This window comes from Colius striatus, chromosome 3, assembly GCF_028858725.1.
Source record: "Colius striatus isolate bColStr4 chromosome 3, bColStr4.1.hap1, whole genome shotgun sequence".
Taxonomy (NCBI): Eukaryota; Metazoa; Chordata; class Aves; order Coliiformes; family Coliidae; genus Colius; species Colius striatus.
Genome location: NC_084761.1, coordinates 97,558,459 through 97,700,276, shown reverse-complemented (window position 1 = coordinate 97,700,276; position 141,818 = coordinate 97,558,459). Strand labels below are relative to the sequence as shown.

The 141,818-nt window shown below is 46.5% G+C and overlaps 1 protein-coding gene across 4 annotated transcripts; it reads left to right on the top strand.

Annotated features, from left to right (window-relative positions):
* The first annotated feature begins 43,012 nt into the window (after positions 1 to 43,012).
* On the top strand, positions 43,013 to 140,873 carry SLC4A11 (solute carrier family 4 member 11). Of its 4 annotated transcripts, none has more exons than XM_061994283.1 (21): positions 43,013 to 43,126; positions 59,905 to 59,955; positions 71,306 to 71,458; positions 81,630 to 81,676; positions 86,218 to 86,449; positions 87,050 to 87,112; positions 87,658 to 87,739; positions 96,617 to 96,740; positions 100,321 to 100,527; positions 105,824 to 105,908; positions 113,698 to 113,823; positions 114,579 to 114,692; positions 115,592 to 115,724; positions 116,035 to 116,108; positions 120,976 to 121,225; positions 121,989 to 122,095; positions 123,218 to 123,386; positions 126,127 to 126,300; positions 131,565 to 131,760; positions 133,868 to 134,037; positions 137,252 to 140,873. In XM_061994283.1, the coding sequence occupies exons 1-21, from the start codon at positions 43,066 to 43,068 to the stop codon at positions 137,313 to 137,315; spliced, it is 2,682 nt and encodes an 893-aa protein (XP_061850267.1). In that variant the 5' UTR covers positions 43,013 to 43,065; the 3' UTR covers positions 137,316 to 140,873. The 4 variants fall into 4 exon arrangements, with proteins under 4 accessions (XP_061850267.1, XP_061850265.1, XP_061850266.1 ...); XM_061994281.1 differs by lacking the exon at positions 43,013 to 43,126 and adding an exon at positions 46,967 to 47,347; XM_061994284.1 differs by lacking the exon at positions 43,013 to 43,126 and adding an exon at positions 49,268 to 49,747.
* The last annotated feature ends 945 nt before the right edge of the window (positions 140,874 to 141,818 follow it).

Sequence of the window (141,818 nt, the reverse complement as noted above, 5' to 3'; positions counted from 1 at the left end):
TGGGAACTGAATCTGCTGTGGAAAATCCATGGTGGAGCAGCTTGAAAGGCCTGGCAGAGGGGCCGAGTCACTCTCATGTCTGGGGTTGTCTGATCTCTGTGTGGCTCTTTCTAGAAGTTCCCTACAGTTGAAACTAATGGATGTATGTTCCCAGAACAAAAAAAAGAATGACATCAGCAATTCCCATAAATGGAATTGGGGCCAAAGCCTCCAGATGTCACACACTGAGGGCTTTTTTATCTTCTGACTATAGGAACCCTTCCTTAACAATTCACAGCTAATGAACAGAACCCAATGCAGAAAATCTGTGCTGGGTTAGAAAGAAATGAATGTGTTTTTAAAGACCTAATGCATGTTGACATGGGTGTGTTTAGGCCTTGTGGCTACATCCATCTAGGCAAGGGGTATATTAGGAACACATGGCAGCTACGAGTGGTGCCTGCAAGACCCATCTAAAATAGCCTCTAGGTATTCCATCTTAAACATCCTTTTCTCAGCATGTGCAGAAGGTCTTGGCTGATGGGAACTCTCCTCCTCTGGGTGATACTTGTGCTGGTGTTCTCCTGCTCCTTATGATGGCTGTGTGATGTGTGTGAGACTGGTCAGGACCCGCTGCTCCTGCTGTGAGAACATCTTGATTATGATCTTCCTCATGCTAATCAAATCAAGCTCATTGCTTAATTTAATTGAAACAAAGAGGCATCTGATATGTGGCATCTGTCAGCAACCTCAGAAGGAGGTAGGGATGTGTTTTGTGTGGTAGGCAAGAGCATTTGAAGCATTTCCTAGAATGTCATACTTCATGGGAAATGCCTTTAATTAGGTTTGGTTATTTCCACACTTCCTCACCAGACTGGGAGGGGGTTGTTCAGCTTGATGGCAGTAAGGAACATCTCCTCCTTTGTCAAATGAATCAAGAAAAACATTTTAAAACAAAACCCCATAACCTGGCCAGGCCTTCTGTGTTCATAGCTGATTCTGTGTGGTGTCTTGGAACACAACTGTAAGGTCATGGAGTCCCAGCCTTCCCCTCACCCTGCCAAACCCAGCACTAACCCATGGCCCTCAACACCTCAGCTCCAGGGCTGGGACTCCCCCAGCTCCCTGGGCAGCCTGGCACAGGGGCTGACAACCCTCTCAGGGAAACAGTTCTGCCTCAGCTCCAACCTCAACCTGCCCTGGGGCAGCTTGAGGCTGATTCCTCTGGTCCTGTCCCTTGTTACTTGGGAGCAAAGACTGACCCCCAGCTCACTGCACCCTTCTGTCAGGGAGCTGCAGAGAGTGAGCATCTTTTAAACACAATAGTATACTTATTGGTAATGAAAAAACTCCCCAAAGCTTGTAGCACAAGGCTACAGCAGATGTGCTAAGAGGCTTTTTGAGGAGGAGATGATGAGAGGTGACTTTCTAACCAGTGTGTTGACTGAAGTCACAGCCAGGGATACAAGGAGGCCAAAGGCTGAGACATTTCACTATCCTAGTCAGCAAGGTCCTTGCTGGAGAATGTCAGTGGAGGATCCAACTTCTGCTGATTGAACATGGTGGTGATCCAGCACTGAACTGTATAGCAACCACCTTCTTTTGCTTTCCCTGTTCTGTTGTAGGGCAGAAGGCAGGCTGAGGCTCTGCCTGTCTTCAAAAGTCTTTGAAAAGCCTCAAGTAAATCATAGAATCACAGAATGGTGGGGTTGGAAGGGACCTTTAGAGCTCATCCAGTCCAACCCCCGTGCAGAAGCAGGGTCACCTAGATCAGGTCACACAGGAATGTGTCCAGGCTGGTCTTGAAGAGCTCCAAGGAAGGAGCCTCCACATCCCCTCTGTGTAGCTCTGCCAAGTTTACAGATGTGGTGGATGAGAGACTGGAGAGCTTGTGGCTCTCACAGTTGGCAAACATATTACTGGTAGATGTGGTGTATCTGTCCCCCTGAACCTGTGTGAGCTGTGGCGTGTGTCAGCCTTCCTGAGTCATGACATATGATCTGGAGTTGAACTTGCATGAACACCCTTTGAGCTGAGAAGTTGTTGCAATGACACATGTGAATCCTCAACTGGATGTGGGATCTTCATAGAATTGCTTCAAGTGTTGGTTTCCTAACACTTGTGGTTCCTGATGTGGGGCTGGGGGATTCTGGTCCTCTGCTGAAGGTGATGGAGAAAATACCTGCAACAAATGGCTGTCTTTAGTGCTCAGAGCAAACACAGCAGTTGCAGGGCACTGCTGCCAGCACAGCTCCTCTACATGATGCAGGGGCAAGAGGCTGATGTGAGCAGACCTTGGAAGGCTGCAAATGAGCAGATCAACAAGGAGCTGCCTTCCTGCTTCCCCATTCACCTGCACTAGCAGCTCCTTCTCCCCATCCATGTGCTCATTTTGCAATCCTCATGTGGCACAGGTTTTCCTTGTGTTTAGGTTATCAATAGGATATGGCAAATAGCTACACTTGAGTGGCTCAGCAATAAAAAGCTTTGCCTGAGGTGGCTCCATTTGCCTTTTTCCAGGGGCAAGATGCAGCTTTAAAGCTCAGGCTGCCCAGTGTTTGAGATTACTTGTGTGCTAGAACAATGAATGAACTCATCTTTGTTTTAACTCAAGCCCAGGCTGGGTTGTTGAGAGTCCTTGTTTCTCTTCTGAACTGTGTAAATGTTTTATGAAGTGAGTATAAAGTCAATAAACATTTCCTGTTTAAAGTCTGCCTTATGAAGGATGCTTTATAAAAGCATCAGATCTCTCACCCAGCACACTGCTTATCTCTGCTTCCCTGCTAAGCATGATATCAAAACTCATCTAGCAGGAAAATATCCCAACTAAAAGGGAAAAGAAACTTGCATCTCCCCCTTAATGATGCTGCACAGATTATGCAGTAGCCCAGCATATGGAAATGGCACTGAAATTGGATTTCAGAGACAGCTGAGCTTCAAACCCTGATGGGGAGTCTCATGGGGGAAGCTGGTCTGCACCTAGTCTGGAGAGTGAGCACCCAGCTTGTTTCTTTCTTGCTGCTTTTCAGCATGACAAATGAAATTTGAATAATTGCTGTGTAAACTGAGAGCAGTTGTTGAATCTGAGAGGGCTGGTGGGGGGGGGAGGAAAAAAAACCCCTATGTGCTTTTCAGCTCTGCTTGCTCTGTTGCTGCTGTTGATTCACGTTGCTCGTGGCTGGAATCTTGATACTCTGCAATAGGACAAGCATTCCTCTTGCAAAACTAAAGGTAGGCAGATTCCTGGCTTGCATGACTCTGCAAAGCTTGCAGCTGGCACAGTCCAACCATGGCCAGGCTCATGGTCAGCCACTGGCTGGTATCAGCAAGAGCTCTGTGCTGGCAGCATCTGTCTGCAATTGGCCAGGGTAACCAAAGGTGGGTGCAGGTCTGAGTGATGTTTTGCAGCTCCAAACCTTGTTTTTACCTTTCCTTTTCTTTTTGGTGAGCTGTTGGCAAGTGTGTTTAGAAAGTATTGGGCTCTGAGTTTGCTTTGCTTGTATATATATACACACTTTTTCTCTTGTTCCTGCATCTCTACACTGCTTTCCTCCCTTTAGCTGAGGGGAATGGCCCCTGTGGGAGATGTTATTGAGACTTTTCCTTGGCTTCATCAGGTGAAACATCACCTAAAGAGTGCAGCTAGCATAACCTATGAAGCAAAGAAGGTGATGTGAAGGAAAACACTGATTTTTATACTCTTTGACTATGCCTACATCTGTACCATAAGATGACTGTGAATATTTTCACACTGCCTGGTCCTCTGGAAGAATTTTCCTGATGACAATAGTTCAGTAGCTGCCTTGCTGCTGAGGATCACCTCAGCCTTCAAGGTTAAAAGACCAGCTTATCTGTAGTTCAGTGCATTAGACCAGTGTGGGGTTGATGAAGGTATCATTGGATTTCTAGACACCCTCTGGATTGTCTTCCTTCTCTCAGCTTAAGCCCAAATGCAAATAGCAGTTCTGTGACATGCTCTTGGGTCAAAGGGCTGCAATCTGAATTGGTTTAGCAGGGGGAAAGAAAGGAATGGAAGAAGTTCCTTTGTGTTATCAGGGGGATTATTGCTGGCCCCCCTCAACTTTGGGAGCCCTCATGTAGGTGACACCACGAGCTGTGCATCCACTGGACATCTAAAGTGAAAGCCATTCCCTGTGTTCTAAGTGGTGTCCAGTGGAAGTGAGTTGGGAGGTGAACACTTCAACCTGCAAAGCTGCTCTGTTCTGTGCAGCCTCCAGTATGACTTCTCCAGGACTGCTGCAGCAATTCAGTCCCTTTTTAACTTGATTCCATGTAAGGTTAAAAGAAATTCCAGTGTTACAGCTGCCTGTAGCCCAGGTCACTACTTTAGTGCCTTTAACTGAAGTGTACTCTTCTCCCAGGTTCTTTTTCTTTCTCTACTCAAGGCTTGGAAGCTGCAGCTGACCCTTTTGTTCTCCTATCTTGGAGAGATAATGGGGTTTTGCTTGCAAAGTTCAATTAGGGCAAAGCCCAGCTCTCCTGTCCTCTTTGGTGGCTTTTCAGCTTGTTGCTTTCTTTGCCCCTGACTGCTCCTTCAGTAGACAGCTGATGCATTGGTCATCTCTTGCAGCAGAGCCCCTGCTGTTCATTTCCAGGGCTTGCTCTGAGATCTTACAGGTGGGAGAGGCTGTGAAAAGAGGAGTTTAACAAGTAGCCCTCAGCATAGATGCTGCCTTATTGCTCTAAAGCTCTCTTGTGCCATTAGAAACTGAAGGACAGGCTTCAGATCATGCCTTCCACTCTGAATGTGTTGTATCTTGGAGAAGTGAGCAAGCTGTGTGTAGACAAGGCAGCAAAGCTCTTGGTGTCTGGAGCTGTCAGGGTGGTGTTTGCACACCTGACTGCTCGCTAGCTTATGCGAATCTCAACTTGAATTGGGCTGGGCTCTCTCAGTTCAGGGGATATCTGCCCAACAGCCTCAAATCAGATGGTTCCCTACCTCTGAAGTGCAGTGCACATGAGAAGGCTGGAGATAGGAGGTGCTGACAGCATCCCATGCCTTGCCAGGGTAGTTATGTGTAGCCATGGTGAGCCTGAAGAAGATGGAATCTGCTCTGGGTTTGGATGTGGTGAGGTCACACTGGCAACAGAGACACCACGTTTCACAACTCCCATCTCATCAACACCCAGGCTGAAGGCACCAGGGTGTGATAGCTGGAGCCTGAAGGAGACCTGCCTGCTTTTGAACAGCTCTCAGTCTCAGTGCAGATACAATCTGCTGTTCCTTTATGAAATGGCTTGCATTGACAGGGGAGAGATGTCTTGCTCCCTTTCTTACCTGGAGTAAGGCATTTAAGCTGTTGTGCTTAATGCTTCACCTGGCTGGGGAGCTCTCCTCTCCTCTCCTCTCCTCTCCTCTCCTCTCCTCTCCTCTCCTCTCCTCTCCTCTCCTCTCCTCTCCTCTCCTCTCCTCTCCTCTCCTCTCCTCTCCTCTCCTCTCCTCTCCTCTCCTCTCCTCTCCTCTCCTCTCCTCTCCTCTCCTCTCCTCTCCTCTCCTCTCCTCTCCTCTCCTCTCCTCTCCTCTCCTCTCCTCTCCTCTCCTCTCCTCTCCTCTCCTCTCCTCTCCTCTCCTCTCCTCTCCTCTCCTCTCCTCTCCTCTCCTCTCCTCTCCTCTCCTCTCCTCTCCTCTCCTCTCCTCTCCTCTCCTCTCCTCTCCTCTCCTCTCCTCTCCTCTCCTCTCCAGATCTGATAGGGAGGCTCCAGAAACCCTACAACAAGTCCTAGCTAGCTCTTCTTGCTGGCATCCAGTTGGCAAACTGCAGTGCTATAAACTAATGCCCAAGAGACCAGCTGATTGTGTCTCTGGGACAGAAAACAAGCCACAGTCTAGCCTTGGTTAACACTTTTCTGTTTCATGTCTGCTCACAGCAGCGTGCCATTGGGCTGCTGGGTGTGATCTTTGATCTGAAGCTGTGATGCTCCCAGTGTGACCATACACATCTTCAGAGGCCAGCTCTCCTCTTGCCTGAGAAGGCTGCTGAGAGCAATTGTAATCTGGGGTTTGGGAGGGCTGCTGTTACCTTGTCAGTGCTGCTGAAGTGGGTGGCTGTGGGCTCTGTGAAATGCAGGTCATAAAAGGACAGCTCAAAGGAAATTACTAACTTGGGTGTAGCTCTGTCAAAGAAAGACCCCTCTGGTTTTCATTAGTGTCTTGGGGCCCAACTTGAAACCTCCCTCACTTATTAAAAGCCCTGAGGTGAGACAGGGGACTCCTGGTGGGAAAAGTATGGTCATGGTAGCAGTAGGAAAGTAAATGTTTCTGTTAGTATGCCTTGGATAAGGCACAATATGGCAAGAGAAAGCTGTTCAAATGCTTCTTTTAGGAAGCCACTGCTGTGTAACCAGGCTGTTTGCATGGTCTGCCTTGGCTTTTTGATGTACTTGGATGGGCAAACAACACTAGTGCAGATGGGTGTTTCCTTGCTGAGGGGTGCCCACCTGTCTCCAAAGTGCCTCAGATGACCCAGTATTGCTTGTTGGAGACCTGTGTCCTGTGATATATCCTGTAAACAGAGGAGTTGCATCCTAGAGTGAAAAGAATAAAAGACCAAACCACCCCAAGCTAACAAACAACTTTGCTGTGCTCTCTGCAAAAGAACTGTTGTCTTCCTCTTGCTCCCCTGGAGGATTGTGTATTGTCTACCTCTGATCACTGTCTCCTGGAAAGCATCAAGGTTTCCTTTGACTTTGCTGAGTTTAGAAGCTCATTCTGCAAGGACCTGCCATTTGCTCCAAGTTTGAGGCAGAGAAGCTGATATGGCAAAGTGCTGAGGGCAGATCATGACCTCTTCATCCCCCTTTCTCTGTGTGGTGACACCAGATCTGTCTTGCACCAGGTTACTTAGGCTGTGAGTTGGACAATAGTGAGTCACTAGAGGCCCTGGTGGGATCTAAACCCTCTGAATTTGAGTGTCTCATGCAATCTCCATAGCTAAGCCTGCCCAGGGGACAGCCAGCATGGGCAAGCAACGTGTTCATCTCCTGTTACAAAGGCTGCAGGTGGTGCTGTGTATAAGCAATGCTTTACAAATGACCTCTGTGGTGCTGAGACTGCTGCAGTGCTTGAGTGGTCTTGGAGGAGCAAGTATATGGAATGCTTTCTTATTCCAGTCTCATCTCAAGAGCTACCTGCCCTAGGACAGCTTTCCTGAAGTGCTCACAATGAGAGAGGGAGTGTGTGAGACCTTTGCCTTGAGCCATCTTGCAAGTGAAGGACCAGATCCCAAGAGCAGCATCCCTCTAGCCCTGTCCTGCATAAAAATACCTGTCTGCAGGTTACTCCAGGTAAACTTTCAGGCCTGTTCTTCAGTTCCTTCAGGGACAGGAACTGCTGTTTGGTCTCATTCTGTGACATGACTCACTGATGCTTTTGGCAGCAGCAATGACAGAAATAGCATTTCTTACAAGGTGATTATTCTTAACTTGGGCAGGGTTAGAGAAGTGTGGAATGAAAGTCTGGCTACTGTGGTGAAAGTGTCTTCAATTCCTTGAGCCAAAGGACTGGCAGTCTTACATGAGCAAAAGCTTGAATTTAGGATCAGTTATAGAACAAATGAGGCTGGAAGGGAGGTCTGGAGTTCCTCAGTCCAACCCCTTGCTCCAAGATCAGTGGCTTTTAAAGCTGGGTCAGGTTTCTAAGACCTCTGTCCAGCCAGGCTGAGAGTAATTCCAAGGATGAGAGAGTCTCCCACTTCCCTGAGATCCTGATTCAGCATTTAATAAGGAAGACATTTAAAAGCCCCACAGTATTACTGGGTTCACACTTTCAGTTGTACAGCTTGTGTTTGTTACTGAGTACCTCTGAAGTCTATCTGCTTTATGCTGAGTAGGCAGGAATGAGATGCCTCTTGAGCCATTCCTCCAAGCTGAACAGATCCACTCCTCTCATACAGTGTGTGTGCCTGTTACTGATAGCTCTGGTATTTCTCCACTGGTTTCCTTCAATTTGCCTCTTGTTTTGAAGAGCCCAGAACTAGATGAAGCACTCCTGATGTGGTGCTGGAGGGAGGAATTGCCTTATAACTACAGAAGAGCTTCCCTAGCCATGGTGCCTCTCAGACAGTGCCACGATTGCCCCTTGCATCTTCAAGTCCGCTGCTTCCTGAGGTCAGAGCTACCATGTTGTCTGACAGAAGTGCTTTGAGATGTTGTCAAGTAGCAGATCTGAATTTGGCTGTGACTTGTAGGGCTGCTTAGGACTGGTTTAAAAGCCTCTCAGCAGTGTAAAAGGTGTTGAGCTTTACTATCTCTTCACAAGTTCCTCCTGCTCTTGATAAGGCAGAACACAAAACAGCATAAAGCCAGGCTAGAGCTGGAGTCTTGCTATGGTTTTACAAAGGAATGGGAGTGACAAGGCTTTGGCTTGACCTAAACACCATGAGCTCTTGGTTGCCTGAAAGGGAAGCATACCTCTGCTGCACCACAGCTCACATCTGTCACTGAGACACTCATGGCCCACGGTGAGCAAACCCACAGACTGAGCTGTTCTTCCAGATCTTGCTAGATCAGGGAAGTGGCTGATATTTCAAGGATAACAATAACCATTCTCTGGTACCCAGGACATTCTTTCAACAGCTCTAAAGATTGTCACTTCCCCAAATAACTTGCAACCTCCTCTGCTCCTTTGGGAGAGATGACGCATGTGCTTGTGAGGGAGGTGAATTGATGCTCAGGCTCCTTTTTGTCTTGCACTGAGGTGATAAACAAAAGGTTTAAGTCTACAGCAAACAGGCTGTAGCTTGGTATTAGCTCTCAGATTAGTCATAATTGAGAGGTGTAAAACTTTATGCACCAGCTGCTGCTTTAGCACTGGAACAATTGGCTTCTCCAGGCCAATTAGCCTGGTGAGTTCTGGGTTGAAGGCTTTCACCTGCACAGAGAGTGAGGCTGGAGGGCTGCTCAGGTGATTTCCTGGATTCCTTTGTGTGTGGCCAGGCTTGTTAATGTGGCAGCACTGCCTTGGCTCTGCCTTGTTTCCTGATCTGGTGGTAACTTTGGTATGACAGACACTTCCTTCAAGTACAAATGTCTCTATCTGACATCTCATTAGGATTTCAACAGCTATGCAAATGGTTGTTATTGTCCTGAATAGGTGGCTGAACCCATGTCTACTCAAGTTTGCCTTTGCCTATTATTTGTTAAGCAGGCAGACTAATACACTTCTTGCTTCCAAGTTCTGCTCTGATGGGAGCAGTTCAAGCATTGCTATGTCTATATTCAGTCTAAAATCTGTTTGGCATGGCTGGTTATTGCATGCTGAGGAACATGCCTTAGACCACAGCAGCTGGACAAGGCTGTTATGTTGTCTGAAACTGTCCTCAGGACTAGTTTTGCACAAGCTATAGTTAAGTTGCTAAACCAACAGGCAAAGGTAAAAGAATGGTGTGCTGGGATTTTCCTTCTGGTATGCAGCTTCTCCCATTGTTTGTCCAAAACACTGCCCAGGTTGTAAAACTTCCCTCTCCTGTCCCTCATGGATGGGTTCAGCTGCAGTTTCCCTCTGCTGCTGGGGATGGGGCAGAGCACTGCAGCAGATCCCTGGAGCAGCAGTGATGGGAGACAGCAGTCCCTCCCCACCTCACCACTCAGTGTCTGGTGTTGATGACAATATCTATTTGCAGTAAGGTTCTGGATTAGTGTGACATCTAGTCAAAGCCTCCATGCATCTACACAAACACAGCTGTACACAGATCCCTTTGTATTTCTGCTTGTGCAAAGTGGTCCTTGGCCTAATCCTAGAGGGTGTTGGTTTATTAATCTCTGGATTCCCGTGTTCTTGCAGTTTATAGCTTCCCATTCTTCTCATGGAAAGCACAAACAGGTCTCCTGTGAATAGAGCTGTTCAGGCCCCATCCTCCCATTGATATCCCACCCCCAGGATAAAGGAATTAAGGAGAGAGTTTGTAATAACAGAACAGCACAGTGATGCCCTGTGCAGTGGAGATGAAATGGTTGCTTTGTGTGCTGGAGTCTCGTAGCTGACAGCTTGTTCAGCCTGGGGATGCCTTTTATTTCAGCTAGAAATAAATGTCCAAGTCTTCACAAGCTGTTGCTGTGCCTGGATGAGCTACTTCATCCTCTGAAATGTTCTCCTGGACTTGTGGGCACCATGAGCTGTCACAGCCTCTGAAGGATCAAACTTGATTGAGCCCCTAGCACTGTTTGCAGCCAGATCCTGCCCCTCTGAGATCTCTTGTAGTCTCTGTACTAGGTATTTCGAAGTAGGCTAATAACTTTGTAGGAGGTGCTCATAGCTGCTTTTTCCCCCTAAAGGAAGGTAGGTTTTATGTAATGATGGGCATGTGTCTACAGCCACCCCTGAGAGGTGACCTCAGACCCTTCCAAGCCTATAAGGAAAGGGGCATGCAGAAGGCAATGACTAACTAGCATCCCTGTTTAAAGGAGTTCTCTTGCACGATAGTGGATGCTGAGGAATCCACCTGTGTTTTGGATTCAGAGATAATTCCCTGCCTTTGTTTTGCTTCTCAAAGAAACACTTTTATCTGGTGCTAGACTCAAATACTAGAGCTCTGTCCAATATGGGTTATGGAGCACTTTGACCAGCCTCCACTCCCTATGCCTTTGGCAGAGAGCACTACAGCCTCATTAGACAATGCTTGCTGGAGGGAACATGGTTGTATTGAGGAGTTAAAAGTTGAACTGTGTAGAGCTGAACATTTTACCCTTGGCTGGCATATTTCATGCTGAAGAATGATACATGACAGGACAGCAAATAGTGTAGCACAGCTGATGTGAGATGAGCAGTAAGCTCTGCTGGGGGTGGCTGCAACCCCCCTCTGAGAGCTTGTTCTCTCTAATCTTGGAGCATGTGGACTTGTGCAACTGAGTTTAAGGGTACTGGCTTGCAGGAAAAAGAACCCCAAGCTGTTTGGAAGATGGATGATTTGGTGACACATAGCCATGTTCCTGTTGCTTCAGAGAAACAGCTTAAGACCTGACAGCAGATGGAGGAGCCCCAGAGATTCTCCTGGTTTAAGAGGGCTTGGTGAAGTCTTCAGAAGCAAAGCCTTTGTGTGTGCACAGGTAAAACCAGGAGGAGTGTGTGGCTGAGCTGAGAGTTGAACCTCTTCCAATACTGGTGGCAACTAATCTTTCAACTACTTAGGGCAATATCAGTTTAAGGAAAAAGCTGGAAGAGGATGTGGATGAGGTTATTCTTAAGAATGAGCTTCCTGTGATTAAAATGCTAAAACTGGTAGGAATGCCTTTCTAAGAAACAAGAAAGCAAAGGCTAATGAGACTGCTAAACCCAGCTGGAAAGGAGCTGGCACCTGCCACTCGGTCCTTTTTCCAGCAAGGGCAAGGTGATGATGAGCTGCAGTGACTCTTGAACAATCCTCCATCCATCTTCTCGCCTCATGTCAAATGTGGAGCTGTTGGATCTGGGCAGAGCAGCACTCAACTTGATCTTTGAAGTGGGAGAAATGTGACAAACGTGAGCAGCTTGTGTTTGGACTCCTTGAAGCTTAGTTAGAAGGCTGTAAATAAAAAGCTGATCCTTGAGGGATGGGATTGGAGTTTTTAAGATAGAAGCTGATAGAAGGCTGTAGATTCTCCAGAGGAAGCATCTTGTGGGAAAGAGCCTGTCAAGTGGAGCAGAATCCCAACTACTCCCAGTGGTTGGAAAGCCAAGAGGTCATCTTAACTGGATGAGACACACTCTCTAGCTTGATGTCATCAGGCTCAGAGGATGTCCTTTTTACCTTTCTGCTTCTCTTGTCGTGCTTTTTACTTCCAAGACAAGTTTTAAAAGGGATTTGCTGTGCCCAGAAGTTATGAGGATGGTCTTGCAGAACAAGTCCAAGTTGTTTGACGTACTTGGGTCTGAGCTCAGACCCCTCTCAAGTGCTTGGCAAAGTCTGGGAGGATGTTCAACCTGTTGTTTCTGAAAAGCACAGCTCTTTGAAGCACAGTAGGATTATAGAACTGCTCATGAAGACTTCTGCCTAAGTTTGGGGACTCAAAAAGCCTCATTGATGTAAGCAATCCCACCATAAACAAGGGGTTTCTTTTTTAGTCTCAGTAAATAGACACTAAGTGCTGTGAAATTGCAAATGGTGAAACTGACCTTCAAGGGGTAACATTTAGGGGTAGGCTCCTGTTCTGGACAGGCTTCATTACCTTTCTGCAAGCCATTAATTCAATAAAGCAGTGTAACAGATCCATTTCTGCCTCATTTTCAGATGCTATCATGTGCTTTCATTGTGTGCTTGAATAAAGTATGAAGAACTTTGTGTGGCTGGAAAGCTGGCAAGGGCTAGGAAAACAAGATAAAAGCATATAAAACTGGCCTCCTAAAAAGTGTGGGCTGACAGAAGAGGAAGAAAGGGCTGCTGGAGTCAGAGCTGAGGTTAAGTTTGCATGATGTGTACCTCTAGTTGCTTACTCTTCTAACAAACCTGCAACTTGACAAAATTCTCCCTCTTCAGTTGAAAGGGGAGATTGGATAAACTGAAGGGACCCAGTCTCTGCAGAAAGAGCTACTCTAAGTGGTCTTTCTCAGGCAAGGGGGTTGGACTTGGGTCTTTTGAGGTCCCTTCCAACCATTAACCTTCTGTGATCTTTTACTCTTGGCCATAGGTAGACTTTCTGCTCTGAAGACCTGGTATGTCACTGGTGAGAAGCAGAGATACTTGGCTTTCACCAGCAGAAGCTGAGGTTCTCAAGTACTGCAATTAAGCCTTTGCAGTTGCATTAGCAGCGTTTCATTTTGAGCATGAAACGTCTCAGGTGTTACCTGCTGTTGTTTGAAGCTTCTCTGAGGAAGCAGAGCAGATCAGAGCTTTGACTTTGCTGTTCTTGTGTGGTAGAGGGTGCATGAAAACTGCTTCAAGCTTGTGTGGATGTGACTGATGTTGATACAAGCCTTAGCACTGCAAATGCATCCTTCATCTGAATGTTCTAGGCATCAGATGGTCGGGTACTGAGCTGGGTGGGTTGTGTTTAGCCATGCAGGGTGCAAAGGTTATAGTGTGTGACTGTGTGTTTCATCTTTTGGTACAGTGTAGATCCCTTGACTTGAGCTGGAAATCTCTGGGGCAATCAAGCTATGGTGGCAGAATGACATGTTGTTGGCTTCATGCAGGAAGATGTGACCACAGCTCATGCTCTCCCATCTCTGTTCCAAAATCCAAAGGCAAACTGAACACACTCAGATATTCAACATTTGTATAAGCTTATAAGGCTTAGCAAACACTGCTGTTTCAGATCTGCTGCCCTTGAGCCTAATGCCCAACACTCAACTTTATGCCAAACTGTTAGAAACGTGAAGGCCACAAAAGCAGTGCTGGAAAGCCCAGAATAATGGAACTAATGCTGTGTGCTTTATGGTTGGATAATTGAAGACTGATTTACACCCTTGCACTTGGAAAATAAGAAAGACTTGCAGAAACTAATTAGCTTGCTGCTGTGAAAGTGTTTCTCAGTGTGCCTCTGGTGTCAGGGCTGTCCATCAGCAGGTTTGTTTCCAGAGCTGATGGGCAGATTGCTCCTTACCAGCCTCCAACAGCAAAGGGCTTTTCCAGCACTAGACATGCAAAAAAGACTTTGGTCAACTGAGCATTCCTGAGGAGGAGAATGGATGAAATGAGGAGCTCCCCATGATATAGAAAGGCATGTTGTGAGGTGTGGGTTTGTGCTGTGTTTGCCATGACACTATGTCCCTTCCTACAACTCTTTGGTCTTCCCAAGCTGCTACTCTGGCCTATTGACTTCAAACCTGGGCTTTGGATCTTCTTCAGTCCTTGATTCTCCTCATATACCTTCTTTTTGCTGCATCATTTTTTTGCAGTCTCCTATTGCTCATTATCTCCTGTTTGCCTCCATACCTGCTTCCAATTTCTTGTTCAGCAAAGCCAAAACCCTGGACTCTTAAATTCTAAAGTCTAAGGGTTGTTGAGCACAGGCCATTTAGTTGCTTTTTCTCCTCCTCTTATAATTTGCTTATAATTTGCCTCAGGTTTGGGGTTTTTTTTTTGGTGATGACAAAAATTAAATGTGACACAAAAAGCCATCCCCTGCTCATTAAAGTCCTGGTTCTAAATCATGGGTCCAAGGCTTCTCAAAAAAAGAATAAAAAACCCCCAAAAGTAACCAGAAATTGAGCAAAACAATGTGTTTATTCCCATGCTGCTTTCTGAGAAGCAGTTGAATTCACATGTTCCAAAACAACTCTGCCTGAGGCAAACCCAGCTAGCATGCAAACTCCCCATCTCGAGCAGCCAGGACTTGGTGAATTTATAAGCAACTGAAAACAGTACTGGGAAGGGTTAGGCAGCCTTAATGATATTGTCTAAAGAGACAGTCTTGGAAGGAAGATAATCTCTTTTTAAAAGTCTCCTTCAACAACAACAACAAAAATCGAGTCCTGCTGAATTCCCCCAAGAACAAGGAGGATTTAATTCAGACTTGCCACACTCTTGCCCAGACCTCCACAGACCCTCACATCATTCCTGTTTAAACAGCCCAGTTATTCTTCAACCTCCCACAATAGCACAAAAGACGAATGGAAGCGATTGTGTGCTTTGCAAGTCTGGTTTCTTTAATGGATGCATTTCAGGGGTCATGGGCCATGTGGCCCTCCCTTAGATATACAATCAGACCCTGAGAGAACATTGTCTGCTGGAGAACTTCCTCTGACACACCACCCTGCTGAAACAGCATGACAACAGCCGTGTTTCATTTTTGCAGGGAGCTGCCTTCAGCCAACTTTGTGATGAGGACAATGAGGAATACGTCTCTCTCAAGCAGAGTGGCTTTTAATAGTTGATTTATTTTTAAGAATGGGTGTGATTCAACAGCTTTTTCAAAAACTTCATCTCCTACTGTCTGTATCTTAAGGAATGAGGCTGGTGTTGATCTAGTGATTCCTTTTAAATGGGGGGCTGGAGTTGGCTTCTTGGCCTCTTTATCACCATCAGTCTCCCAGCGTGTTCATCCGACCCCTTCAAGCGAGTGCCTTGCACTGGAGATGTATCCTGGGAGAGGTTAGTGGCATTTCTCTAGTCTGACATCAGGGTGTGAGCTCTCTGACAGCCAGCATGAATGTAGATCTGTTAGTGCTGCTGCAAGGGGGTTGCATTCCCCCCCACTTTTGGTGAGTGAGGAGGAGAGATGCAGTGCTCTGAGGCTCTTGCTGCCTGGCAGCCCATCTAGGTGGTTGTGGTGTATTAGGAAGCTTCTAGGAAGAGTTCAGTGCTGGACCAGCAAGATGCTGAGAGGACTGGAGCATCTTCCTTATGAGGAAAGGCTGTGGGACCTGGGGCTGTTTGGAGAAGAGAAGGCTGAGGGGGGAATCTCATTAATACAAGTATTTGAAAGGTGAATGTCAAGAGGAGCACTATTTTTCTTTAGTGTCCAGTGACAGGACAAGGGATGATGGACAAAAGCTGGAACACTGAAATTCCACTTAAGGAAAACCTTTATGGTAAGGGTGAGGGAGCCCTGGCCCAGGCTGCCCAAGAAGTGTGTGGAGCCTCCTTCTCTGGAGGTTTCCAAACCTGCCTGGATGTATTCCTGTGCCACTTCATCTAGGTGACCTTGCTTTAGCAAGTTGGACTAGACAATATTCAGAGGTCCTTTCCCTACCATTCTGTGATTCTGTATTGCTTTGTGCTTCACAGTGGGCTCTGAGAAAACACTCTTAAAGTTCTTTTACCTTAGTTTGCCCATCCTTTGTAAGGGCTGTATCCTGCTGGAAACTTCTGCAGGCTACACCCCTCACAACATCAGAACTCCTTTCCTCGGGCCTGATTTGAGCTGTCTGATGCTGGGAATTAGGACAGGGTGCTACCAGCAGGACTGGGAATTGGTTTTTGGAATGGAAGATGAACTGCAGTAGGTGATCTGTGTCTACCAAAATGGTCTTGTTCATGTGTCAGTTCAGCTGCTTCCATTGCTATCACAAGAACTGTCCCTCAGTACTCCCTAAGGCTTTGGCTTCTTGGGTATAGGGGTCAGGCAGTTGTGTACAGCTGCTGTCTTCAAAACTGAAGCCCTACACTGATGCACTTAAGTGTAGATGTATCTTTTACCTTTTGCTATGGTTTAACTCCAGTTGGCATCTGAACCCTTGGCAGACACTTGTACCCTTCCCCCCCACCACCCCTTTTCCTTCAGAACAGTGAAAGTGAGAACTTGTAGGTTAAGGTAAAGACTTTAATAGGGAAACAAAAGCCACTTGCACAAGTAAAGTACCAAGGAATGCCCAGGCTGCCCAGGGAGGTGGTGGGGTCACAATCCTTGGAGATATTTAAAAGACAGATAGATGAGGTGATACGGTTTAATGGTGGGCTTTGAATTGTGAGGTGAGTGGTTGGACTTGAGGGATCTTAAAGGTCTTTTCCAACCAAAACAATTCTATGGGCAGGCAGGTGTTCAGCCATGCCCAGGGCAGCAGGGCTGTGTCACATGCATTGGTGACCTTGTAAGACAGACACCATTGCTTGGAATGTCCAACTCCTCTCCTTCTTCCCACAGCTTTATCTGCTGGTGTTGGGACATCCCCTGGGTCATTTGGGGTCAGTTGACCCACCCTCAAACTCCTTGTGCACCCCCAGCCCACACTCACTGGTTGGGTGAGGAGCAGAAAGGGCCTTGGCTCTGTGTGAGAGCTGCTCAGAGGTAACCAAAACATCCCTGTGTTATCAGCACTGTTCCCAGCACAAATCCAAAGCAGAGCCACATACTAGTTACTGTGAAGAATACCAACACTGCTCCAGCCAAAACCAACAGACCTTCCTCACCACTTATGCTCTGAGCCTTAAAAGCAGTTTAATGCTTGATACATCACCTGGGATGACCATGGGTGTCAAACTTGGCCACTTGGCAAGTTGGCCACTACCTTAGCCCCTGCCCCTCACTGACTGGTCACTTCAAATACAAGCTACGCTTGTTGATGGAAACTTAAATTGCTCTTGGCATCTTGGGTGAGCTGAGTATTTCCCTGATAAGCCCTGGAAGGGTCTTGCTTGTAATAATGTTCCTTGGTGCCTGGCGTGGGCGAACAGCACTGAACTCGCAGCAGAGCTCCATGGTAACAAGCGATGGGATTAAGAAGAAAAATAGCCAGTTCTCCTGCTTGCTAGCTCTTGTAAAATAGCCTTGCAGCTGGAGGAGCACATGTCTGGATCAGCTGTGACCTGGGTTGAAACTGAAGTAGACACTAGCACCACAACGTGGACCTACAACCCGAGTCTTGCTGTTCTGATGTGCTCTCAGGCTGGGGACGATGCCTGCTCTGCAGGGCTTCTCTGGGGCTCTAGGAAGTTCAGAAAGGGACTAAATGAGGAGGCTGTGAGCACAGTGGTAAGCTCCAACCTTTCTTTATATACAGGTAGATCTCTACCTGAAGGTGAGCACTTCCAGGTTGGAGGAGACCAGTTCTCATCTCCTGAAGATGCTTTTCAGCACTTAAAACCTGGCCAGGGCTTCAGCTGAGCAGATATTGCAAGAGCTGGCTTTAGGTCATAGATTTCAGAGGCTTTCTGTTGAGAGTGCATGTGACATGTTGCTTCAACTTTTAACCCTCCCAAAGGAAAAGAGTCCTCGTGTTCTTCTCTTACCTGTTGTGTATTGGAGTGTTGTTACCCCAACAACAAGTGGGACCACAAGGCACAGCAAACTGACTTTAGGTAGAGGAACCTGAGCCTAGCTTTGTGCCCCAGGTTTGGGGTGAATAGTTGAGGACCAGCTTGAGAGAGATTTGGGCATCAGTTTCTGTCACTGTCAGGTGTTGAATGTGGGAATCTGCACCCTTCTGAACGAGGCAACCCCTGTAACTGCACAGTTCCTGAGCAGTGTGCTAGCTCCAGCTTTGTACCAGACATAAGTGCTTGACTGCTGGTGGCAAAGGAAGATGTTGAATGTCATTCCTCCCCTTGGTGGGCCTGACATGGAAAGAGTCTGTGCAGCACATCTCAATGTTGAGTGGTACTATGGGGAGAAGGAGGCCAAGAATAAAAATGAGCAAGGACAAGGACTCTTGAAATGTCCTCTAAACAGAGTTGGGGGTATCATTTTGTGTATACCTACCAGTGGCAGAATTCAGTTGCTGGTTTTTAATACCTCTGAGGAGAGAAACAGTTAACCTGAGTGCTAGGGACTCTGGATGAAACAAGTGCTTCATCAGTAAGACTCTTGGTCCTAGCTTCTAGTCATGAAGATGTCCTAGGTTGGCTGAAGAGCTATGACAAGCCATGGTGCTGTTCCCCTACTATGTTTTGTTGAAATGTGTGTATGGATGACTCCCATCTTCATAACTAGAGGATGAAAACAGTACAGATAAGGTACAGTTGAAAAGGCACTTGGAAGAGTGACCCTTTATGAGCAACTTAAATAATTGTCCCTGTTTGAATTATCTTAGCTCTTCTTAAAATGGCTTTGTTGAAGTGCTTAGTGATGGCACTTACATAACACTTTATATCTCAAAAGTACTGACTATGCACTAAGTTCTGCTGGAGCAATTAGGGACTAAAACTTCTGGCTATTGGCAGAAAATGTGCTTCTGTGTTTGAGTCATTTCCTATCTAAAACAGTAAAAGATGGGGGTCTGGCAGACAGTTATGTAGCCTGAGTGTGACACAGATAACTAGTAAGGAGACCAACACAGACAAGCAGAGGAAGGCTGAAATGATGAGCATTAATCCTCTGAGGCAGTTCTCTATTAACATGACTATTTCTTGAGTAATGTTCAGCTGCAGCTCTTGTCTCAGACCCTTTTATGTGGAGATATTAAATTGTACATGGTGTACCAGAGGCTGAGAAATGTACTACAGGGAAGAGACATACCCACACTGGGGATTCTTCCCCCAGCAGATAAGGCTTTAGAACCACAATTGACAACATGCAAAGAGACTACTCATGGGAGGATGTTATCTGTTTTGCTCAAGTTGCTTTTAAAATCAGCAAAACCCTTTTTTTCACTGAGGCAAACCTCCTTTGGCAGAGGGAAAGAGATGGAATACCAAGGGTTTTAGCTGAACTGACATCCTCCTCAGCAGCCCTGTGTGTGTGTGGGTGAGAGCTCCCTTTTCCTGATGGAAGGATAAGATGGGTAGTGACTACACATCTTGGGGGGTTTCTTTCTTCATCACCATGACTTTAACCCCTTCTTTTTTAATCAGCTGGTCCTGCTGCCTTGTCAGCCTGGGGTTTATCTCTTTCTCTTTGTGAAAGCATTGGAATTGTTCAGCAAGCTGAAAACCAGAGTTGTCATTAATTCCTGTGTTTTGTGTGTTATTTCCACCTCTCAAGTGTATCTTATTCCCATTGCTGATCTCTGTGAAGGTACCATAGCACCAGACATCCCTTTGCTTTTTCTCTAGCTGCTACAGGCTGAAAGCAGGAATTCAGCTCTTGTCATGCTGACAGATACATCAGTAAGCTGTCATTCTCCTGCAGAACTGAAAAAATCTGCTTCTGACATGTGAAGTTAACTACCAACCTGAGCTCAGTGTAGCTGAATCTTCATCTGTGGCACTCTTACCACTGCCAAATGCCCCAGACCTCCTGTTCAACTCCTCCAGGGTTACTTGTGTGCCAGATTTCCTGTATCTTGCTTGCTGTCTCAGAGAGAGCCTCTGTCCACTTCACTTTACATCACCTAGAAGGCAGATTGCTTACTAATCCAGAGATGGTGTTTAATAGGCAGGCATATGTTTATGGTGCTTCCCATGTTACACATGCACTTCACCCACGAGGCTGGTTAATCATGATGTCCTTGATGTAAGCCAGTTCCTTTGAGATGGGACAGTGTTCATCAGGGATCATATTAGACTCTGAAAACGAACTAGTTGGAAGCTGAGCCTCTTAGGAAAGCCTGAATTGCTCAGAAATAGGAATAGCTTTGCTTTCGCCTTCAAAAGGCAATAGGTGACAGCTGTGTTGCAGATTAATCAGTGTTTGTGCACAGAATGTCAAGAAACCAAGTGCTTCAGTCCTCCAATGCCTTGGGTAGCTGCTGTTAGCTCTGTGTACTTGGTATCACCCATGTCAGTGAGGCCATGTATTTAAAGTTCAACAGGAGCTCTTTGGAAGAATGGGGATCTCTGCAATGTAAGTATTTCCCTGTGAGGTGGAGGAAGTGGTATCTCTTAGCAAAATGTGTTTGCAAAGCTTATGATGAAAGGCTGAGGGAGCTGGGGCTCTTGAGCTTGGAGAAGGGGAGACTGAGAGGTGGTCTTGATGTTTACAAATACATGAAGGCTGGGTGTGAGGAGGCTGGAGCCAGGCTGCTCTCAGTGATGGCCAATGATAGGACAAGGGGCAAAAGGTACAAGCTGCAACAGAAGAGGTTCCAAAGCAACACAAGGACAAAGTTGTTCCCTGTTGAGGTGAGGGAGCACTGGCAGGGGCTGCCCAGATGGGCTGTGGAGGCTCCTTCTCTGGAGACATTCCAACCCAGCTGGATGAGTCCCTGTGTGCCCTGCTCTAGGTGGTGCTGCTCTGGCAGGGGGGTTGCACTGAATGAGCTTTCCAGGTCCTTTCCATCCCTTGTTGGTTCTGTGATCATAAAGCTTGTTCTGGGAGATGGGTGACTCTGCTCCTGGTCAAATTCCAGCTGAGTTCTGCCTGCTGGCAAGCTGAGGAGGTTCTGGTAGAGCATGATCATCATCCTATCCTATCCAAACAGTTATGAGGATCCTGATGTGTTGATGCTGGATTGTTACCTTCTGCCAGAAGTGGTGACATAGGTACCATGTGCAGCAGTGCAAGGACTTTGTGTGTGTAACTCTGCCCTGGACTCAAAGTTCACGTGCAGATAACGAACTGGACAGTATTTAAACATCATGAATGCATGCTGTGGTCACTGGGTCTCTCCAGCTCTGCAGATGGGAGAATGTGAGAATGACATGTTTTTGGAGGAGTCTGGAAGGATAGCCTGCTTTTGAGATCCCAGTATGCATCTAAGGAGGCGGGTAATTGTGTGTCTTGGAGAAGAATGTGAGTTTATTTGCTGGCTTGGCTGATGGCTCCATCACCACTTTGTAGCATGAAATACAAATTTGGAGAGTAACCAATGGAAGGGCTCTGGTGACTGGAGGCAGATGTGGGGTGGGGTGTGATGTCTCCAATGCCTGTTTAATGAGCTCCTTAATAAAGGTTGGATATAGAAGCACAACTCTGCATGCACATCCTTTGGAAGCCGTACAAGGCCTTTCACTGTTGGGTTTTTGTTTAACTTCAGTTACACTGGGCAGATCTGTGAAAGAATGGAGGGGAACCTTGGAAACAGATCTCTGGCAAGCCTTGGGGAGCAGCACTGCAAGACTGGATTTGCTTTTCACTTCTGGTCAGCTCTGGAGACTTTAGAAGCCTTAGCAATTACTGGAATGGATAAAAAGCAAAGGGTGTTGCTTTTTATCACAGTGGGGTGAGGAGGAGAATCTTTGTCCCCAGCATAAGCCACCCCAATAGCTCTTCACATGGAGTTACTTTTGAGATGGGATGGCAGGGTCTGCTCCATGTGATCCAGCTGGTCATCCAGCCCTGTAAGTAGAGCATGAAATGCATCTGTAGTTACACCTTCAGACAGAACATACTGCATCCATGCAGTTTTAGCTGCATCTGAAGAGCACCTAAGAGCCAATCTGGCACTGACAGCTTAGATGAATCTATGGTAGGTTTATTTGTGTGCTGTCTTACCATGAGTAAATACAGTTGGTCTTCTCTACCCAAGTGCCAGCAAAAGCAGAGCAGATGTAGTGAACAGCCACCCTAATTTTGCCTGAAATCCTCTTAGTGCTGCATAATAGACTGAACTATTTACAAGCCTACTTCCAATGGAGATAAAAGTGGATGGGAGGAAAAATCAACTGCAATACCTCTATCTTTTTTACTTCAGAGGGTGTGGAGGCTCCTTCCTTGGAGGTCAAGACCCACCTGGACATGTTCCTGTGTGACCTGATCTAGGTGGGAGCTACTTCTGCAGGGGAGTTGGACTGGATGAGCTCTAAAGGTCCCTTCCAACCCCACCATTCTGTGATTCTATGAAGTGTGGACAATTTGGAGCCCTCAGCTGCAGGTTCATGGATGCTCTTGACACGAAAAGGTCAATGTCCATCAGCTAATCTGACTACATCTCTGTAGATCCCATCTGTAAGGGTGGGTTTGTAAGTCTGAAGGCAGAATCATTCTGGTTGCTCTAGTCACTTGTACCTGAGATAATGCTCCCAGAATTAGGGAGTCTGCTCGTGAGGCTTGCTCAATGTGGTACTGTGGTGGTACTAGGGTTTGTGTTAAATAGCCACCAGTGATGATCTTAATGGAGAGTGTTTGAAATCACCAGTGGAAAAGTAGGAGGCAATTGGTGTTTAAAACATTCTAATGGCTGCTTGTATTACCAGGAATTATCTTGATAGAGAAATTGTGATATCATCTGAGCACTTCAAATCAAATTTTACTTAAAGGTCTCCTTCCAAGGTAAAGCCATCCTGCTATTAAACAGCACTCAAAAGAACCTCTCACAGATCTAAAGCTCCCTGTGGGTAACTGAGCCTTTGGCTCATCTCATGGGCCACTGCAGCAAGAATCTGCTAACCACAACCAGCCTGATCCACTCAAGTCAGCTCTTCCCTCAATGTCATCAGCCATTTGGGACTCTCCTTCTTTTGACTAATATGCATGGCCTTCTGGCCCCTCATCTTCTGGGTGAGAAGGGGTCAAGGTTGTGGCTTGTGCACCATAGGTGCTGTGATATTATAGATCTGAGGTGTTTTCCTTTCCTCTAGCAGTGCTGGTGTGGCTTTGGGATGCTCTGCTCTGCCTCTTGATTACTCCCTGTCTGCAAGATGAGGGAGGATGACAGCATTAAGGCTTTCCTTGTAACAGGGCATCCCTTCTGCAGAATGAGGGATGAGCTGTCTGTGGCTGCACATGTTGCACGAGCCTTCAGTTAACAAATGCACTGGGATGTGTTAGCCTAAAGCATTCCTTCTTTTTTTCTCTGGTGATGGTGCTTCTTTCATTCTAAATCAACTTTGAGATGAAAAACAAACCAGCTCTTTTAAATGAGAGCTACTTAAGCTCAAAACACTGCAGAAGTCAGGCTGGGTTGCAAGGTAGGTGTGTGACTGCAATACCCCTCAAAGAAGTCTCATTTCTGCCTATTAAAAAGCTAAAATTAACCCCTGGGGTAACACAGGGAGAGCAAATTCATCATCTTCTGAGGCACTGAGTGTTTAACCCCTGCAGACTCTCTCCCTTGATATAACTTGGCAATTTATAGCAGATCTGGAAGGCTTTTGAACTTGGGCTCTAGCAACTCTCTTTTTGGCTAAATGTCCAGTTTCACATCTGACAGGCTCTTAGTGTGTGAAAACAAATGGAGAACTTATCCACCCCCAATCCAAAAGGGCAGGAGTTCAAGCCCACTTCAGAAGGTGTTTTTGTCAAGCAATGGGTTTGATGGCCAAACCCTACTGCAAGCCTGTAGGCTAAGGTGGTGATGTAGAGGTGACACGAGAAGTGGCTGTGATAATGATGTGTGAGGTTGGCAAGGCTGCAAGGGTTAGGTCATGTGTGTAATAGCACAGGAGATGTTGCTATGGAACAACAGATGTCATAGCAAGGCCAAGAGGAAAACCAGCCAGGACTGAGGAGAGCAGACAATGTGTACCTATTCTGGACTTCATTTTGTTGGCTTACAAAAGCAGGGCTGTTGCATGGTGGTGGGGGTTCCTCCTCACGCTGTCCTTGGCTCTTCTGGCTGTACAAACATGACGTCCCCAGAAGAGCCTCTGACACTCGAAGGCTCTCTCATGCTGGGAGATGTCAGCTCTCTCAAATGTTCTCTCAGCAAAAAGAAAAGCAGCAGAACTCTGCAATTAAGCTCAGTCAAATCCAAGATGTGCAGCACAGGGATCCTACAGTGCAGGACAAAGCAGGGCGTGCTGTGTGTTCTTCTGGGGTTTCCTTGCTTATTAAATGACTTGACCTAACCCACTCAGTGTTCCTTCTTTTGTCTGGAAGAGTTAACTTTGCAGCACAGAAACAATCTGCCACAGCAGAATGAGTGCAATGTAGAAATCCATTTGCTAAAGGATGGCTTTTCCAGTGGCTTTGCAGAGTGCGTCTCTAAAGAAGGGACTTCTGTTCCTGTGGGTGTCTTTAGATGGAGCAAAGTCCACTTTGACATATTCAAGATGTTTATGGCATGTCACCTTGCTACAGACCTCAGGGAAGTGCAGCTATATACTGAAATGGCCTCAGCCACTAGTTTAGCTTTGTCCACCCCAGGAGAAAAGCTTTGTGTGGCAGGATGGAGTGGGCAGGAGGAGCTGGATGTGAAATGCTCATCACTAACAAACTAATGTGGTGAAATGGGCTGTGTATTGGTTCCTACCTTCAGGATAAGAAAAAGCACACTCAAGGTTATCCAAGGGCCTCCTGGTTTCCCTTGGAGACTATACAAAGAGGAAAATAACCAGATAGCTCATTTAGCTCCAGCTAGAGAAGGGAAACACCAGGGGAGATGGCTGAGGGCTTATCCAAAGGCAACGCTATAACCAGGAGTCAAAGGTGCTGGTAGCCCTGGTGTCCTTTGCTCTCAAGAAGTCCTGTACTAGGTTTCTGTGGCCAGGTCTTGATGGGGGGCTGGAGGCTACAGGAGTGGCTGCTGTGAGAAGCTGCTAGAAAGCTTTCCCTGTGTCTCTTGGAACCCATACTAGATGGGTCCAAGATGTACCTGCTGCTGGCAGAGGCTGAGTCCATCAGCAGTGATGGCAATGCCTCTGCAATAACATACCTCATTGTCGTGCCAGAGCATCTGCAGGCACAGACAGGAGTGAAAATCCATGAGTAACATCTCTGCAGGCCCCAAGGTGAGAGGAGGAGGAGAGGAGGTGCTCCAGGTAGGGAGCAGACCTTCCCCTGGTGAGACCTTGCCCCAGCAGCTATGGAGGCCAGGGGATAGCAGAGAGTCACCCACAGCCCAGGGAGGACCCCAGGCTGAGACAATGTGAGATAAACTGACCACAACATCCATTCCTCTCTTCTCTGGTTGGTAATAAACTGTTTCCCCAAGCTAAGTCTGTTTTGCCCACGATAGCAATTGCTGAATGATCTCTCCCAGTCCTTACCTTGACTCATGAGCCTTTTGCTATGCTTCTTCTCCTTTGTCCAGCTGAGGAGAGCAGTGACAGAGTGACTTGGTGGGCACCTGGTGCCCCAGCCAAGGTCAACCCACCACAGCCTAAGTGACTTCTCCAAGGTCAGTTGGTGCTGTGATGTTGGGCTAAAGGCCACTGAAATCAAGGGAAATCTGGACAGCAGCTTTCAATGAAGACAAGCTAACTGCAGATGCTTCCCTGCAGGGTACTTGTTTCTGTCTACACCTGGTCAGACCTCTCTGGGTCTAGGAAACATCCAGAGATTGCTCAGACTGCTTTTATTGGGTCCTTAAAGTCTGCTGCAGATGCACACACTTAAAAGCAGCAGATAGACTCACTTTGTTTGCCTCTGGCTTCCTGCAGATAGCTGAAAACCTACAGAGCAGCCTTTTAAAGGCCTGTTCCTATGCCTGCTACTTCAATACCTCTAAAAATTGAAAGCTGTGAGCAAAGTGTGTTTGTGCTGGGGATGTTGTGACACTCAGAAGTGCCACTCTTAATTGAGATCAGCCTTACAAAGAAAGTCGTTCAGTAATCAACCACAGCGCTTCTTGCACAAAACCCTTCTTCTTTCCTTCCCCCACCTCTCTGAGCCAGGAAGCTTCAACTGAATATTCTTTCTCAGCTGTAGCTTTCTTCTCCTGGTAGGGATAATCTCTAAGCAACAGCCTCTCTGCAGGCAAAGGGACAGAGATGGAGATGTTTGGCTTATTTGAGCAAAGGATGAGCCCCAGGTCATTAACAGGAGGAGGAAGGATCACTCAGATGCATGGCTGGGACTGCACCTAATTCTTTTGCTTCTGTTGCTCTGCTCCTTGTCTTGAATTTGAGCATGTGGTTGCTTTTGCCTCAGTCTCCTCCAAACCTTTTGCCTTGGAAGGTCAGGGGTAGGGGGCAACCTCTGCAGGAGCTGGGGTGCCCCCTCAGGAGATGCTGAAAGGATCAGAGGCTTTTGCATGCTGTCACCTGAGCTTGTGGCTTTGTTCCTGATACTCAAACCACAGCCCCTGGGGCTGTCACTGGATGTGGATTACAAGCTGAGATGAAACCCAGCAGTGTCTCCTGGCCAGGGCTACCAGCACAACCAGCTTCCCTGGCTGGCTGAGCCAGGAAGCTGCCGAGTGAGCGTTTCCCCTTGGAGCTCCTTCCAGAGACAGGGGGTCGTCCTGCATGGGGACACCAGACCTTTCCTGGCTGTATTTGGAGGATCTGTGCAAGCAGCCTGTGTAACTCTTACAGCATCAGCTCAGCTTTGGCCTGCTGTGGTTGAAGGGGGGGGGGGGAACCCAAACACAACTATTTCTGTGTTACGACAAAGCAGGAGGCGAAGTGGTGAGGAGGTGGAGTGTGATCTGCTCACCCCCTGCAATAGATTGGTGATGGTGGGACTGATAACTAGCACTGGTTTTTAGGGAGGTGAGGCTAGAGGCAAGGCTTAGCCATAGGAAATCTCCTCAGCTTGTGTCTTTCTGCCTCCTCCCTGGCATGAGAGGTCCTAAGCAGGCTTTGAAGCAGAGGGCAAAGAGTCCTCTAGTGCAAGCTGGCTCTTCTTGCCTTGAAGTTTGCTATTATGATGAAGATAAAATAGAAGATGAAGATGTATCTGAATGGTGAGTGCCCTGTGGGACAAGTAGGATGCTGCATGGTGGGACAGGAGGTGCCTGCAGAGATGCAGGGTGGGTGGAGGAGTTGGAGGGCTTTGAGGATACCCTGGATAGCTCCAGCACTTGCTGATCTTGCAGCTTCATGCTCTTTAGTGCAGGTAGGCAGGCAGCAGCCCAAGTTGGCCATGTTTGGGGTTCTCAGCCCTTGCCAGCTCTCAGGAGGTTGGGTTGGCCAGGAGCTGTTCATACTTGGAACCTGCTCAAAAATGACTGGTCTTAAACTTATGGAGAGCTTCCAGCTCTTCAGAGTTGGCTCCAAAGGATGCCAGTAGAAAAGGGTTGTGTTCTCACCTTCCTGTGCCAGAGAGCCACGTTCCAAGATTGTGATGGTGTTGAGGAGCTTTTGGCAGTCTTGAGCTTTCTTGGATATTGGGAGCTACCTGGTCACACAAGACAGATATGGTGTCTTCAGCCATTTCCCAGGACTTCAGTACCCATCTCACATCAGGACAGCAGTTTGGTGATGGGAATAGCACCCCAAGGACACTGCTCAGAGCCTGCACAGGTCCCTGCTGTGAAGTGTAGGAATTGTACAGGTTTGGGAAGACTTCTTGCTTCTCCTGGCCTGATCCATCTTCTAATTAGCCTATTCTCAGTGATGGTTGATTGGAGGTATGCCTGTATATCTTCCCCTTGAAGTAGGGAAGCCTTTACCTGCAGGAAACTTGTATGTCAAGTACTCCCCATCCTGTTCTTTTGGGCTCTCACACTCTGTGCCTTCATAAAAACCCTCTTCCAGACAGCTGAAATCAATGTGCAAGTCATTTTGCTTTGGAGCAGAGGTGCCATTGCTTCATCAAGCTCCAAACTTGGCAGCCTTGTGTTAGCAGCAAATATTCTGTCAGGATAACGACTGCACAATTATTTAAGTCCCAGCTTTGGGTTCTGTGGTGCTCTCCTCTGCACTGCTAATCGACTCTGTCTTTAAACTGTGCTCCAGTGTTGTTGCTGGGGCATGATTTACAGAGTGAAGTGGAATAAAAACTTGTGTTGTTGAGCCAAATTTGCTTAACCTACCCAAAACAGTCTGTCCAAGTGATATTCCTCCAGGCTACCACTAATTGTGTTTGTGCTGAAGATGTGAATGCCTCTGTATGAGCTGATCTTCCTTTGATTTTAGGGTCTCTTAGTTACTGGAAGCGCAGTGAGAAGTTTTCTGGCTTACCCAGACAACAATGGAGGGAAAGAACTGTGACCTTTGAGAGGCAAGGAGAGCTGTCCTCATGTCTCTCTTCCCCTTGTTTCTTTAAAGCTGGCTTGTATTCCTAGAGCAGGCAGTGCTCTGAAATGCAGAGGTACCTGTGCATCAATGGGTCAGAAAGGCAACAGTGAGGGCCACAGTCAAAACCAGCTTCTGTACAAGGAAGAAACAGAAGTTAGATCATCTCCAAGCTGGGAAAAGTCACAAGGGAAAAGGATGAAGTGTCCAGACAAAGCTGGGAAGCAAAGGCACATTGTGTAGGGGGATTTTTGCTTAAAAACGTAGCAAAAGGCATCCATTCCTGTGACAGCAGGTGAGGCTGTGGAGCTCTCTGCAGCAGGGTTGGGGAGATGCTGAAAAGCAGATGACCCCAAGGAATGGGTGAGCCCTTCTGTGGAAGGGACCTGTGCTGCATGCTACACAGTGCAGAGGCTCAGCTCAAACTCTCTCCCCAAGCCCTTGGTTTCCAAGCTGCCTGGAGGATACCCTAGGAGACCTCTTTATAGGCTGGGCTAGTGCTAAATCTCTGCTCTGGGTATTTGTTGGTATCCCCTCAGGGAAAACAGGCTGGATGTAAGTTTTGTTGATCAGTGGAAGAGGTTGTTCATAAGCTCTTGAGATGCTTTGCCTTCCTCCATACCCCTACCTCGCAGTTCCCATGATGTTCAAAGGTTCCTGAGAGCAACAGTGCTCCAGGCCTCAGCTTTCTCTGTAGAACCAAAAACCCCAAAGGAGTGTTTGTGTGGGAAGTGTGGCCAGAAGCATTGGCTCTCTGAATGTGGTAAGGAGGGGGATGAGTCTTCAGCTGTCTGCATCCTGCTCTCTTCCCCAGCTCTTACTAAGCTGTTCCTTATGTCTTTCATAGGGCTTGCTAAACTCTTTCCTCATAGTTTCTGTTGCTTGTTGATGATCACGACCCTTGTTGTAGAGGAAATGGACCAAGTGAACCTCTTGATCCTGCAGAAAGTTGAGCTAATAGCTTTGGATCTGGCCAGCATGGTGCTCTCAGCACTTCAGTATGCTTTGTGGAATCAGGACACTGCTGGTTAATGATGTTAACCTTTTTAATGAGGGCAACAAGGAATAAGACTTTGGTAAGGCTTTGAACTTCTCTAGAGCCATCACATTTCACTTTGCTTGAGGTAGAGCTTGAAACCTGAACTGGTTTTTGTATTGAGACAGAACCAGCCTATCTCTGGTGAGGACACAAGACCTTTTCCAGTCTGCTGCTGAGACCAAACCCAGGGATGTGATGCCCAGGAAGGCTGCCTGGGGAGAACTGCTCATGGTGAAGACACAAAGCTGAGCAGCAAGCTCAAATCAAACCTTCAGTGAGGATTTCTTGGTAAAACTAATAAGCAACTAGCTTATCACTGTGCACCAAGATGGATTATCCTCATCCCACTCTATTGGGCATGGAATGCCTGTATCCCAAGGAGGTGAGAAAAGCCCTATGGAGAAAGCATCACTTAACCAATAAGACCACAACTGGTTCTCAGGAATCCCTGTAGCATTGCTTTAAAGTACAGTAAGGTGTTTTGACTGGGTTAGTTCAGGTAGTCAGCTGGTAACTGATGGCTATACTCTTGGTAATGATGTACAAGCCCTCTATTCAAATGCATCACAGGTATCTCCAGGCTGAAAACAGACCTGTGCTAGAGCAGCAGCCTGCTCAAGTTTGTCCCTTCCAATGCTACCCTGACTGACCTCCTCCCCTCTGTTTTTGCCATCTGACAGCACTACAGTCTGTTGGTAGCTTAGCCTGACAGCAAAAGATATGAAGGCATACAGTTCATGTCAACCATGACCTGGGTGGGGAGAGGTGAATCAGTCCTCTTGAAATAGCTGCATGGCCAAGGAACCAAAGCAGATATGATGCAACTTCTTACCTCAATGTGCTTGCATTGTTTTAGGGAAGAGCATTGTTAGTCCATTAATGTATGATGTGAGTGCTTGATATGTTGGTGTGTAAAGGCAAAGATACTTGTAGATGTCTTTGACAAGATGGATCAGCATATTTTGTACCTGGAAGAAGATAGAAGGGCAATGTCTTACCACGCTGCAGGAGGGTTGCTATGGGAAAAGCATCACAGAACCTCTCCTAAAGCTTAGAGCAGTCTGGAGTTATGGGAAACTTGACTACTTAAGGCCATCCTCTGCTCAGCAGCATCGTGCATTAGCTGGTTTTATCATGTCAGCACTATGACCCCACTTGCAGCTACTTACCTGGTTCCCAGCAGGCCTCCAGTTGAAGATCTCAATGTTCAGACACAAAGTGATTTGAGGTTTGGGGAAAGAACATGAGGTGAACAGAGGAACTGTTTCTAGCTCTGAACTAAAATCCTTGCAAAGTCAAACCAAGCTTGTCCAGCTTACCAAGGTGACATGCCACCCTGATAAGCATCCTCTTCATACCAGTCAGGGTTTCTCAGGCACCAGAGGTCTTTAGAAGACTTGAGACACATTCATTTCCCCTCTTTTTGCTCCCTCCCTTGGTGAAAAAATCCTTTAGAATACCAAGGCTATTTGGCTTTGTTTAGAGGCCAAATAGTTCTTTTGTAGTGGGTGTTAACAAGGGAACACTCTGCCTCTAAGTGAAACCCTAGTTTTGGATGTTCTGGTCCTGAAAGGTCAGAAATGAGAGAGGCTCCTTCTGCAAGCCCATCCTTGGGGATCTTTCAAGCTTGTTGGAATCCTGTGGCATTTCTTTCCCTTTTGTTTTTGGAGTAGTCAGTTTGTTGTGATGAAGTTGTGCTCATGACATGCTTTACCCTGTCTTTGGGTGTAATCACTTGCCACATCCTAGGACTTTTTTGATCTCTGGAAAGCTGCTAAAAGGGCAGGGCATGTGGGAGCTCCCCAGAGAAGGATGTTACTCTCAAGTTAGTCTCTGCTTTACTGTCAGTCATTTCTACCTACTTTCTCAGGATTCTTAGCCAGGAGCCACTCTGTCTGCAAGAGGAAACCATCTGAATGGATGATGGCATGCCACAGCACTTCTGTAGGTGGCTCTTTGAAATCTGCTTATCTTTCAGCTGAGACACCCAAAGAAATCTGGAAGTGGAGGACAAAGTTGTTGTAACTGCAGCTGTCTGCAGAACAGGACCTGCAGCTTGCCACATGCAAGCCTCATGGTGAACAATGCTGAATGCAGCTCTCAAACTGGCATGTAAGGGTTGGGGTTTGCCAGTTTGCTGTAGTGGAACTTGTTTCTGCTCCTTGTTAGGGTAAGAGCACCACTATCAATAGTGTTTTGAGACACTTCATATAGTTTTGCAACCTCAGGTGGGGAATGAGGGGAAAGGGAATATGGATGGACTGTCTGAAAAACAAATGAAGTGATAGTCTCAGACACTAGGTTTGAAGCTTTTAAGCTTGCCTGGACAGTTTGTGGGTTTGGTGGTGGGCACTGAGGCTGGGTGAGCCCATAAGACACCTGCATGAGTTGATCTGATGATCTCTTGGCAAGAGATTTACTGACCTAGGTGAAGAGCTTGTGAGATTGATGTGTCTGTGGATCTAGACACACTTCCACAGTTGTGTGCATTTGCAAGGTTTCAGACATCAATCCTATCTTGCATCCCTTTATGTGTAGGGAATCTCTCCTGTGATAAGGAAGTCATTATATTCTTCTGGCATGAGGTTGATGGTAAGACACTGAATTCAGAGGTTAAAACCTCTTGATTTAGTTTGAACACTCTTAAAAGCAATGAGTGGGAAAGGAGCTGGGGGTGTTAACACCAGCTCAACACAAGCCAGCAGTGTGCCCAGGTGGCCAAGAAGGCCAAAGTGGAGCTGAGGTGCTGGGGGACTTGGCAGGAGGGGAGAAGTTGGACTCTACGAGCTTTTAAGGTCTTTTCCAACCAACAATTCCATGAAAAAGCAACCCACCCTCCCTCATTGGCTCTACAGCACCATTTGTGTTTGCCAGTTGGTGCAGGAACAATGTTCTCCTGGGAGAGGATGACTAGCTTGTGGTCTAATTGGCTTAATAGCCAACAACTTTCCTGCTAGCGAGCCAAAACTACCTTGCTCAGGTTTGCTCTGTTGCTTTCCAGTTCTCTCAAACCCTGCCCACAACTGCTTGCCTTGCAGGTCAGTATTCTGAGACACCATAACGATTGTATTGTTTGCTCTCAGGATCCTATTTAGCTCTGCCAACCATGTTGGAGGGAGAGATTCCAACTGCAGGCTTTAATCTACCTGCCCAGTGCTCTTCATGCCAAGCAATGGAGATGAATGAGTGAAACAGGTTGTTCATGCTAAGCTGCTTGATCATGGGTATGAATGGGACAATTGTATGCTGTAAACCAGGAGCTGTAGGACATGGCAAAGCCTTGCAGCCTCCTTGGAAGCTCTGATGGGATGGTTTCTCCTTGGATCCTTGGTAGATTGGCACGTGATTTCAACCCTGTTACTTGGGTACCAAATGCTTCAGAGTTGCCCTTTCTGCTTTGCAAAGACTAAGGAAGAAAAGCTACAAGCCTCCAGATCATCCTGAAACAGCTTGTCCCTTTGACAAAGGGTTGCAGAAAGCAGGTTTCATCATCTCCCAGAGTGGATGATCATTGCTGATCCCTTCCAACTGAAAGCAGCCAACCTCAAGAATGGCTTAGCCAACTGTTTATTCTCTCTTCCCTCCCATGGAAAATGAAGATGAGTTGTTGGTGTGGGAGAAAATGAGGTTGTGTTTGGTGAATAAGGTTCAGATGGTTGTGACCCAGTCTCGTGAAGGGAGATGTGTTTGGTCTGCAGACCCTCTGAGCTACTGCAAGAGAGTCTCCTCTGAATGTGAGCTTGGCTTTGCTGGCAAGAAGCCTCTTAGGAGTTAGGAAAGTCCTGGCTTGAATGAGAGCTGGCTGGCTCAACACAGGCCATGGGTAACTTACAGTGGACTGAAATGAAAGGTCAAGAAGGAAAGTCTGAGGGAACTCCACCTACACTTGAAACAGAGCTTTGCCACTTGACTAATTGTATTGATTAATATGAGAGAAGTACAAATGTGTGCTGGAACAAGAAAGTTAACCATCTGTAATGCTTTCAGGCTCTCCTGCTTGGCCCTACACCTTGCCACTATTCACAGAGGGAGAGTAAATCCCTGTGGCATCCACAGTCTGTGGCATTTCATGCAAAAGTACAATTATAGGGGTACTGAGCTGCTTCATAATGTCACCAAGGGCTTGATTTATTCAGTTCTCCAGGCAGTGGGAATGCTACTGGTCCAAGCTAGTCTGAAGAACAAGTGCTATCTAACAGCTTGTGTATTTGAGCCAGCTGGGCTTTTAACATCAAAAGAGCTTGGCTTTGTTGAAGCTGGCAGCAGGGAGTGTAATTCTTTCTCCTTGCCTGGGAAATGGATTACAAAACCTTGAATTTGCTGTTGAGAGGTGCTACTAGTCTTTATGCTGGAGTGTCCTAAACCATGGTAGGTGATGTTTCCTCTGCAACCACATCATCCACCTGTGTGAAAACGAGACAAAACCGTGGCTGTATCTTCAGGCAGTGGCTCCTGCACTCTGTCATGCCACTGATCATCAAGCACTTGGTTAAGTTTTTAATTGACAGCACTATTTTAATGGGCTTTGCTTCACCATGTGCATACCCAGCTGCAACTTTCATGCTCTAATCAGCTCTGAAAGGCTCACTTAATGGGAAGATTCCTAGCCCATATCTGTAGGGCTGGAATAGGATGGGAATACTTTATAATCATAAGACTTGAGTGGTTTGGGTTTTTTTTTAAGGGGGTAAAAGCTGCCTGGCTTGCTCCATGCTAGAGCATTCCTCACTAAGGAAGGTGGTAAAGGTGGCTAACACCTTAGATCTGTCCTCTAAATGACAGAATGTGGTGTTCTAGTCCCCTGTGAGGGCAGGGGGACTGCAAACTACACAGCTCTACATTCGTCCCTTAGTGCTTCCAACCTAACTGACATGACTGTTAAAAGCATTTTGTCCCATCTATTCCTTCATAACTACTGTGGGCTTTTACTTAACAGCAGGCAAGCAGATCCCCTTGTTGCCTCCTTATTGTAGCCTGAAGTTGTTTGGAGTGGAAGCCACAAGTTGCTCTGTCCAGAGATGAGACTGAATTGACCAGTCAGCTTGGCTTAACCTGAGCACATCTTTCTAGGTTTAGTTTAATTCTACAGCTAGTGGGACCTTCAGCTCCCAATAAACTTCTCTATCTGGCTGAACAAGAAGCATTGCAGACCCTGTAGGGACCAGCTATTGGTACTTGTATTCCTTTCCTAACAGATGAGCTTAGTCCCAGAGTGTCTTCCCACTGATGGGTTGTGCTGTTGTACTGGCTTTTACTGTCACTTCACTTGTTTCAGAGGGCAGGTGTCTCCTTAAGTGATGGGCTCTCAAACCTGAGCAGGTATGATAACCCATAGGTACATGGAGACCCTCTCCTCTTGGGGGATCCACAGGGGATAGCAATGCCTCTTCTCTAAGAGAACCTCAACAGTAATGTTGAACGTCTCACACTCAAACTCTCTGCTGGTTTCTTGTACTTGATTTATCCCTTGACATGCCTCTGCTGCATCATGTTACCAAATATCCCGTGCTGATGCCAGCCTGCAGTGCCAAAGCTAGCTGTATGGAGTTAGAATCACTTAACTGAGAAAACCTATGCATGGCTTTGGATAAAGGGATGGAGTGTAGCCTCAGCAAGTTCCCTGATGACACCAAACTGGGAGCACTGGCTGATGCACCAGAGACTGCTGCCAGTCAGTGAGAGCTGGGCTGAGAGGAACCTCTTGAGGCTCAATAAGGACAGGAGCAGAGTCCTGCAGCTGGGGAGGAACAACCCCCTGCAGCAGCACAGGCTGGGGGTGACCTGCTGGAGAGCAGCTCCAGGAGAGGGACCTGGCAGTGCTGGGGGAGAATCAACTGCCCATGAGCAGCAACGTGGGCTCGTGGGCAAGAAGCCAATGGCAGCCTGGGGGCATTGAGGAGAGTGTGGGCAGCAGGGCCAGGGAGGTTGTGCTGCCCCTCTGCTCTGCCAGAGCTGCTGAGGCCTCATCTGGAGTCCTGTGTCCAGTTCTGGGCTCCCCAGCTCCAGAGGGACAGGGAAGTGCTGGAGAGAGGCCAGTGCAGGGACACCAAGATGCTGAGGGGGCTGGAGCATCTTCCTGATGAGGAAAGGCTGTGGGACCTGGGGCTGTTCAGCCTGGAGAAGAGAAGGCTGAGGGGGGATCTCATTAATAGTTATAAAGTCCCTAAAGAGTGGATGTTGAGAGGATGGAATGGCACTTTTTTCTGTTGTCTCCAGTACCGGGACAAGGGGTAACAGGCACAAGCTGGCACACAGGCAGTGCCCCTGGCACAGGAGGAGAAACTCCTTTTGTGCTGAGGGGAGGGAGCCCTGGCCCAGGCTGCCCAGGGAGGGTGTGGAGGCTCCTTCTCAGGAGGTTTCCAACCCCACCTGGACACGTTCCTGTGCCCCCTGTTTGAGGGGGCTTGGGCTGGAGGAGCTGTGCAGAGCCCTTCCCATCCCCCAACCATCCTATGATTCCATCATTTCTGCTCCTGGTACTCTCCTGTCCCCTCACTGGGGGAAGGTGGCACTTCAAGGACAAAGCAGCAAGATGCTTTTCATGCATCTCGAGCTAAACAAGCATAGCAAACTGTGAATCTCTTTTAGCAGTGAGTAAGCTTTGAAGCTTGGTGTGGAAATCAAAGGGCTTTTTTTCCCTGTCCTTGTGTATTTGCTGCCAGCAATTTTATCTGCTCAGTGAGAGGAAAGTCATCCCTCCATAGTGTGAGGGATCCTCACAACTCCACCTGACAACAGCATCCCTTGTTTGTGTTAAAAGTAGGGGTTTTAGTCTGTCTGGAACTTAGAGTTGCCCTGGGCTACCAGCTTCTGTCTGCTGCAAGGCTTCATGAACCTGCTGTTGGGTCTGTTAAACTCCTCTTTGCCTGGAAAATGCAGGCTTGGTTTCATCTCTGTTTCCCCTGAGTTTTTTCCCTTGGTATGAAGCTGCACTGCTGCCCTGTGCCCTCCTTCTTGGTCATGAAGGCTTCAGGTAAATATTTCCATCTGTGCACACCGTGGGATCTACCAGCATGTGTTGGGCAAGGAGCTTTGCAAGTGTGCCTAGCTCAGACTGAAGCTTACCCCTTATTACGTCTTTAGATGTTGCTGAGTGTTCCTGTTTTTTATCTGTTGCCCTCAGTTGTGTAATTCTTTATTGCTCTATTACATGACATCATCTGGATCTGCTGCTCTGGTCTGTTCTTTGAGCTTTGTAACGTGTTCAGCTGAGTCTTGGGTAAGGACCATCATTTATTTCTAAACCCATAAGTGCCATGTTCAGTTCCTTATCACCAGCACTCCTTGCCTCCAGCAGCAGTGAAAATATTCACATTGTTTGAGTTGCTGCTAGCTGCAGAGGAGAGGTTGGGTTGCCAGTGGCTGGACTAGTTACTGAAGGGTGGTTTTTTACCCCCTCTTTAACTTGTTCTCTTGCACAAAGGAGGCTGGCAAGCACGTTCTCGCTGGGAATCAACAACCTCCTCATGCTCTGAGGCTAAACTGAGGCTGGAGTCAGCTATTCAGCTGTGGCTCTGTGCAAATCTATTGTGTGTTTTATCTCTACCTGAGACCTACTCATTAGTCTGGCAGGACTCTGTGTAGCTGTAACATCAGGTATGGGAAAGCTTTTCCCACGATTGTACTCACATAGAAACTGAAGCAATGGAAAACCACCTTTTGCTGGATGTCACCTCTTGGGTGGCTTTAGGGCTGCCAAGATCATGAAGGGACTGGAATCTCTCTCTGAGGAGGAAAGGCTGTGGGACCTGGGGCTGTTCAGCCTGGGGAAGGGAAGGATGAGGGGGGGATCTCATCAACACTTACAGGTACCTAAAGGGTGGGTGTCAGGAGGATGGGGCAACACCTTTTTACTCAGTGACACAAAAAAGTGCAACACAGAAAGCTCCACTGCTACAGGAGGAGAGACTTGTTTTGGTGCTGAGGTGAGGGAGCCCTGGCCCAGGCTGCCCAGGGAGGGTGTGGAGGCTCCTTCTTGGGAGGTTCCCAAACCCCTTTGGACATGTTCCTGTGCTCCCTAGTCAAGAGGAACCTGCTTTAGCAGGGGCTGGGGCTGGAGCAGCTCTGCAGGGCCCTTCCCAGCCCTATGATTCTATGTTTCAGTGGCACTGGTGCTCAGCAATCCCATTGTACCAGTGTAAGCTGTGCCCTGTAATGATGTGTTGATTCTCAGGTATGTACTGGCAAGAGGGAGATGGAGCCTGGGCTCTCTGGTCCTTGGTCAACTGCTGTTGCAGGGTTCAGGGAGTGATGACACAGGTGCAGACACAGTGTCCTACCATTGATGAGCCATGACATGGAGACATGTCTTTTAAAGCTCCATGGAGATGTCCCTCAACACTAGAGAGGTAAACTGGCTCTCACGTGTTCAAGTGGCAGGGTAGAGCTCCAGCTGCTCTTCAAGATGGTTTCAATACCACACTCCCTTAGAACAAAAGCAATACTCCAAACTGTGTCAAACCCTGCCCTCAGGTGGAATGTGCTCAACAGCCTGAGGGCAGACAGTAGATGAAAGAGCAATGAAGTCCATATGTGTTATTGCCCCTCTCTTGAGCTACCCTACATCATCTCCCTTTGCTCTCTTTAGCTCTCCTACCCTACTGAGGTGTCACTTCTCCTCTCCATTCCTACAAGAGCCAGAAAGACTTGAGATGGCATTTGGGTGCATCATAGAACTTCAAGGGCTGGTGTAGATTTAGATTAGGCTTTGTGTTGGCACTTTCCAGGGGAAATTCTCTCTCTCTCTTCTGCTTTCCACAATTACCCTGCAGGGAGCCTGGGAGGCCCTGCTATGTGATGTACTGCACAGGATGCTCTTATCAGTCAGCCAAAGGCAGTGGATGGGGCTGCACTGCCTAGGGGAAGCTTTCAGTGGCCACAAGCTTGTGCCAAACTTCCAGCTCCCTGGTTGCAGCCTGGAGAGATCTCCAGAGAAATTTTCTAACTAAACTTTTTAGCAAATCACCAAGTGTCTTTTTTGCTTCCAAGGTAAGTCCAGATAGTGTCTGGCCAAGTCTTGTCTTACTGTACTGTGATCCCACTTCTCTAGTAAGGTGTGAGTCTGGTCATTATCAGGCTGCCTGATTTCAAATGTTGCTTGTGAAATATCTTAGAGACAGCTGGATGAGAAGCAACTCTCTTCATGTCTCTACTGAGGGGCAGACCTGAGTATCCCCTGTTCCTGGGCACATGGGAAGGGTATGACTTTTCCACCATGTGGTCTAGGCAGTTTTCAGGGATGGCTACGTAGCCTCTTGGTCATGTTTTGGCCCTTAAGGTCCCAGATAAGGAGAAGAGAGTTCATTCAGACCATGCTAAGGGATTGTTGCACTTGCCTTCACAACCACACCATACAGAACCCAGTTGCCTGGTCCAGCAGCATCAGCCTTGTGTCTGAGCAGAAGGCATCTGGGTTTCTTCCAAGCCAGATACCAGGTACATAGGCTTTTTTAGCCAGCTACAGAGGATGCTTTTGCCAAGGCTGGGACTTTTCTGGTGGGATTGCATTCAAGGCTGTAGAAGTTTGAAGAATAGAAACAGAAAGCCAAGCATTGCAGAGAAACTTCCATCCAACACTTGTGCATGAAGCAGTGCTGGGATTCCCCTGCCTGTGACGTGACCAAGACTGCACAGAAGCAAAGAAGTTGCTGAGGGGATCCCCAAAAACACAGATTACTGCCATACCTGCAGTCAGAGATGTTATATTCTGTTTTAGCCATGCCATGAACTCCTGCTGATTTGACTGCAACTCAAAGGAACCTTAAATACAGAAAGACCCTTCTGGAGGTGAGAGCATCCTTGTCCCCAGGCAAAATGAATTGTGTTTTGGGGTTCTGAGGAGGAGCTGTGCTTGGGGCAAGAACTGTGAAGCAGATAGTCTGTCTGAGCACTCAGTCCTGCTTGCATCTCCCTGTTCTAGCTGGTGGTAACATAAGCTGGCTGCACGGTCCTGGCCTAATAAAACCTTCATGCTGGCGTGACTTCTGCCAGGGAGTTTGTCTCTAGCTCTGGCAGAGCATGCTGGAGAGACTGGCTGCCTTCCCCAGTTCCTACCAGTGCCAGGAGGAAATCACCATCTGGGTGCAATCTGCATCTAAAGGACTCTCAGCCTCCCAGAAGCCCTCAGGCTGAGCACCAGTCCCGGTCCTTGCTGGCCCTGCATATAACTCCAAGCAGCTGTAGGAGAGAGCCAGCAGTGCTTGAGGAGCTATGGGAGGCTGTAAGGGAACAAAACCTATAGGAGGGAGACAAAGGAACTAGTATTTATATACCTCTTAATCAGATCTAACTTCTTCTTTTGTCAGGCTTTCCTTTTAGGTGTGAACATGAGCAAAGAGGAGTAGCATTGTGTCTTTGCCTTAAAGCATCAGCTTTCTGGGTCAGCTCCTTGTGCTGCAGCATCTTTAACTCCTCTGATCCTCCTTGAGCTAAAAGGAATGTTGTGCCTGTTGTGCCTTTTCATGGAGGGATCTCAGGACACTTTCTGCAGCCTTCCATTTGGATGAGTTACTTGGGAAGAGGTAGCCCTAAAAGACTTGCCTCTTAAAGGGTGACAAGATATTCCTCTTCTACCTGGAGGGACTGATACTGCTCTAACCTCGTAGTTTTGCTGTGGGCTGGAGGACAGGCACCAAATAAAAGGTGCCACTTGCTAAACTCACCCCACTGTCTCAATCTGCAGGCTGCAGCTGCTCAAATTGCAAGGTCATTAATTACCTTGGCCTCTAATACTGAATTTCCTTGACTCTTAAAAGCAAATCTTGTGTCCTAAAGCAGGCTGGGACTCTGCAGAGCAACTTCAAATGCGTGTCCTGAAATGGGATCTTTAGTGCTGTGGTTGAGACCTGTGGAATCCAGCTCCAGGGCTGAGATCAGAGAGCACCAAAGCAAACAGTGATGGGATAAACACTGAGACACCTTCCCAATGACAAGAACTCGGGAAGGAACCGTTATCCATCCCGTGGTTGCCCTCAGAGGGGGTTCCCAGCAGGACACTGTGCTCCCCCTGCTGTGCTGCAGCATTTATTGCATGTCCTGCAAGCAGAGCTCTCCTGCAGCTGAGAGCACAAAGCGACAGGAGCTCCATTTGTGAAGCCAACTGAGCTTTCCCTTGAGTTGCAGTCAGATCAGCAGGAGTTCAGGGCATGGCTAAAACAGAGTATAACATCTCCTGTCTGCAGGTTATAGTAGCAATCTATGTTTTTGGAGGTCCCATGAGCAACTTCTTTGCTTCTTTGTCACGTCACAGGCAGGGGAATCCCAGCACTGCTTCATGCACAAGTGTTGGATGGAAGTTTCTCTGCAATGCTTTGGCTTTCTTTAACCCAAACTTCTACAGCCCTGAATGCAATTCCACCAGAAAAGTCCCAGCCTTGGCAAAAGCATCCTATGCAGCTGGCTAAAAAGCCTATGTACCTGGTATCTGGCTTGGAAGAAACCCAAATGCCTTCTGCTCAGACACAAGGCCGATGCTGCTGGATCAGGCAATTGGGTTCTGTGTGATCTGGTTGTGAAGGCAAGTGCAGAAATCCCCTTCCCATTGCTTTTTAGCCACAAACCAGCCAAGGTACAAATAGTTATAGACAGTCAATGAAAAGTAACTTGCTAAGAGAAGATAATGAACTTCTGCCTTGAAGGGAGGCTGTCTTTGTGCACCAAGGTAATAATTTCCTTGGGGGTGAATACTCAGATGGGGCTCTGCAGAAGCTGAAGGACACAGGGTGAGGGTGTAACTCCTGCTCCTTGGACCAGGCTCCCTTTGGGTGACACTGCTTAGCTGGATCAGTGGAGACTGCTTGCAAAGAACAGGTCTGGAGACACTGGGACAGACAAGATAGAGCCAGACAGAAGGCATCTGATAGCTTCTCTGGTGCCTGGCATCATAGCAGAGAAGCTGATAGCCTCCAGAAAGCTATCCTGGTGGTGGGGTTGATAGTTCTAACAAGGGGCACCTACTACTATAATAATAAAGAGAAATATGATTTAGTTTGATGTCTGAAAGGAAATTAATACAGGACTCAGCTTTCCCCTGTTTGCATGTAGGAAATAGGTCTTGGGGGAATACTGCAAGCACCTGCAGGTGACCTGTATGAAATACAGCCCTGCAAAGTTGTCCTTGGGTGCTCTCACATGTGTATTGTGTTACCTTCTTCCTAAACAGACTTTTGGGCTTCCAATCAGCTGGTGTAGCTGGATGCCATGTGAATAACTTGTGCAAGGAGTTAAATGTTGTACTAAGTGTGTACAGTTTAAGCCATTAAAACAAGTATTAGCTTGTGCAATGTATGCATCTTCCAAATGAACCCAACTGGATCCAAACCAGGTCTCTTCCTGTGGTGGGGATGGGTTTCTCTGGTGAGCTGAAGGAGATGACACAGTATTTGAAACCAGACAACTTAATCTAGGTGATAAATAAGCCTAAATACCTGCTTTTTCCTGCAGCATTTGCAGGATCTATACAGTAGCTTAAGCCTTTAAATCTTGGCAGAGGGTCTCCTACCTCCAGCTGCAACAGTGTGCAATGGTTTTCTAGGTGTGGTGTGTTTTTTCTGGCTGTAGTTGGCTGATTTAGAGGATGGAGAAGGTTCACTATAGATATGCTGCCTTGAGACCAGCATCTGTAGCATCTGTGGATGTCTTTAAGATGTCTTTAAACGTCTTTCACCCCTAACTTCCAAACTGCTCGAGCTGCTTGCTGCAGCTGAATCAGCTCAAGACCCTTCTGGAGGAGGAAAAGATCAGGAAATGGAGATACAAAACAGTGTGAGTCCAGCTTTTATGGTAGTATAGCTGTTTATCCTAATAAGATACAGTGGATGTCCTGGAGGAGATGCAAATATCCTCCTGACAGTCTCTAGCTGATACCTTGCTTTTCTTTCAGCAGAGGAATGTTGAGTTTCAGTCACTACTTCCCCAACTGCTTCACGTTTAGTGCTTCTGCTGTGGGCACCTATCCCCTCCTGGGGAGTGTGATTTGAGCAGGGAGGCAGAAAACCACCAAGGCTTGTTCAGGATACGAGCAAACAAGGTAACAGTGGCTGGGGAAGTCACAAAAAAGGCAACAAAGCAAGGACTCAAGAAATATGGCTGGTGGCATGGGTTGGTGGCAGATTGGGGAGCATCATTCTGCATCAGCTCTTAAAAGCTTTCTTGTTGTTGCTTGGTTTTGTACAGATGCTCAAGGTACATCACTGTGGTGTGCTCTGGGGATTCATTTTGAATCCCAGATGGCTGCTTTTGGTTCAAATGTGCTTGTGCCAGGTTATTGTGGAGTCTCCTTCCTTGGAGGTCTTCAAGACCCACCTGGACATGTTTCTATGTGACCTGATGTAGGTGACCCTGCTTCTGCAGGGAGGTTGGACTGGATGATCTCTAAAGGTCCCTTCCAACCCCACCATTCTGTGATTTCAGAGGAAGCTCTGAAGGGACAGAGAAAACCAGTCTGAATGATGGGACCCTATGGTGTAAATTGAGATATCAGGAAGAAGCTGTTCCCTGTGAGGGTGGTGAGGCCCTGGCACAGGTTGCCCAGAGAGGCTGTGGCTGCCCCATCCCTGGCAGTGTCCAAGGGCACGTTGGATGGGACTTGGACCAACCTGTGCTTGGTGGAAGGTGTCCCTGCCATGGCAGGGGGTTGGAACGAGATGACCTTTAAGGTCCCTTCCAACCCCAACCATTTCCATGCATCCCTAGGAAAGTGACAAGCGCTCATTTCAGTGACAAAGTGACCAGAGGTGTGCGCGGAGGGGAGAAGCGACTTTAACCCTTTCCCTTCCGAGCGCAGCGGAGCGTGCTGCGAGCGGCGGCGGGCGGGCGGGCGCTAGGACCCGGGCAGGGCCGTGCCGCTCCCCCCGCGCGCTCTCCCGCACCCGCTCGCTCGGGACTTGATTTTTGGGGCTGAGCTGCGGGGTTTGGTTTTGGGGGGGGGGGGGGGAAAGCTTCAAGTTTGGGGTTATCTGTTGATTTCCACGAGGAGAAGCCCGTGGGAAGCAGCAGAGCTGTGGAGATGAAGAGGGGATGAGAGGCGAGGCGGCGGCAGCCATGGCAGCGAGACGGGTGTTTCACCTCCAGCCCTGCGGTGAGAGCCGACGCCGGCGGGGTCCCGCACTGCCGTGACTTGTGCCCGCAGCTCGTCGGGCCGTCCCGTCGCCTCTTCCTCCCGCTTTAACCCCAGCCTGGCGTTTGGCAGCGGGCTGGCGATGGGATGCGATGGGTGGTCTGCAGGGGGATGGGGATGTATCGTTGCTTTTCCCTTTCTCAGGAGGGTGCAGAAAGCTGGGGCAAGGCTTGGCACGCGTTGTCGTTTCAAGGTGTTTTGTTCAGCCTGTTGCTGGCAGAGGGAGATGGGGACAGCCCCCCCAGAGCTTGGGCATCAGTGGGATATCCCAGCGCAGGGAGCGCAGATGCGCTGTGAAAGTGGTACCAGGGGGAAAGGAGCGATGGCAGCTTCGTGGCTGCTGCTTCTGGGGGTGGCGTTTCCCCTCCTTTCTGGTACTTGTTTATACCCAACTAGAGGAGGAAGCGATGTTGAACTCCGCTCCGGTGCCTTGCTTGCGGGTGCCTGGACTCGCTGGTGTAAAAGCCCCAGCGAACAAAACCCCTCTTTAAAACAGCTGAAACTTGATGGCTCAAATCTAAACTAATGCAAAAGGGCTCTGGGCGGCCGTGTGCATGGGCAAAAACCCCAGCGACGTACTTGGCAAGGTGCTGGGGAAGGAAGGTGGATGGAGACGCCTTTTGAAATGCACTTTGTGGGTCTCACGCTGAACTGTACGAGTTGTTTTCTGAAGTGCCTCCAACCCCCCGCCTGCCCAAAGGAAGCACTTCCTTCAGCAGCATGGCTGCGGGAGAGCTGCTGTGACACCGAATTAAAGGACAGGGACTTGGGAGGGCGTAGAAAAGTTTGTTCTGGAGGCAGAGCAACTGTAGGTGGCACAACAGCTTTGTCTGCAGAGCCGCAGCCTGCTCCTCAAACTTTAGGATCTTCCCTCCGGGAGGATTGTGCCCTTGTTTTCTCTCCTCTCTTAGTGTAATGAAAAAGTTTGCTGGTCCTTCCTCTGAGCTTTTTTTAACTGTTGCTGAGGTGGTTTTTCTTTATGGCCAGGACTGTCGTTCTCCCTCTGGAGACTTCATGGACTGACTGGCTGCGTGGGAATGATTTACTGGGAACATGGAATTCTTTTTCCCAAGCTGTTGTGACGTGCAGTGGTTGCAGGACTTTGTATGTGGGTTTTCTCTAGGTGTTAACATAGCTTTGTTCTTCCTCTTGCACAGTTACAGCCCGTCAGATGCTGTAGCTGAAGCATGGGATCAGCTGCTTGACCTAGCAGGGGGCATTTCAGCCATCTCACCTGAGCTGCTGTTTTGTGGCTGGGGTTTTCTTTAGAGACTGGAAAGAAACAGTGATGCAATGCTTCAGTGCTGTCCACACTGTGACCTCAGTCATTGCCACCCCCTCGTGAGCCATGTGTCGCTGTTGCCCTGCTAGAACTGAGGTGTATTGGCTAATCCTGCTCAGCCAGAGTCCTTGAGTTTTGAAATATCTGTGGCTTTTATACAGTTTGCTGCTCTGTTAAGAATCATGTACTGCAGAGGAAGTTCTTCTCTGCCTCTTGTGTCATTCCTTGGCAGTTGGAATGCTTGTGCAGCTAGAACTAGGAGTTGGATTTTCAGATGGAGCAGTTGCTCATCTCCCCCAGTGACACAAGATAGCTGTATGTAAACCTCTAGTGCCTTGACTTCTAATAAAGCTCTAGTGAATCATTTAAGGCTGTAAGCAGTTGTTAAAGCTGGCTTTATTCTTGACTCAGTGTGAAAACAAAGAGCTCTTGGGTTCAACAGCCCAAGGGTGTGAAATGGAAGCTCTCTGTATTGTCTCTTCCAAGATAAGTCAGGGGAAAGGTTGATACCTCAAATCCCTTTCTGCAAGGAGTGAGCTGCAGAGTTGGGGTTTAGTCCAGAGTTACTGGACTTAGCCTGGTGCTGTTTTACTTGCCTGTATAAGAATAAAAACCTCCAACCTTGACCTGGCAGAGCTGTGCTAGTGCTCTGCACGTGGACTTTATGCCTACAGACAGGTGCTAAATCACTGCCTGGAAGGCAGAGCTGTTTGTCTTTCAGTGAGTACTTGCAATACTGTGCTGTGGTTTGCAGTGTCTCTGGGAAGCTGCAGTGATTGCTGTCTCAAGTCCATCTATTGCTGGAGTTTGGGTGGCACTTGAGTTACCTCTTCCTAATACAAACCCCCCTCTAGACAAGTCCCACTTCCTTCTGTGGGATTTCTCTGGGAGTAAACAACTCTCTGGGACACCTGAATGGCTCATCATCATGAAACTGTCATCTGCCTTGTAAACAGGCAGATTGCTGCCAAGCACACCAGCAGATATCCAGCATGTGTTAAATCCAGCAGCTGAGGCACGGTGTGGAGTCGGTGCTGCTGAAGGGAGTCTGTGGAGGATGCAGTGCAGGAGGGTTGAAAGCTGGGAATGCTGAAGCAATTCCATGAAGCTCATCCTAATTTGGGGCTGAGCAGTGTGGTGTGATTGTGCCCACAAAGCAGCTCCTTCAGGGATTTGTTCTGGGACTTGGTGAAAATGGAAAGACTCTTTATTTCTTCCCTTTTTAATGCAACCATAACTTTCTAAATATGATCTGGTGTAAGCTCCTCATAAAGCCTTTCTGCAGAGCATGGTGACATGCTGGCCTAGAGCAGAGCACTGCAGGCTTCTGCATCTGTCAGTGCTGGCTTTGATATCAAAGCACTTCGCTGTCACTCACAACTCCGTGGGTTTTTCTGCTTCTCCTTTCTAAATTCATCCCTGGCTCTGACTTGCAATTGCAACTCCAAAAGGCAGTATGAAGGGCTTCAGTTGGACTCTGTTGCAGAAGGAGAGTCTGCAAGCTCTGACAGAGCAGTGGGAGCTGTGATTTGGGTAGGACACGGAGGGAATAAGATCCAGTTTCATTCCTCATAAATGCTCTGCTGAGAAACTGCAAGAAGACAGGGAGAAAAGCATCAAGACCTGATGCAAGTCACTTGAGTGGGTAATGCTGGCTTTCTACTTGCCTTGGGCAGGAGCTTTCTTCCCCATGCATGCTTTTTAGCTCGCTAAGTTTGAAGGATGTGATGCAAAGCACAGCAGAAGGGCTTTTCTGAGCTGTGGCTGCTCCCTGCAGCTGTGGATGGAGACCAGGGATAATGTGGACTATGGCTTGGGGGGAAATCGGATCTAAAGCTGGTGGAGAGAACGTCTCAGCTGGTCGGTGCTTAGAGCTGGGTGACCTTCATCTTGAGATGCTGTGAGTGGTTTTTAATGGTGAGGGTGGTGGAGTGAGTTATTGCTGAGTGCTACCCACTCATGGAGGCAGAGAAGGAGTAGGTAGTTGGGACAGAAGACTGAGGATGAGGTAGCCTTTCTCCTTTTGCTGCTGGGCCAGATGCTGTCACCTCCCAACACTTGAAGCTGCTGATTGAGGTCACCTCCTTGATGGGGGAGGAAAAGCCACCTCGTGGGGCAGAGTGTTGGGCCATCAGGTTGATTCTCCTTTTCCTCTCACTCCCTGCCACCTCCTTGTCCAGGAGTGAGCCGCCTCTTCCCCCTGCTCCGAGCCTAATTGCATCCCTGGGGTTTACCACGCGTGTGTTTGTTTTACCCACCGTCTTGGCTGTTCCCACCGGAACAAGCCCAGGGCTTTTCTTAGGAATTGGGCTTTTTGTTTTGCTTATTGTGCACAACAAGCTCCTGCACAAGACATTCAGCTGGGGAAGGAGGGGGGGGGGGGAATTGTAGTAATGCCAATGCTGCTTGAATATTATAAACCTGGCTTATCAGCCCGACGCAGAGCTGGAATTTGTCTCTTCCTGTGCTGCATCTCTGCTTTCTGAGAGGGGCGTTTAAATAGAGGCTGGAGACGCAGCCCTGCCACTGTGCTCTGCTGGGCTGTGACAGCAGCAGCGGGGCTGCTCCCAGCAGCTTTGCTTTTTGGGTTTGGTGGGGTTTTTTTCCCCTCTTTGCCTACCTTCATTCCTCTCCAAAAAAAGCAACTTCTTCGAGCACAAGGCTCCGAGACTGCATGTCCCAACAGTACCCGCTGAAGGAGGTGAAGGGAGACGCGGTTTGCTTCGTACCTGGCTCTCCTCTCTTCTCTGTCCTCATGGAGCCAGCTTCTTTTTGCTACCCTCGCCTCACCTTTCTCCGCTCACCCTACGGCCAGTTTGGGGCAAGTGCTGGCTCTTCGCAGGATTTGGCCCCGTGGCCACAACGTTTGGTGACGCAGAGGTGGACCGGGCCGGTGGATGGTGCGTGAGCAGGGGGTGAAAGGGTTGGGGACTGCAAAGAGAGGGGTGGCATGAGGTCCTAGAGAAGCCCACTGAGAGCTGGGGAGGGTTTGGGAGACCGTGGGGAAGGAGGGAGGCAATGGGTTGGTGTTGGTGTGTTGATGGACTCTGTTGGACATCATTTGCCAGCACTCGCTTGGCCGCTGCTGTCTCCACTGAGGAGCAGCTCTGGTCCCTGTTATACCCTCAGACCCAGGCAGACTGGCCAGGGAGAGCTGCTAAACAACCTCAGCATGGAAAAGAAATAAAAATAGAAACTGATCTTGGGCAGTCTTGTGTTTCATAAGCTGGTTCACTCGCTGCAATGGATCTGGCAGCATTTGGAACCTGAAATACCTGCTGGAGGCAAGGCGGGTTCCTTCCACCTTTAGGGTTGTGATGCTGTCAACTCTGTCCTTTAAACTGTGACTGAAGGTATGAAGTGTGGGTATGAAGGAAGGTATTCAGATGCTCTGTTGCAGGTTTGTCTCAGTGCAAGGAAGTACCTTAAAGTTCTGAACCTAGCTGATACTTTTACATGTTGCCTTAATCTGTATGGGAGAGCCTGCTGGGTTAGGAGCTGAGCTCTGCTCTAAGTGCTGATCCCAAGGACTTGACTTTCTGTAGAACTTCTTTGAGGAGGATATCAGGTGTGAGAAAAGGTCCTGAGCAGCCTGGTTTAGTTTTGAAGGTGGTCCTGTGTGGAGCAAGGAGTGGGAAACAGAATCAGAGACCTCCAAGGATCTCTTTCACCCTCGGACACTCTCTGAACCATGATATACTTCCTTTATATCTTATTGACAGCCTGGATGTGATGTGCTTTACCTGGAAAAGCTTGGCAGGTGGCATAAGGGGGGGGGGGGGGGGGGGAGAAAAAAGAGAAATGGAGGAGACTGGCTGAGCAGTCTCAGCAGAGAAAATGCGTAGGAGGTGTTTAAAAACATGCATTGCCTGTGGTTTCATGCAGCGGAAACAAGTCTGTAGCAGGGACTGAGGAGGGGAGCATGTGGCTGTGCCTGAATCCCTCTGCTAGGAGGGATGCCTCTCGCTTTGCCCTGGGAAACCTTTGCTGCCTCCTGGTAAATCCCATCCCTGGGAAATGTTTATTGAAGTCCCAGAAATTGTGAGAGCTCCTGCAGGGGGGTTACTGGCCCAGTCTTGCCAGCATCTGGATAATCTGCTGCTTATTTCTGCTTTCTAAGGGTTCTGCCTTTTCTGAGGCTTGGCTTGATGTTGCTTTGGGCAGTCAGAGGGGTGGTTTTTTCTCTTTTTGGCCAGCATAGCCCACTCCTCTGGGCTTTACAAATCCAGACCTAGGGGAGACTTGACTTAGCATTCAGGATTTTCATAACAGTAAGGAAAGTGAAGCAGTGAAATAGTCCGGGGAGGGAGCAGAGGATGTGGTGCCTTCCCTCCGGAGCTCTTTCAGCACTGCCCGTTTGTGAGCTGGGGCAGGCAGGCTCGGGTACAAGTCTCCTCGGATGAGGTGAGGTCTGTTCAAGCTCTATTCGCTGCAACTCGCTGTTAGAGCACGGACTTGTTGCCCCGTTTCTCGCTCCCTCCTGCAGCCTCCTCGCTGAACGCCCGCGTTAACCCTTGCGCTGCCTGCTCAAGCCTCACGCTGCCAGCCTGCTTAAACAGAGAAACCCCGTGGGAGCCCAGCCCTGCAGTCAGGCAGGCACGCTACAGCAGCTATAGCTTTAAGAAATGTTTTAGATCTACCTCTGAGCAGCCGGGTGGGGTGATTTCTTTCATCCCCTCCCTCTCTTCCCGCATCTTCACATCCTCTTGTTTTCCCCGTACTTCTGTCTGTAAGGTACAGTATCTTCTCACTTCACTTGAGCCTGGCTGCTACAAAGCTTTTTTTTTCCTCTTAAGGAGGCACCACTGACTTGATCTGTAGAGCATCCAGCTAAACCCTCCGGCTCTCAAGCGCGGGGTCACTTTAATTCTTCTCTTTGTCCGTCCCCCCCACACTGTTCTTGCTATCAAAGGCAAATAGCTCCGAGAGAGAGGCAGCAGCGGCATCAGGGTGGCTGGAGGAGACAAGCCCCAGCCCAGCTTGCTGTGGCATGCGGTTGGCAGGTGTCAAGTTGGGCATCCCTGCCCGGCTTGGGGAGAAGAAGGGTTGGAGGTGCCCATCTGGGAGCTAATGGGTCACCCTCTCACTCCACCCATCCGCTGCTCGCCAATTGGAAGTGAGGGAGAAAGATGCTCTGGATGGATTGATACTGGAGCCATTGAAAAAGCACGAGCCATCGCCTCCTCTGCCACCTGAGCGAGTGGCATTTGGGAACTTAAGTGTGGTGGCGGCTCGGGGAGGGGTGGGGGGAGCAGCCCGGAGCTTTTTGGAGCAGCATCTCTATTAAGGAAGTAGTGCAGGTAAGTTGTGGTCTTAAACCTACCCCCCTCACCCAACCAAACCTCAAAACTGAAGCACCACTGTTGCTGGGTGATGTGTTTGGACAGGAAAGCTAGAAAGCCAGCTCTTTAATTATTGAATTCACTAAAGTAAGGCAGTACTTGATGTGTTTTCAATGGGCTTTGCTGCTTAGTGATGATATCTCTTGCCTGTGCTGGATGTTTCTGTGCCTGTTGTGTTGAAGGATGGGAGAATACCTTTTGAAATCAATTATACATTAACCAGAGTGTTGCCTTTCAGGTTTTGGAATTGAGTTTCCAGATAGGCACGAGGGAGATGAGCACAAGAGGTCTTACCTGTTCTGGTTTTTCTCTCATGAATGTTAAAACATCCTAAGAGGCTGTCTGGGAGGCTTTATATGCTGATGTTTCACGTGGGGAAAGTGCAGGGCTGCTTGGAAAACAAAATGCATGTAATGCAATCTGGCTAAGATGCTACCAAACATCATCCCTGGTGCTGTAGCCATGGAAGCCACGTAGACAAACCATAAACAATGTCCTCATGAATAACCTGCTCTCGTGGGCTGTCAGGCTGCAGTGATTTTTACCACTGATCAGGGGCATTTTTATGGGGGTTAGTGATGGACATTAAGGTCAGATCTGGTGCTGCTGACTTTCTCCCTGCCTGTGGTGGGGCAGTTGCCACTGCTGCTGTTTTGTGACTCTCAGACATAGGAACTGTACAGGGTGATTTTGTGTTATCCTGCCAAGCCTGCTGTGATTTGCAATCCTCACTTCTTGGGGAGGTTGGTTGAGGCTGAGGAGGGAGACCAGCTGTGCTGCTCTTTGGGTATCCTGGGGGCTGTTCTCACTTTTAATGGCATGGGGAGGTTTTTCTTTGTGTCTTGCCTGGAACCACAACTGAAAATGTGTTTTGGTGATCAAGTGGTTGGGGCTCACTGTTCTACTTATGTGTCTTTCTGTGTTTCCACTGTAGATCTTGGTTTTGACTTATGCTCTTGTGTGAATTAGAGCTGCTGTCCTGTTCCACACAGGTGCTTTTTTGGGGGGTGGTGGTTGGAAGGAGCACAGAAGTAACTTTGCAGAAGCTTGGCTGAGCCACTACAGCCTCTTCATCAGCTTCTTTCATTTCTGGTGGCAATGAGGGATGAAAACTTTATTTAGAGATACACTTTGTTCCCAAACATGATCCTGCTACCCTGGGGGGATACTCCAGTATGAAACTGGTGGTGCTGGAGCATCTCTTCCATCTAACCCCAAAGCAGAGGTCTTACAGCTGCTACTTAACTGCTGCTGGATTTTGAGTGTTGAACACAGCTGAACCCCTGCAGGGAACAGCTCCTTTCCTCTGAGTAGCCTCAAGCAAATGAAATGGTGATAGACTGTCTCTTAACCACTTCTGCATGTTTTACACAGCACCCAACTACAAGTAAGTGGCAGGTGATGGCCTCCTGAAGACCTCCCTGTACAAAGAAAGCACTTCAGCAAAGAAAACTCTCTCAGGCACCTCTCTGAATCCCCATTCCACCCTGACCAAGATTTGGAGCCCTTGCAGTATCTTCTTTTTGGTTAAGAGTGCTGAGGCTTTTGAACAGTGCCCTGCAAGTGCAAGAGCTTGTCTGAGCAGCTGTCAGGAAGAGTTAATGCTTTCTAAATGATTTAAATGTTTCAGGGAAAGTCTCCTGAAAAGCCTCAACTGCTCTGCTTTTGGGCCTTTGCCAACTTGTGGGATCTCTGGAGGTATTTGCTTTCGTTCCTCTTCATGTAGCACTTATGCAAGAAATCCTTGCAAGTCTTAAATCACTTTTAGAGGGCCCATGGAAATGAAACCTTTCCCTTCAAGCTAGGGGTGGGGGGGAAGACAGCCCAAATTCTCTGTCTGCCAGCTAAATCCCATAGTGCCATTGTTCCTTTGCTCAGCTTGTCCTGCTCACCTACGAAATGCTGGCCAAGAAACCTGACAGAGGAGGAAAAGAGATCCCCTGAGCAAAGCAGCTGCACAGCTCTCCGTTTGCAGGGTGGCTTCCTCTTGCAGCTCACCTCTGGGAGGCACCCTTGGATATTCATTGCTTGGGTGGGCTGAGTTGTGATGAGTCAAGCTGGGCAGCCTGGTGCTGTTGGTAAATCCAAACACCACTGCCACCAGCCTTTAGGGTGCACGAGGTGGGTTTTTTTGGGAGGGTGAGGTCTCTGCTGGCTGTGGCAGTGACAGCTACCAGTCTTCTATGAGATGGTTTTGCTTGTGCTGGGTGTTCTGGAGGAAGTTGGGGAGGATTGTTCAATGCAGTGAGGAAAGAGCTTAGAAAGCAGACATATCTGATCCCTGAGCTGGTGTGTGGGTGTGTGTTTGCCTGGGAGCGAGCAGGCAGGAGGATGCTTCCTGCTTTATCCTCTATAAAATGATGCTTTCTATTTTCACAGCCAGCAGCTGTGGAAATTAGTTCTGGGGTTTCATTTACCAGAGTGGCCATGGCATGATTGAAGACTTCCTCACACCATTCCCTTTCATCACAATAATATCCAGCTCCTTGCATATAATCCCTGATTTGATACTTCAGGGCCTGATGAGCCATGAAGCTGTGGAGTTATGTTTTCTGTCTGGATGGGGACCGGCACGTCAGGGTGGTCACACTGTGGTGGAGGACACTGTTTAGATAAAGCCATGGAGCAAAGCTTTATGTCTGAGTGAGGAGTGCACTGTGGGATAGCCTAGGAAATGTCAGAGGGTTGGTGTTGTGCCCATCAGGAATGGGACCTTCCCAGGGGTGTTAGAGGTGTTTGGTAAGACAGACCTTTTGGTTGTAAAAAGTAGGTGGGGAAATAACCCTTTAGGAACATTTCTAGTAGGGGGCAGTGGAGGCAAGCAACACACTTAGGCAGTTCTGTGGCAAGAAGAGGATGTTATACACTATTAAAGTGCTTTCTGACAGAAGCATCATCTCCTGTAAGGTTTGTACACATAAGGAGGGCAAAGCCTGTGTCCCTGCAGGTCTGAGTCTCTTGGCTAAAGCAGCCATTTGTCTCTGGATTTGGCTATGTGAAAGCACCTTCTCAGTGTGTGCTCTGGCCAACATCATTATCTTCTAAAAGTTTAACAAGGTTGAAAGGGTTGGGAGTAGATTTAAATCATCTTCCTGGACCACGACTGTCTCAGACTGTTTTCAAGACCTTAGAAGTTAATTTCTAGTAGGTGTCTGCAAGCAGGTGATGTTTTCATCAACCCATTTAGGTAAAGGTCTCCAAGAGAAAGCCCTGCTTCATTACACAGTGATGCTAATACCTGCTGATGCTGTACTGCTGCCTGCCTAAAGCCTCAGGCATGCCATGTGGGGATGAGCCCCTCATCCATCCCTCAGTGCCTGGCTGTGGTGTTTTTCCCAAAGGCTTTGTGAGGAGGAGAAGCAGGAGACAGAAGAGTCTGCCATTCCCGTGACTGTGGGCTTCAGTGTGCCTTTAGGCTTTCAGTGTCGTGACTGGGACGTTGCTAACTCTTTCCTCTTCCAATAGTGCTGTAGAAAGCAGTATGAGGAAGATATTTAGGTATGTGGGATGATGGGGAGGGGAAGGGGAACCCAGCAGGTCCTTTGTGGAGTTGGGTGTTGTGTCGTGAGGCTGCGTTCAGCCCTTTCCTGCAGCTGTGCCACTGGGATGAATGCAAAGGAGAAGCTGAGGAGAGAGAGGGCTCTGGTGTGCCTTGCAAAAGAAGGATTTTATTCCTCCTCAGCCTCTAGCTGGGGGGAAATGTGGCTGGATGTGTGTCAGCACGTGTGGTGCTTGCAGGGGGAGCGAGGATGTAAAGCTGCAGTGAAGAAGAGTCCTCTAGTTGATCTTGACTCTTATTCCTGGAAGTAGTGCTGATACTTTAATGACTTACAAAGGGTCTTTTTACCCCTCTTGAGTGTTTTCTGTGATGCTTTTATCAATGCAAAGTCAGTGCTTTCTGGGGAAAGGCCTCTGCTTGGGCACCAGGCATTTTCCTGCCCAGGTATTAAGCAGCATGCCATGCTCACCTTACACTTCCCTGAATTATGGTGATTGCTTTTGAAACCCTGCCTTCTCTGGCTGCTTTTCTTTCTCTTTCCTGTCCACCTCTCTAGGTGCATACAAAGCCAAGTTAAATCTCAAGCTCTTGTCCTGGATGTCAATTGTAATTGCACCAAATAGCAGTACTGGGACATGCTTCTCTTCTCTGACCAGGAGCTGCTTTCACCAGTGTTTTCCAGTTGAATAGGCAGGGCTGTGGGAATCAGCTGCTTAAGATGTAGATCAGAGAAACAACAAGTGGTAACTTAAGGCAAAATAGCTTTTCTCATGCTGCTGTCCATTCATTCTTGCTGACTTGGATGGTTTGAAATGATTTGCAGCCAATATCTCTGCGAGGAGACCGTGCTGGTTGGTTCTTCCGTGCAAACTGCCAAAAGCTCGTGTTTGAAGAGCACAAGCGATGCTCTGCAGGAGGATCCTGCAACAAGGATGTGTCTGGAACTGATCAGATAGTGTGATCACATTTGCTGTCTGTCAGGCTCTTTTCCTGTCCTCCTGTGGTGATGCAGTTGTGTTGTGAAAGGAGTTAGGAGGCTTCCTCATCTTACTGCTGTTGAGCTCTTGCTGCAGATGGATTTCTCAGCTCTCAGTCAATGCTCCATGTCATTGAAAGGAAAAAAAAACCCAAGTCCTCTGCTTCAGGTTTCCCTTGGGATGTCACTCCTTGTGTGATTGGGTTTTCTCATGAGTCAGTCTGGTTTTCTGCTGACTTTGGCTGGAGGAGGGGAGCAGCATCTCATTGATTATTAGCCATCAGAAGCACAGAAAATGTCTTTCCCCCTGTGCCAAACAGCATGAGCTTGGCTGTAGCAACCTGCTCACCTGTGCAGCTGTGGACTCCCTTGTCCTGTGATGCTAATTCATGGTGGGGTGGAGAGAACAAAAATGAGTGAGCTCAGAGTTTAATGTTGAACACCAGGTCTGGTGGAACCTCAGCTTTGCCTTCCCTCGTATCTAAGCCTTAGATGAGACAAACACATTTGTTCAAGCTGGACTTGGCCCCAGATAGGTTTGAAGTAGTGCAACTAACTGCAGTGTTCCTCATCGTGGAGAGAAGCTGATGTCTCTGTAACAACAGACACTTTAACATTGACTGACAAACACATGGAAAGCAGCTGGAAGTTACCAAAAAGCTGCTTCAGAGCCAAAGCCCTACATGTCTTCTGGAGAGTAGATTTCTTTCCTGATAACTGGGTAGTTTGGTCTGTCCCACTGAGAACTGGTAATTCCTCCTGGGAATTAGGGAAGTCTCAAAGCTTTTTCAGCTGAACAAGTGATTTTTGTTGTAACTTCTTGCTCAGAGGCTCGAGTGTTTTGCTTTATCAACTTCAAGACATTGCATGTGCTTCAGAAATGTCCTCAGAGCTCCAGCAAAACATTGAAGGCGGTAGAAATGGGGATAGGGGAGCACACACTGAATAAAAGATGATGAGGGCACCTAATGTGTTCTGAGCAGTACTTATGAGGTAACTAAATGCTCCAGATGTACAGGCTGTCTGTACTCAGGGACAACCCAAGAGCAGCCAGTGTTCAAGGGCTTGTAAATGACAGAACCTTTCCTGTAAGCCTTTCAAAATGATATGGTCTCAAAGTAAAGTCCCATTAAATACTAGGCTGCTAGAACTTGGAGAGATGTACTGAAGAGAAGCCATAAAAGCCAAAGCGTGTAGTACCACTTGTGGAAGGCTTGTTGGAGAGCTTTGTTATGCTTCAGTATAAGGCTTGTGCTGCAGAGGGCTGTTTACTTGGAAGATGCCAGCAGCAGAACACTGTAATTGAGTTACTGAAGTATCCAGGGAATGTGTTTTTATTTGCAATCCACTAATATTGCAAGGCTCAAGAGAACTTGGAAGTAACTTTAAAACAAGGGAGTTAAAAGGGGTGAGTAGACGAGAGACACGTTTCCCACAGGAATTTAATAAGGGAGGATGGCACGGCAGGGTTTGCTCTGTTTTATTGTTCAATGTCAATGTAATAATGGGAAGAATGTAAGAAATCAGGAAGTATACTCACTTCTCTGATACTTCCCACTGGGGGATCATCAGATTCATCCTAGTTCTAAGATCAAGCATCTCAAACTACAGCCGACTTAACTGTCCTACTGGTTAAAGAACATGCTTCATATACCTTCCAGTTATACTCTTGCAGTTGCCTCAAATCAAAGGGCACTGGCTTGCTTCTGAAACCTTAAGCTGAGTCTAGAGGAATAGGCTTTGTTTTCCATTCTGCAGCCCTTCAGCACTTCAAGCTCTTTGCTTTTACCTTTGAATTCGATGCTCATAAAGGGATGAGAAACTAGTCAGAAGCTTCCCTTTGAAAAAGCAACTCAATGGTGATGCTTTTAATGCCAGTCCAATTTAGTTTCACCTCCTAGACACCCCTGTAGGGAAATAAGGTGGGGTGGCAGTGGGAACTTACTTGCTGGACTACATTAACTCTTAAAAATTCAGAGCACTGCTTAAACTGTCAAAAGAGCTACAGCACATGCTTTTTGGCAGATGGCATCTGATTGTGCCTTTGGACAGGGAGAGCAGGTGGTGAGTCTGGCTGTCTGTGGAGGTGTTGGATGAGAGTCTGGAGTGTGAGGACATGGACCTCTCTGAGAGACACTAGAAGCACAGCAGTGAATCGTAGTGTTGTGTATCCTAACTCCTTGGGATATTGCTTTCCAGCTGTGTCTCTAGAAGCCTGACCTTATGTCTTGCTGGAATTGCTTCTCTTGGTTTTTAATTGCTGAAGTCTCTGAAGGAAAACCTGCACCATGGGTTTGGATCTGAGGGAACGCTAGTGTGGGGAGAACTCCCACCCTGTGGTAATAAAGCACTCTCCAGACTGTAGGTCTTTCTCTCTAGCATGCAAAGGGATGATTTATACTTCATGGAAATACTTCTGTGACTTCAGGCAAACACTGGAGCGTTGTCATCTTGATCTTTAATGTGTTTGAAGACTTGTTTTCCTGACCAGGCTTCCCTAAGCTGCACGCTGGCATCCATTACTGCAGTGTTTTGTAACTGTCCCCTCGGTTTGAGGTCTCTTAGTTTCAAGAGCAGAGGTGAGATGGGGAAAGGAGATGCAGGTTGGGGTGTGAAGGATGTGTGTCAGGCTGTAGGCATGTACTTCATTGCCAGAGAAGAGAGGGCTCTGCCTTGCTGCTGGTTCTGCACAACTTGAACCCAATGCTCCTGTCCCTCTCAACACCTGACTAAGGAGCTGAGACTTTGGGTGTTAAAATCCCATGAGCCTTGTGAAAGGAGAAGCCTATGGAGCCTGCTGATTGATATGTTTGCCTTGCTGGCTGCTACTAAGCATGCACTTCAGCACAGTCTAGCTGGCCTTGACCTTAGCACCCCAAAACCATAAGCTATGCTTGCTTGTGCTCAACAGGGAAAAAGGGGGGAAAGGGGGCTGATGCTTAAGGATGAAAGGTATTAATTGCAGCCCCCTAAATGTGCCTCCTTCATGTTCTACCCAGCTAGAAAATTAGGGGGATGCCACTTTCTGTGGGTTCTCAGATGCTGTAGCCCCCAATTTACTCATCCTCCTTCCACTGCTGCTAAAGTATTGACCTTTCAGCCAGTCCCGTAGCTCCCTTCGTGTCTGGACTTGTGTAAACACCCCATCACCTTTTACCTCCTGGGCACGTTCCACACCATTCCTGATGTTAATGTGCGTAGCCCCTTCCTTAGGGGCTGGAATAACTTGCTGAAAGGCTCCAACAAGGCTGTTTTGAAGTCTGAATCTTGTTGGTACCATGGGACAGCAGTTACTTAGGGAGAAGACAAATGACATGGGTTGGATTGAAGCCAGGGTATAGTAGGGTGAATGCCTGACTCCTTCTTTTTCTTCCTTTTTTTCCTCCCCTAAACGTGCCATTGCATCTTTAATTACAAGGTTAAGACCTCTGGTTTATGACTCATCTGAAAAAAACAGCACCTCCAACATAATTGCCTGAGCATGTTGCCGAGGGGACTGCTGCTCCTTAGTGACTCAGAGGAATGAGTGCCACCTAATGAAATGGCACTGCCTGCTGTAATAACCCAGCCTTGTTCTTTTCATGCCTGGTCCAAGCAGTGACCAAAGCAGAGCCTCCTGCATAGGTGTTATGTCAACCCAGGCAATGCTGCTGTTTAAAAGGTATTTCTAAGGAAGAAAGCAACCAGCTCTGCATTCCTGTTCATTATCAAGCCACACAAATGTGTTCAGTTAAAGGGAAAGCAAAGTGTGTCTCATTTTCCCAAGCTGAAGAATCAATGTGTTGCTTCAGACTCCCTCATAAGCTGTAACAGAAACAAGAAATTGATATATTATCCTGGTGGGAATGTCAGTTCCTTGGGTAATCCATCTGCCTGGACCTATTGTGTTTGTTTCTCTGAAACACATAAATGCAATCATTACACAATAAGAGTCTGTTTAAAAAACCTTTCCTTTGATCATTAACATGCTAATCAATCTGGATGGATCTTCTCCTTCCCTTCCAGGTGGAGGGAAACAATTGACTGGTGTAATGGGTGCCCCTTGGCCACTGTTTTGTTCCTCCAACCCATTGTTCTGGGATGAACTTGGAACATTGTGTTTCTCTCTTGGACCAGACACTTGGATTGCCCTGGGGTTGGTGTGGGGTTTTTGTTTTAAATGGTCATCAGGGTGGCTCCTCCAGCAACAGTACTGTCTGCTGTGACAAGTGTTAGGGCTTGGAAGGTGCTGCCAGCAGTAGTGTGACTCGTGACTGTTACAAAGGCTCCCAGTAGACCAGGATGAATTGATGATGCTTGAAAATGGGAGGGGGGGGCAACACTGTACAAAGGGAAAACAGGCAAACAAAAAAGGCACTTAACCTGTAAGCCAAAAGTTATGGGGTAGAAAAAAGGGGCTTTGGGAAACAGTCTCATACCTCAAAGCAGGAAGCCTAATCTGTAGAACAATAAAGCAGGCAAAACCTCTTTCCTTGTTGGCCCAAATTCATCCCAGGCTTGCGTAGGTAACGTTTGATTAGCCTAATGACGTGGGGAAAGACAGAGCAAATGTATTCTTCTTTCTGATTGCATTTTGGCTAGGAAGAAGCATAAAAAGAGGCAGCACCTAGTAGCAGCTTCCCAAGGGACTGCTTGGATGATTCTTGCTCAAGGCTTGAAATGAAGAGCTCTGTTAGGTCCTGGTAAAATGGGGCATGCACCTGTATGGAAAAGCTGCTACTTTGGGCCCATGAGCTCTGAAGTGTTGAATGCTGTCAGTACTAAAACCAGCCAGGCTGGCCTCAGGTACCAGACTGATTGTACCTGCAAGCAGGTGCTTCTGTGCTGTTTGAGTATCTCCATGCCTGGCAAATACCTAGTTTTCCAGCAGGTAACTGCAGAACTGACTAACAAATGAAGCACGGTCTCTAATGGATTGTGGGCACTGGGTCTTGGTGATGCTGTGTCTGTGGATTCGTCACTTCCCACTTGTGGTTTCCTCCTGAGACTCTGTTTGCTCCAGGACCCCAGCTCAGGAAGTGAGCCAAGGAAGGCTACAGTGTTGTGGTGCTTATCTTCAAGTGCCAAGCACTGTTTTGGGATATCCTAATGATTAGGAGCAGCAGAGTAGCATGTGAAATTCCATCCTCGTCTAACTTGAGTTTTCTTCTGAAATAAACTGTGTCTTCTTTAATTTGAGCATGGGTTGGACTAGATGATCTCTAAAGGTGCCTTCCAACCCCTACCACTCTATGATTCTATGATAAGGTACAGCCTGGACTTCATTATGGTTTGCATTTCTTCATAAGAGCCTTGCAGATGCTTAACTTCTATTATTGTTGGATGCACTCGCTCAGGTTTGATATGTCACTGAGATGATCAGCTTTGTCCTGATCTTTAGTCTTGTTGTTTTGTGTTCCCAGCCCAGGATGTCTGAGACTGTTGAACTTCTTTCAAGCACTGACTGTATAGGGTATTCTGGTAAATGCTCAAGTCAATAAACAAAAGGTTAAAGTTGCCCCATTTAGGGAAATCTGATGTCTGCAGTATTTTGGGGCTGGCTTGCTGCTGTAATCCAGGCTTACAGTGAGTTCAGCAGTCAGGTGAGGACATCCAGCATCTTGATCATTCTCATGTTTGCTTTTTTTTTGTCTCTTTTAGAGTCTCCCCCAGCAGCAATGTCAAGAAATGGATACTTCTTTGAAGAGAGTGGCAAGTATTATTTGACTTCTTTTGTGGCATAGTATTGGCTTGGGTAGGGGAAGAGCTGCTCTCCAGGCTTAGCTGAGAACTCCAAACAGGTGCTACAAAATCCATGGAGCTTAAGCAGTGTCCTGCATGGTGGTTGTGTAATCTTGGACTGGAAGCAGACTCTGCATTTTTAAACCCTGTAGATGTTCTAGATAGTCAAAGCAGTAAATCATCATCTACACATTGTCATCAGTGACTATTGTGGGTGGCTCCTTGTTGTTCCAGTTCTTTCATGATGTTTCCCTGTGACACAAGCTGTGGCAGGTGTATTTGCCTGTCTTTTTTCTGGAGTGGAGATGGTGTGTAAGTGTCAGATCCTGCCAAGAGCATCAGGCAAATGTTAGATGGCTCTGGGAAATGCATCTTTTAGTGCAAAGTAAGATGGTTTTTGTCTTCTGAAGCAAGCTTGAGTTCTGGGCTTTGGGAAGCTGTATTATCTGCCTCAACAAAAGTGGCTGAGCTCTGACATACTGTACTGATGAAGGGCTGAAGAAATAGCCTGTGTGTGGGTCATCAGGGAGAGGGTAACTTGAGAGCAGCCTCTTCAGGATGGAGTCTCTAAGGGCATTGGGCCTTCTTGCCCTTGAGAAGGTGCAATGCTGGGAGTATTGAGGACTTGCAAATGGTGAGCGCAGAAGACTTAAAGTGCTTCAGTAGCTGTCACAAGGCTCCTCTTTACATGTTCCACAGGGCCAAAACTTAGGTTAACATCAGGGAAGGGGAAGCTGAACATCTGCCAGATGTCAGCTGCAGCAGATCCAGCGTTGCTATTGACAGTGCTTCCTTTGGCACAAGCTCACTTGCCTTCTCTTGAGAGCACGTTATGGAGCCAATTTCTAGGAGTATAAGGATGAAGCTGGAAGAACATACACTCATCTGTAATAAGATGTCTCTCCTGAAGGCTGGTTGAATTGTAGAAGGGCAGAAATTAATGTCTGACCTCAGGGAGGTCTTCTTGAGGGCATGTGTGGGGCATGAGGTCTGGGTAGGGTAGAATCGCTCCTATCTTCCCTGCTTGTGCCTGGAATATATGGACAGCTTGCCTTTGCCCTCTTGAGATGTGGTTTGTGCTTGCTTGGGGACTGGGAATGTAAGAGGGTGATCCAGGTTTGGACCTGGAGAGATGACTAAGCCTCTAGCTTCTGGCTGAGAGCAGTGTAAGAGTTTAGGGACAAATCCTGCCGTATGATTTGGAGGAAGGCCAAAGGTGGCTGTTTCCTAGAGCCACCTACTTCATCCCAAGCCTGCCTGCCACAGGGAACACAAGTGCAGCTGTCTGTCTTAGTATCTTACATGCAAAGGCTCTACACGCCTCTTTCCAGGACTCAATGTCTTGTCTTTTGAACTGTCCAAACAAAACCACCCTAAGCACAGATCCTCTGGATGCTTTCAGAGGCCGTCTGTAGCTGTGGCATCTGCTGTGCAAAGCTCTCCTACGAAATACGCCACTTGGTGCCATGACAGTGAGAGTTTATTTCTGCCCTGTTTGTGTTATTACTCAGCTTCCTCTTTTGTCTTAGAGATGGCACCCTAGAGCTGCCTTTAAGGACTTCATGAAGCCGTGTGCTTGCTTGCTTGGTATGATTCTGTGTGGTTTGGGGGTAGGAGGGAAGGCTGCTTGCAAGTTCCTCTTCAGCCTGCACACAGTGTCAAATGCTGTGTTCACTGTGGTGGACAAGACAGTGGATTTCTTGGTTGCTTCACTCTCAGATCTGCTGTCATTCTTGCTCCTCATTACAAACTGACCTTTTTTTTCCCCTCCAAGTTCAGTTGCTGTTGAGTGATGAGTCACCTCTCACTGCCTGATTTAACAGCGGGCTGGTGTGTTTCTGCACAGAATAGACGGACAGCACATCTCAGGGGCTGCCAGGGTGAATATTCACCTCCCTCTGCGAGGCATTGCTTTGGCACTCTCTGTACAGAAGCTTCACACACTCAAATTCTTGAAGGCTTACCCAAAATCTTAAGGCTGCAGAAGTTACCTTTTCACATTGCTCCAGTTCAAAACGAGCTATGTAATCATGAAGCTGCTTCTTTGCACTACTTGTTCAAATCTGCCAGTTCATTACAGAGAACAAGAGATGCTCGTGCCCTACCTTTAAAGAAAGCCCCATCTCCTAACTGTGTGGTGGGGGAGGGCAAAGAAATAAAGCTCTTCTGGTTCCCTTAGCCACTTACATTTTTTCCCCTTTGTCAGGAGAAAAACATCTTCTGATATTATTGCTCAGTCGAGTTTTTTTCCTTATCTCCTCCCAAGATCTTGCATATGCATATGGTTTTCTCTCTGTTTAGTGATTGGGATGTTTTTGTGTCTGACCATATCTGAGGCTCTGTTCAGAGACAATCTTTCTTTGCCAATGAACTTGTTTCTTACCCTTGTTGTGTTCCCAGCTGCAGCCATGTTAGGTCTTCAAAGCTTCACTTTTAAACTGTTGTAGTGAGGGTGAATCTTGGCTGCAGCACCAAAGCCCTGCTTTGCAAGAATCTCCTGTTTACTGTTCATAAAAATGTACTGAAGTACTTCACTTGGAGCTCTGTGAATTGCTTGGAAGCTGAGGGAAGCCCACGAAGACTGTTCTATTGAATGGATGTTAATATATGATATCCTGGGAGCTCGGAGGGTTGTTGTGGTCCCAACCATGTACCAACTTATTTGATAACTTCTTAACAGGCTAAAAAGCTGGAAAGGTAGTCAAAGGAGCCTATGGCTTTAGCTACAAGTTCCAGTTTCTAGCATACTGTGGTTTTAGCCTGTTGTTGAAAGAACTTGACAGAGAGCCACTTTTGTGGCCTTTAGTGCATTGCAGGTCATAGAATCACAGAATGGTGGGGTTGGAAGGGACCTTTAGAGATCATCCAGTCCAATCTCCCTGCAGGATCAGGTCAACCTAGATCAGGTCACATAGGAACATGTCCAGGTGGGTCTTGAAGACCTCCAAGAAAGGAGACTCCACAAACCCTCTGGGCAGGTGACTAGAGGAGTGGGATCTGTTTGGTAGCTTGCTCTGGAGGTACAACATTAAGAGGAAAAAGAAGGAATTAGGCTTGTGGGTTCCCAGATGGAAGTTTCTGATGGAAAGTGTGGAAGCAGCAGGTACCATGGCAGCTATTGGCAGGGTCCTGTTTTCAGCCTGTGTGTATTGCCAGCTTTAAGAGCTGTCCTCTGACATACCTTGCTGATGGAAGTCCATGGGTTTACTTATTGTTTTAAGTATGTGGAACAAGGCTGTTGCACAAACAAATGAACTAAATCTGACATGGCCCAGTAGTATTTGCTGTCCCCCCACCTGCCCAGGCAGTGTTTAAGTCACTTCAGTCTTCAGCAAAGTTGTTTTGTCAAATTGAGCTTTGCTTCCTGGCAGATTTAAGTGACTAATGAGATGATTGTATAGACTCAATCCAAACCTGAAGATAATTGGAGGCCTGATGAAATGGAGCTTAGCAATCAGTGTTCAGAGTTAACTGCTCATCAAGCCCCACATTGTCTCTTGGCTGTCAGCCTCCTGTGCCCTCATGGCTGGTGGAGGGGGAGTATCCAATACCTGCTCCAAGTGGATTAGCTCTAAAGGCATTGGTAATTAAATTCTGCCAAAGTATGATGAGCTTTTTAATTCACCCCAGAACTTCCCCTGATAAGACACAAAAGTAGAGGCTTTCTAGATCCTCTTGCAAAATGCCTAGGAAGGAGTCCCAGTATAGCACTGGGGGACATCTGAATTGTTGCATTGTTTCAAAGCTGATTCCACAGATATTGCAGCATCAACTTCTGTATTCAAGAGTAAATCCCTCACTACTTGATCTCCTCTGATTTATTCTGCCACCAAAACCAATTAATAAAGTGCAGTAGTGTTGAGCCCCAAGGCCCCAGTCTGGCTTGGGTTATTTGGGTATGTTTCTATCTGCTTGCTTTAGGTTTTCAGTTTGTAGTTCAGTTTATTCTGTGTGCTGTGGCTTTTCCCTTTTTTATCCATTTGCCTTCATCTGTCTTGAAATATCTCCTAACCAGGTGATTAATCTGAATGTCCATGTGAAAGACCCTTTTGCAATGGCTGTTCCCTCAGATGTGCACTTCATCACTTGGAGATGCTACCAGTGGAGAGACTTGAGGGGGTGGCATCCAGATTTCCTGCAGCCTTTTATTTCTAAGAACTGTCTGTAAAGGAAACCTGTAATCACATGAACACTCCTGATTCTGTGGGTTCTGCTGCAGAGCTTGAAGCTTCACGTGCTGCTGTGTTTTGTACAAACAAAACAAAAACAAAGCCCCACTGAGTTACTTGGATTATTCACAACACTTCCTAGAAATCTGGCTGCAAAACACAATACTGGAATTAATTCAAGAGTGCCTGGGTGGTGGTGGTTTGGGGCTTTTTCTTTTGTGGCAGATCAGTTCTTTTAGTTCTGTTATGAATTATCACTGAAGTGGCAGGGAAAGCTTTACATTTCCTTCTGGCTTTTCATGACAGGAGACTGACTCGAAGTAGGGTTGGAAACGTGCAAGTGGAGGTAGAGCTGGCCAGTGGTGGAGGGATCTGTTACAGGATGAAGATCTGGGCTTGGTGACACATTTGCTAGGCACTTTATACCTCTTTTTTTTCTTTCCAAGGGAAGCTGATGGGTTTAATCTGTGAAGCACTCTGAATGCTTCGGTCTCTGAATGCTTAAGTAATGGACTGGCATCTCCATAGCAGGTGGTCATTACTCTAAAGGCTGGAAATCCACTGGGCTGGGTTCCCAGGGTGCTGCTAAAGAGCCAAGAATCATCACCCAAAGCTTCCCCAGCTCTTCTTAAGCTACCTGTGGAGGGGCTGGGATAGGGGGCTACTTCTCTACATCCCATCTAGATGACCCTGAGAAGTCATTAGTCTACATGTGCTCACTCTTAATATTTGGCTTGATAAAAGAGGTGGTGTAATAAAAGTTCTGGACACCTATTCCAAATAATTGTCAGCAGCAAACCCTCAGTGGTCTAACAGTCTGTGGACAACCCCTACCCTCCTTGTTGTCATCATCTGGGTTGCCATGTACCAAGATCCACGTGTCTGCCTGCCACATGCTGAGCAAATCTCCTCAGGACAGATATAAAGCTTTGCCAGGGAGTCTCTTGACTGTGAACTAAAGGGAAAGCCTGAAATTCTAGCAGGCATCCAGCTGTATACAGAACTGCTTTATTTAATCAGCAGGGCTTAAATTTTTTAGTTTTGTGGGAGGCAGCTTTGCAAAATGTGACTTGATAGCAGCCTTGTGAGGGTGATGCTCTGTGGCTGCAGCACTGCCATTGTTTTTGTCTGGGAAATGGAGCAATTTGTCAGGAAGGGAGGAATTTTTCACAACTGCTTTGTCAGACTCTTGTGATTCACACCAAGAAGTCATCCCTTAACTTGGAAGTCTAACCTCAGCTGGAACATGTGAAATATAGGCAGTTACCTACTAGTTACCTACTTACTAGAGGCTGTTCTATCCAATGGTATTGCTTGCTTTTTGTCTGAAACATCAGACAAAAGTAGGTGATGATGCTGGAAGCAGCATATGAGATGTGCCCAGAAGCTTGCCTTAGTGAGTGAGTGTTAGGAGGCTGTTGAAACCCTTTTCTCTAGAATACTTTGCAGATTGGAGGACTGAGAACACTTGTACAAAGTTCTTCCTGGTCTCTGCTGAATCCTTCAATTGCTTTATCCCTGCCAGCGTTAAGGAACTGTAAGGTTATCCAGCCTTTGGAGGCAACATGAGGCTGTGTTCTTGTGCAGAGTGTAAAGGTCAAGGTGGAGGTGGAGGCTTCATTCTTAATTGAGTTTCCTTTTGCACCCAGTGTTGGGAATTTGGGTGTTTTTCCAAGTGGTGTAGGAAATCTGGAAGCCTGCAGTACCTGGGGAACAAAGCAAAGCCCTCTGATAGCTTAAAGCTCAGGCTGATCATTTTAGCTCAGGTTAATTAAAACTTCATGCCTTTCTTGAAAATTAGTGTCAATTTGTTGCTTAGAGCCAGCTGAAAAGCCATGAGTTAGAGAATCAGATGAAGCTGACTTTTAATGCCTATGTCATGACTAGTTTTTAGGTAGCTAGAGGGCTTGTCTCTTGATTCCCTTAATGCTGTGTTACAGCTCAGCACCGAGATGCTCCAAGAACCAGACCTGACTTGAGGGTAATTCCCATGTCCCACTTGATGCTCCCTTACCTTTAAAAGCTATTAAATATACATTCTTCTTGCTTCTGTTGTCCTCTTGTACTTGATCTGTGATTCTCCAGAAAAAGTGGATGCAAATAGTTCTTGGGCTTTTCCAAAACAAGAACTTGCCAACTCCTACCCTTGACTGAAGCAGAGCTGGCTGTGAGGTTTATGGCTTGAAACACTTAAGAGTGGGGCCAACAGCTGCATTTGCATTCTGAATGGATCAGGAGCAGTGGCAAAAACTATCTAAAGCAGTGATATTAAAGGGAAAGCCTTGTCTCTTTTTCTCAGGGTAAAGTATCTGAGGCTGAGGAGGGGCAGAGTGCTTGTTGTTCTTCCTGTGTTCTAGTGAGGTGGCCACAAGTGCTCTTTTGCAAAACCAGTACAAAAGCTTGTCCTGCAAGTTGCTGCCTTCTGTGCCTAAAAACTCACTTGAGAAATCTGAATTGGCTTCCAACGTGAGCTAATAGCATTGAACTGCCAGTCATATGAACTCAAAAGGTCTCTTTTAATGTAGGCTTAGCTTTCTCCCTTTTTGAAGAGATTTTGTGGGAGGAGAACTACTATTTCTGAAGAAGAGATGCCATTCCATGGTTCTGGAAGCTAGGGCTTGGATTTGGCTGTGGGAATTAGGCATTGCTTTGCAAGCAGGTGTTCTAAGTGAGAGTGTTCTTCCAGACTTGTAGTGTAGCCTACCTCAGAAATTGAGGGTAAAAATCAATGGCTTCCAGAAAACTGCTTGGAGTATCCAGGGTGTTAAGGTAGCATATGTGGTCCTTGAGGAATCAAGCCAGCAATTTTGGCAGAGACTTGGCAGAGGTGGGTAACTTTTGATAAGCTTGGATTGGGATTTTTTTCCCCCTAGCTTTTCCAGTTTGTTCTGCTCATCTAGTTACATGGATGAGATGAAGGCACATGTACCATGTAGCTTTGCTCAAACAGTAGCAGAAACAAAAAAGCATGGCATGCATATACCCAGAACTGTGCAACACCTGAGTAATGCCCCCAAAACCCCTCCTTTTTATGTCTTATCCAGCTTATTGTGCTACACTAAGTCTGCAGAGAAGTGTGGGTAGATGCCTCTGCACTCCTCACCTCCTGGTCAGCGTGTGTGCTTGCAGATGCACACGTTGATTCAATTACCATGATGGGCTTTGTCACCTCAGAGGCACACAGAGAGGTGATGCTGAGGCTGTGCCTGGTTTAAATCTCATCACCTGTGATGAGAGATGATGTAGCTGCTTTTCTCCCAGGAACCTGAGGATTAAGATTCAGGCTTTATTGGAGAAGCCTGCAGCCCCTGGGCTGGGAGTGTTGCTCCCACAGAGTGATTAAGCTTTTCTAGGGAACATACATGACATAGCTGCAGTTGTGCTTCCTACTAACTAGTCTGCTGATTTTATTACTCCAGGTGTAGCTGCCAGGTGCCACTAAAGGAGTAGTGGGAGAGGTAAAGCTACCTCCAATTCCTGCAGCTCGGTTCACTGCTTCTCCCAACAGAGCCCTTAAAACTCATCTCAAAAGCAAAATAGCTGCAGGGCAGGCACCTCATCATGAGTTGAGAAGGTTGATAGCATGAGGTCTGGGGAGATGAAGTGGATGTGAGATGATGATGGGGAGTAAGGAGGGGAGGCTGGGGATGGATATTGTGATATTAGAGCAAAGCAGGCTTGGGTCAGGCATGAGATACAGAGAAAGGAGGGATGCTTTAGAGAGGAATGGCTAGAGAAACTGCACTTTTCTTCCCAGCACCTGCATAAAATGGAGGAATGGCTTATTTTTTACTTGTATATGATGGGCTGAGATGAGGAGAGACTTAGGGTCAAGGCATCTGTGATTTTTGGCTGCATAGGATGAGGAGTGGATTCTTTTCTTGAAGGATGATACTTGTTGTCCTTGGCCTCGTGCACTTTTCATGCTTTTCCATCTCTTGTTGCTATGAGTCATGCAGGGTGGTCTAAGGGGGGCTAATCCTGACCACAAAGTGTTCTTCAAGGTGCCAGAGGGCTGCACTGGTCTTCTCAGCCAACCCTAACTCAATTCCTGACTCTGGCCTTCTACTCAGCAAGATCTCTTTCTTATCTTAGTGCTTTTAGCCCATATTTCAGTCTGAAGTGGCTCATCCTGTCCTCATCCTGTTGTGTAGCTCATGGTGCTTCAGCAGATGCTGCTTTCCTATGAAGGTGACCAACTGCAGTGATGAGGGAAGGGAACCACATTGGAGATGTTAAATTCTTCCCTAGCCAAATTGAGGCAGTAGGCAGAGGTGTCAAACTTTGTCCTCCACCTCATTGCTCATAGCAAGAGTCTGTAAGTGTTAGTGGTGACTGTGCTTCTGGAGGGAAACCTGATTGATACTTACACAAATTGTGTAGCAGCCACAGCAGATTCTGCTCTGAACCTCTGTGAAACACCAGTCAAACTTCTGGAGGAGCTGAACAGCTTCTGCTGTCGCTTGGGGCATCTGCTGCCCTTCAAGCAGTGAGGGTGGCACTTGGTGATTGTCAGGCAACAGGGAGGGAAAACATCTGCCAGGGCTGGAGGCAGCTACTAAGCCATGCTCAAAGGAAGGTGCATCTGCTGTGTGTACAGCTCATCTCACCTCGAGGTCACCCTGCATCTGACTGGCATAAGTTGCTTGTAGTTTAAAATGCCTGGCAGACTAATAGGCTGAAGGATTCAAAACTGGTGTGGTTTGAAGCCTTGAGGTGCTTTAGTGAGCAAGCAGACACCTGCCTGGGAGTGCAGTTCCTGCACAGCCCAGGTTTGGGATTATTTGCAAGCTGAGTGTTTTGTCCGTCCCTTGCCCAGGGGACGTGAGGCTCGGCTGCCTTTTGTTCTACTCTTTCCTCCCCTAAAGAGGGAGGAACAGAGGATGCTTCCCTTGCCAGAGTCCTCGCTGACCTCTGCCCAACCCTCTGATCCTACTCCACCCTTGCCCTTCTTCCAGCTCCTGGGCTGCTGCTCTGCTGTCTCCAGCCCTCTCTGCTTTCAGGGTCGACTGCTGTCATGTTCTTAAGCCAATTTCAGTGGGCTTGGGAAACGAATAAATAGGTTTCCCTCCTTGGCTCTTGCCCATTTATCCATCTGTATCTTAATTGCATCAGGGCAGTGGGGAAAAACTCTTGTTCACAGAACTGTGGGCTCAAACTGTCTTTCCCCCAAATGCCTCCCATCTGACCCACCGACTGGGCAAGGTGGAGAAGTGCAAACCTGTTGAGATGACATTCCTGGGGCTGCAGTCCTGGATATGGCTGAGATGGAGAAGCCAGGGTCAGGTCTGAGCACTATCCCAGGTTGGTTTTTGCTTTGCAGGACCGCCCCAGCTCTTCTGGCACCAGAGGGGCTGTCAGCATGGGTGGGTGCTGTGCCTTCCTGAGGAGAGATAATGGTGTCCATCATGTGAAATGTAGGAGATGGTATCTACTGTGTAAAATACTTTGGCAAGAGCCAACGTTTTGGCACTTTGATTAGGACTGAGGTGCTTGCATAGGGCTTCATAGTACTTCTGATGCCAGCAAGGACCCTGTCTGGCTGTTGTCCATTCCTCCAGGGTGCAGGCTGCCCCTCAATCCCAGCACATCTACCAGCCTTTGTGCAGATGTTTCGGATGTTCAGGTGTCTCCGATATGTCCCTCAACTCCCTACTTTTTGTGTTTGGGCACGATTGCATGGTGCAGGGATAGAAACAGCTGCCCAAGCTCCACTACCAGCAGCAGAGGACGGCACTTTGGTGCATTTTGCTGGCTAAGAGGCTGGGTGGAAGACAGCAGCACCTCAAATGCTTTTTGAAGCCTTCAGAGCAATTCTGATAGGACCAATTCACGTTTATTCCTGTCAAGGAGGTAGAGATCAGCAGGGAGATTAATCTGAGGTGGTGGGGTTGTTTTGGTTTGGTTTCTCACACCTTGGGTAAACAGCCCAGAAGTCACCTGAGGCTTGAAGCCCCTGCATGCCCCACTGCTCTGTCTGAGCCCTCCTGGGGAGATGCCAAGTGCTCAGGCCGAGTGCCCGGCAGCGCGTCGCCCGTGGCAGGAAGCTCTGCAGCCCCTGGCTTGTGTCACTGGGTTCCTGTTTGTGGCCTCCCTGCTCGGGGCTTGTTTTTTGCCCTGATGAGCTGTCAGCTCAAGATCCCTCCAAGACCTTGTGCTTTCACCTGCTGCAGCCTCTACATTTACCTCTTGGAGGCTTTAAAGAAGCCATCAATATTTCAGTTTCCAGTCAAGCCTCCACCTTGAAGCTCCCCCTTTTCATTTTGCTGTAGTGCCTGAAGCAAGCTAATGGAATATATCCCTCCTGCTTCAAATTAAGCATAAAAGACTTGTCAGAAGATGGGTAGGAACTGCTGAATAATCCTGGTAATGTAAAAATTGACGTTCTGTCATGTCTCTAACTCTCCTAATTAAACATGATACGTGAGCACACCACAAGAGTCCTCCAGCTGCTTCAGAATCAAAAGTTGCAGTGAACCAGCTGCTGTTGAGTAGCTTAAACTCCAATTGGAAGTGTTGCAAGAAGGCTGAGGAGTTGCCCACTGTAATAAGAACTTGCTCTCTTTCTCAGTGCTGCTGCCTCCTGTGACCTGCTCCTCTGGCCTGTCTGTATCAGGTGTCTCCTGGAAGTCTGTCTTTTTTCCTTCCATTCCCTCCTCCAGTTTCAAATTGCTGAACTGGGAGTGAAACTGTGCTGCTGGTGACTTGAGCTGAGGAGTGTGTTGGGTTTAGAGTGGGCTGTGGTGCAGCTCTTGCTTCTTCTGGGTTTGCTGCTTGATGTGTTTATCCCTTATGGTCCAACTTAGGCTGGTTTTTTTGATCTGAGAGGACTGAGGCATATCCCCTTGGATTTACCACTTGATTTGGCGAGCGGGCTGGTGTGTGAAGCCTGTGGTGCTGCCCAGCCAGGCTGGGCAGTGATCCTTCAGGTCCTACATACTTGAGGCCGACCTGAAATGTGCTGATTGCTCATTTTCAGCTCTCATTAGATGAAAAGCATAAGAGTAGTCCCTTGCAAGATTCCAGGTTGTGCTGAGGCCTTGCAGCAGCCCACAACAGCCATGATGGGTGGGTATGCCTGTGTCCCGGCAACTCTGGGCCCGTGGCCTGACCCGTGGCCCTGCTAACCACCCTCCCCATGTCATTGTCAGGATATCTCAAATGTGACACGGACGATGGGTGCGAGACCAAGGAGGAGACAGGGGGTGAAGAGCTCTTTGATGCCATGAACTCGTCCATCGTCTCGGGGGACAGCATCCGCTTCTTCGTCAATGTTAACCTGGAGGTGCCGCCGAACTCCGCCGGTGAGTGCCACCCCCTTACCCCTCCACGAAACGGGGCTGTGGGACACGAGCCTTCTTTGCTGTGAGGAGTTTTGAAGTGATTTGGGAGAAAACCTTCATAAAACCGTGGCTATTGAATGAAGCACCTTGCGTTCTTTCCACCCCTCACCCCGTGGCCTAGAGCCTTGCTGCTCTTCTGTCCTGGTCACTGGAGGAGAGTCATTTCTAGTGAGAAATAGGGATCTTTACAGTGTGTAGGCTCTGTAGATAATTAAAACACAGCTCTGGGGCTGTGTTTTGGAGGTGTTTCTGATCATGTTTTAGTTGAGGTGCTGGAGATGAGTTGGAGCCATGGATCACTTGGGTCAGTTTCTGCTCTCCGCAGGAGCAGGTAAAGGAAGAAAGAGCAGAGAGAGGCTCTTGGGGTTGGATGTGTGCCTTTGGGGTTTAATTAGCCTGGCTGGAAGCAAGTAAGCAATCCCTGCACCTGCTGTGGTGAGGCAGGTAGCAAAAATGAGGAGAGAAGCAGCTTGTTGGGCACTTCTGATGGATGTGAGGCCCCTGCAGCATACAGCTACATGTACGGTGCTGGGATGTGCTGCTGTGTGTCACTCAGTAAATACAAACTGCCTGGTGCAAAGAGCTCCCCTAAATATGCTAGTGAGCCCCCCCCTGCAAAACACACTCCTGGGGCTTCCATCAGTGGGGAGCCAGAGCTTTGAATGGTGCCTTGGCTCCTATGGGCAAAGAGGAGAGGAGAGCTGCTTGAAAAGCAAGCGGCAGGGAGCATTCCACATATCAGTGGAAGGACTCTGCATCAGGCTGATACTGTGCTGCTCCTTGGAGGAGATGACTGAGAATAGAGAGGTGCCTGTACAGCCATATTTGGGGGTGTCTGCCCAAAACTGCTCTTTGTGTAGCCTCTGCTAAGCCAACATCCTTTAAAAACTCTGCCTAACCTGGGGGGGGAAAGTGGAGAGGACTTCCAAACAGCCTAGTTAATAGAGATTGTGAAGATGCCTAAAATGCTTTGCTATTTGAGAATAAAAATCCCTAGGTTGCTCTAGAGGTAGCTTTTGCCTGAAGCACCTCATTTTAATATCCTATGTAATGCAGGGTGAAGGAGGAAGGCTAGCAAAACCTGGCTTTTGTGCTGTGTGCCCAGGAAAAGGCAGCTCTGGGACATGGGAGCAGCCTGAGTTTCATCCCAGGAGCTGGAGGCATCCTGGAGCCTTCCTGTGTGGGCATTGAGTCTTTTGAAGATCAAATGCAAGAGCTCTGGGTTATTTTTGGTGTCACTGTATCAGAGTCCTTTAAGCTCACTGAAAGTTCCTTTTAGATTACAAGCAAATCCCAATTGATCTGATCCCAGTGATGCAGAATAGGCAGAGCCTGGACCTCTGCTTAACTCTCTCGAAGTTTACTTATTGAATCAGAGCAGTGACTTTAGCTTGGGAAATAATATCTAGTAATTTTCAACCCTGCAATTTTACAAATGCCATCTTAATTGAAAGACTTAAGGGCAACTGTACTCTGCTGTGACAAGTCTGGGTTTAATGCCGTGGGGTGCATTGCTTGGGGATGAGGAATGCAAGTGCTGTGGATTCTTCTTTGTCTGAAGGAGGTGACTTTCCTTCTGTGTCCTCCTGGGCTTTTAATAAATGTTTTCCCATTGAAAACAGGACAAAAAAGGCTTCCTTATTTCTCTCAAGCAGTGATGTTGGTATGAGTTGTATCCTTTTTCTTCAGCTGAGATGTTTAGGGTTTTTAAGGGAGGGGAAAAAAAAATGGACTTGTGCTGGAATCTCCTTTCAAAGGTAAGGAAGGAGGTTTTAAAACAGGCTTGAGGTGAACTTAAGTCCAGACTCTCAACAGGGGCAGGTGTGAGGTGAAACTTATTATTCCTTTTCTTACCCTGCATCAGCATCAAAGTGATTTGAGTGGCCAAAATACAGCCTGTCTGTGAGCATCAGGTGTAGGATTCCTCAGACTCCAGGTTTTGAGTCACCTAGGCTGTCAGCTCTTTCTCAGAGGTGGTTTTGCTGAAGCATCTTCCAGAGTTGATTTTATATAGACTAAGTCAGTCTCTGGCTGCAGAGGGCATAGCTGATCTTCCTGGAGAGCTGACTTCTCAGGTGGCTGAAAGTGGCTGAGATGAGTCCTTGAAGTTCTTCTGTTAATTAAACTAGCCTGAACTGGTGGGAGGAAAAGCCCCTCTTCACAGGCTTTTGTAGTTCTTTACAGAAATGAGGTTTAACTGTGTCCTTACTGAGGTTTATCTGGGAGCACTGCTCTTTCAACTCTACAAGGGGACACTCTTTAGAAATGCCCTTGTATTGCTGCTGCTTTCTGGATGTTTTGTTTCATATCTAGGCTTTGCATTCCTAGAACACAACCATGGAACTGAGTGCTTGGAGGGCTTATCTCCAGTAAAGATAGACTGGGAAAAGAAAGGGGGAGAGGAGGAGTTGGGAAGCAGGTTTTTTTCCAGGCAGTGCAAGACCTCCCCTGCCAGCATCTCCTTTCCAACCTCCAAGGAAACTGATGCTCCAGGATCCTCTGGTGCTCTTTAAATAGAGGAAAAAAAACAAGCATGGGAAATGACATCTTTCTGTCCTCATCCTATTTTCTTGCTTTCTCCAATCTGCATGGAACCTTTGAGCTGAAAGGCTGCCCTGTGCTAGAAGGTTTGTTATTGCCCTCTTGTCATGCAACTCATTGCAACACTTGCTGGGGCTTGGACAGTTGCTACTTGGTCAGAAAGGGGGCTGCCCATGGGCCATCTTCAGCAAAGAGGGTTCTGCAGTGCTACCTGTGTTTGATCCCTAGTGTTAGATGCACTTGCTGCATTAACACATGTGCTCAGAGTCCTGTTAGGTGACTCAAAACAGGAGAAATAGCTGCTCTGTGGTATCTATGAGGCTCTGTGCATGTTCTGGTTGTCACAGATTGGTCTCTTGGCTGCACTTGGTGTCCAGATTCTCTCTTGCTCAAGACCTTTTCTGGCAAGCTGCTGTGAGCTTGCTGCCCATCTGAGTGTAGGGCTGAGAGATCAAAAAATGCCACCTGAGGAGGGGATGAGTCAGTATCTCAGGGTGTGGGTGCTGGGAGGTAATGTAAGTGGAATTACAGATGCAGTGATGCCTCTGCCATCATCCAGTTGAGCTTGTGAAGAGCATAACTGGATGCACTTTAATTCTGGTTTTGAAAATCATGGCTTGGAATTAAATGTTGAGGCAACAAAACATAACACAGCACATCAAACTGACAATTAACTGTTGCCATCAAATGCTGGGCCCTGTGCACAGATGTGTCTGAAACAGGATAGCCTGAAGTAATCTAAGGCTTAAGGTATGCCCTATGTGATTGTTTCAATGACTACTGGGTGCTGTAGCGTGGAATATTGAGCTCAGATCAGTGCAGATTTCTAAGCACTAAAATGCTTCTCAGTCTTGACACTTGGGTCCTTGCTCAGCTCTTTTATTGCTTCCTTGTGGTAGCTCATGAAAGGCTTTTTCATGCTCTTCTTAGGTCTTAGTGGCAAGACTTGCTTTCAGCAAATGTTAGTAGCTCCAGCATGAAGGTGGGTGTTTATGTGAAGCTGGATGTGTTTTGGATTGGGGATCTGCATTTTGGGGAGAAGGTCAAGGGTAACTGTTAGAGATTGAGACACATTTATTGTGACTTCAGAAACAAGTATTAGGTCTGTGCCCTGCTGCATGTATTTTTGCAGGAGTCAGAAGTGTATTCCTGTCTCAAATGAAGTCCCTGTCTCCTCCTATTTTATATGTGAGGCTTTTACATACGTTCCTCTGGAGCCTGGGCTGCAGATGTACCTACTTGCATCCTTTCAGCCTGTTGCAGAAACACCCAACTAGGCTGATTCAGCCACTTGCTGCTTTATCTGCAGCACACTGGGAGATCCCTGCAAATGAATACAACGATTTGCTTTTAGATTGAGCCTTAAAGTCAGTGCAACACAAGGCTCATTTGTTGCAGTGGGTTTGCAGAGCCTGTGAGGCCCCAGTCTTGTTCTTATCTGCTTGGCAGCTCCCTTAAATTGCCCAGGCAAAGGTTTTTCATCCTTTGAATCTTGTTTTTGCAGCTTGGGGTTTTAAAACGATTCACTTTCTCCTCCTTTCCTCAGATTATTGCAGTAGAGGGGCTTGCATGAGATTCCTTGCCTAAATAGGGGCTTGGCTTATCAGGGATTTGTGGGGCTGTAGCTGCTCAGCTTCTGTTGCCACTTAGAGCTGATGTTCACACTGGTGACTTTAAGCTGTAGAGAGGTACCTGAGGCATTGTTGTGTTGGTTTTTTTTCCTGGGAGAAGACAAAATTCTGATGGCAGTGAAAAGCCAATTGGAAAGCAGGATGTGGCTTTGTCAGGGGGAGTAGTGTGTGTAGGGGGGGAAATAACACAACATGATTTATGCTCTATGAGACATAAAGGCTGTGTTCCACCCTTGGGACAATTGATCATTCCTAGATAGGGAGAATCAACAGTTTCCTGTACCCTACTCCAGAGAGACACACACACACACACACATACATATGCCCACTGCTGCTGCTCCCAGCAAAACACTGTGCTCTGAGTCCTGGCTCAGCCCCTGCCCAGATGGCTTCTCATCCCCTTAAAAAGAGGAGAAATACCTAGATGCTGGCGCCAAAGATATTCCAGAGAGAGTAGCTTCCAGAGACAAGTGGTCTGGGCCTGAATGGGTATCATTCTGTACACAATAGTCACATTTCCTCACATTAATACCGAGGTCCTTTTTATGTCTGGAGGCACAATGCTGAGCCACGTGTTCCATCTGATAACTCCTGTTTTAGCAGTTTGATGTCAGCGTGGGATGTCGGGCTCCCGAAAGCTTCCTATCATCTAATGGAAAGTGGATCCACCAATTGTGTTGTGGGGGTGGGAGAGATGACCTCCCTCCGAATTTCCTGATGAGGATGTTTTCCAAGTGGTGCTTCCCAAGCCAAAGGAGGTGTAGGGAGGGGAGGTGGGGTAGTTGCGGGTGGTTCTGCACGAAGGCAGTGTTCTGCCTTTTAGATGCTTCCACCTTTGGGTTTGCTTTGGGGCAGCTTCCTTGGGGATTTTGAGCAGCCTGTGTCTCCAGAAATACACCTTTTCCCCCTGCTTTGAACTTAATGATAAAACCTAATGCAGCTTTTCTGTTTAAAACAGAAGATGTTGCTTTTGTAGCATGTGCATATGTGAGGAGCTGTTGGGGGGGGTTGACAGGTGACAGTGCTTGTCTTTGGATCTACACAAGAGCCCTGGTCAGTCTGCCTGATGTCCACCTCTCCAATCACAGAATAGTAGGAGTTGGAAGAGACCTTTAGAGATCATCCAGTCCAACCTCCCTGCAGAAGCAGGTCGCACCTAGATCAGGTCACACAGGAACGTGTCCAGGTGGGGTTGGAAACCTCCTGAGAAGAAGCCTCCACACCCTCCCTGGGCAGTCTGGGCCAGGGCTCCCTCACCTCAGCACTGAAAGGGCTTTTCCTTATGTTTAAGTGCAACTTCTTGTGTTCCAACTTTTTTCTATTACTCCTTGTCCTGTTACTAGATAGAACAGAGAAAAGTGCTGCCCCAACCTCCTCACACCCACCATTTAGGTATCTGTAACTATTAATGAGATCCCCCTCAATCTCCTCCAGACTAAACAGGTCCCTCAGCCTTTCCTCATAAGGATTCCCCCAGAATGACCAGAGGGGAGTGCAAGGTGATAGTCCTTCAGTTGTCCAGACCTTGTAATGTCTGTGCTGAGCATTACTCAGGTGAAGTTTTCCTCCCCACCTTGCTTGTTCCTTTCTAGCCTGCTCCAGAAACTTACAGCTAGTTCCTTACTCCCACCTGCCTTTAACTTGGATATTGATTTAAGAGGGATGAACATGGCTTATTTGAGGCTTTCAGTTCACTCACCTTATCATAGGAATGTGGAATAGTTGGGGCACAATTCTTTGTCTAACAATATTTAATGAATTGATCAAGTTTGATGGGGCAGAGTCCAGACTTGGTTCAGCCATGGTGGGACAGCAAACCAAAGGATCCCCTTCAGAATCTTGCTTGTGCAATTCCTTACTGCCAGTGATAAGAGATGTCTCCTCTGCCTCTATCAAGCTCCTAACATGACATATGCTGATGTGGTTTTTATTTACACTGTTTAAGGCAACAGATTCTAAAAGCAGAATGGTTTTTGTTGCATGCAGTCTGGTTCAGCATTAGTGGCTGAGGCTTAGATTTGCTCAGACCACTGAAGAAAGCCCAGATGAAAGAGCTTTTTTTATAATACAATCCCTCAAACATTAAAGACTTGCACTTACACCAGATCCTCAATGTTTTTCTGACTAAAACCATGTAAGTGCTGTTGTAGCATTCTGCTCTGCTCCTGCACGTGACTGGGGAGTGTGTGTAGATCTCAGGTGATGTTCACTGACACCTGCAACAGCCAAGAAGTTCCTGCTCTCCAGTTTCCACTCCTTTATCCCAAGGAAGAAATACAGCCTTCAGATGCTGCAGGCATCCAGTGGTGGCTTTGCTGCAGAGCCTTTGGGGTCTTCTCAGGTGGGAAGGGCAGTGCAGGGGACCTGTAGAAGGGGGAAGGGATGGAAAAGGGATCTGAAGTGAAAGGTGTCTTCAGGTGAAAGGTGGAAAGCCTGAAACTTTGGTATATGGCTTTCATGGGTTTGCTTTCAGGGTTGTCTTTGCATAGATGATGTCTTCTACAACAGAAGGTGGAGGGGAAGCACTTGATTTCTCTGATTTCTCCCAGGGATGTTATGTAAAGGGCACCTGGGATCAAACCTCTTTGGAGTATAACAAGTTTCCTGCTGCATTTCTTGCTCTTAGATATGAAATCTCCTTATTCATGTTGAAGCCAAGTCCCATCCTTCTACAAGTGGTGGGAAATAAACAACAAGGCCCTGTGCCCCAGCAGCACTCAGGCTGTGCCGACATGAGGCCATGAGTGTAAGTCTGATGTTGGCCATTCATCAGCGTTGCTGACACTGAAGGGAACTGGTAGCAAGTCACTTGTTGTGCCTCCGGTCCTGCTCCGTGCTGGTGTGCACGTGTCCCGGGAAGGCGGGATGTGCGTGTCTCATTGATGTGCCTGCCAGGGGATGGAGGAGATGCAGTGCTGACTTCTTGGTCTTCCCCTGGGCAGAACCTGGAGCACAGCCTAACAGATAAGGTCAGTCACCCCTGGCAGCTCTCCTTCAACTCTATGTGAGGACAGAGACAATGCCTGGGAGTAGCTAGCTGGCCTATAATAGACTTTTTTCAGCCTGGTTTGTCCAACAAGGAGGACTTAAACAAATAGGAATGGAAACTTCACATGATTCTGACCTCTTCTTTTTAGCTAAATGTGTTCAGTCCTGACAGTTCTCATCCCTGGAGATATTTATAAGACACATAGATGAGATACTGAGGGCCATGGGTTAGTGGTGGGCTTGGCAGTGGTTGGACTTGATCTTTCCAAGTCTTTTCCATTCAAAATGATTCCATGATTCAAGGGTGCAATCTAGTTACTCCTCCTGCTAGTGAGACATAACTTCTGGTTTATGGGTGGGTTGTTCTGTGGCAGTAGAAGGTGAATGCATGATTTTCTGTATCTATTTTGTCTCCGTGAAGGGCTTTTCCATGGAGGTGCAAACATCAAGGGTGTTGCATCTTTTCAGCTCCTCCATAAGTGGAGGGGAGTAGGGAGAGTGCAATAAAGAAGGAAAAAAGCTGGTGGTTGATTGGTCTTGGGCTTTGGCCAAGCCACCTCTCAATGGATATATCATAGGCAACCTCATGCAGGGCTTGTTCCCCACAGTAAGTGAGTGGTTCCTAAGCCAAGCAGAAGTAGTTATGAATCTCTTTTTTCCCCTGTTTTCCATGTTCCAGTGGATTTAATACTCTCTCTGAGTAATATTATAGTACTCCAGTGGGTCTTCAAGATAACTTGGCCTTATATTCTATGATATCTAGCTATCTTTTCCCTGCTTGGATGAAATGATGGATGAGGCTTTCCAAAGCATCACCTCTGTACCCAGAACAGCTTTTTTTCCCCCCTTTGACAAGTTGGAAAGATCCTAGTCCAACAGCTGTAATTAGATGTTTATTACTTGTGTTGATAAAGCAGCTGAGATGAGTACCTGAGAGAGCTGTCAGCACACAAGATTGATGCACGCTTGAAACTGATAAGAGGAGCCAGGAGTTGCTACATGATAAAAGGACAGCTTGAATTTCTGTTGCATTTGCATGCATCCATCAGGGCAGACTGCAGATATCTTTAGCATATGCTTGCTATTGTTCAGGGTATCTTTTTTGTCTCTCTAGAAGTGTGTCTTGCAAGAGCAGGAAAACCAAAACATGTTTTTCTCCTCGCTGAATATTTATGGTTCCAAATCTCCCAGCATCCTTTTACATGTGTAATTAGGCTGTAAGTGGAGTAAGTGAGTGTTGGAGAACTACAAATGTAAGAGCCTGGGGAAAACACTTGATGTTCCTGGTTTATTTGGGTGCTTGCTTTTTAATAATAAATAGCTGGGTTTTTTAGATGAAACAACTTTCCTTTTCTAAAGGACGTGTCAAAAGCAGTAATAATTGGGACTGTGACACCAGCAGACTTGTCTAGTTAAGTGATGCTTTTAATCACATGTACAGCATCCCAATGAACTTTGGGAGAAGTTGTTGAACCATCTTACTTTGTTCAGTGAGATGAAGGCAAATCCTTCCCCTCATCTCTACTGCTGTCAGCTCTGCTCCCAGCTTGAGTCGAAGCCTTTTAACCCCACTGTGATTTAACCCTGTTTGATCAGGGATGGGTTTGGTTAAGGCAGATTTCTGCAAAGATAATTGCTTTGTTGGTTGTTTTCATGTGAATTGTATCCTCAGGCTGCTTATGGTTTTGGAGAGTAGCAGGACTGGGCTTGAAGTATCTGTGTTGCGTGGTCAGCTTGTGAAATGACATTGCAGCAGCTCAATAGTTCAAGATTTAACCTATTAGGATCTAATAGATTAGGATTTGGAAGTCCAAACCTGGAAAAGAAGCCAAAAATCTCATCTTAATAGCTGTAACTCTGTTAGGTCTCTGTAGTTTTCCACAGCTTGGCCTCTGGAAAAGTTTTGAGTCCTCAGTGGGTTTTTTCCATGCTGTTGAGTATGCTCAGTTGAATGAAAACTGGTCGTGTTTCATGTACAATTTTGGTAGCACCTCAGCCTTGTGGGTTCTTTGGAGAATATGAAGATGATCTAGATGAACCTGCCTCTGCAGGGGAGTTGGATTAGATGATGTCTAAATGTCCCTTCCAACTCTACCATTTTATGACTCTATGAGCACTTAAGGAGGATACACAGACAGTACCTGTGGTACTAATGATGCTACAGAGAAGCTGCTTTGCATGCAAGCAGTATGGAGTAGGCTTGTGGCAAACCCAACTGGGTTTGAGGTGTCTTTTTTTTCACTTCAACCCCAAAGAATTGCTTTATAGATCCCTCAAGAAAATGTTCATGTTGGTGCTCGGAAGCTTGAACTGGGAATTTCTCGAGTACCCCCATCCCTGTATCTCTGCTGCATGTGAAGTGACATTTAAGAGTCTCCAAACAGTAGTTTTCTTTCCCCAGAGCTCTGTTGCTTTACACTGAGATTTATGGAGGCAGCGTGATGAGTTGACAGGACATTAATGTGCTCATCTTGGAGTCGCTGCGTGTGATCTCTTGCAGCCTGCTGCCTGGGAAGTGCCTGGGTGTTATTGTTGACTCTTTAACGAGGACAAGAATGGTTTCCAAACGAGCGTGACTCATGCAATTTTAGCCTCAATCTATCAAAAGACAAAGCGTTGGATTAAGTGATTACCTAAAGGATTAGCAGTCAGATTTTTTTTGGAAGGCAGGGAGTTGGGGGGTGAAGTGAAGTCAAGTGAAGAATAAAAATACATAGGTAATCTGGAGGGGGGAAGCTGCAAGACACAACCTTCAACTGATGAGATAACGCCCAAAGCAGCTTCTACACTTGGTTTTCGCTTCTGAAGTGGGAAACGTTGTAAAAATCGAATCTCTGCTTTTCTCTAGAGATCATCCTCTGCCAAGAGAGTGATGCTTCTTGTTCTGAGCCTTCTGCTTGGTTCCTGCTGCCTGTCAGGTATCTATGATAGTAATGTTATTTCTGTTTTGTTTGTTTCCCCTCTCTTTCCAGCTGAAAATGAAAGCGCTGGCTGCGTGTTACTGCACACGTCAAGGAAGGTAAGTAGAGATGCTGGGTCATCAATTTATTGGAGACTTTTTATCATACACAAGGAGAGAAAAAGATCTTGAAACTCTCTGGGTGGGGAGGGGAAGGTGATTGTTTTTTAACTGGCCTAAACAAGAAGGTATATTAATGCCTCTCTCCTTGGATTGCTCTGTCTTTAAAACCAAAATAGCCATGTGCTGCTCACCCTTCAAACAATTCCTTTGTAATTCTGATTGTTCCTCTGCTTTTTGTCCCAGACAAATCCATGACACGTGAATTCTTCACTTTCTCTCTGCAGCTGCTTGCAAAAGGATCTAAGCTTACACCACAGAGACTGAGCTCCTCTCCAGCCCAAGTCAGAAACACCCAATAGACATTGCTGTGATTTTGATCTGTTTATTCCAGCTACTCTGGTCTGCCTTTAAGGGTCAGGAACATGCAGTCTAGGAAATGCTAGTCATGGAAACATGCAGTCTAGGGGGACAATTAGGAAACAACATTTAAGTGTCACTCGCCATCGAGATCATAACTCTGTAACAAGAAGGTGAAAATGCAAATCAAAACTCTTATCAACCCTGAAAGTACCCAAAGCATGCAGAGAGGAAGTGGGATGATGTTTAATACCATGTGAAGTCTTGGTCTTTGGTGCTGAGATATGGCTCACAGTGCTTTAAGTTATCTTGACTCTTGCCTGGTCGGAGGGACTGTGTGCCTGCCTGGTCCTGGTAAATCACAGATTGCTGGCTGCTTGGAACGTTGTAATTTGGGTTCTTAAGTCCGTGTGCCAAAGCCTTGGGGGCTTTTTAGGGAATCCCAGATTGCTTTTTCATTCTGCTTTGCTTTAGGCCTTGAAAACAGCTGAATTCCTGAAAAGGTATTTCAGCAGACTGAATTAGGAGGAGGAAAATGTGTAATGGCTTCAGTAGAAGAAACCTTCCCTCAAGTTTAAAAAAACATCCAACAAAACCCAGCACAGATTTTCATCTCAACCTCCCCCCTCTCCAAAGAAAAACCCCTAAACATAGTTTGCTATTAAATCTTAGAAGATAAAATAAGCCATTGTGTGCTCAGGAATGGAAATGTCTCTGTCAATCGTGTCTTGTCTAATAGCTCTGCCAAGGTTCTCTGCATTGTATACACTTGACTGAATGTAACCCAAGAACTTAATCACTTAGAGTGCAATTACTAAGCCTAAATGCAGGATCTGCATCTGAGAAGGAATAGTTGGAAACTGCTAACACACAAGTGTCTCTTCTATTTAATTTTACCTCTTCAGAGCTGTAGGATTCCTGGTTTTCTGGCCTGTAAGTTCATGCTTGAGCATTTGTAGCGTGCTGTTGAGCAACAAATGAAACAGCAGAGAGCTAGCATGATTTAGCAGGGCTTGGGAAAAGATGCTGTTGCCAGTTTTTGCCTCCAGAGAGGATGAGTGGGAATGTTCTGCTTCAAATGCAAAGGAAATTGGGACCTGAGTCACAGAGGAGATGGCTCCAAGTGTCTGGGAAGGGGGAATTCCTAGCAGAAAAGAGGTCAGGTCAGAAGCTTTGTCTGGAGATGTTTCCCTGATATATTGTCCCTGTCTCTGCCTGTGGTACTTGTGCCCCTTCAGGAGTGCTGGAAGGACAGTCTGTGTCTTGGGCAAGCTGTTACCTGACATGTCACTTGGTAGGCACTCGATCAATAAGAAGCTCTTTGATGTGGTTTCAGTTATTTAACCACTGTCATGGTGTGTTTCTGAGGGAATGGCCTTAAGTGACTGTGGCAACAGCACAAGTAGAGCTCTTCTCAGGACAATATACTTCTTGGATGTGCCTTCTCATAAGATTATTGATCTAGGTGGACCTGCCTCTGCAGGGAGGTTGGACTAGATGATCTCTAAAGGTCCCTTCCAACCCCTACCAGTCTGATTCTTGCAGTGTCTGTAAGTGAAGGTGGGCTCAAGACCAGCCACCCGGTAGAGAACTTGGACTTGCTCTTTCTTTTCTTTTGCACACTCTATGTGACTTTGGCAAAGAGACTTGCCTAAAGTCACGGGAGGCAGTCTCAATGTGTTTCTCCTTCTTTGGCACAATAGCCTCTGTTCTTGCCACAATGCAATATGCAGCTTTGGGATCAAGGATACTCATAGCTATTAAAATGGCTATTGGGTAGCTGGCTCGAGTTTCTTGCTGAACACTTTCCAGCATCAAGTTTCCAGCACTGAGTATCCTGGTGTGACTCTACTGTCTAGCTAAAGATATTAGTGAAGGAGCAGTCATTAATCTCATCAGGTGTCCTGACTTGAACACTTCTGTTGGAGCTGTGGTTGAGGTGTTTTTGTACCCAGTGCTTCCCCTCACTTGGTTTTGGTTTGTCTCAGGGAGTGATGTATGTTGCAAGTTACCTTCAGTGTTTACTGTGCACATCTCCCCCGTGTTATGAGTGTAATAAGAGATGGATATTGCCCCTATCTCCTATAAAGGACCAGGGGAATAAAACAGGATGGAAGCATGGAAAATTATTTACCCAAAGTATTGCCTGAAGCCTGTGGTAGAGCTGGAGCTGAATCCTTATGACTTGCACTAAGCTGCTGACAGGGCTGTACCGCCACAACAAACAAATGATGCTGCCGTGCACAGTGTGCTGCAGGATCAGTGTTGATTTAGATGATGTGGGCAGATAATATCCCTCTTCTGAATGCCTCTGATTAATTTCTGCTGTGCCTCAGCTATCCCTCAACTTTCTCCTTCCACTGTGTGCCTACGGTGGCTTCTCATGTATAGAAGAAGTTGTTGACACAAAGCCACTCTTGCTGTAAGCTCCTTGGCAGTGTGGCACTTCTGATGCTCTCAACCATCCTTCTACTTCCACAGATAACTCCTCTACCATCCACCTTGTTAAATCCTGTGTAGGTTATTTGGCCTCTTTGCTGTTTGAGCCTGCATTCCAGGTTGGGCTCTGCATGCCAGACAAGCTGAAATGAGTTACCTTTGGGAGGTGGTTGCTAGTTGTACAATGACCTCATGAACACCAGTGTTGCAGATAGCAATGGGTGTTTTAATCTGCTCTCATGCAGTGATAACTTGAGACTGACTTGTCTGCTTGCAGTTACATAGACTCTCTTAGGTGGAGTTTTAAGGTAGCTGTGTCACTGCCTCCTCTCCTAAGAGCAGATGGTCACAAAGCCTTAGAGGTGGGAGCTGGAAGCCTCTCCCTCTCAAGGATGCTGTGGAAGAAGTGATTGATGTGAAGTAAAACAGTGCTAATTGCAATGGATGTGTACTGACAACTTGATAGTTGCTGTGATAATTACAGTAATTAGTGAGATGTTAGCATTCCCCCCCCTTGTCTAAGCTATAAATGGATAAGGTAGAGAAGGGTATGTGTGAGGAGAGGGGATCTGAGTCAGGCTCTGGGGTGGCCCTGTAACTTGGGGGAGAATGTTCCAAGGTCCTGGTAGTGGAGGCAACCTGGTGTCAGATTTATAAAAGCAATTCAGAGCTTGATTCTGGCTGTGTTTAAGGCAAGCTGAAGGTTTAATTGGATCATGACAACCTGATCCTCGACAAGTTCAAGCCTGGCTCGTTTCCCATCAGAAGGAAGATCCATATAGCAAAGTGCAGTTACCATTTCCTCACTAAACCTTAAGCTCTTGGAGGAGAGGACAGGACTGTTAGTCTCTCTTGAGCAGCAGTCAGTGCTGTGTGTGGATTTCCAAGGGCTGTGAAATGGGAACAAAGCATTTGTAGTTCAGTCACTCAACTGATGAACTTCACAACTGGCAAATGCAGAAAGGAGCTGAGGTTCTGTAATACAGCATTGCTGTTTGTTCCTTCTCAGGGTCAACAAGTCATCTTGGGGACAGCAGAAGGAACCAGAAGAGTTGAGAAGTTTCAGTCTCTGCTGTCTCTTATCTGATTCAGGGCTTATTCTCAAGGCTTTATGCACAAAGGAATAAAACTTCCTTGGGAGTGGGAACAGTAGAAAGTGTCAAAAAGGATGATGGGCTTGGATGGCATTCTCCATCTCCTACTTCAGGCTTCCTAACTGGGAGCAGTGGTGAGAGGTGATTCCCAGTTAGAGAAGAACTGGATTAGATTGAGATGAGAAGCACACCAGTAATTTTTTTCATGCTTCTGAGCTCAGAGTTGGTTTCTTGCAAATAACTTCTCCCACATTTCTGCAAACTTCTTGAACTGTTTAAAGAGGATTTTAAACAATACTTTAAGCAGTTTTCCGTTTCACCCAACTTGTGTGCTTTTTTTCCTAGGCAAAACACCTGATGTTTTTCTAGTTCTCTTTTTGGTCAGGGTGTGAATGGTGCTTAGGTTTTCACCTGTGGGCACTCAGTTAGGATGAGCCTTGAAAATGCAAACCTTTGATGCATGAATGCATAATGCATCAATGCATAAACCTTACTTTCCTTCTGTAATGTCATCTAAATGGTCCAGGTGATTCCAGAATCATTGCTTGGGTGGCATTAACCAGCAGCAAAACTGCTGGTGAGCTACACAGATCCTAGGCTGTTATGTATTACCTAGAGCTGTCTAACACTCTGCTCTTTTTAATGCAGTACCTGAAATTAAAGAATTTTGAGGAGGAGGTCAGAGCCCACCGTGACCTGGATGGGTTCTTGGCCAGAGCCAGCATCATCCTTGATGAAACAGCCACCTCCTTGGATGATGTTCTTCGAGAGATGTTGAAACATTTTGCTGAGGATCCTGAGAACATGGAGCCAAGCTGCAACTTTGAAAAAATCATGAGCACTTTATTCACAGATTCAGGGACCCCACGAGAAGGGAATGGTAATCAGCTCTTCATCTGCTTTTGTTCCTGTTCAGTTGTCATCCAATCCATTGGTGATGTGGTGAACACTCACTGTTGCCAACCTTGCATATTGCATGTGACATTGAGGGTTTATTTTCCCATGTCAGTCCTACTGAAGGGTTTCATGTCTCCCAGGCTTTTTATGTTTCAATGTTCTCTGGGTGAGAAATCTACAGCACTGGAGTGTCTTGTCTGTTTGGACCCATTAGGTGTGCTTGTCCTCAGATAAGTGCCCAATGCACTTCAGCAAAGAGACACTTGGTGGGATCTCTTCAGAAGTGGCTCCTTTGCCTTGTGGGGTTGTTTTTTTCCATCTGAATTTACACAGACTGGGGAATTTTGTCTGCTTGGCATGAGTAATTGGTTGGGGAGGGTTGAGTGTTTACATTGCTCCCAACCCACTTAGAAGGGATGAGAGGTGTTTTGTGTTCCTCCAGAAGCTCAACAAGGGCAGCCCTAGCCAGTGTTTTTGCCTCATGTGTCCCCTTAAGTTGTCATCAAATGTCATAGTGTAGTCTAAAACGCTGCTTTTTAGCCCAAGATGTAAAGAAGCTTAACTGAGCATTGTTTCTCTGTAGGCACCCCTGATGTTTCAGAGGCAACAGGAATGAATATACAAACATGTACATCGCACCTCAAATGTAACTGTCACAGCCTGAGTGAATTTGTTTAACAGATATGTCAAGTCCTGAGCATGTAGTAAGCATGTTCATGCTTTGGTTACTTCTTGCTACCTGTCTAGCTCTAGCTTTGCATTTGTAATCCCTTTAATTTAGGCTTCCTGCCAATAAAGAGAAATTAAGCAATGCCATAAAATGACACGAGTAGTTGGGAAGAGGAGGAGAGAGGGCAGGTGATTTGGAAGATGACACCTCTTCCAATCCTATCTCTGTGTATGTGTCGAATAATGCTAATCTAATAATAACCTAATACTGCAGTGGGTTGATGTGGGGAGGAGAAAACATCTGCCTTTCTAAGCTGTGCATAGTTAAAGGACAGAATTCAAAAGCATCAGGACAAACGTTTTCATCTTTCTCTGTCACCCCCCACCCTTGCATCAATCCACCATGCAGATAAATAGTTATGCTTGGTATTAGTACTCAGCTTCCACTTGAAAGGAAATGTTATTTGCTGTTGCTAACCAAACCTGGACGGCTTGTAATGTTACCCTCTCTTCTTTTCCTAGTTCACCTCTTATCAGATACAATTCAAGGGGTCACAGCAACAGTCACAGGGGTGCAGTATCAGCAGTCCTGGCTCTGTATCATGTAAGTACTCAGGTTTGACTAGCAGAATCTCCTGGCTGCTCTGCTCAAAACTTAAACTTCTCCTGCTGCTGGAAGGAATAGCTGTTCAGAATGTGATGAATGATTCTCTCTCCACCCATCCTGGCCCGTAGAATCCCAGTCTCTGCAATGGGCTGCTCATCTTTGCAAATGGGCAAGCAGTAGCCTGGGCAGAGGTGACTCCAGTCTCTGCAGGGCAGCTCTTGGATGCTCTTGAAATCTGGTGTTAACAAGCTAAGAATGCTGAAAAAAAAATCTGAGCCAGAAAATGCTAATTACTGAGACATGTTAATGAGAGGAACTTCTGAAAGAGGTGGTCAAACTTGTTTCATGGACTGCTTTGCCTGCCAAAGTCTGGGAAGCTGTACCAAAAGATTTCTTATGTCCTTTGATGAAGACATCTAAACTCTGTAACTGAAAATTGAAGTCAGAAATTCCACCACTATTGAGACACTGGTTACTGTCTGACAATTCAGGCACTGATTAGCTGTCAACGTTAAACATTGGGAAGAGCCTTAAGACAGTAAAGACTTTGTCATCTGGGATTTATGAGACATGGTGGCTTCTCCCCAGCTTTCTCTTAACCAAAACTCTGGGCTTTGAAATTATTATCCTAAAGTCAAGCACTTTGGCTGAGCCAAAAGTGTCCCTTCAGAGGATGGCCAGAACCTGAGTTACTGAGCCAACCAAAGCAATGCCACTTGAGTTCTGTCTGTTGCTTTATGCATGTGCAGTCTCTAAGTTGTCAAGAAATCTCTTTAATTCCCAGAGAAATTAAGATATGCTGGATTGGTGCCTAAAGGCTTGGGGAGTGCATGCACATATTTTAGCCTTCACAGCCAGTTTGCTAGAACAACTGTCACACTGGTTTTCCTTCTACTAGCAGTTCTACCCTCTGCTTATGGCTAGGGAAAAAATGTAGTTTTCTGCCTTGGAAATAGATGTTTAAGAAAAAAAAGAACAAGAGAGTACCCCAACAAACAATGAGAACCTCCAGCCTTGTTTCTAGTCTCTTAGGAAAGAGAAAGATGTGGTCTCTATGTAAGGAGGAGACTATTGTGTGTTGGGGCTCTGCGTGAAACTGGGGTGATGTCTATGCTACATTGTGCTGCTGTCTGCTCTGCTCTTAACACCTGGCATGTACAGAGCAGCTTGCACACAGAAGGAAAAGAGTTTATACAGTCAAATGATCAACCCAGAGGGTCTTTGAGCAATTTTCTCCACTTGGGATGGCACAGGTAGCATGGCACCAGTAAGGATACGTACATTCTGCTCTAGGAAGGGTAGAGGGTGGAAGTTTCTACCATGGCATGTGACATGGCTCTATGGAGGAGCTTTGAGGAGCATTGACTTAAAGCATTTGTGGAGGTCACAATACACATGCTGTGATTATGTACATGAAACTGAAAAGGGTAGGTTCAGCCTTTCTGTAGGAAGTGTGCCAAAGCTTTAAATGCATCCATGTGAGTAATACCAGCTTCCATGACAAGACATGATTTGAAAAAGCAGCAGCTTTACAGCCTGAAGGTGTCTTGTGCAAAACTTTCCTTGTTTCTTCCTTTTGTGTTACTCTGAAGAAGAAGAAAGTGGTGGGAAAGCAGTGAGGAGTTATTAAGTATAATTATCTAATTATTGCACTGTATTTCTGCTGTGGCTATTGTGCAACAGATTGTGAATGGTATTTTTAGATTGTACATTTTTTTTCTTGAAGTCAGATTGCAAAACAACTTCCAAACCTCTGAAGTAGAAGGAAATTGTTGATGGGGGAAAAAATGTTCCATATGGGTGGGAAAGAACCTTTGTGGTATCTGCTGTTCTTTATCCTTGCATTTAGTCAATACTCTCTGTGAGATCTTTAATTAGTATTGCTGGGGTTTGGGCACCTTTTAACTTCTTGTTCCTAGTGGTTGAGAGGGACTTGAGTTAGGTTTGTATTAATGAGGAGGAGCAGCTCAGAAGATACTGTGTTGGCAGTGTGGCTTCTGCATTGGTTTTATTGAAGGGAGATGTTAAAGCAAACATTAACTTAGAGTCAGCTTGTGTAGGGTTTTCACAGAGTTGTTCAGAGCCTGGCTGCAGAAGAACACTCATAATTGACACAAATTTGCTTCCTTCTCTCTTTGTGCTGGAGGGAGGGCTGCTGGTTTTTGTCTGAGTTCTCCTCAGTGGGAAGAGCAGTGGGGAAAACTTAGGGGGGGAAATAGTTATTCTGCTTCTGTTTTCCTGACAGTTTTAGGTCTGAACCACCAGCCAGTTTAAGATGTACCAAAGGGATCTGAGCTCCAGGCACATGACAGAGCAAAATGATGAGGAATTGAAGGTCTCAAGGTTTGAATGTTTATAGAATTAGAGAATCTTCTTGGTTAAGACCTTTGAGTCCAACTCGATGGACTCCAACCAGTCATGTTCCACTGAAGTCCAGGAAGAGCATCATTCACAATAGCCTTAAGGGTGTGGTGGTGTTCTATAAGAATGATCAAAACCTGATCTTGCTGAAGCTATAGTAGAGCACATAAGCTTCTGAAAGCCTTGAGACTCCTGCATTAAAGTGCTGTGTAGCTGAGAGTAGCACAGTACTGCATGCCCTGCTAACCATCAGTCTTCAGCTCTTGAAGAGTGAAGGTTGCTAGGCATTTGCAGATGCCATTGGTTTTCTAACTGGAAAGCAAGTCTTCAGAGTTATGGATCAGCTTCATCAGTCAGGGACACAAATTCTTACCTTAGAAACTATGGCCACAACTCTTTCTTCTATTCATAGTATTTGCCAGAATAGCAAGGCACAACCTGACATGGGGATCTCTTAGTGCCTTGTTGTAAAGCTGCTGGTTGATTGTTTCATTAGAGAAATTGTGATGAGGGGTTACCAGACCTGTTGGGGAGTGCTGAAGTATTATCTTCAGACTTATTCAGTTATTAAAGGGATGCTTTGGTACCCCTCTTGCATGCAGGGACTGCAGCAGGTGGATGTAGTGCCAGGAGGGTGCTTGGACTTCCCCATGAACCACCCAGATCTACCATAATCTAGAGCCTGGATGGGGTAAACTACATACTTTGCATGTCTGGGTGAGGAAAGGTGGGGAAGAAGCTCCTGAGACACCTATTGGTTTTGGTGTTGCAATTTAGTGAATCAAAAAGCCCAGGGAAGGCTTCCCCTTACCCAGTGGAAAGTATATGGAGAAATGGTTCTCATCACAAGCTAAGTCCCATCACACCCAATTGCTTCTTTCACTAACAAGTGGAGATGCAAAGGCTTTTTTTGTCCCCATTGGAGTGAAGGATACCTAATGTTAAGGATGTTAAAATAACCATTAAGTGACTGCTGGTGAATCTCTCTCCTGGATGTCCTCAGGAGAAACACCAGCTGTGTGGGTTATTGAACAAACGCTTCCTGAGCTGAGTGGAATTCCCCAGGCAACACAATCTCCTGGCAAGAAGAATATAGCCTGGAAGTAGGTATAATTGCTTTCTTCTAAAGCTGAACTCTTAAAAAAACATGAAAGTAAGCTGTTTTGTAATCTGGATTGAGTAGCTGAAGAGCCATTTCCTTTGGCTGCATTGCTAAGGCACATGGGTTGGTGAAAATACTTCTTTTCCACGTTAAACTGACTTTCTAAAGCTGTTTTAGCAGGCAAAGCAGAGGTTAAAAGCCTCTCTGCAAGGAAAGAGTAGTTTACTGGTTGGTTTGTGTTGTGTTACTGTAAAATTGCTTATTCTGATATAGAGTGTCATTGCCATGATGGCTATGGAGGAGTTTAACTTGGGTTAAACCCAAGTAGCCTTCCAAAAACAGGTATATTCTGGATGTTCAGTGAGACTGCTTTACTAACAGACCAGTATGAGTTTAATGTCCAACTGGTGGTTGTCTGAAACATGGATCTTTCCACACAAGTCATGCAAAGCCTACTTCATGTGTGTGAGGGTTTGTTCAGGCCCCAGAGGTCTGTGGGTCTGCAGAAAAGTCACTTGGCTTTCCATTTAGCTGTTGCATAGGTTTCAAGTAGAGATGCTTCAATTACTGTGTATTACTCAGCACATTGTCCCTTCTTTCAAAGAACTAAATGGGATACTATGGGAAATCACATCATAGAGTGGTAGTGTTGGAAGGGACCTTTAGAGGTTCAACTGTTTAAAACAAACCTTATCCTTTAGAGGAATGATTTCAAGATTTGGAGTCTTTTAAACAAGAGCTTCTTCTAGTAAACTTGTCCTGATTTATGCTGGAGAGATGAAGCTTTTGCAACTGCTGTGTTAAGAGGTGTTCTCAGATTCAGCCCCTTTTTAGGGACTTGGGTCCTGAAGGGGATGTGTAGAAGAGGAGGATGACTCATTTCAGTACTTGCAGCATGTGTAAAGGGAGGAGGAGATGTCTCCTTATGCATTGACCTGTAGGAAAACCTTTCCCTTAGACAGGATGAGTCTTTTTGGAGCCCAGTCCAAGTGCATTTTGGAGAGACTTTTGTTGCTGAAACAGCCCTATACCAAGCCATGGGTGAGCTGCCTTGCTGGTCACAGCTTGGTTCCTGCCTTGCAATTTCTGGTTTCTGAGAGCTTGTGCCTGGAGCTGCTCCACCAAGGAAGATTTATTTGCAGTGGATGAGAACAAGAAATGTCATTGTTGTTCTACACCAGGACAGGAAAAGGCTGGCTAGCTGATTACCTCTGCTGGGCACTTTTTCTTACTGCAAGGGATAATCTGTTTCTGAATTAACTTCCTTTCTTGCCCTGTTTAAAGAGGGTTTCTGTTTCTTTTGGGTCTCCATCGTTTGACCTTTTTTTAATGGTTTGGTTGACAAATCTGTTATTAGTCTGATAACATCTTGGGTGTGGGGCAGACCTGCAGCATGTGTGACTTGGTGGCTCAGGGATTTCAGTGGAGCTTTGCCAGTTCTCACCCTCAGAATGCCACGTTCAATGCCACCAGATAGGCAGCCTGGAAGGAGGAGGACAGCAAAGCAGGAATGCATGCTGTAATTTATGATGAGCTCATTTATTGGAGGATCAAGATAAAAATGCTGAGGAGACAACCTGGCATCTCATTAAATCATAGCCCAGCATTTCCTTGTGTGACTAGTACTGGGTGAAAATAGGGTTTTTTCATTTTCAGCTTTCTGGCCAAACCAAAGGAGAATCAAATTTAGCTCAACCCAAAGCAAAAAGCAGCTCAGAGGCTTTGGCCAAACCAGACTTGATTTAAAGTCAGCTGAAAGTCTCTTGCCTAGTTCTCAAGTGGTTTTCTGGGGGCTTTGGCTATTTACCCTTAAGTAAATTCCCACTGAGAAAATGTCTGAAGTGCTACTTGAACAAAAGTTGCTTCATTTGGAAAGTGACTTTGCTCTTGGCTTTGAACTGTGCTGAGTTCTACCTGCAGTCTTGCATAACTTGAGATTTCTCCCTGTGAACCAAATAACTTCTTTGGTTTGTACAAATATTTTCCCAAGTCTAGCAGAGACTGCAGTTTTGTATTTGATTTGTAGCTGGGTTCTGGAGTTAAAAGTGGAAGTGCTATGCCAGGGACTAGAGGTTGAGTCAGCTAAAGAGTAGCTTAAATATGAAGAAGAAGCTGGAGGTGCTGGACAGAAGTCACTTGGCCTTGTACTGAAAATAATGATACATCTTTTTTCCTCCACAAAGAAAGGGATATAGCAGAATGACACCAGGCTTAATGCAGATGAGGCTGCACTCTGCACAAAGGCATTGTCTCTCCCCTCCATGCAGCAATGATCAAGTGCATCAAACCACCCCTGGGGTACCTATGTAAATCTGGTTTTACTCTGGTTTACCCTCAGCCTGATTTGTAAAGGCATTATTAACTTCAATTCTGTCTGTTGACCTAAACTAACTTAGAAGTACTTCACTGTCCACTCTCAATTTTACTGGCTTAAGTGATACTGGGATTCAGATGCAAATGTAGCAATAGAGCTCTTTACAGAAGAATTGGAAGAAACTGTGTTAAATGTGAAGTCTCAGACTCCAGCACTGTGGATAAAGCTGTTTCAGATAAAAATGGGTAATAAACTGTGGGCTTCCTGGTGTCTTGGGAATGTGCTTGCTGTTGCAATAGCTTGCAGTACTGCCTAAGCACTGCAAGATCTTCTTGTTTCATACCTCCAGTCCCTCAAGGTAAGGAAACAGTGGACTCCTGAGTTAGAGAAACGTAAGTTTTTGGTGTGGCTGCCAGGAAAATAGAGCTTGTGTGTGAAAGCAATTGAACAACAAAGAGCAGTCTTTTTTCTCCTCCATGCTCAAGAAGCACTTGATCTGAAGTGATGTTGTAGCCTTGTGAACTGGCACTGTTGGCAGGACTGTCATCTCTGGAAAGCACAACCTTAGAGATGAGTTACTGGAGCTGAAACAATCCTGTCACTTCAGGGAGGAAGGTACAGCTTCTGTAGCTGCAGAAGAACATGTGGCTTGCTTAATTATTGCTCTACATCATGGATTTCTTCCTAAACAACTTGCTCTATTGCAGCATGACTTCACATATTGGAGCCAAGGACTCTTGCACATTGGCTTTCCTGCCTTGGGCAGGGGCAAGTTGAAACACTGGGGTTTTGATGGGGTTTCAGTTCTTGAGTTTACCCAAATGGGATGGGAGCAGGACAGCAGATAATGCTGCTCAGTGCTGCAGACACAGGGCTGGTAACTCACACATCTGCAACACACACAGACTTTCTTTTCCTGTGTTTGCCTTAGTGTCCTGCCCCACTTCAGGCACTGAGGTGTGTGATCAGCCCTTGCTCTGTAATAAGTCTGCTCTGGCCATATTTGAGTAGTTTCTTGGGAGATCAGCTGCTGTCTGATAGAGAAGAGATGGTGTCTGAGAAGTGCTTATCCAGTCCTGTGAGCGAAATAGGTCTCTGATATCATCTTCTGGCCATATCTGGAATGGACATGTTCCAAATGCCCAGAAAACCTTCCTTTTCAAAGCAAATTAATGATAGACTCAGCAGCTGGGTTATGAAAATGCTGAGAAGAGAGCTCAAAGTTAAGGGTCACTTTTGCTAGTAGTACATGAACTTTGTTGGCAGTGACCAGTTCAGGTGGATGAATGTGAGAGAACTGAAGCTATTGGACCACTTGAAGCTTTTCTTGTTAGCCTAAAGTTCATGTGTCTTCCACATTGGCTTGTTGAACTGTAACACAAGGAGACTTGCTTGCAGGATTGCTACCAAGGGCTTTGATTTGCTTGTGAAACCCAGTGTTGTCTGTGCCCATTTGATCCCTTGGGAGATAAAGGACAAGAATTGTTGCAGATTCAAACTATGGATTTAGTTGAGAAGATAGCACTCTTTTCAATTACTTTAGAAGAGATATGTTCCTATTCTTAGAGCCTGTCTTGATCTTTCTCTCTTCCAAAGCTGATTTGAGTAAGACAAGGGGCTGTGATGGAGGGGAGTTAAAACAATCTAGGTCATGAGTAAGATGACAGTATTTAATTTCTTTCCTAATTAAGTTGTTTGCTCTCAGACAAATACCTTTGTCAGATTAATTTGTGTCAAGTAGGCTGCTTCCAATCTGTGATCAAAAAGTCAAACTCAATAAGAACACACCTGATGGTGTGATTTTCTTTGCATGTAGGAACTTAATAGAAAGTATCACGTGCTTCTGACTAGTACATCTCCAGGCAAAGACTTTCAGGAGCCATTACTGGAACAACCTCCAGGGTGTATAGCTCTGAGAATTCATGTTAAGAGGAAAGGATTGGGTTAGGATGGTGGAAGAGAAGTTAAAGGAGAGATGAATCCTCACATCTGAGGGCTGTGATAGGTTCTTGCTAGGTAAATAAAATGGAAGAGGGAGTCAAGGTGACTTTGAACCAGGGAAAATAATCACTGAGGTGGGAAAACACACTTCCATACTTTGTGTCAATAGGCAAACACTGTGTAGATATTGCTCCAGTGCTCTTCAGAAGAGTTGAGAAGTAGTGGGTGGCTTTAGTGGGCACAGGAGAGCTACAGTCCAGGCTGCTGTTAACCTCTTCCTGTGACTGCATCAAGCCCCTTTGCTGCTTTTTCAGAGTTTCCCAGCAGGAAAAATGTCTCTGTTAAAATATCCCAGGGTGGAGGGAGACCTGGTCTTTCATGGCCTCCAGAGATGATCACTGTGTTTATTTAATGTCTTGCTAGTCTTTGTTATGGGAGTCAAACAGCCATCACATGCCCAGTAGAGCTGCTTGGATTGCAGCCAAGGATTTCCCTCTGAGCAATAATCCTGCCTCCTACAGCTCTGTAGATCTTCAGCAAGGAAGTCAGCTTGATTCCTATGACACAACTGCACAGAAAGGGGGAAAATAACAGCTGAGAGCAAAAAGGGAAAGTCATTCAAACAGATCTGCCCAAGGCAAATACGTTGACTTGGCATCTTGCCTTAATGCTTCCAAAAAGCACTTTGGGACATCAGGTGAGGATGAAGTGAAGTGCAAACTGCTTTCCAATGATGTAGGTGGTGTATTTTTTCCTCAGAGGGATTGTTCTGTAGAAGCTTCTGTAGCACTGCAAATACTAAGCATGTCACACCACCTTTTTGATTTGTTGGCTATGAAAAAGCAGATGGGGGAGAGGGAGAATCATAGAATGGTAGGGTTGGAAGGGACCTTTAGAGATCATCTAGTGCAACCCCCCTGCAGAAGCATACAGCTTGAAATGTTGGAAGTTTTCCAACATGTGTGCCAAATTCTATCAAAGAATGAGCAGAACTGTGCTAGCAGGAACTTTGGGTCATTCCTGAAGTCTTAAACAGGGACTTTTCCCCAACCAACAGCATTTCATGTTGAAATGGCTGTTTCTGAACCTCATGCAAGAGGAGAGAGCATGCCTTATGTCATAGAGCCAAGTCTGACAGTGCCATCTTCCTTGACAGTTGCACTATAAAGTCTCTTCAGCGACGTCACGTTTGCATCAGCCGCCTGGAGAGGCCTCAGAATTGGGGTGAAAACTCCTGCGAAGTGAGATTTGTGATATTGGTCCTGGCTCCTCCTAAAATGGTGAGTATTGCCTTCTCCTTTGCTTCAAAGGGTTCTCCCAAGCTTGCTTTTCCTTGAACTCCTTCCAGGGTTAAAGAAAATATCCTATTTTCAAAACACAAATGGGGTGTGAAAAGGCCTGAGGTCTTCTCAGCAGTCGTCAAGATGGTTTATACTGTGTCTGTGAGGGGTAGATTAGTCAGATGGGTCCTGTCATACTGGAGTATGGCCTCTAGCCTGACTGGGAGGACAACACTGCATGTGTCTGTAGTCCTCATGCACTTTTTGGTAGAGCTACAGCTGTGATGCATGTATTACTCCACAGACTTCAGCTTGACTCGTTTAGCTACTGTTCTTAGAGGTAAGGAAAGCTGTTCCTAGTTAAAGCCATGCTTGTGAAGGGCTTTTGTCTGCAGCTGTTGTTCCTGTGTGGAACCTGGTCTAGGGTGGACTTGCTTTAGCAGGGGGGTTGCACTAGATGATCTCTAAAGGTCCCTTCCATTCTGTGAATCCCAGCACACTCTTGATGGGACTGGCAATTACATTGCAGAGGTGTCTGCAGCCATTGTAGATCAGCCACCAAGATCAGGAAATAAACTCCTTAACCCCACTTAAGCAGCAGCATTCCTTTATTGCAGTGCTGGGTGCACAGGTGATCACTCCACCTAAGTTGCACACCATGAAGTGAAATAATGCTCCTTCCATATATTATAGAGAAGCAGTTGTCTTATTTTTGAACCCAGTGGCCTTGCTCAAATTGTTGAAGTTGGTTTTGCTGCTCAGTTCCACAACCTATAGCCAAAACACAGTGAACTGCTGCCATCAGTCTCTCTCCTTTAGGTTCTTCTCAGGCTGATGGGTTCACTCCTTCAGGCTCTTAGGATGATTCCTAAGACAGATGTCTGCACAACAGATAAGCCAGTACTAGCACTTTTAAGCATTTTTGACTTTTAACCCTTTGCTTGCAATTTCAGCTCAAATCAGGGTGCTGTAACCAAGAGGAAGATGTAGTTTTGGGAGCTCTATTGCAGTATGGGTGAGACTGTTCGGGAACTGGGGTTCTTGTAAGGTCAGACTGTCCCGAGGACCTTTGGGATGTAGCTTTTGTAGCTTTTGGCAATCAGAGCTAAGTTAAAGCTTGCTCCAAGTGTGCTTTTACTGATTCTTTAGTATAGATGAGGCCACCAAATGGCATAGTAGCACACATTTACCACAATATCACAAGGGGCATCGAGGTTAATTGGGAATCACCATCCTGTCTTCCTAGAAAGTACTGGCGTGATCAAGGTGGTGAGTTCTTCTAGCTAATGGTTGAATGGTTCAAAGCTCAAGACCTTTTCACACTTGAGCTGCCTGTTTACACCACAGGGCTACTAGAGGTACTGGAGAGGTTGTGGACCTTGTCTGGAACAGGACACATCCTGATTCAGTTTCCTGCTCTTCAATACTAAATGTGTGACCTTCTAGTCTCGTCTGTCTGTCTCCTCCCCACCCTCAACCACCACCTTTGTTTAAAATGGAAATGCTGGTGTTTCCTTATTTTCCTGGGATTTCTGGCACATCTTTCCCAACTGAGCAGTTCAAAGCTTTTGCCACAGATGTCAAACCCAACAGGCTGAAAAGGTATTGGTTTTTCCTTAGGAAGAGCAGCAGGCAGACAACTGAACCCTTGCAGGATTGCATTGATCTCTCTCTCTCATTGTATGGCAGCTTGCTTATCTCCAGCCAGCAAAGCACCCAGCAAACAGCTTGCATCCTGAAAGTTTGCAATTCCAATGCACAGCAGCAGATTAAGGAAGGGGAGTGGAGGCCAGGCAGAGCTGCAGTTGCCAATGTGCTTTTTAGTTTAAATGAGTTTATCTAGCCAACTCTAAGTACGCATTTCTGGTACAGCAGTTAAAATAATTAACCTGCTGACAGTAACAGATTAAATGAGCCTGGTTTGAGAAGGTAAAAAAAACAAGCCCAGAAAATGAGCATCTGTTGTGCTGAGGAATCTAGATCTCTTAGCCTTCTCTAACATGGAGAATGGAAAAAACCTGGAGTTCTCTTGCAAATGTGTGTGCTCTTTCTCTAAAGTGTTCATCCATCTCTATGGGAAAGCAGAGGAAGGGAGCAACATTGAGCATCTTGAAGAAACACCTTGCAGCATCCAGCCCAAGGACAGCTGCTGCTTGGAGGTGAAAGGAGAGGCCACCCTTGAGATGGCAAATCCAGGCTGGTTCAGTTGAAAAGGTCCAAACTTCCAAGCTCCATAAGCAGCTCCCAGAGCAGATTATCTTCACTTAAATCCAAATCCTTCCCTGGGAACTGAAATTGCAAGTGTGTCAGAAGGGACATTCCTGGTGATGGAAGAGAAGTGGAGACAGGGCAGTACAAGTGATGGAGAGGTCTGTGGGGCTGGAGAAGGCTGTGGGGCTGGTGCAGTGCCACCCACATGTTGTGCCTCTGCATCAACACTGAATTCTTTGGTTATGTTGATGAAGAAATTGTTCATCTGCTTTGTTATGAATCACGAGAACTAATTCAGATCCACCACATATGCTTGCTACTCCTTTTCACAGTGATTTGAAGTGCTTGGAGACTGTCCAAAGTGGGGTGGTAGTTTGGGTGTCTCTAGCAGTTGCTGCATGATGAGTGAGTGAAAACTTTTGCATCAACAGGAGCTCTTAATGAGCTGTGATTCTACATAACTTTTCCTTAGCAAGTGCCTTATCTGTCCTAACCAAAAAGGTACAACCAGTTGAGCAGGTCCAGGTTTATAGAGCTCAGTTTATGAAGGGATGGGGAGCTCAGTCTCCATCACTGTTTCCTTTGTATCTAATTCCCAAGGATGCTTGGAGCTGTAGGAAACAGGGCTGGGATGCTGTTGAAGCTGGACCCTGAAAGATCAAGCCTGTAGCTCACAGAAATGTTAAAGCCTGCAAATAGGCATTTGGGCTTTTTTCCATGTTTGCAAGTGTCTTGTCTCCTCCAAGTATTTAGTGGAGATACAGTGCTCCTTGTGTGCATGCTCAGCTGCTTCTTTCCTGTGCTTTTCTCTGTGCCAGTAGTTACTTTAGCTGAGAGCTCTCAATCTCCACTTGTGCTGCCAGAATTGCCCCAGAGAGGCCAACTGAACTGAGTTTTAATACCTAGAAGATAGGAAGCTGATGAAGTGCACAATAATCCCCATACTCCAGAAAGGACATCAGGACACTTCTACCTGCAAGAGCCTTGACTATAGTGTTTTTCCACCTCAGTAGCAGTAATACTGAGGTGCTGTAGGGTAACAGACTCTATTTGTTTAGTCTTAGCAGCCTTGAAAGGAGACTGGAGATAAAATGCATGCTCAGCACGATTCAGCTTTGGAATGAATCCTGGCAAGTTGATCGAGTAAGACTTACTAGTGCTTTTGGTGTATCGATGCCTTCACAGGATCCTGCTGTGGTTGATATCTTTGTCTGCAATGTTTTCTATAGATGTCATTCTCCCCTGGGTGTGTCTAGGTGCTGGAAGCCAGCTCTTCAAACAGTGCCTAGTGGCACAAATCAGCGGGGTTTTAACTTTCAGAAGTGAAAGAAAATAACTTTGAGTTCTCTGTCTCTCTTTTTCCATTCAGAAAAGTACCAAAACTGCCACAGAAGTGGGCAGGACCTTTGCCACAATGTTCTCAGACATAACATTTCGGCAGAAACTTCTAGAAACCAAAACTGAAGAAGAGTTCAAGGAAGCCTTAGTCCACCAACGCCACTTGCTGACCGTGGTCAATCAGAGACCTTCGACAATGGGTGATGGGCACAGGTCACACGGCCCCAAGCCACTCAAGGTAAGGCTGGTCAGCATCTGCCATGCCCCTGATTCACTGGTGCCCAAATGCATATTGATGTGCTCGGGTTTTTGGGTAAGGAGTTGAAGCAAGTGTGCTGCTTGCATCCAAGGGTCTGGAGAATGAGTCAGATGAGGAGCGGCTGGGGGTGTTGAGCCTGGAGAAGAGGAGGCTGAGGGGAGACATGAGCACTCTCTTCAACTCCCTGATGTGAGGTTGCAGTGAGCTGCGGGTCAGTCTCTCTAGTAATGAATGACAGGATGTGAGGAAATGGGCTCAAGTTGCCCCAGGGGAGGTTGAGATTGGAGCTGAGGCAGAACTGTTTCCCTGGGAGGGTTGTCAACCCCTGTGCCAGATTGCCCAGGGAGCTGGGGGAGTGCCCAGCCCTGGGGCTATTTAGAAGACACATAGATGACATGCTGAGGGATATGGTTTAGTTTGGCAGGGTGAGGTGAAGGATTGGACTCGATCTTAAAGGTCTTTTCCAACTATGATGATTCTGTGATTCACTGGGCTCTCCTGGCAAGCTCTTAGCACTAATGTTTCTACAAATGGCTGCTGTTTGTCCACCTTCCTCAGCTCCTCCTGTAAATGTTAAAAAACCCACCTACTTCAAAGAGGTGCTGAAGGGATGAAGAGAAGTAGGGGATTTAAATGGTTACAGGACTTTGATTCCAGATATCCAGTCAAGGGTGGGATTAATGGGCATTGTGCATTGTCGGTCCAAGGTATTTAATCCTTACAATGAGAAGTCCCTGAAGGAAGCTGCTGCTTTTCTCTCCTTCAGCCAAAAGACTTTTTGGCTATCTCTGCACAGTAATTTCACTCAAGTTGCCTGTCAGTATTTGGCCTGGCTTCTCACTGTTTGATCTGTAGCTCTGTAAAACGTTACTTGCTTTGTACTTTCAAGTTTGAGGGAAATGCTGTAACTCCGCTTTCTTTTCTGGAATTTCCTGTCTATTGGTCATTTGCTTTTGCTTTTCCGTTCAGAAACTAATTCTTTAGCTGGACAGCATACCTGAAAAACAAACTGTGCCATCTCAAGCTTGCTGCTCCCATCCCTCAATGACAAATGACCTTAAAGCTTTGGATTGTCCACAGTGCAGGAGCTGGTTAACTCACCACTTCTTTTCCTGGAATAGACTTAAGGGGTTTTGATCTGCACATCTGGAAATGTGCAAAGCTCATGGGGGTTTTTTTCCTGCAGAATCTCCTTGCTTATAGATAACTCTTTGAGCTTTCCTGGGCCCCATACCTGCTCTTAAGTTTACAGAACAAGTCCTGAAACCTTCTTTTAAACCTAACTTATCCAGAGTGGTGGTGGTTGGACTAGTTGCAGTAATTTAGTTTGGGTAAAGTAGGTTTAATCATTTTGGACTTGATCTTTCAAAGGAGTTATTGTCAGAGAAGTTCAATTGTCTGGCTTTCTTCTGCTGAAACTATCCCTTTCTAAATGTGTGTAGAGGATTTTCTGCTCTGATTTGATGAGCAGGCAGGCTGGATGCAACACTGAGCCCTGAGAAGTGGTGGTTCCAGCTGCCTTTCTGGGCAAGCAGCTTTGACCAGACAGATTTTTCCATGGCTATGAGCCAGTGCTGTAGATAGTGACACTTGTTTCTGTAGAGCTTCCTCTTGGTGTTGCCTGTTCTTGGTCTGGATTTGGTAAATCCTTGTTTTGAAAATGTTTGATCCTTCAGTTCTCAGGTGATGCGGCCTGTGTAGTAGTAACTCTGCTTTCTGATGTCTCTTGAAAGAAGCTGTCTCCTGCCTTGCCTTGCCAGCACATGCTTCAAGAGCTGGGATGGAGATTTCGTTTTCTGACAAGCAAAGATTTCTCTGGGGAAGCAAGGTTGAGTGGAGATCACAGCCTATATTCCTTCGGTTCTGTGAGAACCATCTCCAGCAGCATCTGCCTGCCCTGTGCAACAGCCTTCTAGAAAGCAAGTGTTTAACATGAGCACAGACTGAGACCAGGAGTGTCATTTCAAACTGTGAACCACCACCAGTGAAATAAATACCCTAAACTAGAGCTACACTATTAAAAACGAGCCCTCAGGAAGGGCCAGGAGAGTGAAGTCTTGGTAAGACAAAAATCTGCCTCTCTTCTTGCCTTGGCCCTCCAGTGCTGGAGGAGAAATGGGCCTCAAGGTGCTCTGTGTGAGTGGGATTTTTGCAAGTGCTCATTTTTACCTCTGCTAAAACACCATGGGAGTTGCACACTATGCTGTGCCTCCAGCACAATCACTTTGCTTTGGGCTCATCGTGGAGCATTATTTAGGCAAGGCTGCCTTCTCAGTCATAACTAAGTCAGCCTGAAATCCTCTCATTTACTGAGGCATCTAATTGTGATTTTGTTCACAGAGGAGGCTCTGACAGTTGTGATGTTTTTCTGGCTGTGGTTTTTGGTGTCTGATACCTGTGTGGGTTTGCTGAGAGGGTTCAGCATTGGCAGGAAGGATAGTGCATATCGAGGGTGTCTGTGGAAAACAGTCATGCAGCCTTCAAGTACTTTAGGAGATGACTGGGAAAGGGTTGGTGGTGTTGGAGCAGGTATCTTCTGTTTGGCTGAGTTCAGTAGTGCTGGTTTAGCCTCTAAACCAACCAATGGCTGTTTATGGCAAGAGACATTTGTAAGATGGAAAGCAGGAAACTGATGAACTTTGGGGTTTGTTTTTGTGTGGTCCTTCTTGCTGCTCTTCCTTCACCTCATGTATTAGGAGCAACGTGGGCAAAACACTGGAAGGACAAAGCAGCAAAGGAGACTGGGAAACAGAAAGATTTAGTGCTGGGGACCTGAGCTGTGGTTACTGAAGATTCATAAGCCCTGAGCTCAGTGTTGGTGGGGGATGCAGCTCTGGTCTCCTGGATAAGGCCACCTGCTATCAGGATGCTAAATCAAGAAGATGACAGAGCCATGAGAGGTGCAACCATGAACAGGAGTGAAGAGGCAATGGCTCAGCAAAACCTGTTCACTCACTGAAGGAGAAAGGAGCAGGGAATGACAGTTCCCAGCACTGGAGTGTATGAGAAAGCAGATCCAAAGGCAAGAATGAACTGTCAGCATTGTCTTGCCCGAGGTTTTTAGAAACTTCACAAGATGCAAGGTCAGAAGAGAGTAGGAGGCAAAAGCCAGACTGAAACATGTGTAAGATGGACAGTGGCTAGGTTGGGGGATAAAAGTAAAACCAAAAAGGGCAACAATTTCAGAGGCCAGTGAACCTGGTCTTTTGTCTCCTCAGCATAACCCAAGTTGAGGATGAGGTTGGTAGGGCAGAGAGGGAAGTAAGAGAAGGATTGAAGGAACAATCATCCCTACCCCATATTTAGTGACTGATGAGATTTAACTTGACATCCCCATGCCCCACCTTAGGCCGAGCTGGCACACATGCAAAAAATAAATGCATAAAGGATTTTGGGGGGGGGTGTCTCAAATATAACTCACTGACTCCCTCATCCTCTTAAGTTCGGTTTCAACATGACTTGGAGGACAAGAAGTCAGGCAGTGCTTTTCTCTTCTGCACACTTGCCACTGCCTACAAACAGGCAATGTGCATGAGTGCCCCTTCCCACCCCACACTCAGCCCCAGGCCTTCTTCCCTGGAAGAGGAGATACCCTGAGCATCCTTTTCCCCATCCTCACTGCAGCGAGACAAGTAAACATATTAGTCATTAAAGCTATTGTGATTCTCTGGCTGACTCCAGCCTTCAGGAATGTCTTTCCAGGGGGAAAAAAATAAATTGCTTTTCAAGTGCATATGGCTTTGATGTCCAAATATGCCTCCAAATATGGTTTAAGAACAGAGCTTTTTCGGAAATGCCTAAAATGCAGATGTTGTGCTGGTGGCTGCTGTCTTTTCATTCTGATTGTTCAGGTTTAGAGTTGAAACTGGCCTGAAGTAATACAAGGGAAATGGTAAAATGCAAGGGAATTGACTTAAGTAGCTCAACTGTGAGATGTCACAGTCACTGATAAAGAAGCTGGTCGTCTGAGATATGTCTTGCACCCCAAACTCTAGTGTTTGCTCTGCCCCAGTGTATTCCTCCTAAAGGAGAGGCTTCCTTAGTTTTGACTTCTGCCTTTGATCTCCCAGGTGTTGCAGAGCAGGTGAGTCCCATGAGAAGAGACTGAGATGTGTTTAGACTGTTAAATGAGCACTGTAGTGTCAAGTCCTTCCTAAAGCAGTAGCTTCTATCAGTTCCCCCATAACCCAGCCAAAGGAACATGTCCATTCTGTTTTGAGATGATCTACCAGTGTAGCTTTTGAATCAATGACTCTTTCTTTTGCCCCCCTCCACTCCCAAGTAGAGGTTATAAGTTCTCTGTGCCTGGTTCTGAAACAAACATATGAGAAGATGAGACAGATGGGCTAATTAGTGCTGTGTAAAGGTGCATTTGATTTTTATTTAGTAGCATATGTACTGAGTTGAGGATAATAGCAAAAAATCTGCCAGGTGCCTCATTTGCAAGCGTTGCCTACTCTGACTCTTTCCATGTGCTCTCTGTAAGGATGTAGTTGGGAGAATTGGGAGGTTGTAAGTCAATAGCAGCTGTCACAGTTCTGAAAAGCTCCTTATTGCCTGTGGTGAGCATCAGATCCTGTAAACAATCATAGTGCACTTTGCAGGCCCTCAAACCAGAAATAAAGGGGTTTCGGGAACACATTCACAGTGACCTTACTGGCTTTTGATGGTAAGAATTACAGCTTGGTCATGTGAAGTGACTCAGGCTTGTTGCCTTTGGGTGGAGTTTGAGGTGTTAGTTCCCTTACTAGATGTATTTGAGGCTTCTCTTTCCCATGGCAATGCTAAAGAAGGAAGCATTTGCTGGGGATACCCCTTCAGAGGGGGATTTGAGGGAAGAGGGGGTTTTTTGTGGTGGAATCTAAAGACAAAGTTGAATATAGGGATGGGTAAAATGTCTCTCAACTGATGTGTTTGACTCCAGGATACTCAAAGTCTAATCCTGCTGTTAGCCAGGGTGTTTTCAGTGGGTCACACTGTGTATCAGCACCCTCACCTGCAAAGCAGAGATGGAGATATGAATGGGAAAAGGGAAGGAAGAGAGGAAAATCAGGGTGGAAAAACATGGTTGGGGAGGGGATTGTCTGTTTTACAGTCCTTTTGAGGATATAAATTGAAATGTGAAGAGTTTTTGTACTATCATCACAAAATCAGGTTTGAGTGCCCTATTCAAAATGCCCAGGTTTGCTCCTATCTGCATTGATTAAAGGAGGTTAATCTTCCCCAACAGTGCATGAGCCTTTAAACTGACACAGCACTTCCTTCCTTTCTTTAGTTGCACGAGTTTCTCAATGTTGGCAAGGGGATTTCTGATGACATTGCACGAAGACTTCCAGTGTACGCTTTGGACTTCACTGACGGTACGTTGGCCGATGTTTATGTGAAAGCACTGGCCTCACTTGGAGTTTCTGTGATGCCATGTCCTGTTTACAGCGTGCATTCAATGTGTCCTTTCACATGTGCAATAGCTCTCCTCCTTATTTCCAAGAGTCTTTTGGCAAGAGCCTGTGAACAAGGCAGCGTGGCACCCTGTAGCTGAGGATGTCATGAAGGTGCTGAGTGTACGTGGGTGAGGGTATGAATTGTTGAGGGGATTGATTGTTGTCCTGTGTAGACACAGATCAACTCATTGCAACATCATCACTCAGCACTGCAAGGCAGCATCAATAGCAGTTGTGGCCATGCTGTGGGAGTTGTCAGTGCTTAAACAAAACCTGAGCTGCACTAACATAGTTTCAGTGCTTTTGAAAACAGGATATAGCCTGTGTGCTGCAGCCAGACACAGGGGTTGTATCAAGCTTCATGTTTTGGGCTTCATAAAGCTCTCACAATGGCCCTGTTGATTTTAAGAGTCACTTTCTCCTTTCTCACTTTCAAACTTTTGCTTTCAGAGCTCCTGAAAGGCTGTGAAATGTCTTCAGGGTGACCCATGATTGCATTGGCCTCAGCCTTGACACCAAGATGTGTTTAGTTTCTTACAGCTTATTAGGGAGTTGGTGAATATATTCAAGTATCAAACCCAAAAGGTTTGTATAAAGATATAGATTGTAGGCAGAGGGCATCTGAGGGCTCTGACAGACATTTGCCTGTGTTAAATCTGTCTTAGCTCATGCCACAGTGTCCCAGCACTGCATCTCTGTGGAGGGTTATCTCCCTTGGAGCTGGTGTAAGAAAATGAATTGTATACCTGGAGAGAGAGTTCAGGGCAGGGCCACCAAGATGATGGAGTGCAGCATCTGATGAAAGGCTGAGGGAGCTGAGGCTCTTGAGCTTAGAGGAGACTGAGGGGTGACCCCATTCTTGTTTACAAATCCATCAAGGGTGGGTGTGAGGAGGCTGGAGCCAGGCTGTGCTCAGTGATGGCCAATGACAGGACAAGGGGCAACGGGGACAAGCTGCAACAGAAGAGCTTCCAAAGAAACACAAGGAAGAATTTCTTCCCTGTTGAGGGAGTACTGGCAGGGGCTGCCCAGATGGGCTGTGGAGTCTCCTTCTCTGGAGACATTCCAACCAAGCTGGATGAGTCCCTGTGTGCCCTGCTCTAGGTGGTGCTGCTCTGGCAGGGGGGTTGCACTGGGTGGTCTTTCAGAGTCCCTTCCAACCCTTGAGATTCTCATTCTATGTGCAGCTCAAGACAGAGCAGTGCCTGCTGTGGCAGTCAGGTGAGCACAGCAGATTCTCCAGTGCAAAAGCATCTCACAGTGGTCCTGCAGCCATCTTTGGCTCTCAGAAGATCTAGAAATTCATCTCAGAGTCCACGTTCTGGCTCTGCAGGCATCCAAGGTAACCCATGTGTGCTGCCTGTCAGCCTGGGGCTGTCAGCTATAGCCAGGTCTGCAAGCTTTCCAAGAGCTGATATACGTAGCAGGTCAGACTTGGTCCAAACAAGGTGCTGGGATTGACCAGCTTTGAGAGAATTGTTCCCTTGTGTGCATCTGCTTTGAGTGGTGGAATACTGCCATAGTGAGAATCCAGCATCACAAATAGTCCAGGAAGAAAATGATTTGGTATAAAATGGCAAGTGCATTACTTCTGGAGAGTGGAAGGTGCAGAAATGAGCCAAGTGAGACTCAAGAACTAGTGCAGCTCGCATGTGCTCACCTTAGGAGCAATTGTGCTTTTTCAAATAGGACATGGGGGGGAGGGGGGAAAGACCTGTATATAAAACCCTGTATGTATTAGTATATGCCACTTCTTCCCAGAAACCAGGATGAATTTTTTAAGGAACTATGTGTGATGAGAAACAGATGAAGCATAAAGCATCTGTCATAAACCACCAAGACCAAAGGTGATGAGGAACATGAAATTCCTGGGCCATCTCAAAGCAGCAGTGTACCAGAACACTGGGGATTTGAGCCATCCAAGTATGTGCACTCCAGACAACCACATGTGCATCAGCAAAGATACCTGAATTACAAAGATGCCTTTTTTGGATGGTTGAAGTTTCTAAGTCTTCAATCCTGGGATTTTTGGCTTAAACAGAGAATCTGATTAAGAGCAGGGTGATAAATAAAAAGGCTTTGGTAAGCCCAGAGAAATGTTTTGTCGGTTGGACTTGTGTGGGATTGGGTTTTTTTTCACACATTGGATGATGCTGACCATTCAGTCTCCTTCCTTGGAGATCTTCAAGACCCATCTGGACATTTTCCTGTGACCTGATCTAGGTGGACCTGCTTCTGCAGGGGAGTTGGACTGGATGATCTCTGAAGGTCCCTTCCAACCCCACCATTCTGTGATTCTAACTGTTTCAATTTGGGAGAGGAAAGGAAGGAAGAAACTTCCTCACTCTTCCTCCAATTTAGGAACTTGTCAAGCTCGGTCTGCTTTGGACTGTAAGGTCTTATGGATTTTACTGAATGTGTAAGAAACAAAAATTGTCTAAACTTTTGGGTCCAGGATATTAATAGGAGCATCTGGAGATGAACAGTTGGATTATGCTGAGCTTAAGAACACCTGGAACTTTCCTTTTAGCTCAGGGATAACACCATTTGGCACTTAGTCTCCTCTTAATGACTAACAACCTTGGTTTGTGATGTTCTGCTTTCTTAAAGACAAAAGTTTGTACAGAATTTCATTCTGATGCTGTCAAACAGGCTCAAAACAGACATGTATCAGTGTTCTTTAGGACTCAGTTAAAGCCTTGAAGCTTTCTGAAATGTTTTTATGTGGAGGCTCCTTCCTTGGAGGTCTTCAAGACTCGCCTGGACATGTTCTTATGCAACCTGATCTAGGTGGGAGCTGCTTCTACAGGGAGGTTGGACTGGATGATCTCTAAAGGTCCCTTCCAACCCCTACCATTCTGTGATTCTATGCTGAGGCTTGTTTGAGTGAAGGAGGGAATTCTGCCTTGACTCAGCCACAAGTTTTCCAAACCCCCTCAAGTTGCTACCCTTATTCTTCAACGTGTATTTTCTGCCACAACAAGAAGGAACAAACAGTGAATGTAGTGTCTGGAAATGCTGGGAGGTGAATTCTGAGGTGCCTGACATGATGGTGGTGAGCTTTGCTTTGCTTTCTTCCACATCTCTTCACCTCTTGGGGAGGGAGGGGGTGAAGGGAAGGAGGGGAGAACTGAGATGTATTCTTTCTCCCTCTTTTCCTGGATGTGTGTCCTTGGCACACCCGTGGTGGTTGGATAGTTCAGCTATTGGAGATGTGGATTCCTCCCTGTCCTTGGTCCTGCAGAGGGTCCTTATCCAGCTCCTGAGAGAAAGCCAAGTGCATCCTGGCAGCACCCTCAGGGTTTGGTGGTGGGGGGTTTCAGGAAGGAGATCTCCAAAGCCCCCTGTAGCATAGGCAATGCTTAGAAGGAGGCACTGGGAAAAGGGGATTTGAAAGGGAAGTTTTACCTTGGTGGTTGTCTAAGCACAGAACTCAAACCTCTTCAAATGTTGACTGGATTGGCTGTGGCATATGTCAGATGTTTGGCTCCCTGACCTGCTTGCACTGGCCAGCATTTTTGATTAGAGAGGAGGAAAAATACAGAGATTGCAGGTAGGGTTTATACCCTCTCTTCAGGGCTTTTTGCCCTGGGTTAGATGATGGGGCAACTCCTGCATCACTGTAGCCCTCCATTCCTAAATATCACCTCGGTGCAAAAGCTCAGTGGCCACTTGAAGACAGACTTGTTGAATGCTTTGGGGAATCATGACCTGGGTTGCTTTTGAAATCTCTTTGTGTCAGTGGTGCAATGGAATGCATTAGAGATGCATAAAAGCATCTTGTTTTGTCTGTGGATATTTCCTTCCAAGAGACCTAGCACTTCATGGGAAATAGAAAGAGAGATGAGAAGGGAGAACTCTGAGTAATTGATTTGTTTCTTCATACTTCTCCATCCTGACCATATGCTTGGCTTCTCTGCTCTGAAATCAGGGTGCATTTCCTTTTCCAGTTAGGATCCTAGTCTCACTTGTACTGTGATTTACTCTTCACAGCACTTTAGGGAAGGTTCATCTCTCATTCATCTTCAGAAAAATGGACTGAGTCCAGCACCTACTAACTTAAGTGAAAGCCCAACTTGAGGACATTAGCAAAAGCTTGTAAAGCTTTGAGTTCTTAAGGCTCAAAACCAATGAGCAGAAACTCTTGCTCTGTGTTTTACCATTGAAAGGTGATTTTTTGGTTTTTAAAGGGGGTTTTCATAGGGATATCCTTGCTGCTGTGCAGCAGATCAGCTCAAGATGGACAGGGAGCTGCTGGAGAGAATTCAGTGCAGGGCCACAAAGATGGAGTGTCTCCCTTGTGGTGAAAAGCTGAGGGAGCTGGGGCTCTTCAGCTTGGAGAAGAGGAGAGTGGGGGGTGACCTCACTCATGTGCACAAATCCATAAAGGATGGGTGTGAGGAGGCTGGAGCCAGGCTGTGCTCAGTGATGGCCAATGATAGGACAAGGGGCAACAGGCACAAGCTGGAACAGAAGAGGTTCCAAAGAAACACAAGGACAAACTTGTTCCCTGTTGAGGTGAGGGAGATGGGCTGTGGAGGCTCCTTCTCTGGAGACATTCCAACCCAGCTGGATGAGTCCCTGTGTGCCCTGCTCTAGGTGGTGCTGCTCTGGCAGGGAGGTTGCACTGGGATGAGCTTTTGAGGTCTCCTCCAGCCCTTGTGATTCTGTGATAATTATCCTTGTTTTGCATTGGATGTTTCAGGGAATTGGGAAAGAACACTAATAGTCAGACATTTCATAGAATGTTTATCTGTCTCATTTTTGATTCAAGTAAAGGCACAATCAGTAGACTTAAGGAGCTTTAGTCCCAGCCTCTTGGTCATTAACTTATTGATGCAAAACACCAAGCCAAGGGAGGCCAGTGATGCTGCAGTTTTCTCTGAAGCTCTAACCTTGTCTTTAAAAGCTATGATATTTCATAAATTCAAGCAAGTAAAATAGAACTGTCATGTTGATGAACATAATTGCTTCCTATTTCTATGTGTAGATGTACCTTAATTTCAAGGGATTGCTCCTGTAATAGTCAGCCACTCAAATTTCACAGCTGGACTGAGAGTTGATTTTCTGCTGCAAATTGAGATTGTGCACTTGGAGTGACACATTCCTCAATGGCTTTATGAGCCTGCTGCAGATGAAATGCCATCATAATGCAGCCCACCTTCTTTTACATGAAATATTGTCAGTCCCCAGGTTGCAAATAGACCCTGGAAATGTTTAGCCAGATGTTGACTTGAAAGAGGCAAAAGGTAGATGGTGATTAATGCTGAATTGCAGTGCTTGTCTCAGGTGAACCTGTGCACAGAGGCTGTATTTGCTCATGATTTTAGCTGCAATTAAAAAGTGCTTGATCATTTGTGAAAGGGCATGTTTAATCTGATAGAGTTGTTGTCTCCACTATGAAGTTGAAATTTGCTGCCCACCAGGAGGGATTCTTTGCTCCTTGGGTCCCATCTGGCTGGTTATGGACTACAGAAAGTACTGGAAGTCTTGGACCTGGCCATGATGTGGTATAAAGGCCTTCCAGGATCAGCAAAGACTCCTGCTGCTTGTGTTGCAAGGATGGAAGCTGGAAATAAAAGCCATGCATGAGCTTTTGTCGTGCTCTTCAAGGCTTCTTCTTTCCTTCTGTCCTCTCATACTACAATTTATCCACCTGAAGGCTTTTTAGAAATCACCTCATAGCTTATGTAGCCTTCTCTGCTCAGCAAAGGAGCCCTTTTTTATTCCCTATTGGTTGCTTCTCTGGTCCTGGCTGCCTGCCTTTTTCATAGAATCACTGAATGGTAGGAGTTGGAAGGGACTTTAAAAGGTCATCCAGTCCAAGCCCCCTGCAGAAACAGGTCTACCTCTTTAGTGAACGATTTCAAATCTTTCAGGCATTGTTGCCTCTGATTTTTCATGTTGGGAAGACTCCTTTGTCCAAAAAGCAGTATTCTACAGTGACTTCTGAATGAGGATGTGACCATCTACAACACTAGGTCCCCTTTTTGGCCTGCCAAGTCTACCCTTTCCTCTAAAGGCCTTGGACACTTGGGAATGTGAGGTAGGAGCCTGCAGCTGGACTGGAGAGAGTGTTTAATCTGCAAGAAGTAAATTTCAGACCCTTTGGCTGCCAAGAGTGGTCATGAATGTGGTCTGTGGTTTCTGAATCCTCACAAGAAACTGAAAGGAATTTGCCTTGAAACAGCTGGTCCTGTGACTCCTGGAAGGTCAAGCTTGTATTTACATGCTTGAGATGTCTCTTGTCAAGTCTCAGCCTATGCCTAGGGTTGGTTTTTTTTGAGGATACTGAGCATCAGAAGTTCTATTTCTGTCTGCTGCTCCCGTGTCTGTGAACAGGAACCATCCCAAGGTGTCCTTTATTCACACAACTGTCTGTTCATTACACATCAGCTTTGATTTTTTGATGCTTGCATCCTCTTTCTATCCTTATCTGTGCCCTGCAAATGGTGCAGAAAGCTGATGTTAGATAAGATCCCAAAGTCATTGTGTTACTTTCTTCCCCTTTTTTTCCCCAAGATACACAGTTAGCATGTTGTGGCAATGTCCAGGTTTTCTCAGTGTTGCATTAGAGGCTGTTGGTGCAAAGCTCTCCCTTCTCTCATTCAATACATTGCTAGCATCAATCTAGCAGCTACAAGACAGAAGCTTAGATGGGCATTTGGAAGCTTAGGGGTAGATGTTTGTGGGATTTCACTGCTCAGGAGGTTTCCAGAAAAAGGGAGCTGGTCAATTCTGCCCAAGGGTCTTGAAGCAAGAGTGTCATCAAGGATGGTGGCACAGGCTGGTTCAGGGTTTCCTTTGAAAAGGCCCTGTCTGGTGTATCCTGTCTGAAGAGGCTTTTCTGTGGCAAAATCTTATGTTCTCCTCAAGCAATATCAGCTGTTGTTGTGTCTCATCCTTTCTCTTGTGTGGTATGAGCTCACTGGGGATGGACATCAGCCTGAAAACAGGAAAGGGAAGCTACTTCAGAGGCCCTTAAATTTGTATTATGACACTTGAATTCTCTTTCTGGCTGCTCTTGTTTTGGCCTGACATGAGTTTTTCCCGATGGAGATGAGGGGGGAGGATGAGTGGATGAAGAAGCTGTTATTTGAGAGAGGCTTTTTTTTGTCAAGCAAATCTTTTAATGTACTCATTCCTGACCTCTTGTATTATTTGTTTTTCTAAGTCTGCTAGCACTAATTGGCTCAGTGTAGCATATTATTGATCCAAGCCTATAACCTCAGATTTCTGCCCAGGAAAGAATGTAGTGCATCATGTTTTCCAGCCCAAGGCATCATCAGTTGTGAAGACGAATCATCATCATGAAGCTCATTAGGGGCACAATCCAGAATACCTATGAAGTTGGCATTAAAAAGGCAGAGAGTGGGGAGGGGTTAGAAACCTTAAACATAGGGTTTCTGCTTTGATCCTCTTCCAGGCTTTTGGGGCTGGTGAAACCCAACAGCAGGCTTCCAGTGTTTCCTGTTTTGATGATGCCAGCAATGTCTGTTGGAGCAGTGTCATTCTACTTGTGGTCCCAAATAAACAGAAGAGTTATGGGTGTCCAAAAGCAAATGTTAAAGACCTGCCTGTATGTTTGCAGTGTGGGCTTAATTTCTACTTGTACCTTTCAGTGTGAAGAGAACTAATGGTAGGCACAGCTGATGCAAGTAGGGTTTCAGTGCAGTACTAACATGGCTTTTGTTGTGGTTTATACTAGGTGTTATAGGAAACAACAAAGCTATAGGAAAATACATCACAACTATGATCTTTCTGTATTTTGCCTGTCTCCTTCCATCCATCGCATTTGGGTCGCTCAACGATGAAAATACCCGAGGAGCTATTGGTAAGTTGAGCAGCTTTGTGCATCTGGTATGAGATCCTGTGTGTTCAAGTTGAGTGGCTCTGGGCATGGGGAAATTCTGTTGGATTACAACACAACACCACTGAAGGCTGTTGTAATTGTTATGTTGATGACTTCTTCTCAGAAGCCTAAGAAAAATGGAACACTACTTTGGATTGTATCCATCTGGCTTGGACTGATATGTATGCTACTGGATGTTTAAATGATGCTCACTTCATGTAGTTATCTGCATGTTTTTCCCTAGTACAAGCTCCTGTGCTCTTAATCCGAGTTCAATTGGCACCATCCAAACCACTGGTATAGTGGATGATGCTTTGACTTAACCCTGTTGTGGCCCTGAAGCACTTCATGCTGCCCTTAAGTTTGTAGGAGCCTTCCTTGAAACCTTGTCCTGAAGGCTGCTACAAACATGGCACTTTGTAAGTGGTAGTTGATGTTTGTTTAGCTGTTTGAAATAAAACAGATATTAAAAAAGACAACCAAAAAAACCCCAACACCCCCCAAAACTCCAAACAAAAAAACCCCACTCAACCTTCCCAGTTTAACATCTGGAAACATGATGGTAGCCAAAGATATTGGCACAGGTTGGCTCACTTCTTACTTTCATGACGTCTCAAGTCTTGATCCTCTAATTAGCTCTTATTAGGTGTTGGTTTCTGGGCCCTGTGAATGCTCTTTGGTCAGGGGGGAGTTGGTTAAAACCTCTGTTTGCCTTTCTCCTTCCTAATTACTCATAGATGTGCAGAAGACAATCGTTGGCCAGTGTATCGGAGGGTTGCTTTATGCCCTCTTTTCGGGGCAGCCCCTGGTTGTGCTCCTAACTACAGCTCCTTTAGCACTCTACATTAATGGTAAGTCCATTAAACTTGTAAACTGGGGGACAGGGGTGGAATTTGATTCAGATTTAGTAAGAGGGAGATTTTGAAGGAGTCATCTTGCATAGAAAATAACCACCTTGTGAGAACAGGCATTTCTGCTTCAAGGAGGGAATCTTTCTCATCTGAAGGCTTCCTGGTGTGGCTGTGTTAAACCACCTTGAGGATAAGAGCCTGAGACTAAGCTTTTTTTGTTGGGTTTTTTTTATTGTGGGCCTGTTAAAGAGGGGTTGTGGAGGCTCCTTCCTTGGAGGTCTTCAAGATCCACCTGGACGTGTTCCTATGCAACCTGATCTAGGTGATCCTGCTTCTGCAGGGGGTTTGGACTTAGATGATCTCTGGAGGTCCCTTCCAACCCCTACCATTCTATGATTAGCTTTCCAGTTGCATATGCAAGTTGGTATTACTGAGCCAGAAGTGGGGCAAACACAATATCTATGGAAAGTCATATGAGCTATGATTAGTTTGAAAGGTTTAAGACATGTGACATTTCCTCCACAATACAGTCACTTGAGCAAATGTGGTACCAAGTATGAGATGTCTTGCTCAACAGCTCCCCAAACTCTGGGTGAAAGCAAACCCCAAGGGTTGATTTTGTGTCCTTGATCCCTAGGAAAAATTTGAGCAATGTGGGAGCATATTCTTTCAAATCCTCCTTCCAATTTGTAGTAGAGGAATGGGATGGGGAAGGGGAGAAGAGCTTCTGCTGATCTAGTGTTCACCCAGGAGTGTAAGAACAGAGGTTTAATGGTATGTGCCTAAGTGTGTTGAGGCAAAGTCTTGAGATGGGTTCTTATTGCAGTCAAGCAGATGGGAATCAAAAGGTTGGGAATGGCAAAAGCTTAATCTGACACGTGAATGCTTCGTTTTCACAGTCATCAGAGGAATCTGTGATGACTACCACTTGGATTTCAGTGCTTTCTATGCCTGGATTGGACTGTGGAACAGCTTTTTCCTTGTGATGTACTCTCTCTTTAATTTCAGCCTTCTGATGAAGCTCTTTAAAAGGTAGCTATTTTCAAGAAGTCCTGTTTTGATCAGATTATTCAGCAAATGTAAAAATTACACATTCCACAAGCTCCTTAATTACAAACTTCCCACAAAACATGTTGTGTGAGATGAGGCTAGTTTCATATCAGCTTTATTGTTCCACCTTAAAGAAGCTTTTAAAGATTTGACTATGTTTTGTTTCCTGAGTTGGTCTGTCTAAAATTGGTTGGTTTTCAAGTAAATGAGGAATATGCAGATTTGGTTTTGCCTTTGAATGGTGTTGAATGCAGACTCTGCTAATGGGTATATTCCTGGGATTTTTCCACAGGTCAACAGAAGAAATAATTGCACTTTTTATATCCATCACCTTTGTGCTTGATGCTTTCAAAGGCATCATTAAAGGTAAGTCTTGCAACGGTGCAGAGCTCTGCTTTGCTTCCTTGTCAAAGGGAAATACAAGGCTGCAAATATGCATGTTGTCTTGTTTCATGTTCATTCAAGGTCTTCAGGGAAAAAAAACAAGTGTGAGGTTGAAGCAGCCCTGTGTCAGCAGTTTACCTGGATATGCAGAATGTCTGTGAGCTCAAATTTCAGTTAGCTGAGGTAGAATTAGTGTCTTGACAAAGGGTGAAACTGTATTAAAGGTGCTGTGGAAGTCTTCCCCCTGGTATCAGTCTCTTTAGTCCTGGCAAAAAAAACCAGACACTTGGTCCCTAGTTCTGGGTGAAGTTCTAGGTGAGTATCTAGTATTTATAAGCAGCCTTAGGGTTTAACACATTTGTCTGGCATATCTCTTCCTCCTTAGGATTGGCAGGAGATAGTCATGAAGGTGGAAGATGTTAGCAGAAATGCCATGTGAATGGCAGCTTTCCTGTTCATCTCAGTGAGGTGCTGGCCAAGTTTGCATTCCTTGTTATTTATGATCATAGAATGGTAGGGGTTGGAAGGGACCTTTACAGCTCATCCAGTCCAAACCCCCTGCAGAAGCAGGGTCACCTAGATCAGGTCACACAGGAACATGTCCAGGTGGGTCTTGAAGATCTCCAAGGAAGGAGACTCCACAACCCCTCTGGGCAGCCTGTGCCAGGGCTCCCTCACCTGAACAGTGAAATAGTTTGTTCTTATATTTAAGTGGAACTTTTTGTGTTCCAGCTTCATCCCATCACCCCTTGTCCTGTTACTATCTACTATCTAGGATGTCCCAACCTCCTGACACCCACCAGTTAGATATTTATAAATATTAATGAGATTCCCCCCTCAGTCTCCTCCAGACTGAACAGCCCCAGTTCCTGCAGCCTTTCCTCATATAAAAGATGTTCCATTCCCTGATCATCTTGGTGTCCCTGCACTGGCCTCTCTCCAGCACTTCCCTGTCCCTCTGGAGCTGTGGAGCCCAGAACTGGACACAGGACTCCAGATGAGGCCTCACCAGGGCAGAGTAGAGAGGGAGAAGAACCTCCCTTGACCTGCTGCCCACACTCTTCTTGATGCCCCCAGGCTGCCATTGGCTTCTTGCCCATGAGGGCACGTTGCTGCTCATGGGCAGTTTATTATCAACCAGCACTGCCAGGTCTCTCTCCTGGAGCTGCTCTATGGCAGGTCACCCCCAGACTGTCCTGCTGCAGGTTGTTCTTCCCCAGCTGCAGGACATTTTGTTATCTTGTATGCAAGGAAACACCTTAAAAGAGCAGATTTGACTGCAAAGGAATTTTAAGTGAGATACTGCCCCATTTAAACCTTAATTTGGCTCCTTGGGCATGTGCTTTCATTGTGCAATCAGAGGGTGTTTTTCTCAGCAGAACACCTGCATCGTTCAAATGTCCTGCTTAGACAAAATGTGGTGAAGGAGAAGCTGTTCTGGGATACTTTCCTTTCTCTCTGCTCACTCTGTAGCTGTAAGCTTTGCTTAATGTGTGCTGTTAAGTGCCCTGTTCTGAAGCTGTGAAAGTCTCCCTTTGGCACTGAGGTGTTCATCAACACAACAGTCAACTGCTCTGTAGAAATGCCCAAATGCAAACCCTTGCAGGGCTGTTGGAGTAGAGAGCTGATTGCTTGTAGCAGGGGCATGGGCTAAGCTCAGGAAGCATCCACTGATGTCAGCTGCCAGACCTTCAGGGAAATGCAAGTCATGTCTTGGAGTAGTGCAGTGGGGACAGAGAAGGATCCTGGAAATTAATTAGTAAGTTAATGCAAGTCTCCCTTTCACTTGAAGGTCTGAATTTATAGCAACAATGGTAATAAAATCGAATCAACACTCCCTTGGCAGCTCATTTTGGCTTCAGCTGCATCTGGGAGTGTTCAGTGCATCAACAGCTGGGACCCCAGGTCTAGCCATGATCCCAGATGTTGAAGGGCACTGGTGCTGTCAGGCACATGCTTTATCCCTAACCCTCTCAGTGCTCCCAGTGAAACACATGACAGCAGTGCAGCTCATGGCCACAGGCTTGTCTGTCCCACTGCTGTTTTGTAGCAGGAGGTGATGGTAGTTGTGCCAGCGCCTCTTCCCCACTCAAAACTTCAGTTGAGAGTTAAGTAGGAAGAGAAATCTGGTATCTTCTGCATGCTGTTAAACACGTCCTGGTGATGGCAGCCCAGCTGACAGGGCCTTCAGGCTTCCTTAGGGCCAGGGCACATGCTGCTCTTGCTCAGATATGTTTTCCTCACTCTGTTTATAGCCTTGATTTTCCATCTTTTTTTGCAAGGTACTCATGCAGGAAAGAAGGGGGGAGGGATGTACAGAGGAACCAAGCCATGTGGCTTCATGCTATCCTGGTGACACTTTGTTTTTGCCATGTGGCCCAGCCACTGGAGCTGTGCGTGTTTGATCTTGACACCTGCACTCTGCAGGAAACAGCAGTGAACTGGCTGGAGCAAACAAAGTGAGTTCATGTTGTTGGAGGGAACTTGAGCATACCCCAGGCTTGAGAAATGGGCCCTGTTCCTGTCGCTGCTCTCTCTGAACCTGGACAATGAGATTCTCTGGGCTCTGTTGTAAAAACAAACAATAAATCTGCAAGAATCAAAGACTTTGTGACAGGCCCGTGGCACAGGACTTCAGGCCTTCACTCCCCATCTTGACATGGTTCTGTTGCTTTAACCTAAACACAGGAGTAAAGTCCAAGTCTCCTCTCCTATATCCAGGGTTGAGTCAAGCAATCCTACTCAAGTTTGAGGTGGGGACCCACTCAGGTGTGGCTGGCCCATAGGGCACCAAAGATGTGCTCAGCCCTAAATGTATTATTGCAATACAGAGAAATGGAGAAAAACCCCAAGACCCCCAAAAAGCAACTTGTTCCTTAGTTGTTCAACTCCAAACCTAAATATGGAGGCATGCATATAGCTGTAGGTGCTGTTGGTTTACCCTGTGCTCACTGTGTGTGTCTCTAGGACTTAACAACACTCAGGTTGAGCTGAGATGGTTGAGCCCTGGCCAGGAAACAGTGCCAGCATCACTTTTGTGGTGACAGAAGTGTCCTTTTAGTGTTCAGAGCCAGAAACTGTAAATCCTCCAACGACCTGTTCCGTGCTGGCACGAGGGTCACGGCAGTGCTCTGTTGCCTCAGTTTCCCTCTTTGCAAAGCAGATGTGGGCTGGACACAGCTGTGAGGATGGAGAGAGGAAATGATAGCAGAGCCTCTTCCGTAGCACGCGACGTAGGAGCACACAGTGCTAACGGAGAGAGGTGCCAGCGGGAGACCTTCCCACAGTAAGGAGCATTCTCATGCTTTAAAAGGGCATCATAAAAGTGATTTTCTCACTTCTGGCTGCTGCTGAGAGCAAACTGAAAGGTTAAATCTTGAGCTGTAAACCTTCTATGGTCTTTAGAGTTATCTACTTTATAGAGCACGAGAAGCAACTGATTTTTCTCTCGAGACCTTCATGCACTGTTGACTCCATGCACTTGTTGAATGCTTGGACTCCTTATAGAATAAGTAGTAAAAGAAGATTTGTTAGCCCTGTTAAAATGCCAACACATCTAAAATGTGGGGCATCTTACCTTGAGGTGGGCTCCAAACCACCAGTAACACAAACTGTGCTTTGGCCGAATTCAAGGTGGTTGCAAATACCAATCGTGCTTTGCAAGAATGTTTAAAGCCTGTTTTGCCTGTGGTCAAGTATTGAGAGGTTTCATCTGCTTTCCCTGTAGCTGCTGCAGACAGAGATGCTGAGGTGCTTGGGGTCTTCAGAAGCTTGATTATTCTTTAGGAGGGAGGTGACATGTTATGAGGAGCATTATATATAGCCTAAGCTTTGGATTATTGTCTTTTTGCCTAAAGAGGATGGTCTTACCCTAAACTCTCAAATTCCCCTAGAGAAAGGGATATTTTTACTCAAGAAGGGGAGAAGGGCTGCAAAGCTCTGACATGATGGTTTCCCTTCTCTATCTTCCAATGGTACAGTGGAGAGCAGGTGCTACCTGCTGCTCTCTGATCACATAACATTGGAGTACTGAGGCTACAAAGCCCTGCTCCCTGGTTTCATTGTTTCTTGTGACACCTCAGACTCTTGTTCCTCAAAGAGGGGAAATCATCCCAAAAAACCACATCTATATGCTTGCACCCAGATGGTGCCATAGAAATGGGATTGGAGCTGTCTAAATACTTAGCAAGAGTGTATTTACCACTGTTTTATAAACCTCTAAACTACTTGTAAGCTATAAAAGTAACTTACCCAAGTGGCTCTGAGCCAACCTGATACATTTACAGACAGTTCCAGAGGCATCACTGGGCTCTTCACTGATGCTCTGTAACTCTATTTCAAATCTGCAATGTTAACTTGACATGTTCTGCCAGGTTTTGCATATCATCACCACTTAATCTTTCTCATTTCAGCCAGCCTTGGAGCAAAAGTAATTACTGTACATCTTGTAGCCCACTTAATGAAGAGCAGCCAGGCTGCACAGATCCTTTCCTTTTTCAGAGATGATGAACTTACCAGGCTGCTCAAAGTAGATGTTTTTAGTGGTGGATATGTTTAAGCACAGTGATTCCAGTGCTACAAACAATAATAATCAGCCCTGGATGTCCTCACAGCTCAGATGTGTTTGATTTAACTGTTACAAGAGGTGAGATGGAAGTTTGTGAAGTGCCTGGCTTTGTAAGAGAAGCAGCTCTCCTGGTTTTCTTCGCACTGGTTTGAGGGGTAGTACTATAAACGTGGTGAAGCATAACGTTGATACTGCATGATCAAGCAAGAGCCACTTGAATTTTGTACTTGCTTTGACTGTCACAGACCTATCCTAATGCTTGCCTGTTGGTTGTTTGTACAGTTTTTAAGAAATATTACTACCATGGGCGCACAGGAGACAGTTACTTGGAAAAAGCACCAACTGATGCTATTCCAAGCCTCGGCATCAATACCACCTTCTTGATGAATTCATCAGTGAGCAGATCCATGTCCCTAGAGAATCAAACAGGCACTCATGATGTGCATTATGGGCGTGAAACTGCCGTCCTTAGTGTCATGTTGATGTTGGGTACCCTTTGGCTTGGTCATACGCTCTATCAGTTTAAGAAAAGGTGAGTTGCTTCAGCCTTAGAGCTCAGACTACTGATTGTTTCGTGTTACATCTGAGGAATCACTGATGGGTTTAGATCTTAAGTTTGTAACCCAGAAAAAAAACAGGTGGAACTCTTTCCAGTAGTGATTGTGGAAGCCAAAACCAGAGATGGACTTGGATGGCCACCTGGAAAATGTCAGCAGAACAAAACGTTCAGTTGCTGGACAATATCCTCCCATATTTGGTTTGGGATCACAAGTAGCTTTCTAAAAAGCTTTGGGTGACCCATGTATTTCACACCAGAACTCCTGTAACTTCCCCAAATAGGCATTGCACCGTTTTAGTGGGTGAAAATCCCTGATGGTGCTTGGAAGGTCTATGGGGAAAGTGCCTTCAGTGTGCTCTTGGGAGTCAAATCCCCAGTTCTAATGTAAGTTTTAGTCCCATTGCACTCAAAGCTCTTCATTTGAAATGCTTGAGTAAGCATTTCAACTGAAGTGGAAATGAAACAAATTGGTGCTTGGAAGACTCTTTTTTTCCAGCTAGCATCTTAGTTTCTAATGTCTTTATGGGTTTTGCTTACTCTTTCATCAACCTTCAAAGGCTGTAAATTCCAGAGGATTTAAGGCTGAATTAAAGATGAATCCCTCACTCCAAGTATCTCTTTAGAACAGAAAGATTGGCCTGAGTGTTCACTTGTTAAAGGACTAATGCTCTCTGGATTGAAGGGTCGTCCTTGCAGTGTGATGTTGATGGAGGTGTTGTTTGTCTTTCACTTGCAGCCCATATTTGCACGCCAGAGTACGGGAAATTCTGTCTGACTGTGCCTTACCCATTTCAGTCCTGACTTTCTCTGTTGTGGGTTCCTACATCTTCAAGGAAATTGAAAGTAAGTTTCATTTTTCTTCTCTGCAGCACCAGGGTGTATGAAAACAAGTGAAAATCCTACAAAGGTGTTGGTAAAAACCAGCAACTTCTCCCATATAGTTTCACAAACACTGTGTGTGCCTCCCACCATCCCAAAAGCTCAGACTTCCCAGTGTTTGATTGAATCCATTCAAAATGTGAATCAAACAAGGCTGAGTAAAGCTTGGGGTGGTTTTTTTTCCTCTCTTTTCATTTCATTTCAAGTCTGCATCTCTTACAATAAAGAGGATCAACAATTTCTGACATAGAACAAAGGGCAGAGCAATTAGCAGGCAGGAAGGGTTGTTGCCAGTCACACACACATTGAGTAGATGATCCCAGGCTGTCCTCTTTGTCTCCTAATTTAGGTGGAACAGTGCAGAGCACCTGGGGCAGTTCTAAGTTACACAGGGGAATCTAAAAACGAGGCCCCATTCATTGGCCAAATAGATCAGCTTTTCCATATCAGGAAGCCATAATGGGGACAGGAATTGCATTGTCCTGTGGTGACGTGAGTGGGTGATGTGAGGAAATGTATGGAAACAAATAAGAAATGGATGTTTTCTGTGATGGCCATTCCATCCAGTTGGATTGTCAAATGATGTGTGGCCATGTGTGATTTATCTCTGGCCATGGATTTCTTCCAATGGCAGGAAAGTGGAGGCATTTTGTACTAAAATGCCTTGCCCAGCTTGTTGGATATGAGGAAGTTTTAAACTGCTTCTGTCAGTTGATTAACTGAGCAGGAATTCACTGCTAGTTACAAACAAGGTTTTCTAATCTGAAAATGCCTCTCATCTGTGGAAAACAAGTTTCCCTCTTTTGTTTTGCTCCAATATCTGTAATGCCTCGCTACAACTAGCAGTAATCTGTCAAATCAGGATGGCAGCCAAGTTCTGAGAGGATGGAGGGGAAAAAAAATGAACTCACACAGCCAGATGGGCCCATCTTGTATGGCCTTCTGGCTCCCACATGCCAGAGCATCACGCCTGCTTTGCTGCATTGCTTCCCAAGAGCTTGTGCTGTGGGCAAAACATTACATGAGTCCATGTGGATGGCTGGATGATGAAGGTGCCTCCTAACGTCATTCCCCTTCTCTTTCCAGTGTCCAAATTTAACTACAACCCATCTGAGAGCTTGTTTGTGCTGGCCCCAGTCCAGTCCCTCTCCATTGGGTCAGTGATGAGTGCCATGGGGTTGGGATTCCTCCTGTCGATGCTCTTCTTCATAGAACAGAACATTGTGGCATCGCTCACAAACGCCCCAGAGAACAGGTAATGCTGTTGTTTCTCCTCTTCCTCTGTGGAAGGTCCTGGAGTCTCTTCCCAGCACTACTTGTCCAAAGTTTGTCTGAATATCAGAGAAGATAATCAGGACATGTTCTTCAGAACTTCTGTTTTCATAGATGAAAGTAACTCTGTTGCTTATCTCCTCACCATCCCCCCAACCCAGTGTTGTGGCACTGGATCAAAAATGCAAAGCCTCAATGAGCTCACCTCCTCAGCCTGCTGCTTCTTTGCTGGTGTGTGACTGTTATGCAGCTATTTTGTATGGATTTGAGGTCTGTGGGTGTACCTCCAGATATTTAGGGAGTGTCTTGACCCACTGCTCTGCTCTTACAGTGCAGAGAAACTTCTGAAAGGCAAGACCTGCACGAGTATCACAGCATGTTGAGCATCAGGAGACAAGTGTGGAGCTGTCAGTCTCCAATCTAAAAGGTGGAGCTGAAGTACAACAGTGTGTCTAATAGGTCTGATTTATATGCAAACTTGAGATGTTGCATGATTAAAATACTCCCTGTGATGTTTTTGTGCCGACTGCAATCAGATACGATGTGGAGAATGAATGTGTATGACTCTTCTTCCAGGGAAACCACCATGTCTCAGAGCAATTTCTGCTAGTGTAATGTGTGGGAGGGTTTTCTCCCTGCATATAACATACATTAGCATTTTCCCTGCTGCAATTGAAGTGAATTAGAGAAGACAAGCTCAAATTCAGTCATGCAAATCTGGTTTTCTTTGACCATTTCTTTTTTCTTCTTATCTTTATTATAACTAGTTCAGTGAGTTGTGGTACACCTCTGTAATGTAAGTGGGTCATCTCTTTCCTAATATGAGTTCCTTCTAAACTGTTGGTGGTTTCTTTCAGTAGAGTCTTTAAGGAATATTCATCTTTTTGGAGTTGTTCATAACATCTTCTTCCAAGGCTGAACTTGTGCTGATCCTGTATCAGGGTTTTCAGAGATGCAAAACCTGGGACGTGGCACCTTCTGTTTCTGGTACCATCACAGCATAAAAAATACAGTTGTCCATCCCAGACAGATGGAGAATGTGCTGTTTGGTGCCTGACCAAATGTAGGGATTTCCTCATGCAGAAAAAAACAGGCAACAGATGATGCTTGCCTGAAAGTACACTGGTGTGCTTTGGGAAAGAATCATCACAGCAAGCTTATGGGACAGTGCAAGGAATATTGGGCTGAGTGGGCAGTGGGAAGCCTTTGAGATCTTTGTGTGTGGAGCTAGACATGCTTAGTGGAGCCTATCCATTGGTTAAAGCAGCTGTGTACACCACACAGTGCTGCAAGTCAGCTGAGAACAGGGTCCCAAGGGGACTAAACTGATGTTAGATGTATGGCCTCTGTGTACATCAAACCCTCTGAATAGGGCACACAGGACAAAAGGCAACCCTGGGGATGCTGGAGATGACTTTGCTCTGAGATAGCAGCACGTGAGCAGGGGCTGTGCTTTCAAAGTGTGAGCCAACACAGGAAATGCATTTACAATCCCACCCTTCCTGCCAGCACCTTCCAGCTCCAGAGGCATTGCAGGGTGAGACATCCACCTGACCTCCTCACCCCATGGCCTCCTCTGGCAGTGGAGGTGAGCACTTCAAATGAGACAAGGCTTTTTGTTCCAAAACCAAACCACACCCAAGATTTCTGTTGCCCAAACAATGGCATCTTGCTGCTGTTTGAGATAGACATTAGGGATAGGTCTTCATGTACTGTGTCATGTCTGTTAACTCTGTGCTCTGTCCTCCAAGTCTCTGCTTAAGTATTGAACAGAGCTTGCTTGGGTGGCATTAAGACTCTTAAATGGTGCTTACTTTGCAGTTGATGGTGCCTGGAGAGCAATTCAGGGTATCTCTTGTCATTCTGACAGCTGCTGTCTGCTCTGATGCCCAGACAGAAACACACAGTTAGAGACTTTAAGTTGGGTACCAAAGCCAGAGAGCTAAATCCTTCCCTAGCTTGTCTCCAAACTGTACTCATAGTATCTGAGTAGTTGGTACCAGATGAGTATGTTCAGAAAAGACCTTGCAAAAAGTGTCAAGGCTAAACAAGATGAGAGTTGAGCATTAGCAGCTGCTGTCTGTGTAGTCCTTGCAGAGTCAACGTGAAGTGAGCATCTTCCTTGGTAAAGGCCCCAGTTTCTTCCTCCTTTAACAGAAACCAGGGAGGCTGCCCAGCACCCACCAAAGTCAGAAGCCTATCTCCTTGGTTGAAGCTTAATGAATTCATGTCCCATTTCCTTATCATGCAGCAGCAATTACATAATTAGGGGAGTACTGCAGCATACCAAGCATGTGATCTGCTCAAGGGGAGGGAAGGAGGGAGATCAGGGTTAAAAACAAACTAGGTGGGTAACTTCAGTGCCAGTAGCTTGACACCTGGGTTTCTAACCACTCTGTGGACTCTGCTAGGAAGTTGACACATATATTTTGAGTGACCTCTGCAATAAATGCAGTGGCAAAACGCTCATGAAAGTTTCAAGGGCTGTTATTTTAGTGTGTTGCCTTTCTGCTAAGTGTTGTTTTCTCCAGGAGACAGCTGCTTTGGGAGCAAACTATCAAGTTCTATTACCTTTTGTGTTGATGTAAGGCAGGCAGTAAAGCAGGAGGTGTAAAACTGCTCTGTGCATGGAAGTGCATTTGGGTTTTCAGCATCAGAGCTCAGGTTCAGCAAGGGCAGCTTTTTACAGCTTGTAACTGCTCTCAACAAACACCTTGTTGCAGGTTGGTGAAGGGAACAGCTTATCACTGGGACCTCCTCCTTGTTGCTCTGATCAACATGGGGCTGTCTGTCTTTGGCCTCCCATGGATCCACGCTGCCTTCCCTCACTCCCCAATGCACGTCCGAGCCCTGGCCTATGTGGAGGAGAGGGTTGAGAATGGACACATCTATGAAACGTAAGTAGCAACTGTGGGGCTGCCTTTGGGTCTCTTTGGGTTTGTTTTTGATCTCCTCATCCTTTGGGTAGAGTGGGTTTATGTGGTTGAGGAGTTAGCTGTTGTCTTGAATCATAGAGTCATAGCATCGTTTTGGTTGGAAAAGATCTTTAAGCTGCTGCAGTCTCAGCCCTGCCCAGCCCAGCACTAACCCACAGCCCTCAGCACCTCAGCTCCACAGCTTTGGGATCCCTCCAGGACTGGGCACTTCCCCAGCTCCCTGGGCAGCCTGGCACAGGGGTGACACCCCTCTCAGGGAAACAGTTCTGCCTCAGCCCCAATCTCAACCTCCCCTGGGTAACCTGAGGCTGTTTCTTCTTGTGCTGTCACTCATTACTGATGAGCAAAGGCTGACCCTCAGCTCGCTGCAGCCTCCTGTGAGGGAGTTTCAGAGAGTGCTTCTATCTCTCCTCAGCCTTCTCATCTCCAGGCTGAACACCCCCAGGTCCCTCAAGTTCCTCCTAGTCAGACTCGTTCTCTAGATCCTTCACCAGCTTCATTGCCTGTCTCCAGACATGCTCCAGCACCTCATGATCACCTGCAAGATACAAAGGTGGAAAGAGGAGGTGCACTAAATGGAGCCCCCTCAGTCACCACGGCCTGTGACTTGACTTCATCCCTCCTCATCCAAGTGCTTGGTTTAGGCTGGGTACAAGTTTATGCTCTCATCAGTTGCTGACAGCAACCTGCAGGGATTCTATCACCTCCTTCAATGCAAATTCTTCTCTAGAAGAGTCAGCCAAGGCCTTTTCAAGGTTTTCCTCTGTGGAAAGCTGAGGAGATGCTTTGACCAAATCTTTCCAGACATCTTCACCATTAAAAAATCCAGTCTGATGTATTGCCTGAAACCTCTCTGGTGGTTATTACCAAGGGCAGGAGAAACACAGTTATTCCAGAGCTCCTCTAGCATCATCCCCCATGTTTTGGGAAGGCAAGATGCTTACTAAGTAGTGTGTTTTAAGCAAAACCAACTGTGAAGCCAACCTTGGCTTGTGACTTTGTACTTCACACCATCTCTTTTGTCCAACACACTTTGCTAAAACATAGTTATAAAAGCATTTTCAAACCTCCTTTAGAATCACAGAATGGTAGGGGTTGGAAGGGACCTTTAGAGCTCATCCAGTCCAACCCCCCTGCAGAAGGAGAGTCACCTAGATCAGGTCTCATAGGAACAAGTTCAGATGGGTCTTGAAGACCTCCAAGGAAGAGACTCCCATGGAACTTGCAGAAGAATGAAGATGATCTGTTCTGTTTGATCTCAATCTGTTACAGTTGAGTGCTTTAACCTCAGAAGCTGGTAATTTCCACTCACATGCCATTAGTTTTAATTACCCTGTCTTTGGTTTCCATTCTCAGAGTTGCCACTTATCAAAAGCCAGGCTGAGTGGTCATTTGCTTTGGGAAATGAAGTGGGTCTGTCTTTTAATTTCTTGCCTTCATGCTGGCCTTGGTGCCAGCTGGCCCAGCCCAACCTGACACAGCTGCTTTTTGGGTCAGTGATGGACAGATTTCAGCTTCCACATCTGGAAATTGCTGAGCCCTGCATCTCCCTGCGATGCTTTTACAGACCTTTCCTGGGAGATCTGTCACTTGGGCTTGTATTCCCATTACTATGTGGTGTCCCCAGCTGTCTTGAGTAAGTGCTAAACCCCAAGCAGCTTTGTGTTTGGAGCTCTGTAGGGCTTTTTCATCCATACCCTTGCTTCTGGTGTCTGTGATGTGCTCTGGGGTACCTCTGCTCTTCATTTCTTTGTGAGAGGCTGGTTTTACATATGGAAACCCATGTGCCAAGCCTCTCCCCCATGTATTCTGCTGTCAGTTTTAGTACCTGTTGGCTTTTGTCTTGTTTTGCCACCCACTATCTTGATTTTCATTCTGGCTTCTCCTTGACAAATCAAGTCCCCTGCCTGAACTAAGGACTAACATCTGCCCTTGTCCTCTGCTTCTTCACCCAGTTCTTCCAAAAGAGCATTAGAGAGCCCTCTTTGTCCATGTTAACCAGATATGGCTCCAGTGGTTATCCTCAAAGGGCTGAGGGATGCTCTGATCTCACTGTGTTTCCTCACAGCACAGCTCTACTTCTGGAGGCAAACTGGTTCATGAATGAGTACTGGGAGTGAAAAAGGGAACCAGGATTTCCTAGTTATTTGAACTCCCTTTGAGACTGAAGCTCTTTGCTCTCTGCAAAGCACTGAGCTATAAACAGGAGGCTCTAGGCAATCCTGTCATGAGTATTTTTCCCCCCTCTTTGAGCAAGCTCTGCTGAAAAAGAAATGTACTGAAGCTCAATGAGAAAAATGGGGAATTTTCATCACAGACTCCCTTGCAGGCTCCTTTGGTGCACTTGAATCGAAGCTCTCAGTGAGGACGAGGATATAAACAACAAGAAATCTGTCACAATGAAAGCAGAATTCTCCCCTGTAGAGTGACCATTTGCATGTGGCAAACTGCAAATAGACTCTCATTGCTCCTATGGAGGGGGTCAGGAAGGGCTAATCCTGTGCTAGGCACATTTAAAAGGATTCTGGGGAAATGAGCCTGGCTTAGGCTCTTTAATCTTCATTAATTACTTCATTTCCATTGCAGCACAGACATTCTGGAGCTGTTTCCACAAGGGCCAAAGCAGCTTCTGAGCACATGCAAATTGCAGGGTTTCTGCTGTTGACTTAATGTGGCTGTGATGTCTTTACCCTGGAAATGAAGGTGCTAGGATTGGCAGAAGACTTGAAGCTGGGAACTTCAGCTTTAAGTATCTCATATCTGGTCAATTATGAGCAGTTTTAGCTATGTTCTGAGAAGAGATTCCAAACTGCTTTAATAAGTGGCATTAGCAGGAGCTGGCAGTGGTGTAGTTGCAGTGCATCTTGTATGTGATCAAATGCTCTTCAGTGCTGTGGTTGCTGCATCCCCAAGAGATGACAGCAGAAAGTCTCATGAACTTCAAGCTGCCATTACCAAAGGGCTGTGGCTCTGAGCTGCTCTCTACTTGCAGACCTGCATCTGATTGAAATGTGGTGGCTTTGGGTCTTATTTCATCCTGAGCTCTTTGGTTTGCTTGTCTTCACTTGCAAAGAAGCTTGCAGACTTGTTTGTGCTTGGACTTCTGCTGGCAGGTCACAAGCATCCCTAGCAGAGGGCTAGATCTTTTTGCCTGAAACAGCAGAGGTGCTTCCTCTGTAGCTTGTCCAATGGTGAAGCCAGGGGAACTCTTTCTGTGGATGGGTGAGGCTAAATCATTAGTACATCCTTTCCACTCCTGTTTTACTGAGCCACTTAAGAGGCTTGTAGTGGTTCTGGTAGCTCTCAGGTAGTCTGAACACTACAGCACTATCAAATTACTCTGAATTAACTCTCACTTTTAAGCTGCCTGGTTCAGATCTCAGAGAACTTCTCAGCCCTCTGTTCTCTGGTGATCCCGACATGGAGGCAATGGGAAGAGTGACAAGCTAGTGATCACCTGGGTGATGTGCCAGTTCTTCCAGGGCTAGCAAGAGCAGTCACCAGGTAACAGGCTGAAGAGCTCTAATTCTCCTTCAGCTTCTCTAGACATTGGCAGGAACCTTTTGTTATAAGAGATTTGCAAGAGGATCTGAACAAAATCTGTTTGGAAGGAGGCAAACTGGTTTCTGCTGTTGAAATGAAGTGAGAGAGAGGAAGGGGAGGTTCCTTTAGAGGTCAGCATCTCCTGTGGCTCTTCTGTTAATCCTCTCTTGGTAATCCTAGATAATATGTATGACTTTGCCCCATTACTCACCAAGGAATTCAAGTGTTACCCTCAGGGTTTTGTATACTGTTTGTGATATCTGTTGTTCCTTGAGTCTCATGACTGTAACCCAAATCTTAAGAGCAAGCCTTAGGCTGTTACCCTTTCCCTCTCTCTAAACACACTAATCAATCTCCTTCATTCCCACAGCTTCATTGTGTTCTTGAAGTTTAGCCCAACTTATAAGCAAGACTCTTAACACTGAACTGTTAAGACTGGGAAATAGTCTTCTTTAGGACAGAAGGGATTGCAAAGTCGCACTGGTGCATTTGTACAAGAGGGAAATGTGTTTAGATAGGTCTCCTGGCTGGTGCTCACGTTGATTCTCAGTGTTTAGGGTGCAGGGCTAGTTTAGAATATCAAGTCTCTCACCCAGGGAATGAAGCCACTAGATGACACCAAAACAGACTGTGAACAAGAGTTCTCCTGTTAACAGGGAATTCACACACTTGCTCATCCCTTGACTTGGTAGATTTGTCTTCTCAAAAGTCACATCAGGACTCCTCCTTTTCTCTATTTATAAGTAGTGTTGAAAGGTGAAGGTTTCCTTTCCTCCTGTTGTTTCTGGTATCTTTTTGTTTTTCCAAACACCAGGAGCTGTGCACAGGTTTAATACAAATCAAAGCAACCTCCCCTCACTCCCCAAGCAGGCTCTTTAAAGTTGCTGCATACTGTAAGTTTGGGGTGGTTTATTTTCTCCCATTAGAGGAAAAAATATCAATCTGTGGTCTGTCAGCTCTGGCAAATCTGCATTAATTAATTCCATGTTTTGCATGGTAATAGGCACTTTGCAGCCCTGCTGCTGTTATCCCCAGCAGAATTACATCTGTAGCTCCCTGCCTTAGTGCTCTCAGCATTCCCTTCCATATAAACAAGGAGATCCTCATCTAGCCCAGAACTGCTGACTGGCAGTCAGGAGCGTGCAGGCTGCTGCTTTTACAAGACATTCATTAGTTCCCATAAAGTCAATGAGTTTTGGTTTTGGGTAGGTGCCAGCTGCACGTTGCAGTGGGTAAATCGAGGAAAGGATTCCTGCTCAGGAAGAGGATTTGTCTTCCCTGTTTTGTTTTGCTTTGGGGTTGGGTTTTTTCTTCTTCTTGTTTGGTTGTTGGTGTCTTATGGGTTTGGGTTATTTTTTTGCAGTGTGCTAAACACAATTAGTTTAGAGGGCAGTTTAGTTCAGGATAGGATCCGTGGAGCTTTGCAGAAGGGGAACTTGGCATTTCTCCAGCTGCTGTGTTTGAGCTGTGGATTAAGTGCCTGGCCTGGATCCAGCAGAGCTCTGCCTTCTCGGTGTCAGCACGGGGCCAGAAGTGCTGATCTCAGTGCAGTGGAGATGAGTTTCCCTTTCCTGAGCAGCACGTGTCCTGCACCTCCACTGAGCAGGGAGCCCCCAGCAAGAAGCTGATGTGGATGCTGGGGTATTATCCCACTCTCCTAACCTCTGTTTTCTTGCTTCCAGGATTGTGAGCGTGAAGGAGACACGGTTGACAAGTCTAGTGGCAAACTTCTTAGTTGGCCTCTCGCTCCTGCTCCTCCCTTTCCCTCTCCAGTGGATCCCAAAGCCAGTCCTCTATGGCCTCTTCCTCTACATTGCCTTGACCTCCATTGATGGGAACCAGCTCTTTGAAAGAGTGGCTCTCCTGCTCAAGGAACAGGTATGTAACCTGGGGCACCAGCCTGCTGGGACACAGAAGGGAAATGATCCTCACAACCTTACCACCAAACTGTGCCAGGAGCTAATGTGGAAAGCTGCTGGTGTTGGGAATGGGCTTAACCCCTGAAATTCATGTTCTCAGGAGGCTGATTTCCAGCCTCAGCCTGCACTGTGCATCTCCCTTTCACCTCTTTGCTGCAAAGTAGGAGTGACTCTCAATGTCTTGAGCTTAGCCTGGCTGCCACTGAGATGGGAGCAAGAGAATTCTTTTCCATTGAAGTGGACAAGTGTGTGGCTGTGTCACATCACAAGAGTGGGATGGTTATTGTTGGCTTAAAAAGAGCAGGTAGCTGCATTGTTCATAAAGCTGCATTTCATCTGTCTTTCCAACTCTGCATAAATTGCTTTCTGATTGCTACAGAGCTGTTTGAGCATTCTTGTCCAGGGTGATGGGTTGCATATAATCCTACTTTTTCCTCAATTGAAGAGCTGCACTGGAGCACCTGTCTCCAGAAGGCAAAAATGAGTGTGTGAGTGGAGCCAGGATAGCTGCCACCAGGGAGGACACCCCCTAAACTGTGCAAAGTGCAAACCAAAAAGCCTTTCAAACAATGCCTTGTTGAAAGAAAAACGTCACAAACTGTTGCTCACTGAATGTAGGGGGGTGTTTTACTTATAAAAACCTGCTGTCATGATGTCAGCTGCAGAGTAGAGGCATTTGAATAAGTAATTAAAAGAACATGATCAATGTCAGTAGAGGGTAATCCTGGATTTCCCCTACAAAGCTCAGAACAGGTGACTTTCTGGTATGTCTTAGTTTCCTTTTGACTAGTGTGAAATACCACCAGAAGGGATTTAAAACTCAAAATGGAATTACTTGCATTGTTGAAACCCTTCTGATGTGGGATGAAAACAAATGTGGAAGGTGTGTTCTCAAGCTGTCTCCACTACAAGTGCTAAGAAGGTGTCAGTTTTCACCCTACCTGGGAGCAACAGTGAGTCTCCAGCTCATCTTCTCTTATGCAACAAGGGCCTTAAGCCCAACATTTGGCTCTGCACCTCTGCTAATCTCTCTTTAACCTCTGAGATGTAACATTAGAGATCAAAACTGTGGGATCTGGGTAGAGATTACATCTGTCGTGTCAATCTTTGAATGAGGATTGAATAGCTCTTGATGTGTGTGGAATAGTCCCATTGCTTCTAGGTCCAGTTCTGGGTGGAATTTTCCAAGCTTTGGTTTGGGAAGTTTAAAAAGCATTTTCAAATATGGAGATCTCCCTTTTCTGGAAGGCTTTTTAATGAGTCATGGCACGATCTGAGATCCATTGAGTCTGTATCAGTGCCAGCAGACAGTCGCTCATGCTCGTCACTGGTGTATAGACAGTGAGTCAAAGCCTGTGCTTAGACATGAGCAAGTGACTGTCAAAAGAAACCATCAGTGATATTTAGACTATTAGTGTCACTTTTTTTTTCCTCCCCCTCTCCTTTCTCAAAACTGAATAGCTCATATGAGTTGAAAATCATTGCAGTTGAAGTAGAGCCTCTTCCTGCACCAACCCAGCCTTACCTCATGGTTCTTCCCCTGCTGGGGTTCAGTCAAGAAATGGGATCCCCAGTCTGATCAGCAGAGCACAAAAGGCTCTAAGAACTGGGTTTCAGGTGAAGAAACCATCCAGCAGTAACAACACCTGAAAGCATCTGCTTACTGTCACCCTCCTGCACACCCCCACAGGCACTTCACCTATTACTGCAAAGCCCTGATAATCCTACTCAGGGGAATCTCATTACTGTACTTACCAAGATGTTTTATTGCACTCTGGATGCTCCCCAAGGCAATCTCTGCTGTGTGGTTTGTCTGTTCTCCTCCAGGTTTCTAGTGCCCAGTCATCTTTTGTGTGTTGCTGCCAATGCTGTGGTTTGCAGCACTTTAACCCTACGAGTCCTGCGTTCAAGCTTTAGAACCTGTGAAGGACTCTGATGTTGATGCCCTCTGTGTGTGTGTAAATGAATGACTTCCTTACAACTCTTGTGTTGAAAAGCCTGTGCCCCATTCTGCAGTCACAAGGCCAGGTTGCTGCTTGTCTAACATGTAATTCTTCTCTTGCCAGACTGCTTATCCTCCGACACATTACATCCGCAGAGTGCCCCAGAGGAAGATCCACTATTTCACAGGACTCCAGGTCCTGCAGCTCCTCATCCTCTGTGGTTTTGGCATGTCACCGTTGCCCTACATGAAGATGATCTTCCCACTCATCATGATAGGCATGATCCCCATCAGGTACAAAGCTTGGCTGCCTTTTTTTCCCCCCTGTCTCTCTTGCCTTCTTCAGGTTTGGGCTGTAGGAAGCCTTGAGTGGTCCTGAGTAGTCAGATCCTGGAAGTGGGTGATGGTGACCTTTTCTTCACCAGCTGCTCAGGCTTGAGGAGGAATAATGCTGAGACCCTGTGATTTCACTGATGTGTATGTTGTGCAAAGGTTTCTGGGCTGCCAGGTAGTAAGTCTTTTGCAGTGCCTGTGAGATGCCTGGTCAACCTGAGAAGCTGCACTGAATCTTGCCTCTAGGCAGTTGATGATGCTCCTTACTATTTGCAATTGGATTTTCCTGAGGCCTGTGCTCAAAGCAGAGCTAGAAAACTCTTCCTAAGAGGAATCTTCATCTCTTACCAGTGCTGCAGTGACCATATGGACCCCCTGCACTCCTGAGTGCCACTGCCAACAGTCAGTTAGGTCAAAGTGGCCACTTTTTAGTCTTAAAATGTATCTTTAAGACCAGGAAGATCCCACAATATCTTGCAGTCTTGAGAGAATCATTGGGATCCTGAACTAATGTCTTCCCTAAGGTTCATTAGGAGTGACTGCCCATCATTCTCCAGTTAAATCATTCATGCTGCCCTTTCTTTGGGTATAATGAGAAGCCATAATAAGATCTTGGAAGGAACAGATCTGTTTCAAGTCCACTTGATTATTTTTAGGCCAGCCTGGCATCCAGCAATATCTGGTTATCTTTTGAGCTTTGAAGACTTGGGGATTATCTGTCTGATCTCAAAGTTCAGGTCTATCAATGTGATCATCTGCCAAGGCGACTGCTGTGTTTTCCTTGGGTGATGAAGATGTTTTCCTAAAACAAAAGCAAATGTCAAAACCACCATGGCTTTCAACAGGATCAGGTTAGAGCTGTTTGGGCTGGGTTTTGAAAAGACAAACAAAATGTTGGAAAACACTGAAAGGATTGTTCCTATGGTAAGAGTCTCTCCCTCAGCCTTTGTGTCAGCAGTTGCTTTGGATGACTGGTTAAGTGGCTGGTAAATACTTCAACTGTGTGCAGAGCTGGATGATTGACTCCTGGGGGAATTGCAAGCCTCTGCACAGAAGAGAAAATGTGGAACACTCTTGCCAAATATTCAACTATTGGACATGGTGTAATAAGCTCAATTATTGTGCAGAGAGTGTCAAAGAACCTGGTTTTGTAATAAGAGCTAGATAATTTCATGGTGCAAATACATCTTCTTTTGAGTCAATAGCTGTCATCTTACACTAGCTCTGTTACTAACTTGCTAACTTGTTTTTCCAGAGCAGCTTTTTCTAGTAGCAGCCCTACAGCTAAGGGAAAAGATGGTGCTACCTGGCATAAAACAGAGGTTTGCCCTTGGCTTTCCTTCCTCTGATCTCTACTTGATGTAGTTTCTGGGGACTCCAGCTGAGAAAGGCAGCACTGTGATGCATGAGCTCTGTGGCTGACAATGACTTTTTCACATACATTTGGCACTCTTAAGTAGATGAGGCAGAGTAGAAGAAATGAAATATTTGCTCCCCTTTCTTTCAAGTGAAGGGAAGAAAGGAGATGGGACAGTAGCCAGGGGTCAAGGAAGAATCAAACCCAGATGAGCGAGCCACAGCTCAGTGTCTGCCCAGAACACCAGCCGTGTTACTTGTCTGTCTCAAAGGCACATTTCTCTCCATCCAGCAGTGTTACACACATGATTTGCATTGTCAGTGGTGAGGGATCATCTTTTCCCACTGATGTGGTGTTAATGTGAAAGACAGTGGATTTCAATGGCTTCTCATTATTGCAGTGAGAGCAGCCTGTTGGGAGAAAATGTGATCTCCTTGGGTATCCACAGCTCCTGGCTTAGATTCAGACCTTTGGGATGACTAGTTTTTGGTTGCTCAAAGAGGAAGAACCTTCTTTCCAAGTTCTGTGATGCTTGTCTGTGCTCCCATGGCTCTCAGGCATTTCATTTCATGACAGAACTATTGAAGCAAGTCTGATACTTCTCAGGAAGAAGTGCTGTTTGGGATCTCTTGTATAGCTATTGAAAAGGCACTTCCAAGTCTTAAACTGCTTTCCTGCCTCATTTTAACAGCTGGATAATGGCTTCCCTGTTAAGGAAAAGTATCTAACTAAATATGCAGTAGGATTTAGTAAGAGCAACTTCATTGCACACTGTTAGAGTTCTGTGCCTTTCTCAGCCAAATGCATGAATTCATGAGGATGTTCTTGCAAGCAGGTAAAAAACAAACCTCAAAAGCAAGGGAATTGCTGTCTCCATCATCCAGCAGAGAATCCAGGCAGGGATGGAGTGTTACCTGCAGCTGGAGGAATGAGTGTCACAGCCCTTCTTAGTCTCTTGCCGTGGTCTCAGGACCTGCTGATCCATTTGGTGCTTCTGTAAAGACCAAAGATTCTAGGTTGTGCATTAAAGCTTCTTTGTGGTGAGATCTGACAAGTGACCTGAGGTATTTGGAGAACTGAGGACGTGCAGGACAAGCTTTGTCTGGGCAGGTCTATGAGCCAACATTCCCACTGTAGGGCAAGTGTTGGAGAAAGTGGGGAGTTAGTACTTGTCTCTCCAGCAAGGTTTTTGGTACCTTGAAGACTTTGTGGTGGCAGAATGATGTCGGAAAGTGACTTTTCTCTTGTGAGGGTGAGCTTGTTCTCCTTCATCTTCAACTAAAATGAGGAGACTTCTTCCAGAAGGAGCTCTGCACTGTTATTCCTGTAAGTGCTGTATTACCTGGCAGGATTGTTTTTACTTCTCTATACCCCCCTTCAGCTGTGGGAATCTCGTTGGCATGAAACCTGAAAGGGAGTTGCAGTGAGGTGGGAGTCAGTCTCTCCTCTCCAGTAATGCACAGTAGGACAAGAGGAAATGGCTTTAAGTTGCACCAGGTTCAGGTCACAGCTGAGGAAGATCTTTCTCCCTGAGAGGGTTGTCAGCCCCTGTGCCAGGCTGCTCAGGGAGATGGAGGAGTCCCCAGCCCTGGAGGGATTTAGAAGATGCGTAGCTGAGGTGCTGAGGGTCATGGGTGGGCTTGACAGTGGGAGGGGAGGGCTGGGACTCGATCAACTTAAAGGTCTTTTCCAACTGAAATGATTCTGTCATTCTCTGCACAGCCACAGACAAACCCAACTGAGAGTCCTGGGATAGCAAAACAATATGTTACCTGGCTCTAAACAAGCACTAATGCCATCTCTCTGGTTCAATCTTAGGTATAACCTGCTCCCCAGGATCATCGAAGCCAAGTACTTGGATGCAATGGATGCAGAGCACTAAACAGGGTCCTCTGCCCGTGGAGCAGTGGGGGCAGCTCTCCCAGAGTCAGAAGACGGCTTTGAGGCGTAGAACAATCTCTTCAGTTCTTTCTTTTCACCACTTTCTTTCTCCTCTAGTATGGTGTTTGTAATACACGTGTATCAGAGACCAATCGAGCGTTGGAGTGTCAGACCAAAACAGCCTTGGACTTGGAAGGCCCAAGGTTCTTAGAGGCAAGCAGGCTTAATGGAAAATGCTGCTTTCCACACCCCAAAACTGGAAACCCCAAAGATCAGTGTGTCCATATGGCTGGAGCATGTGTTGGCATGTGCTCCCTTGTGTGAGAGTGGGAGGAATCTCTCTCTTTATGCACCACATCCCTTTTTTACCCAAAGCACTGTAAAGACAGCAACTAACCCTCCTTTTAAAGAATGACAGTCCTGTTCTGGCCTTTTAATTCCATTTCCCATGCATCCAGTGTTCCCAAATTGGTTTTCTGGGTGGCATTGCCTCACTAAACCACTGATGTCAGCAGAGATGGACCGGCCATCTCTCCTCCTCTTAGCGGGGTTGGAAACGGATGCAATTTGTCCTGATACAATCTGGATGAATGTTCAGTTCCCACAAACGAGCTGGGAAACGCTCTGAGGTTGGGCTTGCGTGGTGAGGTTGATGTAGCTGCATTGGGAATTGTTTTGGGTCTTTCTAGTGTTACTCCTCAGTGATCAAACACCGTAGGAGTTTGGCACAACCACAACGTTCTTGCACCCGGAGTCACACGCTGGAGGTTGGGCAGTTGTGTGAGGGATGGCATATACATATGTACAGTAGTGCCTATGTGTACATATATACATATGGATCTGTGTATATATTTTGCATAGATATGATACAAATAGGCCTGATTCTTTCACAGTATCACAAGTGTTTTGTGCAGTCGGTGTTACCCGTGATGTCCTGACCCAAATGCCTGTTCTCTGCTTCAGTGCTGCTTTGTCTCATTGGAGATAGGGTCACTTTTTTTGTTTATCCTTTGGAAGCTGCTCAGTTACTGGTTTTGTTCACGTGTTGCTTGATTCAAAATGTTCCTTTCTGCTTCCTTTCCCTTCCCTGTGGCTTTGAGACCTTCCTCATTCTGTCTTGATGCTCCAACATGTGAATCTTGCATTTAATTTTAATGTACAGCATGCAATGAAAGCTTCCCTCGTTCTCCTAATCAATATTTGTTGGTCATTGCATTGTTTCTGTTTTTGTAGCTCATCTCTGGTTTTCCCCACTCCCAGATGTTGTATTGCTGGATGAATCTAACTCCTGATGTCTTTTGTATTTCAGTTTATTTAATTTTGCCTGTACTATGGTCAGTTTTTGTTTGGAGTACTGTGAAGCTGCCCCTTTAGTTCAGTGTTTGCCCTTTGCTGCACACTACAGGTCACAGGTGAAGTGGGAAGAGAAATGTGGTCCTCTGAAGATGGTGAACTTTCAGAACAGGAGGAGTGAGGGAAGGAAAGTGTTATTAAAATGAAATGCAAATCTGTAATTAGCACAGAAGTGTTTCCTACCAATTGCTTGCCCAGTCCAAGGTGTAGAGGTTTTAATCAGTCCATGCCCTACTGCTTGAGTGTTCCTCTGCATGGTGAGGAAGACCCATCTCTAACAAGAGAGGAAGGCATTGGGTAAAAAGCTCCTGTGTTGAAACTAAGCCAGACTCGGGCCACTGAAGATTTGATGTGTTTGCACTAAATATCAGATGGTATTTCATCTCAATGTAGCTGCCTGTGGCTTGAAAACAGAGCTAAAACCCTAACCCTTTATTTTCTTATGGAACCCTTTGTGTTGATGCTCGAAGGAGGAGAGAGCAGCTGGAGAGCTGCCAAGTACATGGCCATGGTTTATGTATCCATGAGCTTAACAACACGGCATGGCCTCGAAAGCATGACTTTAATGTTGCACAAACCAACTCTTGTGGGGCTGCTGAGAAGCCTCAGGGTCAGGATGATCCCCCCTCTCTCCCCTCCCACTAAAGCCACCCATTCCCCTTCCAGTTTTGGAAGCAGGAGGGGTAACTGATGCCGTGCCTGAGGAGTGGTGTGACAGCAGCGGTGAACCATTGTGTGGTTTCAGACCACCTTTGTCAATATTCCTGGCTTTGGTGTCGTTCCTGTGGTGAGATCACTAATAGATGATAAGGTCTATGTGTAAAAACAGGGAGGAAAACAGTCAGCAGAGAGGATTTTGGGGCAGTGCAAAGGTGGTAAAAGTATGTCTCATCTTCAGTCAGCAGGAAAAGAGCAAGTGACAGCAGTACCTGGTGTATGACAGGGAGTGCAAAGGCCTGGTGATGCTTAACTAACATGCTTTTCCCACGGGTGTCAAAAGATTTAACCAAAACTAGAATCACAAGTGTCATCCTCTGGTTGAGGAAGCTATTAAATGTGTATATGTGTGTGTGTGTGTGTCCTGAGGCTGAATTGCTGGTGTCTCAGCTCTTGGCAGGAAGGAGTCACCCCATGGGATGGTTTAAATCATATAATGGGTGCTGTGGGCTGGAGGAAGGGGAGGACATGCCCAAGGGAACTGACTCTGGTCCTCTTTGAGTGAGAACAGAAGCCTTGGGTGAGATTTCCTCCAGCACAGAGCATCGTGGGGTGAACTGGCATGCAGACCTTGCCAGGGGAAATAAATGTGACATGTCCCCTCCATCCCCCTGCTTAGGAGGACCAAAACTGTCCCCATATAAATCCTCTCAGCTAGTGTCAGTTGTTGCTGACTGAGATCATTTGAAACCCAGATAGCTTGGGGGTGCTCAGTATCTTATCACCACCCTTGTTGATGTCTCGCTGCTGTCTCTTTACCAGTATGACTTCAACGTTGGCATTTTCTTTGTAGCATCAGCAGGAATCTATTTTGCAGGGTTTTCCTTCTGCAGAAGTCAGGGGCCAAAGAATCAACTGCTGGCAAACCAGCACAGCTCAGGAGCAGAGGCTGTGCTGGCTCGGACTGGTTGAACGCTTGGACCCACGTCTCGATGTGTGGATAGATGTGAGCCTCCAGGCCTCTCCTTCACCATGATCCTGCAGAGAGGGTGTTTTCTTTCCCATACAACTACTCTTTTTATGTTTCCTCTGTTTTTATTTGCTTCTGGTTTCACTGACTTTTGAAGTGCAGGGGTTTCCAGGGAGTTGGGCTACTTAGGGAAAGGAGAGTTTTTTGTTCCGAGTGGCTTTTGAGCACTTTAATACTTCTGTGAAGGTTGAAGACAAGTAGAATGTAAAAGAAGTTTTGTTATAAGCTCTTTCTATACGCACAACGCTCCATGTAACTTGTTGCCAAAGACCTGGGTTTGAAAAGGTGTTGCCAGCTATTTCAGAGAGTCCTTGATGTTCACCTGGAACCACGAGGCAGGGAATAAAAAGCTTCCGAAACGCCGTGGATTTTGGAAGTTGCCCTTTGACAGCTGCCAAAACCGAGCAGAAACTGGAGACAGAATGAACTTCTACTCTCAGACTTTGTAGTTTTGGATCCTTGCATTGAATGTAGGAGCTAGAAGTTAGCTTGATGATTAAAACTGGGTTTGTACCTGAATGGTTTTGTTGGTCCGAGACTTATTTTGTTGCCTTTGAAAATACCATCGACACGCTGGGTATGGAGATGGGGGAGTGTTTCCCACGTAAACCAAGCAAAGTGGAAGCATGGGCTGCTGAGCAGGCAGCACAGCACTTTCTAGACTGCTTAGGAAGCAAACTTTACTTGCAACAACCCCCCAGTTCCCTGCTGTCAACGTTGGAAGCTGTTAAATGTCAGGGTGTGCTTGGGTGCACATCGGCACGTGACTGCGGAAAGGATGGGCTTGGAGTGGGACTGGGGAGAGGATGGGCTTGGGATGGGGCTGGGGAAAGGGTGGGCTTGGAGAGTAACTGGGGAGAGGATGGGCTTGGAGTGGGACTGGGGAAAGGGTGGGCTTGGAGAGTAACTGAGGAGAGGAGGGGCTTGGAGGGGGACTGGGGAAAGGGTGGGCTTGGAGAGTAACTGAGGAGAGGAGGGGCTTGGAGGGGGACTGGGGAAAGGATGGGCTTGGAGAGTAACAGGAAAGGATGGGCTTGAAGAGTAACTGGGGAGAGGATGGGCTTGAAGTGGGACTGGGGAAAGGGTGGGCTTGGAGAGTAACTGGGGAAGGGATGGGCTTGGAGTGGGACTGGGGAAAGGGTGGGCTTGGAGAGTAACTGAGGAGAGGAGGGGCTTGGAGGGGGACTGGGGAAGGGATGGGCTTGGAGGGGGACTGGGGAAGGGATGGGCTTGGAGGGGGACTGGGGAAAGGATGGGCTTGGAGGGGGACTGGGGAAGGGATGGCTTGGAGAGTAACTGAGGAGAGGAGGGGCTTGGAGGGGGACTGGGGAAAGGATGGGCTTGGAGGGGGACTGGGGAAGGGATGGGCTTGGAGGGGGACTGGGGAGAGGAGGGGCTTGGAGTGGGACTGGGGAAAGGGTGGGCTTGGAGAGTAACTGGGGAGAGGAGGGGCTTGGAGTGGGA

Coding starts and splice junctions, on each gene's coding strand:
- SLC4A11 (XM_061994281.1), top strand. CDS start 47,122: ATGTCCCAACAGTACCCGCTGAAGGAGGTGAAGGGAGACGCGGTTTGC. Junction 121,226..121,988: donor CTCTATCAGTTTAAGAAAAG/GTGAGTTGCTTC, acceptor TTTCACTTGCAG/CCCATATTTGCACGCCAGAG. Junction 123,387..126,126: donor ACAAACGCCCCAGAGAACAG/GTAATGCTGTTG, acceptor ACCTTGTTGCAG/GTTGGTGAAGGGAACAGCTT.